We start from the raw sequence: 144,179 nt of genomic DNA, 5'->3' as shown, positions 1-144,179 counted from the left end.
CTTCTTGGGAAAGATGCAGCAAGTTTTTTTACACCTAGATTTGGGGATCCTCTGCAATTATTCCTTGCAGATCCTCTGGATTTCCCATACAGGTTGGATGGTGAACGTGGTGGAAGCTATTTTCAGGTCTCCCCAGAAAAGTTCAATTGGGTTTAGGTCAGGGCTCTCGTATGATTCTCATGTGCTCTGACATGCACTGTGAGCTGTGAGGTCTTATATGGACAGGTGTGTGCCATTCCAGTTTAATTAAACACAGCTGGACTCCACTGAAGGAGTAGAACCATTTCAAGGAGGATCAGAAGAAAATGGACAGCATGTTAGGTTAAATATAAGTGTCACAGCAAAGGGTTTGAATACTTATGACCATGTGGTATTTCTCGTGGGCTTGGTTTTTATGGCATTTCTGTGCACCCCAAATGACATGTTTCCTATATTCTTTGGTTCGGTACGATCTTGGGGATGATTAATTTGTCATTTGTTTGGTGTCATTTTTTGTGAGATGAGATGATGTTTTCAATGCTACCATTCTGAGGGCTATACAGCCTTTTGATCACTTTTTATGTGCAAAATGGCGAAAAAGTGGAATTTTTGACTGTAGTCGCCAGAAACGCCACAAATAACCTTTGTTAAATTTTGATAGATCAGACATTTTGGGATGTGGCAAAACCTAACATGTTTATGACTTTTACTGTTTATTTTTATATCAGTTCTAGAGAAGTGGGGGTGATTTGAATTTTTAGGTTTTTTTAAATTTTTTAATTTTTTTTTTTTACAGTTTTTCAGAGCCCCTGGGATACTTTAACCCTAGGTTGTCTGATTGATCCAATCATATACTGCCATGTGTATGGCATTTTCCTCATAAATGCAAACATGACATTATCATAGATAAGCTAAAACATTACAGCCTATGGTCTTTGTATGACCCGATTCTGTCATGGCAACAGGTCACTGTTCCCCCATGACATCATGGTGATGGGGGCGATCAAAAGATGGCGGCACCCACACGTAGCTGTCTTCTATGCACAGGTAGCGACAATATAAGCCTATATACTTTGCCGGCTGTGATCGCAGGGTCAACACCTGCGATCAGCTCTGCATGCTTTCTGTACCTACTAAATGTCTTACAGTTTCACTCCGGGACATAGAAAACTGGTAGGTAAAAGTGGAGTTGGCTTGCAAGCCAGAGGTATAGGTATGTATAGGTATGCTTTAGGTGTAATTGGTAAAAATTCTGAAGGGGATCAGATTAGAAATTAGTTGGAGTGGGAAATAGAGATTAATTGTGGTGCACCTAGTAAAAGGAGAGTATTATATTGTACACCATGCTTCAGGTTCCCCTATAATGTTTTGACCTTGAGCAATGACATTCAGTCAGTTTGGTTGCCCACATGCTGACCATTGGAAAAGGGCTCAGTCAGGTCAGTCATTTGAAGAGGTTTTTTATCCACTGGTTAAGTCACAGCAGATTTTAGTTTCCACAATTAGCATAAAAGTCAAGATGATTTAGACCATACCTCCCGGCTTCGATAAATAATAATAATAAATGCCCCCTATTTTTATTTATTTTCAAATTCAACACCAAAAACTTAGTATGGAGTCACAATTTGAGAGAATAGTTTATTATAAGTCATGGTAAACTTCATATTGGGGGTAATTAGACTTGGGTGATGCTATACATAAGAAGGCAGAGAAACAAGTGTAGAGGGCCACAGGAAACTGGTTATTATAAGTGGGAATTGATACAGAAAGGGAGGACATTATCAGTAAGGTGCCAAAGGGAATAATAGTTGGTGTGTCACGTTAAGGAGTCCAAAGGGGCATCAAATAATGTTGTCAGGGGCACACGACTGGAGGGATATCTAAGTACAGCAGAAATGTGTGGCTATAGGGTATGCCCCAGCATAGGTTGCATTATACGGAGTTAGGTATCACAGGACGGGAACATTATACGAGGGGATCTCGGAGCATTACAACTAGTGTCCCTCTTTAAGAGTTCTGAAAGTTGGAAGGTATGTGTGAAGGACAAATAAGCCTGTGAAGGATATAATACATTTGTGTACAAGATGGCCATAAACAGCTATTAGTAATATAAGCCACAGCAACAAGATTAAAGAGATGAGTAATGCAGCCTAAAGAGACATTGCCTAAAGCCAGTGGGATGCATCAGGCGCACATGAAAACTTCATAATGGAACATAGAAATTTGTTTTGAATCTTTAAACTCTTTAAGACTATAAATAAGCTTTCCACCAAATACCATTTTTAGAAAAATCTGATTTATGGAGCAGAAATGGATCGACTGGCTGCCAGTGGTGCCATGCTTGGAGTGAAGTATCAGTATTTTAAGACATTAGTAAGCACAGAATATTGGAACTGAAAATATCTCAACTTTAAAAGGTAGAAGTTCACTTTAAAGGGGTACTCTGGGAATATGAACGTCTGATACAAAAACCCCATAATGCTATAAATAAATGATTTTAACAAAACTCAATGTCATTAGTCACAAAATGGAGATTAATTAGTTTGATTTTATGATTCACAAAATGTTATGGCCTTTCTAAAGTAAAAGGAGTTGTCACCAAGATGGCCGCCGCTGGAAACTACAAGTCCCAAGATCCTTTAGTTCTTAGTAACTCCTCCTACCTCTTATGCTCTGTTCCCAGTGGTGATCTAACAGATTTTCTTGCTCTGTTACCATAGTAATGATGTGTAACTGCCATCAACAAAACACTGGCCATACAGGATGCACTGCAACTAACTGGCTACAGCCAAAATAAGTGCTGATCATATGACCTGCAATGTGGACATGTGACCAGCGGCCATCTTTTGTCCTGTGTCTTCTCCGCGTGGAAGAAATTAATGGACTGATTAAGGGCCAGTAACATTTTAATTATCCATTACAGTGTAAGTCAGCAGCATTTTTCTGCTAAGGGAAGCAAAATTTTAAATAACAACTAATATAAGCTTATCTTCTGTTTATCTGTATATGAATTATGCTGATTCCTGGAATACCCCTTTAAGTTGAATGCTGTCGCTTATGGCACTTACCCTTCTTAATCCATAAAGGCCTTATTCAGTGTTTGCTCTCAGCATTTTTTCGTCAAATAGTTAATTGTTTGACTGTAAGATGTCAGGACCTTTTTTGTTCACTTTATGAGACAGGAACTACGAACATGAAAACTTTAATTTATCTTAATATAGTTTGACTAGCCTGCTAAAGTGACAAGCCCTCTCTGTAGAGATGACTATCTGACGTCCAACTTCTTCATCCTTTCTTATTGGACTAAGAGTAATTAGGAAAATTTTAGCTGCATCTATAAACAGTAAATGTGTGGTGTGATGAGAACAGAGATGTCCTAGATGTGCCTTAGGCAAGGCTAATACATAACCTCTCAGCCCTTACTGCTCTCAGCCCTTAGTTCCCAGAGATTCCTGATTAATGCATCAAGCTTAAAAAAGAAAATCATCCTTGTATGAATCACTGATGGAGTCACTTGTTGGCCTGGCACAGAGATCACTGGAGAGATATCCTGGCATGGAATGATTCACAGATACAGAAACCAGATTATATTAGTAACTGGCATTCCAAGCATACTTTGTGATCTAACAAGGCATATTGCTGAGAAACTTGAGGTATCTGATAGATGAAGCTGGAACTACCTAGAAGGTAAAATGGAGCTGCTTTACCACCATGCCAAAGTCCCCAGTAAAGAATGTGTTAACAGTGCCAGCAGGGTGCTTCATAACTGTACCAGATTCACCCAATTTTCCAAAATGCAGTTAATGACTGGGGGACACAAGGTATCACAGTCCCCTCGGTATATAATGTTGTTATATATTGTTGTAAGAGGCACAGCAATTATATGTTTAATTTATTTTATTCTTCTCAGATTTTTTTTTATGCCTTTTTCTCTTCTCTTCTCGTTTCCTTTAGTTTATTTATTGTTGGTATGGCCTGTGAGTAAACTTACGTTCTCTGAAATTTGGGGGAGATTTATCACACAATGATGGCAACCACACCTCCCTTTTCAAGCCACATACATCAAGAGGCCTATCTGATGGGCACATTACTATCTGAGGAAATATCTACACTTTAACTGGCATTTGTACTTGGAGTGACCTTTACAATGCATATATACATTGGCAGACCTCCACCTATTGTCGTGCACTGTTCTTTCAGGCCATGGGCTCTGTGTTCCACACTTGTAGGCTGTGCTGGCCCTTTTAAGAATCAGAAAACAATGCATTTCCCCAGCTGGTCTTTCTTTGGAAAACGGTACAAAGGTTCCTATCATAACCATGCAAGCTTCTACTAAGCTGTATGCTGTTTTTCCTGCTGGTATCCATGTAAAATGTTTATTTTTATACAACCATCCATGCTTCCTGCCCTGACCTATGCCTGGTTACCTGACTTACAATCTGAGTCATACTTAGATAGATGTTTGTGTGGATCAAATATTAGCTGCCCTAACCTTGACTTGCAATGTGATCCTGATTTTTGCATGTCCTCTCAGTGTTAAATACAACTGTCCACTGTCACACTAGGATAATGTCAGGATAGGATAGAAGTACTAACCCTGCTCATTCTTGTCCCTGCCTACTTGCCACCCCTATGCTAAATCAAATATGAAAATTGGCAAGCGTTCTCTATCCTGGTTTGGTACACAGCACTGTAACACAAAGGAACAATAGAGACAGACAAACAAAAAGTAAAGACAGAGAAAACCAGGATGGCAACGAGGTACAAAATCGCAAGGCAGTAGACTACTCAAAGGGAACAAACAAGGGACAGCACAGTATAGTATAGTAATAAGAGCCAGAAGACTTGTCTATTAGGCAGCTGCATAAGGGAGGATTTAAAATACATACACTGACTGGACACAGCTTAGTAGCTTATATCCTCACACAATCCCAACTGAGAGAGGCTACTTACTTGTATTAACCAACCATCTGGACAGTTTAGTAGTTTTATGGGGTAAAATATCCCCTATGATTTGTAAAGCACTGCAGGCGCTATATAAATAAAGATTATTATTATTATATGGTAATCCATTAAAGCAGGGCATATTCAAATAGAATAATACTGGCAAAAAAACATTTTAAAACAGATTTTAATTTACTCAAGTGCATTCTAGCATGTATATGCATTCAAACCTCTTAAAGTGGGCCAATGACTTTAAAATAGACATCAAAACAATATAAAGTAGAGAAGTATGCCTAAAATTACAGTTGCAAATATAGAAGTTCCCCATTAGGGAAAGGGACCGATTTGGCAAGCTCTGTGCAGTGCTGCGTAATCTGTGTGCCTATATAAATAAAGGAATAATTCTTATTATTATTATTAGACGTGAGCAACAAATCTAATGTTTTCATAGTAAGAACATGGCTTTACACATTTATAGCTGTTCAGTACACAGTATAATGTTTGCATAATAAGACATGGTACAAATTTACATTTGCTTAATGCCAATCTGGCACACAGAAATGTTTGTGAAAAGATTGTCTGGCACCTTGTGTTGTGTGAAATAACTGGGGCATAGCAAAAGGTTTAAGATATAAATAGTAACTTAGAGCTGGTCAATATGTATCATGTGGCTGTCGACAGCATGGCACATGCTGATCTGTGCATAAGATGTGGCGCAGGTTAGGTAGTTGCGCTAATAAGAAGCATGTGGCAGGCTACACTAGTACATGCTATGTTGTGTGAAATTTATGTGTGGTGATAGCCAGGTGATTTTAGAGGAGGCTACTGGTGATTCACAAGACATTCAGTAAAGATTCCTAAGATTCCTTGGAATGCAGGGGAGTAAAGGATCTGTATAATCACAGGTGGGGTGTTTTTTTTATATGTATGAGCAGTCTTTACGCAGTGTATACATTACACAGACTTTGTGGATGCAATTTATGAGCTGCCATAAAATGCTAAATGATACAACAATAACAAAAGTACACCACAGAAAGGATGAAAGTTATATTTTCCTCTATCACCCCTAAAGCCATTATGTTGAATACAACTTAAATATTCTTAAAGGGATTCCTGAAAAATGATGGCCCAGGACTGACCTTGGGGGGTTGCCTGTGTATAAGCATAGACTCCCCTTTAAAATAATCAAGAGAACTGAAAAAAATAGCTAAATGTAAGAACTCACTGAAACTCCTGCTATTTAGTTGTCTTAGTGATGTGCTATAACATTTGTGGGAGTTCTCCTTTCAAATATTCCACAGTTTTGTATTGTGCAAGTATGTGGGTTTTTCTACATCCGGCAATAACATTTACTAAGCAGCAGAAGGGATTGTGGTTTATTTAAAGTCCCTACTAATACCAGTAGTCCCAACAGGTTGCTGAGGTTAGCAAGATGTGCCAGCAAATCAATTTTATCCTGCCCAATTAGGAGCAGTTTTTGTACAAACCCTGCTGGAAAATGGGCAATCCTGGGCATGTTGCGGTCAATTCCAGAATTGTAACTCCATTATCCAAATGCAACAAAGAGAAGTTGGTAAATAGGTAGATGTATCAGGATAGGAGAAGACAGGTGTTGGAGTGTGAGTAGGCATGAAATACCGTAAGGATGAATAAGGCACTGGCAGAAGGGATGCTGTCTTATCAGGGTTTTTTATGGCCTAGTGCAGTGGTGGCGAACCTATGGCACGGGTGCCAGAGGTGGCACTCAGAGCCCTTTCTGTGGGCATCCGGCCGTCACCCCAGCACACCAGACAAGACTCAAAGAATCTTCCAGCAGTTCCAAGCAACTTAAAAGATGCTGCTTTCAGCCATATTTTGATACTTACTTCGCTACTTGGGTATGTAGGAAGAGGGAGAATTAGACGGTGACGAATTATTTCTGGAGGACCTCCTGCTGATGCCACGATTCTCTGTGTACAGAGGGAAACTGGAAAGAAGCTAAAATGATGGAAATTTCCATCTTTCTACTGTGTTACTGTCCTCAGGAGGCCAATATGATTGAGAGTTGTTGAACATGGGGAGCAACAAGTTAGTGCTTTAACTTTTGGTTGCCACCTCGCGATAAATAAGGGGGGTTTGGGGTTGCAGTTTGGGCACTCAGCCTCTAAAGGTTCGCCATCAATGGCCTAGTGCAATGATTATTTGTACACTAATAACCAGGTCAAATGCTATGAATATTATAAATGCTATAAAATATTATTACAACAAGGAGGATCATTTATAATATACTGCAGTAGGCAACTACTGAATGTATTTCGATTCATTCACTGTTTGGCTGCTCCACATGAAATCAAATTTGTTGACTCTTGCCACCTGTCAAGGGAAGCCAAAGCCCGGGGCACGTTTTCAGAAACGTGAAATTGGCCTCTCAGAAGTGAGAGCACGAGCAGTAATATACATATACACTGCTCACTTTTGTGGGAAAACTGTGCACTCCCCGAAAATCCACTGAAACCAGCTCACATAGGCAGCGGCTCACTTGGCTTCACTTGCGGTGAGTAACAGCGCATTGCTTTTCCACTGTTCAGCTATATTTGGGGATAGATTAACCAATATTCTTAAGCCAAAGACCCTGTGCCACTGAACCAAATTTATTCAAGCGTTTGCACCAGTTTTCTGTCTGACTTTGCACTAGAAAGAATGTGCAAACATATATTTTTATAGTGTCTGCGCCAGTTTTGTGTCGCAGCAGCACTGTGTCCGACAAGGCAGAAAAAAGTTGTAGTTGAACTGAGCGTCACAATTCTGATCCACATGCGCCACGATTCTGCAGAATGAACAAAGTGGACCAAAAAAATGTGCACCACAATTCATGAATTTGACACCCGCTGCAGACTCCATAGGCAAACTGCACCTAGTATAGTTTTTGATAAATGTGGGCCATGCTGCACACAGCTTCTAAGTGTCTATTACTCAGGGTAAACCCATTACATTTTGTACAGTGCATTTTAGTAAGGAAAACCTTAAAGGACAGCTACCACCACGATTCTACCTATAAAGGTAGAACGGGTGGTAGGTGGATGAATGGGACGTGAGGATAGCCCTTTTTTGGGCTAATCCTCATGTCCCGGCTATCCTTTTATAAACTTTATTGCTTGTATATGCAAATTTTTTTAAGTGGCTACTGGGGCATGGAGTAGCCGGACATGAGGCTACTAGTCGCGGCTACTCCACGCCCCAGTAGCCTCGTTCCTCCGCCCACCAGGTAATCTTTGGCACGCAGCTCCTCGTAGCTGCACGCCCTCGTCCGAATACCCTGTGTTCTGTGCATGCACAGAACGCAGGCCTACGGGTCCGCGGCCGTAGCTCCGGGACCGGCGCTACTGCGCATGCGCAGAACGCCGGGTACTCGGAGGAGGGTGCGCAGCTACGAGGCTACTGCGGCCTGGAGTAGCCGCGACTAGTAGCCTCATGTCCGGCTACTCCATGCTCCAGTAGCCTCTTAAAAAAATTAGCATATACAAGCAATAAAGTTTATAAAAGGATAGCCAGGACATGAGGATTAGCACAAAAAAGGGCTATCCTCACATCCCATTCATCCACCTACCACCCCTTCTACCTTTATAGGTAGAATCGTGGTGGTAGGTGCCCTTTAATGATTGACTGTATAGCCATACATGTAGTTTACCTTAATTTAATTAGGGACTGCATATATTAGTAGAAGGTAGGGGTGGGAGGTGTTGTCGGACTGGGAGGGCATTCTTGGAGCTTTTTGTAAAAAAATAATAGTAAGAATTGAAAATAGTTTTGTTATATTTCAAGAGATCCAAGGTTTTCATTTTAGGGCAAAATTGTCAAGGCCTACAGTACAATAATATGAAGGATTTCCATTTGTCTATGTAATATTTATGATGCATAAATACACATTAACATCCTATGTGCTGTTGCTTGGCAACCATAGTAAGCCTTGTAATGAGAGTCTATACCCAGAAGAGACCTGAATGGGCGCTAGCAAGAAGGTGCAGCCGCTATACATGTACATTGTATACAATATATTAGACTACTATACTGGGCTATTCCTAGATTAAGGTCTGATGGCAAGCCAAGATTAATGGCTTCCGAGAGATAAGCACTGTGACACAATCACAAGTCTCACCATTCATATAACCAAATATTTAACAAAAGGACTTCTTAATGCAACCTGGCCCTGCAGTAGGTATTACTAAGTATTACATATGAGATTATTAATGCATCTTTAGCTTCATTTAATGTATCATTTGTCTGTTTATGTTTGGAAATAGCAGTTGCTGTTGCTGGGACCTTCAATGATCCGCTTCATTTTATGTGGGAACCTGGCAGTAAGGGTTCAACATTAGAGATGAGCGAACATGCTCGTCCGAGCTTGATGCTCGGTCGAGCATTAGGGTACTCGAAACTGCTCGTTGCTCGGACGAATACTTCGCCCGCTCGAGAAAATGGCAGCTCCCGCCGTTTTGCTTTTTGGCGGCCAGAAACAGAGCCAATCACAAGCCAGGAGACTCTGCACTCCACCCAGCATGACGTGGTACCCTTACACGTCGATAGCAGTGGTTGGCTGGCCAGATCAGGTCAGGGAAAGCGTTAGGGTGTTCTATTAGCTTACTGTTAGGCAGGAGTGATTCTCAAAGAACCCAACAGCCCTTCTTAGGGCTTCAATAACGTTCTACTTTTTTTATTTTAATTTGCATCTAGTACCATTTTGTGAGGAATTAGCAGGGGGACTTGCTACCGTTGTGTTTAGCTCTTAGTGGCACACATATCCATAGCAAAGACCGAAGTGGGAAAATTTAGTAGGGGTTGGATTTCAATTAGGCACTAACTCAGTGTCATCTCATCTGGCATAGTAGTGTGCTTTGATACTTGGCTAGAAAATAGCCATAGGAGAATACAAAGAGCTTACTTACGCCTACAGTAGCGTTCTATATATTTGATTTCTGGTTGATCTGCTGGTGGCTGTACTTTCTGCAGTGCATGTACTAGCCGATTCTGAGCAATTTGTAGTGAGACTTGCGACCGCTGTGTTCTGCGCTTAGTGACGCACATATCCATAGCAAAGACCGAAGTGGGAAAATTTAGTAGGGGTTGGATTTCAATTAGGCACTAACTCAGTGTCATCTCATCTGGCATAGTAGTGTGCTTTGATACTTGGCTAGAAAATAGCCATAGGAGAATACAAAGAGCTTACTTACGCCTACAGTAGCGTTCTATATATTTGATTTCTGGTTGATCTGCTGGTGGCTGTACTTTCTGCAGTGCATGTACTAGCCAATTCTGAGCAATTTGTAGTGAGACTTGCGACCGCTGTGTTCTGCGCTTAGTGACGCACATATCCATAGCAAAGACCGAAGTGGGAAAATTTAGTAGGGGTTGGATTTCAATTAGGCACTAACTCAGTGTCATCTCATCTGGCATAGTAGTGTGCTTTGATACTTGGCTAGAAAATAGCCATAGGAGAATACAAAGAGCTTACTTACGCCTACAGTAGCGTTCTATATATTTGATTTCTGGTTGATCTGCTGGTGGCTGTACTTTCTGCAGTGCATGTACTAGCCAATTCTGAGCAATTTGTAGTGAGACTTGCGACCGCTGTGTTCTGCGCTTAGTGACGCACATATCCATAGCAAAGACCGAAGTGGGAAAATTTAGTAGGGGTTGGATTTCAATTAGGCACTAACTCAGTGTCATCTCATCTGGCATAGTAGTGTGCTTTGATACTTGGCTAGAAAATAGCCATAGGAGAATACAAAGAGCTTACTTACGCCTACAGTAGCGTTCTATATATTTGATTTCTGGTTGATCTGCTGGTGGCTGTACTTTCTGCAGTGCATGTACTAGCCAATTCTGAGCAATTTGTAGTGAGACTTGCGACCGCTGTGTTCTGCGCTTAGTGACGCACATATCCATAGCAAAGACCGAAGTGGGAAAATTTAGTAGGGGTTGGATTTCAATTAGGCACTAACTCAGTGTCATCTCATCTGGCATAGTAGTGTGCTTTGATACTTGGCTAGAAAATAGCCATAGGAGAATACAAAGAGCTTACTTACGCCTACAGTAGCGTTCTATATATTTGATTTCTGGTTGATCTGCTGGTGGCTGTACTTTCTGCAGTGCATGTACTAGCCAATTCTGAGCAATTTGTAGTGAGACTTGCGACCGCTGTGTTCTGCGCTTAGTGACGCACATATCCATAGCAAAGACCGAAGTGGGAAAATTTAGTAGGGGTTGGATTTCAATTAGGCACTAACTCAGTGTCATCTCATCTGGCATAGTAGTGTGCTTTGATACTTGGCTAGAAAATAGCCATAGCAATAGGATAGCATTGTTTGGTTTTAAAAACACAAAAAAAAACAAAAAACACAAAAAAAAACAAAAAAAAGTTAAAAAAAAAATAAAGCTATAACTCTCATTTTAAAAATGTTTAACCCGAGGGCTAGGGGTAGAGGACGAGGGCGGGGACGTGGGCGTCCAACTACTGCAGGGGTCAGAGGCCGTGGTCCTGGGCGGGGTGAGATACCACCTGCTGATGAGGGAGCAGGGGAACGCCGCAGAGCTACACTCCCTAGGTTCATGTCTGAAGTTACTGGGACTCGTGGTAGAGCACTGTTGAGGCCAGAACAGTGCGAACAGGTGATGTCGTGGATTGCTGACAATGCTTCGAGCAATTTGTCCACCACCAGTCAGTCTTCCACGCAGTCCACCCATGTCACCGAAATCGCCACTCCTCCAGCTCCTGCACCTCAGCCTCCTCCCCCCCAGTCTGCCCCCTCCCAGGAAAATTTGGCATTTGAACCGGCATACTCTGAGGAACTGTTTTCTGGACCCTTCCCACAGTCACAAACCACTTGTCCGGTTGCTGCTGAGCAATTTTCCGATGCCCAGGTTTTCCACCAGTCACAGTCTGTGGGTGATGATGACCTTCTTGACATAGTGGAAGTGTGTAAAGAGGTGTCCGACGATGAGGAGACACGGTTGTCAGACAGTGGGGAAGTTGTTGTCAGGGCAGGAAGTCCGAGGGGGGAGCAGACTGAGGGATCGGAGGATGATGAGGTGACAGACCCAAGCTGGGTTGAGAGGCCGGGTGAACACAGTGCTTCTGAGACGGAGGAGAGTCCTCGACCAGAACAGGTTGGAAGAGGCAGTGGTGGGGCCAGACGGAGAGGCAGGGCCAGAGCTGGTGCATCAGCGCCAAATGTGTCAACTAGTGAAGCTCCCGTGGCGAGGGCTCTTGCGGCGAGGGCTAGATCTTCAGAAGTCTGGAGGTTCTTTAAGGAAACACCGGATGACCGACGGACTGTGGTGTGCAACATTTGCCAAACCAGGCTCAGCAGGGGTTCCACCACTACTAGCTTAACTACCACCAGTATGCGCAGGCATATGAATGCTAAACACCCCACTCAGTGGCAACAAGCCCGTTCACCTCCGGCCGTGCACACCACTGCTCCTTCCCCTGTGTCAGCTGCTAGTCAGCCCCCTGCCCAGGACCCTGCCACAAAAACCCCATCGTCGCCTCCACGATCCTCCACAGCATCCACCAGCGTTCAGCTCTCCATACCCCAGACGCTGGAGCGGAAACGCAAATATAGTGCAACCCACCCGCACGCCCAAGCCCTTAATGTGCACATCTCCAGATTGCTTAGCCTGGAGATGCTGCCCTATAGGCTAGTAGAGACCGAGGCCTTTCGCAACCTCATGGCGGCGGCCGCCCCTCGGTATTCGGTCCCCAGCCGCCACTACTTTTCCCGATGTGCCGTCCCAGCCCTGCACCAGCACGTGTCAGACAACATCATCCGTGCCCTGACCAACGCCGTTTCTGACAAGGTCCACCTGACCACGGACACGTGGACGAGTGCTGCCGGGCAGGGCCACTATATATCGCTGACGGCACATTGGGTTAACTTGGTGGAGGCTGGGACCGAGTCTGACCCTGGGGCTGCTCATATACTGCCGACGCCGAGGATTGCGGGGCCTACCTCGGTCCAGGTGTTTCAGGCCTACTATGCCTCCTCCTCCTCCCACCCCTCCTCCACCTCCTCCTCCGAACTACCATCCGTGGGCACGGCGCCATCAGTCGGTAGCTCTAGGCACAGCAGCAGTGCCGTCGCTAAGCGACAGCAGGCGGTGCTCAAACTGCTGAGCCTAGGCGACAAAAGGAACACCGCCCAAGAGCTATTACAGGGCATCACGGCGCAGACTGATCTGTGGCTGGCACCGCTGAACCTCAAGCCGGGAATGGTTGTGTGTGACAACGGCCGTAACCTGGTGGCGGCTCTGCAACTCGGCAGACTGACACATGTGCCATGCCTGGCCCATGTGTTAAATCTGATAGTTCAGCGTTTCCTCAAGACATACCCCAATCTGTCTGATTTGCTCACGAAGGTGCGCCGCATCTGTGCGCATTTCAGGAAGTCCAGCCCAGATGCTGCCACTCTCAGGGCAGCGCAGCGCCGCCTCCAACTGCCCGCTCACCGACTGTTGTGCGACGTGCCCACGAGGTGGAATTCAACACTGACCATGTTATCCAGAGTTTACCAGCAGCGCAGAGCGATTGTAGACTGCCAGATGTCAACTTCCACCAGAACTGGTAGTCAGGTCAGTCAGCTTTCTCAAGTCTACAATGAGGAGTGGACGTGGATGTCTGATATCTGTCAGGTGCTGAGTAACTTTGAGGAGTCAACACAGATGGTCAGTGGCGATGCCGCCATCATCAGCCTCACCATCCCGCTGCTTGGCCTGTTGAAAAACTCTCTGGTCAGCATGAAGTCGGAAGCTTTGCGCTCGTCACAAGAGACAGGGGAAGAAGATTCCCTTGTTGATAGCCAAAGCACCCTCAGGTCTGTTTCTCAGCGCATATCGGAGGAGGTGGAGGTGGAGGAGGATGAGGAGGAAGAGGAGGAGAATGTTGGCGAGACACAAGAGGGGACCATTGTTGAGTCCTTCACTGTTCAGCGTGTATGGGCAGAAGAAGAGGAGTTGGAGGAGTTGGAGGAGGAGGAAATGGACAGTCAGGCCAGTGAGGGGAGTGAATTCTTACGCGTTGGTACTCTGGCGCATATGGCAGATTTCATGCTAGGCTGCCTATCCCGTGACCCTCGCGTTCAAAGAATTTATTCCAGCACCGATTACTGGGTGTTCACTCTCCTGGACCCACGGTACAAGCAAAATCTTCCCACTCTCATCCCTGCAGAGGAAAGGAGTGTGAGAATGCATGAATACCAGCAGGCCCTGGTGCACAAGCTGAAACAGTATTTCCCTTCTGACAGCGCTAGCGGCAGAGTGCGTAGTTCTGCGGAACAAGTAGCGAGGGAGAGTAGGCGAGCAGGCAGCTTGTCCAGCACTGGCAAGGGTACGCTTTACAAGGCTTTTGCCAGCTTTATGTCACCCCAGCAAGACACTGTCACCTGTCCCCAGTCTCGGCAGAGTAGGGCTGATCTTTACAGAAAGATGGTGAGGGAGTACGTAGCTGACCATACCATCGTCCTAAATGATCACACAGCTCCCTACAACTACTGGGTTTCAAAGCTGGACATGTGGCACGAACTGGCGCTGTACGCCTTGGAGGTTCTTGCCTGCCCTGCCGCTAGCGTCTTGTCCGAGCGGGTTTTCAGTGCAGCTGGTGGCATCATCACCGATAAGCGTACACGCCTGTCGACTGACAGCGCTGACAGGCTGACGCTTATTAAAATGAATAAAGGCTGGATTTCTCAGAATTTCCAATCTCCACCAGGTGAAGGAAGCTCAACCTGAATAATTGATCCACTCCTCCTCCTCCTCATTTTCCTCCTTCTCCTCCTCTTTGTACAGTAAAGCAGAGGAAAATGGCTATTTTTTGACAGGGCCCACTGGCTCTTGCTATAGTACTTCATGCATTTAATTTTTCTGGAGGGCCACCTACCCGGTCCTCTGTTTGAAACAATTTTTGTGAGTGCCACATACAGGCACTCAATCTATTCCATTTTTCTGGAGGGCCACCTACCTGCTCCTCTGGTTTGAAAAATGTTTGGGACTGCCACATACAGGCACTATCCAAATTAAATTGTCTCCATAGCAGCCTCCACACGTTGTCTCCATTGCTACCTCCAAAAGTCGTCCAAATAGCTGCCTCCATACATCGTCCCTTTATCAAACGAGGTGTGTCAGGCAGAAATTTGGGTTGTTTTCATGGATTCCACATCAAAGTTGTTAACTTTGTCGCCACCCTGCTGTGTTATCCACAAAATATACTGGCAAACTTTTACCATTTAGGGATATTATTTCAGCGCTTCTTGCGCATCTGTTTACATTCCCCTCACCCGGCATATCCTAAACTTATAAGAACGCTACTACACTTGATCTTATACAAAAGGTTCTTAGAAGTGCTGTTTGGGGAGTAGCCTAGAGACAGGGGCTTGGATTGGCGAAAGCTCGCCTGGCAGCGGAGCGCCAGCTCCATGCGCATCATGCGCTTCTTGCGCATCTGTTTACATTCCCCTCACCCGCCATATCCCAAACTTATAAGAACGCTACTACACTTAACTTGGTGCAGGCTGGGACCGAGTCTGACCCTGGGGCTGGTCATATACTGCCGACGCAGAGAATTGCGGGGCCTACCTCGGTCCAGGTCTCAAAGGCCTACTATACCTCCTCCCACCCCTCCTCCACCTCCTCCTCCTCCGAATTACCATCCGTGGGCATGGCGCCATCAGTCGGTAGCTCTAGGCACAGCAGCAGTGCCGTCGCTAAGCGACAGCAGGCGGTGCTGAAACTGCTGAGCCTAGGCGATAAAAGGCACACCGCCCAAGAGCTATTACAGGGCATTCCACATCAAAGTTGTTAACTTTGTCGCCACCCTGCTGTGTAATCCACAAAATATACTTGCAAACTTTTACCATTTAGGGATATTATTTCAGCGCTTCTTGCGCATCTGTTTACATTCCCCTCACCCGCCATATCCTAAACTTATAAGAACGCTACTACACTTGATCTTATACAAAAGGTTCTTAGAAGTGCTGTTTGGGGAGTAGCCTAGAGACAGGGGCTTGGATTGGCGAAAGCTCGCCTGGCTGCAGAGCGCCAGCTCCATCCCAAGATCCAACTAACATAGTTGCAGCACCTTTAATCTACTACTAGTTCACTGCCTCCATAATAATAATAATAATAATCTTTATTTATATAGCGTCATCATATTCTGTAGCGCTTTACAAATCATAGGAAACAAATACAAATGTAATGTAACAGAGCACAACATTTGTATGGAACAACAGGAGTGAGGTCCCTGCTCGCCAGAGCTTACGGTTTATGAAGATGATGGGGTAACACGAGGTAAAAGAATATTTAATGGTCAAGCCATTCTTCTTAGGGAATAGAAAAAAATATAATAAATGGAATTGCTGTCGCTTGAACCACTCAGCCGTCATCTTATATACCAGGTCCAGGGTGAATGGGACTGCAGAGAAGTCTGGTGCCTGTTGGTTGCTGGATAACAGATGGGAGGACGACACAGGACGGGTTAGTAGAAGAGTTAAAACTTCATGCAGTTAATGAGTGTTATAGGCTTGCCTAAAGAAATGGGTTTTAAGAGCACGTTTGAAACTTTGGAGGTTAGGTATTAGTCTGATAGTCCGGGGCAGAGCATTCCATAGAATTGGTGCAGCTCTAGAGAAGTCTTGGAGACGCGAGTGGGAGGTCCGCACTAGGGTAGAGGTTAATCTAAGATCACTGGCGGATCTAAGAGCACGGGTTGGGCGATAGACTGAGATAAGAGAGGAGAGGTAGGGGGGTGCAGCATTATACAGAGCTTTATGGATGAGGGTTATTATTATTTTAAACTGTATTCGAAAGGAGACTGGCAGCCAGTGCAGCGACTGGCATGAACTGTAAGCATACATGGTCCCCTTATCAAACGAGCTGTGTCAGGCAGAATTTTGGGTTGTTTTCATGGCTTCCATGTTAACTTTGTCGCCACCCTGCTGTGTAATCCACAAAATATACTGGCAAACTTTTATCATGTACCGATATTATTTGAGCGCTTCTTGCTCACCTCCTTTGGTTCCTCTCTGACACCCATTGGTTTGAAGCCTGAGTCCAATTAGGGTATGTCGCCATGCCACTCTCTAGCCTGCTGCCGCTGCCTCTGCATGCCGTCCCCTATAGTGTCAGGGTCAATTATTGGATGTTTTAGATGCTATCTAGCTTCATTCTGTCACTCTGTCATGGCCATGCTGTTGCCCATAATTTTGGCATAATGGTGCGATTAGGCAGCCTCAGAGGCATCCATGCATGCTGCCCCTGCTGTTTCCTGTCCATTTCCGTGGTGTTTCCATCCTTTTCTGAGGTTCCCAGGTGTTTGGCCAAGCTTCCCTGTGCAGAGCCTTGGTCCCCTTGAAAAATGCTCGAGTCTCCCATTGACTTCAATGGGGTTCGTTATTCGAGACGAGCACTCGAGCATCGGGAAAAGTTCGTCTCGAATAACGAGTACCCGAGCATTTTAGTGTTCGCTCATCTCTATTCAACATCCCTGCAGAAAATATGCATTGAATAGTCCACATTGAAATGAATGGGCCATCTGGGTTATGTTTGGGCCTCCAGAGGGAGTAGTTCTTTTAGCAAATAGATTCTTCTATTCACCCTTCAAATGTGACCTTTGTAATATTTTGTCATGTTTCTCCAGTAGGAGGCAGTGTCTACAATGGATTAGTGATGATGTTTCATAGATTTCTCTAATCATGTCACCAAACACTCATTGTCCTTATCTGGATGCATTAGCATTGGTTCAGGTTACGGCTTATTTCCAGGATATTATTTTTGAGCATCATTTGTTGAGCCATTTATTTCATTTTATACAACCAGAGACAATCATTAATGTTTATGTGTTTATAGATTTTACCAATATAGGAGAACTACATCAGTACACTTTTCAGAATTCGCAAAGGTGATTTTACTGTGTGGCACATCATTATGAATTGTTGCATAGGGCTGCTTGTAGTTTTAATGCATTTCCCAGAAACAAGATTCCGAAGTGCTCACATCCCCCCGGAATCAGCTCCGTCTCCCCCTACTGATGGACAGAGCGTACTATATGTATATATCTGTTCTGCACAGTAATGTATGGCCCTTCATGCAGCTGAAGGAGGTAGTGCTTCTCTAATGGTGGTGGTTGTAGCATTTCTGCAGGGCGATGGCTCCTTCAGCATCCAGTTGCTTTATAGAACTAAACAGGTCTGATATAAAGATTTTGAAGGACAGGAAAAGGGTCTGGTCTCCTATGAAAATCTTACCAGCTCCCATTTCACTAGGGTACTTAGGTTCACGCATATACATTTCCCTTTTCCCAGTGACCTGTCAGTTAAGAGACAATTCAGTTTTCCAAGTTAATGTAAATAAGCTTCTATTTGCTGTTGGTGGTGGCCATGTCTCTCCTAGATACTTGTTAGTGACCTCGAAGCCCAACAGGTATGAGAATCTAGTGGTACATTTCCAGCACCATATAGGCAGAGATGGGAATAATGATACAAACTTTCCTCTTTATTGAGCATCAATAAAGGCAGTTGCAGTCAGGAACGCACTGGAAAGATTTATGCATTTAAGACTGAAATTTAGTTCAATTCAGTCTTAATCAAAATCATAAAGACTAAGACTAAATAAGGGGAAAAATATCAATGGTTTCACTGCATTCCTTTGAGTCTGCTTTTAGCAATCCTCAATAAAGAAGAAACTTTTTATCATGATTTTCATCATTGCCTAAGGTCTATGTGATGCTGTGTACAAGTTTTGGTATCTGATTTGACCCCTCCCCTCTCCATAGAAATGCACAGAACGGGCCGTGAACACGAGGAAAGCTAGGACATGTCCTACCTTTTCCCCATGTTTGGAATGCTACGGCACTGTATCGCTCTGTGCGGCCATTGCAGTCTTTGGGGGACATATGTAAGCCCGCAAGCTTGTGGCTGTACATACGCCTCCCTACGGTCATGTGAATGCAGCCCAAGTAGAACAGACTGCACAGAAATGACTTAACAAAATCCCACTGAAATAAGATGTGAACCTCTCTACAGTGTCAATTTGCTGAAAACTCCAGGGAACAATATATTATATATTTTCGAAGCAAAGAGAAATTTCCCTTTATTTTTGGGTTATGCAGTAATAAGTCATGGGCTAAATATATAAATAGTGTAATGATATTTTACTGACATCAGAAGTGATTGTTGTCTTAGGTTCATGTAATGAATTTCATTGCCTGCAGTAGTAATTAGATAATTACCGCTTTATTATTCTATTTAAAAATGCAGCTGTGAGGAGGGATCATGCACTCTGTCTTTGAAGATTGTCTGTATTTTAGGTTTGGACCTTAAACACATTGGCTGGCAGCCAGTAGCATTTTCCTTTGTAGCTTTGTAGGTGTGGTCCTCCCCCTGTTTTATTAATTACTATACAATCTGTCATGGACATATCAGGGGTGGGGGATATACACAGTTTAAAAAATGATAGGAATCACTTTATTTATTGCTATGGGCAGTGCCACTAGATTACAGTTAACCCCACTAATTAAAATCTTGCATATCATATTAAACCAAGACAGGGCTATGGTAGTGCCATGCAATCGAATACCCATTTACCTGAAGACCGTCATACACCCCTGTGTATATTACAGTGTACCACTGCATAACTTGCATATCATTGTCAGAATTTTGAAGGTTAGTCAATGACTACAGTACTGGTCAGACACAAATTGAGGTGACAATCTGCTTTTTCTATTCCACAACAAACTTATTTCATCCAAGTCTTATGACTGCTGAATTCCCCCCAGATAGCTTCATCTCCTTGCAGCACATCTCCACACTGTGCCCCTAAAAATATCAAAGTTACTTACTGCACAGTGTCACCTGGATAACAACAATGTGCTATCCATATTTAAAGTATGGTAAATATTATGCCCCCTGAATAAATTATATATAAATTAATGAAGAAATAGACAAATAGATAGTGGTTCATTTCTATGCTGCCCCTGAATTAAATGATATGATAAATTTTTCAGTGGAAAACAGATTCTACCATAAAGAATTATAATCCTTATAGTGCCCCCTTCCAAACATGATTTATTGTATAGACAAATGATTTAAATTAAGGGCACTTTCACACGATGTCTTGCATCGCGTTTTTTCATGTGTTTTCCCAAAAACTTTAACCTTGATCACATTCTGAAGTAACATTGCGTTTTAGCAAATGCAATGGAAATGCAATGTTACCTCAGCAAGTGATCCAGGATGGTGCCTTTGGAACACATTGTGTGAACGTCAGCGTCAGTTAAATAGCGCACCAGGTCGGGATAGGGTCCCACCCCCATGAAGCCAATATTGGAGCATAGAGGAATCTTCGCAACTTAAGCTAATAACCAATCCCCATTATTACACAGGTGTCCTAATGATAAGGCAAACCTACCCAATGACCTGCTTTGTCACGCACAAGTAATGCACGCAGTGGAACGCAAATGGCAGCCGATGGAAGTGCGTAGTGTCATGTGACCGGAGTGGGAGTGTATCATCAATAGACTTAACACTTATTCCTCTTGCTATCAGAACATGAATATGACAGCATTGATTTATATGCTACCATATATATATTTTATCAACAGAGTATGGTGATTGTGTTTAGAGTGACTGTTAAAACATAACTTTTATTACTTAAAGTGAATAATAAAATGACACGGACATGAAACAAAGGATCTGCCTATGATAATGTGGCTTCTGCCCAATTCATATATTGCACTTATGTATCTGCATTATTTTTAGCAGTTTATACTGAGTGCTAGTATAACAACTGATTAGAACAGTCTTGCAGGCTTTAATGCAGGCTTTATGTCTCTATCACGTTAGTTCTGGTAACCAAGTCCTTAGTCTCTCCCACTTTTTAAATCCTCATTCCCCGGCTCCATTCCCTATACTGTCTATATCATAACACTATGCTGCCTACATGTTTCACCAGGTTTTTTAGCTGGCTTATCAGGGGCATAGTGTCCAGTAGCGATCAGATTGGCTGTGTCAGTACGCCTGCTGATAGTAAAGCTATTCAAAGAGCATGCTCCACCTCCATCAGAACAATCTTCCCAAGGCCACCAATCACAAGTCGTGACATCATACTGGAGGGCGGTAAAACTCCTTTACTACATCTATCTATGGGAGAGATGGTGGGCGGAGATTGCATTCAATCATCATTGGGGGCTGTCAACACATCCTCATTTGGCTGTACTCCTCAGGGGACAAGTCCCAGTTATAGTAAGTGTATAGTATAGTGAGTGTAAGAGTGATACATAAGGTTGCTGCACTGAAATTGCTGTTATAGCTATTATTATGGCTGTAGTCTGCAGACTGTATTCTCTATATATGCTGACCCTGAAGACATTGGGTTCCTCTGTATAAAGTTAGTCTTTGCTAAATAACAATGACATGTTGAGCATACACATATTAATCCCTTCTCGGGTGCGGGTGCACGGAGAGGGTTCACGTGCTGAGCCCTCTCCATAGCCAGTAAGTCGTTACTGCATCTTGCAGAAAAGACTTACTGGTAATGTCAATCACCGCCGGCAAAGCTGCGGGCTGCTTCAAAAAGATGGTGGCACCCATGCGTGATGATCGCCGCTCCTCGTGACGTCAATGTTGGTCTCCATGACAGCGTCGGGTCTTCCAAAAACCAGAGGCTGTCTCATTTTAACCCATTCATTACAATATGCGATTTTCACATTAGGTATCGCTGCGTCCAAAATGCCTAATTTATCAAAATATAATAACGTTTTTTTCACTGCGTTTAACCCCGTAAAATAGCGTCCAAAGTTGAAAAGGGCACTAATGACACCACCCACAGCTCCGTACACCTAAGTATGAAAAAGTTACTAGCGCCAGAAGATAGCAAAATCACATCTAGCCAGATAGCCTACCCCTATGGATTTGCAATTAATGAAACCTTTGATACAGAAATTCTCCCTGGTTGTCACACTTGAAAATGTCTTTATTTGCATCATCTGATCACAGGCAACACAGGACACATGTGATCATGCCAGAAGGTTTCCTAGACTAGTTACCTGCCGTTGGAGGTCTCTCATAGTGACTACTGACAATTTGGTCTCTTAGACTGTCCACTTCTGAACGCAATTTCAGGTTTGGGTACCAGACATTATTTAAGATCTGTATCCTGTAACAAAGTACCCAGATTTATCATCAAGACATACATCTTTGTGAGCCTCATCAAATGTACCCATAAATCTAAATGTTTTCTTATTATGTGGCTCTTTCTTTTTTGAAATAAGTAAAGTCATACGTTCTCTTACCACTGAATTCTTGAAGGACTGCCGAAGGATCCGATCAGGATTTCCTCTGTTAATAAATATTGGGGGTCATTTACTAAGGGCCCAAATCGCTATTTTTCGATTTGCGCCGAATTGCCCCGGGTTTTTGGCACATCGGTGCAGAGAAGGATTTCGGGGGGCGTGGCCGTCGAAAAAACGTGACGCTTGACACGCGCTTACCTGCACCCACGATAGGAAGTGAACTCCAGCGAACTCCGGCGGACTTCAGCGCAGCAGTGACACCTAGTGCACATTGGGCGCACTACCTTAGTGAATCGCCGGAAGAGCCGAATCCTCGACGGAGAACGCGCTGCTGGATCGCGAATGGACCGGGTGAGAAAATTTTGCCCCATTGTCCTCAGGTCTGCTGCTTGTTCTTTGAATCTCCCTGCCCCATCAGCACCAACAAGCATTAATGCTGGAGCGGAAAGGTAAGTATACAGATTTCCACCGAATACCTTATAATTCAAATACTGATTAATGCATCAAAAGGTCAAAAATAAAGGTGAAAAATGATTGACTGTTAAAATGCTAAATTTTTACGTTATATCAAGAAGTATCAGATAACGAACTGTGCTGTATAAGAAAGGTTGGACATTGTGATTTAGACATTGTTTTTTGAGGAAGAATGAACACAAATAGTAATACAAAGCATGAGATTAATCGTTAACTATCAAATGCCCTGAAAGGGCTCCGACTTCATATATACATGAGATGAAATGCCAGAGCTAGTTCAAACAAAGCAGCTAAATACAATTGCATCATTCAGGCTATTAGTTGTCACCGTATCTAGGTCAAAGATCCATTTGGCTTCTCTTTTTAATATGGCCTTGTCCCAATCACCCCTTTCACAATACGGGTATAATAATATTATATTATAATAATTTTATATATTAAGGTTGCTAAGGACGCGACAGTACCACATTTCTAGAGTGGGTTTGATTACAGGCAGTCCCTGGGTTACATACAAGATAGGTTCTGTAGGTTTGTTCTTAAGTTGAGTTTGTATGTAAGTCAGAACCGTATACTTTATTATTGTAACCCCAGTCTCTGTGACAATTGGATTTTAAAGGTGTTGGATTATCATAAGAACCTGGATTAACAATAATTCTTAATTACAGGCACCATTGATAACTGTTAATGAAGTTTATTAGCCTAGGACTAAAGTACAGTAAATTGGCAACATCCAGAGGTCCGTTTGTAACTAGGGGTCGTATGTAAGTCAGGTGTTCTTAAGTAGGGGACCGCCTGTATTTTATTTTTTAAAAGCAAAATAGAATTATATTCTAGGGAATGGGTGCTTTTTGTGGTAATGGGCGATTTTTGTGGTTTTTTACATTTTTACATTACATTTTAAAATTTTTATTTATATATTTTTTAAAAAACATTTTCTTTTTTACTGTCCCAGTCCCAGGGGAATTACAGTGGGGATACCTTGATCCCTTACATAACAAATGTATACTGCAATCAATACTGCAATCAGGGGCGGACTGGGAATTTAAAGTGACCCTAGAAAAAAAACTGTAAAAGTGGCCCAATTCTGTGGGCGGAGTCAAAACAAGTAGGCGTGACCATGTGATGTGGGTGGAGTTACTAAACTCCACACAAACTGTTAATAGATGGTCTAAATCAACATGTACACCACAGAGAAAGAGACTCATACTGCCTATGTACGAGAATATAACTACTATATTACTGCCCCCTGTGTACCAGAATATAACTGATATAATACTGCCCTCTATGTACAAAACTATAACTACTATAATACTATCCCTATGTACAAGAATATAAAACTTCTATAATACTGACCCCATGTACAAGAATATAACTTCTATAATACTGACCCTTATGTACAAGAATATAGCTACTATAATACGGTCTCCTATGTACAAGAATATAACTACTTTAATACTGCCCCCATGTATAAGAATATAACTCCTATAATACTGTCCCATGTACAAGACTATAAAAGAGTATAACTACTATAATACTGCCTCCCATGAACAAAAATATATCAACTATAATACTGCCCTCTATGTACAAGAGTATAACTACTATAATACTGCCCCCTATGTATAACAATATAACTACTATAATGCTTCCCCCATGTACAAGAATATAACTACTATAATACTGCCCCCTAAGTACAGGAATATAATTACTATTACTACTATGCCATATAACATCTCCAGTCAGCCCCCGGTATATAGCTAGTAAGTCTCCCTCCCAACGTATACCGCCAGCTCCCCCAAGTATAAAGCCAGCCACCCCACCCCCAGTATACAGCCAGCCAGTCCCTCCAGTATACAGCCAGCCAGTCCTCCCAGTATACAGCCAGCCTGCCCACCATCAGTAAACAGTCCGCTTGCCCCCCTCAGTATACAGCCAGCCCCCCTTCTCAGTAAACAGCCAGCCTTCCCTCCCCTGTATACAAACAGCCTGCCCCACTCAGTATACAGCCAGACCCCCCAGTATACAGCCAGCCTGTCCCTCTCAGTATACAGCCAGCCATCCACCCTTAGTATACAGCCAGCCACCCCCCCTTAGTATATAGCCAGCCATCCCCCCTTAGGATACAGCCAGCCATCCCCCCTTAGTATACAGTAAGCCCCCCTCAGTATATAGCCAGCCTGCCCCCTGTATACAGCCAGCCAGCCACCCACAGTATATAGCCTGCCCACCCCCTCAGTATACAGCCTGCCCCAGTATACAGCCTGCCTTCCCCTCAGTATACAGCCTGCTCTCCCACCCTCAGAATAGAGACTTCCCTCCCCCCTTAGTATACAGCCTGCCCTCTCCCCTTCAGTATACAGCCCCCCCCCTCAGTTTACAGCTTGCCCTCCCCCCTCATTTTACAGCCTCCCCTCCTCAGTATACAGTCTGCCCTCCCCCTCAGTATACAGCTTGCCCTTCCCCACTCAGTATACAGCCTTCCCCCACCTTAGTATAGAACCTGCTTCCCCCCTCAGAATACAGCCTTCCCTCCCCCCTCAGTATACAGCCTGCCATTCCCCCCTCAGTATACAGCCTGCCCTCTCCCCCTCAGTATACAGCCTGCCCTCCACCCCTCAGTATACAGCCTGCCCTCCACCCCTCAGTATACAGCCTGCCCTCCACCCCTCAGTATACAGCTTGCCCTCCACCCCTCAGTATACAGCCTGCCCTCCACCCCTCAGTATACAGCCTGCCCTCCACCCCTCAATATACAGCCTGCCCTCCCCCCCTCAATATACAGCCTGCCCTCCCCCCCTCAGAATACAGCCTTCCCTCCCCCCTCAGTATACAGCCTGCCCTCTCCCCCTCAGTATACAGCCTGCCCTCCACCCCTCAGTATACAGCCTGCCCTCCACCCCCTCAGTATACAGTCTGCCCCCCCCTTCTCAGAATACAGCCTGTCCCCCCTCAGTATACAGCTTGCCCTCCCCCCTCAGTATGCAGCCAGTCCCCTGCCCGGCACATAAAAATAATAAACCATGTACATACCTTTCCAACGCTCCCCCAAAGCTCTGCTACTTTCTCCAGTCTGTCCAGCAGTGACAGCCCAGTGCGCTCCGGCAGGCACACAGACTGTGACGTTGGCTGCTTGCTGACATCATATTCTGTAGGCAGCCAGCGCACAGAGCTTTCACTGCTGGCCGGACCGAATAAAGTAGTGGAGCTTTGGGGGAGCGTCACAAAGGTGAGTATATAATTTATTATATTCAGACCGACCCCACCACTGCCAGACCGGCCCCACAGTAGCCCCAGAACAATCCGCCCCTGACTGCAATGTATTGTATCTGTCAGTATTTTACTAAAGGTTTGCTTATGAGACCCAGTCTTGGACTCGGCCTTATAGGCCACCATACATGGCAGACACGGAGGTCTTTCTCAGACCTCCAACTCCCATAGCACCCTGCAATGTCGATGCGGGTGGTCGGGGGAATGACAGAGGGAACCCTGTTCTCTATGACTTTCTCCTTAACTGCAGCAATTGTGCTTGATAAGGGGTTAAACTGCCCGGCAAGGTGAGATCTCAAGTGGAGCCAGGAGCCTGGAGAGGTGAGTACAGGCAAGGGGGGCAGGGCAGCACAACGGAGCACAGGTGCACCCGCGATCCGCAACATGGATCACGGGGACACCACTGACAAAGGCTCGGACCAGGCAGTGCAGCACATCGGGATACCGGTGCCCCCGCAATCGATGTCACCCGTGACAGGGCCCCTCTTCTCTTCTTCTTCAGTCCGCTGTTCGTCCTCCTATGCCTCCTCCAATTCTTCTTGGTGATGAAACACCTTAGATGGAGAGCAGGCACCGAGAAGACTTAGGAAGCCGCCGGCGGGTCGACTCTTGGCACAACAGAGAGGCCTCCAGGGAGGCCTGTGGAGTCTCTGGATCGGCCTCCGGGGAGGCCGGTGGAGACTCTGGATCGGCCTCCGGGGAGGCCGGTGGAGACTCTGGAGCGGAAGGCCGGTGGAGACTCTGGAGCGGGAGGCCGGATCAGCCGTGGGAATCTGCGGAGTCACCGGAGCAGCCGTGGGAAGACTCTGGAGCGGGAGGCCGGATCAGCCGTGGGAATCTGCGGAGTCACCAGAGCAGCCGTGGGAAGCTGCGGAGTCACCGGAGCGGCCGTGGGAAGCTGCGGAGTCACCGGATTTTCAAGATGGATACCCTATGCCTGAATGGGTTAAATTAAACTGTAGAAAAAACACAAACCTCGTATGTCCCCTATTTTCATGTAGTCACGTATTTACGTGCAGACTGGGTAACCCCTAAACACAGTGCTCTCTTCTCCAAGGTAAATAAACAAACAGATATAGATACTTTTTTTATATCTCCCTATCACATGTCCATTCCACAATGTACCTCCAATTACTTATCCCCTATAATGGAATAATATAACCTATACACTAGCGCACCTATAAAAACCCGTCCTTTTCTGTATTTTATACCACGTATCTATCCGGAACTACTGTACCAGTTTTTGGGAGACTGCTGCAATCCACCGGACACTGAGACCCCAATGTGCCCCATGATTTCACAGCACTGATACAAGGTTGCATCAGGTGAGCAATTCTTATTGGAATTCTAGTAACACCCTCTACTGAAAATACTACACTAGGGGCACCGTTCCTGTATCTCTATATATATATATATATATATATATATATATATATGTGTGTGTGTGTGTCTAGGTGAGTCCTGCATTCTATCTAACCCCACCATATAGTGTGTCCTCTAAATATAATACCCACCTTAGCTAGGCTCCCACATTAACAGATGAATTTTATAATCCAAACAACCCCCTTAAAGAGTCATTATAACTGGATTATATTCCCATGGAACCACTAGCACCATTAGGTAGGGTATGAAATGTCCATTCTAGAATTCCCTCTTTTATATGAAATCTCAACAATTTACCTATAAAAAAAATTCTAATTTAGAAGCCTTAGGTTATCTTTAAGTAGCTACAACTAATCTAATACCCTTACAAATGTCACAGACAGAAAAAGTAAAATAATTATATATGTCTATATTTTGTTCAGGAGGCTTAGAAGATCAGCTTGGATCTTCTAGGAAGTTTAATGGCATTGATCCATAAAACCAAGCCTCTGTGTCAGGGAAATGAGTGTGAGTGCACAGGATGAAAAAGCCATTAAAAGTTGATATAAAAAGATGTGATATTTGAACTTCCCCATAACGTATGACCCCACCCTCTAATTACTTCCACGATTCTCCTCCTGAGGGATATGCCATCGCCTGCCTCTGATCTATGTCAGACTTTAATCTCCAACTGGCATCATTGGTACCGTTTGGCAGTAGTACATTTCCCTGCATGCATTGCACTGCTTCTGGGAATATTTGGATCAGTCTGAGGTCAGGTTATTTTAACTTGTACACATACTGACTCACAAGCAGCATCAATGTCTCTTATAGTAAAAGCCTCTGATCTTATCCTTACAATCTGCTCATATAATTCCATACTTACAGACAGACAGCTCTGCTTATCACTGTAGAGCTTGAAGTCACCAACACTGTATCATTTTTATTACTTCCTTGATTTCAGGGTACACTACTCAATGGAAGTGGAACTCTCCACTCAATTAGTGGGGAAGCCCAACACACCGAATATACTATGTTTGTTTCTTTTTTTCATTTAACTTTTTATTAGTATTTACAGTGACAAACAATACACACCCAAAAACTGTAAGATAAACTGCAAAAGGAGAGCAGGTATAATAAAGGAAATAATAACCATAACATTATTGTTCTCACAACTCCTACAAACCACCCCCACCCAAAACTGATCATGACTAAGACGCACAAGCATCGAAATGCGTCAATCTTTTAAGCTGTAACTGCATGTTGTTCCGGAGATGTGAATAAAGAGGAAGAAATTTATTTAAACCAAACCTGGTGGCTTCACATGAGTGCCGAGATTCCTTGTACCTTTTGCTGTTTTGGGACCCGGCGGTGGTCTTTCCTTTTTCGTGCACCAAGGCTGATACCAGAGGACTGTGGACCATCACACTGTGGGGTGAGCTGAGAACGCACCTGTTTGGGTGCTATCTGCACATGTTTTTCGTTTACCCCCACCCAATGGTTTTATATCTGACTGATTTAAACATAAAATTAATTTGATCCCCTCAAACTCCTTCATAGAAGCAGCGCTGCCATGGAAGCAGTAGGCAACCTCCGTACCTTGCACCATGACCGCGGTGTCTACCTGTTACTGCGGGAGCCCAGCTCTCACACACAGCCGCATTTCCTGACGTACATATACATCCTAATGCACAATGGGGTTAAGAGTAGTGCACTTTTGTGATATCACACGACCATGAACAAATCTTTATCCACTGGAAGTAAACAATGAATCTTCCTCCAACAAGCAGAGATCTAGAAAACAGTGAGAAATTGATGATAGAAAGTATACAGTCATGGCCATAAGTTTTGAGAATGAGACAAAAATTATATTTTCACATGATCTGTTGCCCTCTGGTTTTTATGTGTGTTTGTCAGATGTTTTTATCACATACAGAAATACAAGTGCAATCATATTATGAGTAACAAAAGCTTTTATTGACAATTAGGAGGAGTTAATGCAGCAAGTCAATATTTGCAGTGTTGACCCTTCTTCTTCAGGACCTCTGCAATTCTCCCTGGCAGCTCTCAATCTACTTCTGGACCAAATCCTGACTGATAGCAGTCCATTCTTGCACAATCAATGCTTGCACTTTGTCTCAATTTGTTGGTTTTTGTTTGTCCTCCCGTCTCTTGATGATTGACCACAAGTTCTCAATGGGATTAAGATCTGGGGAGTTTCCAGGCCATGGACCCAAAATCTCCATGTTTTGTTCCCTAAGCTATTTAGTTATCACCTTTGCTTTATGGCAAGGTGCTCCATCATGCTTGAAAAGGCATTGTTGATCACCAAACTGCTCTTGGACGGTTGGGAGAAGCTGCTCTTGGAGGACATTCTGGTACCATTCTTCATTCATGGATGTGTTTTTAGGCAAGACTGTGAGAGAGCCGATTCCCTTGGCTGAGAAGCAACCCCACACATGAATGGTTGCAGGATGCTTTACAGTTGGCATGAGACAGATTGGTGGTATCGCTCATCTTGTCTTCTCCGAACAAGCTGTTTTCCAGATGTTCCAAACAACAGGAAAGGGGATTCATCAGAGAAAATGGCTTTACCCCAGTCCTCAGCAGTCCACTTCCTGTACCTTTTGCAGAATTTCAGCCTGTCCCTGATGTTTTTCTGGAGAGAAGTGGCTTCTTTGCTGCCCTTCTTGACACCAGGCCTTGCTCCAAGAGTCTCTGCCTCACAGTGCGTGCAGATGCACTCACACCTGCCTGCTGCCATTCCTGAGCAAGCTCTGCACTGCTGGTAGTACGATCCCAAAGCTGAAACACTTTTAAGAGACAGTCCTTGCACTTGCTAGTCCTTCTTGGGCGCCCTGAAGCCTTTGTGGCAACAATGGAACCTCTTTCCTTGAATTCCTTGATGATGCGATAGATTGTTGACTGAGGTGCAATCTTTCTAGCTGCGATACTCTTCCGTGTTAGGCCAGTTTTGTGCAGTGCAATGATGACTGCACGTGTTTCTTTAGAGATAACCATGGTTAACAGAAGAGAAACAATGATGCCAAACACCAGCATCCAGTGGTGTGATTCTTACGTAATCATGACAGATTGATCTCCAGCCCTGTCCTCATCAACACCCACACCTGTGTTAATGGAGCAATCACTGAGACAACGTTAGCTGCTCCTTTCAAAACAGGCCTGCAATGAAGTTGAAATGTATTTTGGGGGAAAAAGTTCATTTTCTAGGCAAATATTGACTTAGCAATTAATTGCTGTTAAGCTGATCACTCATTATAACATTCTGGAGGATATGAAAATTGCCATTATAAAACCTGATGCAGTAGACTTTGTAAAATGTAACATTTGTATTGTCAAAACTTTTGGCCATGACTGTATAATGGAAAATGTGATAACCTTTTACACAAACAGTATCAATTATTTGTTGAAAGTGGGCAACCCCTTTAGTCATTATATAATGAAAAATTGGGCAGCTTCTTATTTTATTAGTAGTTCCTAATTCCTTACTATGCATTTTAGTCCCTCACTGTTTTCAAGATATGTTTGTTGTTTGTGAATATAAATGTCACTGCTCAAATTTGCTCTTATGGATTGCTCCTTGTGGTTTTCAAGATTTCTGCTTACTGTTATCTTATTGTCAAGTTCCAGTGGAATACTACATACAGTTATTATATATATATATGTACAGTTTATATTGCAAATAAAAAATTTTTATATATATAATATATATATATATATATATATATATATATATACACACACACACACACACATACACACCTTTTGCCACATTTTAGGCTTCAAACAAAAAGATATAAAATTGTAATTTTTGGTGAAGTATCCATAACAAGTGGGACACAATTGGGAAGTGGAACGAAATGTATTCAATATTCTAAACATTTTGTAAGAAATAATAAACTGAAAAGTGAGGTGTACAATATTATTTGGCACCATTGAGTTAATACTTTGTAGCACCACCTTTTGCTATGATTACAGCTGAAAGTTGCTTGGGATATGTCTCAAATAGTTCTGCACATCAAGAGACTGAAATTCTTGCCCTTTCTTCCATGGAAAACAGCTTGAGCTCAGCGAGGTTGGATGAAGAGCGTTTGTGAACAGCAGTTTTCAACTCTTTCCATAGATTCTCGATTGGATTCAGGTCTGGACTTTGACTTGGCCATTCTAACACCTGGATACGTTTATTTGGGAACTATGTTTTGGATCAATGACTTGTTAGAAAATAAATCTCTGTCCTAGTCTCAGGTCTTTTGCAGTTTTGCAGCCAGATCCTGTTGCAGTGAGCTCTGCAGATTTTTGTGGCAGATAACCTTTAAAAGAAGCATCACAAAAGCGAGTGTGTGAGCTTGGCGGCGAGTGTGCATTGATCCCAAGTGTGTGCACTGTCTTAAGTGTGACTTAGGTTTAAGGGACTTAAGTTTGAGGGGCTTTAACAGGTAACTGCTGTGTTTTGTGTTACTCTGACTGTAGATTCTTCTTTCTGTGCATATTTCTATTGTAATCCCCATTAGAATAATGGACTCCATAAGTGGCATTGCTACACAGTGTACATCCTGTGCCATGTATGCTTTCCTTGAACAGCCGTTCGAGGGGGAATACTGCTGTGTGGGATGTGTGAAAATTGCTCATCTGGAAGCCCAAATTCTGGATCTAAATGAGCAAGTTTCAAGGCTGCGGGCAATTGATAATATGGAACGAAGTTTGCTGCTCCTGGAGCAGAAACTCTCTGGGGAAGATGGGTGTGGGGAGGGAAGTATGGAGGTGCAGCTAGTTGGGTAACATGTAGAAGGCGGGGTAGAGGGAAGAGTTGTAGGGAGTCTAGTCCTGATCTGGTGCACCCCAATAAGTTTGCCAGGCTGGCGGATGAGGGGGATATCAGCTCTGGGGTAGCAATGCTGCAGAAAGACGTGGCCGCTAGCAACCAGGGGAATGTCTGCTCCGGTAAGAAGGGTAATGGAAGCACAGACAAGGTCAGACAGGTGCTGGTAGTGGGAGATTCGATTATTAGGGGAACACACAGGGCAATCTGTCACAAAGACCGTGCATACCGAACAGTGTGTTGTTTGCCGGGTGCTCGCGTTCGGCATGTTGCGGATCGGGTTGACGGATTACTGGGAGGGGCTGGTGAGGAACCAGCGGTCATGGTCCACATTGGCACTAATGACAAAGTAACAGGTAGGTGGATGGTCCTTAAAAATGATTTCAGAGATTTAGGCCATAAGCTCAGGGCAAGGACCTCAAAGGTAATTTTCTCCGAAATACTGCCTGTACCACGTGCCACACCAGAAAGGCAGCGGGAGATCAAGGAGGTAAATAAGTGGCTCAAAAGTTGGTGTAGGAAGGAGGGTTTTGGGTTCATGGAGAACTGGACTGACTTTTCTGTCGGCTACAGGCTCTACAGTAGGGATGGGCTGCACCTCAATGGGGAGGGGGCCGCTGTTTTAGGGGAAAAAATGGCTAGAAGGTTGGAGGAGTGTTTAAACTAGAGACCTGGGGGGAGGGCAACTACACTTGTGCAGGGCAAATAGACAGTGTACATAGAGAGCTGGGAAGAGTCATAGTCCATGGGGGAGGAAGGGGGGCTGGAATGAGATTGGGGAATAAGGACAAAAGGAATACGGACAGGGATAACCATATAAAGTGCATGTACACAAATGCCAGAAGCCTCACAAACAAAATGGAGGAACTGGAACTCTTGATGTTGGAGCGGAAATATGATATAGTGGGTATCAGCGAGACATGGCTGGACAGTAGCTATGACTGGGCTGTTGCTATAGATGGTTATAGTCTTTTTAGAAAGGATCGTATAAATAAAAAAGGGGGAGGGGTTTGTTTATATGTGAATTCTCGCCTCAAGCCCGTCCTGCGAGATGACATCAGTAACACAAATGCAAATGTGGAGTCCCTATGGGTGGAGATAAGGGGAGGGAAAAAAAATAATAAAATATTACTAGGGGTCTGTTATAAGGCTCCAAATATAATGGAGGCAGCAGAGGAAATGCTGATAAGTGAAATGGATGCGGCTTCAAAGCATGGTGAAGTACTTATCATGGGGGACTTCAATTACCCAGATATTGACTGGGGGGCAGAAACATGCAGGTCCTTCAAAGGCAGCAGGTTCTTGTCAACAACAAAAGACAATTACCTGTCGCAACTAGTCCTGGAGCCAACAAGAGGGGGGGCACTGCTGGACCTTATCCTTACCAACAGACCTGATAGGGTATCAAAACTACAGGTTGGGGGGAACCTGGGGAATAGTGATCATAATATTATTGATTTTGTATTATGCTTTACTAAGAGTGTTAGTGAAGGGGCAACCAACACTCTAAACTTCAGGAGGGCAAATTTTCAGCAACTAAGGGAAGACCTTAAAGGCATAGACTGGGATAATGTTCTCAAAGACAAAAGTACACCCCAAAAATGGGACTTTTTCTTATATATTCTGAAAAAGTCCTGTGAGAAACACATACCTTATGGGAAAAAGCATAAAGGAACAAGAAAAACCCTATGTGGCTAACTAGTCTTGTAAGGAAAGCAATAAGCGAGAAAGATAAAGCGTTTAAGGTGCTAAAACGTGAAGGTAGCGATGAGGCATTAGAGGATTATAGAGAGAAAAATAAATCCTGTAAAAAGCAGATAAAGGCCGCAAAAATAGAGACTGAGAGAAATATTGCCAGGGAGAGCAAAAATAATCCCAAATTATTTTTCAAGTATATAAATGATAAGAAACTAAAAACAGAGAGTGTGGGTCCCCTTAGAAATAACATGGGGGTCATGGTGGAAGGAGATGAGGAAAGGGCCAATCTACTGAATGTCGCCTTCTCAACTGTCTTTACCCAGGAAAATCCCCTGGTGGAAGACACAATGAGGAATAATGTTAATTCTTTTTATAATGTCAACAGTTTAACCCAGGAAGAGGTACGGCGCTGCCTCGCAACCACTAAGATAGATAAATCACCTGGGCCAGATGGCATACACCCCCGGGTTCTGCATGAATTATGTATGGTGATAGACAAACCGTTATTTTTAATATTTGAAGATTCACTGAGGACTGGTTATGTTCCACAGGACTGGCGCATAGCAAATGTGGTACCAATATACAAAAAAGGATCAAATAGCGATCCTGGAAACTACAGACCCGTGAGTCTAACTGCTGTGGTGGGGAAAATATTTGAGGGGTTTGTTAGAGATGCTATCCTGGAGTATCTCACTGTGCACAACCTTATAACCCAACGTCAGCATGGGTTTATGAGAGATCGCTCCTGTCAGACTAATCTGATTGGTTTCTACGAGGAGGTAAGTTCAAGACTGGATCTGGGGGACGCTGTGGATGTTGTATATCTGGACTTTTCAAAGGCATTTGACACCGTGCCACATAAAAGGTTGGTATATAAAATGAGACTGCTGGGAATAGGAGAAAATCTGTGTATTTGGGTAAGTAATTGGCTTAGTGATAGAAAACAGAGGGTGGTCATTAATGGCACATTCTCAGATTGGGTTGATGTTACCAGTGGAGTGCCACAGGGGTCAGTATTGGGGCCACTTCTTTTTAATATTTTTATTAATGACCTTGTAGTGGGTTTACACAGTCAAGTTTCAATATTTGCAGATGATACTAAGCTGTGTAAAGTAATAAATACTGAGGTCGATAGTTTAGCATTACAGAGGGATTTGTGGAAGCTTGAGGGATGGGCAGAGAAATGGTTGATGAGGTTTAATGTAGATAAATGTAAAGTTATGCACTTGGGCCATGGAAACAAAAAGTATAATTATGTTCTAAACGGTCAATTACTTAGTAAAACTGAAGCTGAAAAGGACTTGGGGGTATTGGTGGATGGTAAACTTAATTTTAGTGACCAGAGCCAGGCGGCTGCTGCTAAAGCAAATAAAATAATGGGATGTATCAAGAGAGGAATAGATTCTCATGATAAAGACATAGTTTTGCCCTTATACAAATCCCTGGTCAGACCACACATGGAATATTGTGTACAGTTTTGGGCACCAGTGTATAAAAAGGATATAGTAGAGCTGGAACGGGTGCAGAGGAGAGCAACCAGGATTATTAGGGGAATGGGGGAACTAGAATACACTGACAGATTAAAAAATTTGGGATTATTCAGTTTAGAAAAAAGACGACTGAGGGGAGACCTCATTACAATGTACAAATACCTGAACGGACAGTACAAGGATCTCTCCAAAGATCTTTTTATACCTCGGCCTGTGACCAGGACAAGGGGGCATCCTCTACGCTTAGAGGAGAGGCGATTTTACCATCAACATAGACAAAGGTTCTTTACTGTAAGAGCAGTGAGACTATGGAACTCTCTGCCGCAGGAGGTTGTTATGGCGGACTCTATGTACATGTTCAAGAGAGGCCTGGATACCTTTCTGGAGAGAAAAAATATCACGGGTTACGGGGATAAAACATTTATTTAATTCTTAAAGGTTGGACTTGATGGACTTGCGTCTCCTTCCAGCCTTATATACTATGATACTATGATACTATGACTCCAACAGGTTTTCTTCCAGAATGGTCCTGTATTTGGCTCCATCCATCTTCCCATAAATTTTAACCACCTGTCCTGTGCTGAAGAAAAGCAGGCCCAAACCATGATGCTGCCACCACCATGTGTGACAGTGTGGATGGTGTGTTCAGGGTGATGAGCTGTGTTGCTTTTACACCAAACATATAATTTGGCATTGTTTGGTGTGTCTTCCAGGTAGCTTGTGGGAAACTTTAACCCCTACGGGACGCAGCCTCTTTTGGCCTTAAGGACGCGGCCCCATTCTTCAAATCTGACCTGTGTCACTATAAGTGGTTATAGTTTTGGAACGCTATGAGATATCCAGGGGATTTTGAGATTGTTTTCTCGTGACACATTGTACTTCAAATTAGTTTAAAAATTTGGATGAAATCTTTTGTGTTTAGTTATGAAAAAAAACAAAATTTGGCAAAAATTTGGAAAAATTCTTTATTTTCAACATTCTAAATTCTCTACTTTTGATGCAGATAGTCATAGCTCCCAAATAAATTCATAACTTACATTTCCCAAGTGTCTGCTTTATGCTGGCATGGTTTTTTAAGATTCCACATATTTTACTAGAATGTTCTGAGGCTCAGAATTTAGGTATCATTTTTCACATTTTTTGTAAAATCACCAAAACCCGTATTTAGATGGACCTGCTCAACTTCTAATTGACACTGAGAGGCCTAAATAATAGCAAGACTCATAAATTACCCCATTGTGGAAACTACACCACTCAATGTATGAAAAACCACTTTTAAGAAGTTTGTTAACCCTTTAGGTGTTTTATAGGGGTTAAAACAAAATGGAGGTGCAGTCTGCAAATTGTAATATTTTTTCACAATACACTCATTTTGGGTGGAAAATTAAACATTTACAATGGATTAAATGAATAAAGGCTCCACAAAGTTTGTTACCCAATCTCTCCCGAGTACACGGATACCCCATATGTGGTGGTAACCTGCTGTATGGGCGCACGGCCGGGCATAGAAGGGAAGGAGGCGCCATCCAGATCAGATTTGCTATGTCACATTGTACAGGCTATAATTTTTTTCTTTTTTTTATTGTGGACCTATAGGGGCTTATTTCTTTTGCCACATGAGATGCACTTTTCTGGTACGTAATTTGGGGGAATCTATAGGCTAATTGGTGAGATTTTATTAACTCTTTGTTGGTGGAGGAAATGAAAATCATCACTTTTCAGGAAGATTTTTATGGGTTTTTTTTTGGCTGTTTACCATACCATAAAAATAGTATATTATTTTTATTCTATGGGTCGCCACGATTACAAAAAGACCTCATTTATATAGATTTTTTATTTTTTTCCCATTTTTACTGCATAAAAAGTAATTTGGCAAAAATGTTGTTAATTTTAGCATCACCGTCTTTCATATGCATAACTTTTTTATTTTTCGCCTCACAAATCTGTTTAAGGGCTTATTTTTTGCGAGAAGGATTGTTCTTTTTAGTGGTCTTATTTTAGAGTGCATAACATTTTTTAAATCCCTTTTTAGAGCATTTTTATAGGGTATTAATTGAAAATGGATCTTTTTTCTGGAGCTTTTTTTTGTTTTGTTTTTTACGGGGTTCACTTTGCGGATCTAATAACAGTTCTGTTTTATTATACAGATTGTTACGGACGCAGGGATACCAAATATGTGGGGGTTTTGTGTATTTTATTCAATTGTACTGAATAAAAACCAATTTGGAGAAAATCTTGTTCATTTTAGCATCACCATCTTTTCATATGCATAACTTTTTTATTTTTCGGCTGACAAATCTGGTTAGGGGCTTATTTTTTGCGAGAAGAGTTGTTCTTTTTAGTGGGCTTATTTAGGAGTGCATAACATTTTTTAAATTACTTTTTAGAGCATTTTTTTATAGGGTATTAATTAAAAATTATCTTTTTTCGGGAACGTTTTTGCGTTTTTTTTCTACGGCGTGTACCGTGCGGGTCCAGTAACGATTCTGTTTTATTATACAGATTGTTACGGACGCGGCAATACCAAATATGCGGGGTTTTTTGTGTTTTTGTGTTTTTTATACTTTATTAAGTGTTTTTATGGGAAAGTGACATTTTAGGGGCTTATATTTTTATGTATTTATTTTTTATTTATTATAATGTGTAGTGTTAAGTGTTTTTGCATATTTTTACTTATACATACTTGAACTTGAACCAGTGATGCTCTGATCACTGGTTTAAGTTCAATACACTGCTCTACAATACTATTTTATTGTAGAGCAGTGTAAACTGTCTGAGCAAGCTTGCGCATGCTCAGACAGTTTACAGTCAGACCCGGAAGGGGTCTGGCTGCCATGGAGACTGGGCAGCTCCGGGGCACATGCCAGTCCTCGGAGCTGCCCAGAAGTGGATCGGATCCCCCGGTAAGCGGCCCTGGGGATCCGATCCACAGCGCAAACACCCTTACACGCCGCGGTCATGTTTGACCGCGGCGTGTAAGGGGTTAACACCCGCGATCGGAGCCGGCTCCGATCGCGGGTGTTAGCGCAGGCTGTCAGCTGTACTAGACAGCTGACAGCCGCTGCTTCTGGTACCGGCTCCGTTCGTGAGCCGGTGCCAGAAGCAGGACGTTATAGAACGTCCCCGTGCGCTAAGCATCTAGCCCCGGGGACGTACTATAACGTCCTGGTGCGCCTAGGGGTTAACTGAGAAATAGGAAGCAATGAATATAGCGTCCAAGTCCAGAGAAAATTAAAACTTCATCTTTATTATGGCAGCATATTACATTCCAAAAAGTAAAAAACCGCTTGTGTCTTGTCAATAGCTTCCTAAGGTGGTAGTTGTAGCCTAACTTGGCCAACGCGTTTCTAGTGTCGTCCGACAATTTGCGGCAAACTTTAACCCCTTCCCACCAAGGCCCTTTTTCGTTTTTGCGTTTTCATTTTTCATTCCCCACCTAAAAAAAAAATCTGTAACTTTTTTTATTTTTCCATGTAAAGAACTGTGTAATGGCTTGTTTTCTGCATAACAAATTGCACTTCATAGTGATGGTATTTAATATTCTATGCCATGTACTAGGAAACAGGAAAAAAAATTCCAAATGCAGTGAAATTGGTGAAAAACCGCATTTGCACCGTGTTCTTGTGGGCTTGGATTTTACGGATTTCACTGTGCAACCCAAATGACGTGTCTACTTTATTCTCTGGGTTGATATGATTACTGGGATACCAAATTTGTATAGGTTTCATAATTTTTTCATACATTTACAAGAAATAAAAGCTTCTAACAAAACATTTTTTTTTTAATTTTGCCATCTTCTGTGGGTGGTTTTTGTGACTTTTGATGATGTTTTCAATGATACCTGTCTTAGGACTATACAACCTTTTGATCACTTTTTGTCAAATTTTTTATATTTTTCAAAATGGCAAAAAAGCGCTATTTTCTGATAGGGGGTTAAATGCAGTTAAAATTTTTTAAAATATTTTGATAAATTGGGGATTTTTGGACGTGGCAATACCTAATGTGTTTATGATTTTTACTGTTTATTTATATTAATGTCAGTTGTAAGGAAAGGGGGGTGATTTGTATTTTTAGGTTTTTTTAAATATAATTTTAACTTTTTTTTATTTTTACAATTTTTCAGAACCCCTAGGCTACTTTAAACCTAGGTCGTCTGATTGATCCCACCATATACTTCCATACTACAGTATGGGGATTTTCCTCCTCATTCATTACAATGTGCAAATTGTAATGAATGGGTTAAAACAAGAACTGATCACTGCCCTCCGATGATGGCACTGGCACCGATGATCTCCACGATATTTTTGAAGCCGCTGGCCGGCAGCGATCGAAGGGTTAACATTGGTGCTAGCACTGTTGGAGAGGGCTCAGCCCGTGAGCCCATTCCATTTACCCGCAGCCGACCTGTGACATTCTATTACATCACACGTCCGTAAGGGGTTAAACAGGACTTTTTATGGATATCTTTGAGAAATGGCTTTCTTGTTGTCACCCTCCTCAGCTGTAGATCTCTGCAGATCATCCAGAGTGATCATGGGCCTCTTGGCTGCATCTGTTATCAGTAGAGATGAGCGAACACACTCGTCCGAGCTTGATGCTCGTTGCTCGGACAAGTATTTCGCCAGCTCGTGAAAATGGCATCTCCCGCCATTGTGATTTTTGCCGGCCAGAAAAAGAGCCAATCACAAGCCAGGAGACTCTGCACTCCACCCAGCATGACGTGGTACCCTTACAAGTCGATAGAAGTGGTTGGCTTGCCTGATCAGCTGACCCTGTAATAGACTAGCCCCTGCCCGCACTGCTCGGATCATTCTCTGTCTGGATGCCGTTAGGGAGAGAGCTGCTGCTGGTCAGGGAAAGCATTAGGGTGTTCTATTAGAATAGTGTTAGGCAGGAGTGATTCAACAAGAACCCAACAGCCCTTCTTAGGGCTACAATAACGTTATATATTTTTTTTTTATTTGCTTGTGGCTGGGCTTGCTGGCACTAGTAGTGCAGCTAGTACCATATTGTGAGGAATTTGCAGGGAGACTTGCGACCGTTGTGTTTAGCTCTTAGTGACACACATATCCATCTCAAACACCTAAGTGGGACAATTTATTAGGGGTTTGATTTCAATTAGGCACAGTCTGCTGATTTTTTTTTTTTTTCCGTTTATTTACTTTTATAACTCAAAGTTATCTGGCAAAGCAGTGTGCTTTCAGTGTAGGCTAGAAAATAGCCATAGGAGAACCCCAACGGCTTACTTAGGCCTACAATAGCGTTATATTTTACTTTTGTGTGCTGTCAGTGTAGGTAAGAAACTAGCCATAGCAATAGCATAGCATCGTTTTGTTTTGTCAGAGGCCGTGGTCCTGGGCGGGGTGAGACACCACCTGCTGATGAGGGAGCAAGGGAACGCCGCAGAGCTACACTCCCTAGGTTCATCATGTCTCAAGTTACTGGGACTCGTGGTAGAGCACTGTTGAGGCCAGAACAGCGCGAAGAGGTGATGTCGTGGATTGCGGACAATGCTTCTAGCCATTTGTCCACCAGTCAGTCTTCCACGCAGTCCACCCATGTCACCGAAATCAGCACTCCTCCACCTCAGCCTCCTTCCCCCCAGTCTGCCCCCTCCCAGCAAAATTTGGCATTTGAACCGGCATACTCTGAGGAACTGTTTTCTGGACCCTTCCCAGAGTCACAAACCACTTGTCCGGTTGCTGCTGAGCTATTTTCCGATGCCCAGGTTTTCCACCTGTCGCAGTCTGTGGGTGATGATGACATTATTGACGTAGTGGAAGAAGTGTGTAAAGAGGTGTCAGATGATGAGGAGACACGGTTGTCAGACAGTGGTGAAGTTGTTGTCAGGGCAGGAAGTCCGAGGGGGGAGCAGACTAAGGGATCGGAGGATGATGAGGTGACAGACCCAAGCTGGGTTGATAGGCCGGGTGAACACAGTGCTTCTGAGACGGAGGCGAGTCCTCGACGAGAAGAGGCAGTGATGGGGCCAGACGGAGAGGCAGGGCCAGAGCTGGTGCATCAGCGCCAAATGTTTCACGTAGTCAAGCTCCCGTGGCGAGGGCTAGATTTTCAGAAGTCTGGAGGTTCTTTAAAGAAACACCGGATGACCGACGGACTGTGGTGTGCAACCTATGCCAAACTAGGATCAGCAGGGGTTCCACCACTACTAGCTTAACTACCACCAGTATGCGCAGGCATATGAATGCTAAACACCCCACTCAATGGCACCAAGCCCGTTCACCTCTGGCCGGGCACACCACTGCTCCTTCCCCTGTGTCATCTGCTAGTAAGCCCCCTGTCCAGGACCCCGGCCCAAACACCTCCCGTGCGAAAACCCCATCTTCGCCTCCACAGCATCCACCAGCGTTCAGCTCTCCATACCCCAGACGCTGGAGCACAATAGGAAGTATAGTGCAACCCACCCACACGCCCAAACCCTCAACGTCCACATCTCCAAACTGCTTAGCCTGGAGATGCTGCTCTACAGGCTGGTAGAGACCGAGGCCTTTCGAAACCTCATGGCAGCGGCCGCCCCTCGGTATTCGGTCCCCAGCCGCCACTACTTTTCCCGATGTGCCTTCCCAGCCCTGCACAAGCACGTGGCAGACAACATCATCCGTGCCCTGACCAACGCAGTTTCTGACAAGGTCCACCTGACCATGGACACGTGAACGAGTGCTGCCGGGCAGGGCCACTATATGTCGCTGACGGCACATTGGGTTAACTTGAGGGGCCTACCTCGGTCCAGGTCTCAAAGGCCTACTATGCCTCCTCCTCCTACCACCCCTCCTCCACCTCCTCCTCTGAATTACCATCCGTGGGCATGGCGCCATCAGTCGGTAGCTCTAGGCACAGCAGCAGTGCCATCGCTAAGCGACAGCAGGCGGTGCTCAAACTGCTGAGCCTAGGCGATAAAAGGCACGCCGCCCAAGAGCTATTACAGGGCATCATGGCGCAGACTGAACTGTGGCTGGCACCGCTGAACCTGAAGCCAGGCATGGTTGTGTGTAACAACGGCAGTAACCTGGTGGCGGCTCTGCAACTCGGCAGACTAACACATGGGCCAGGCATGGCACATGTGTCAAATCTCATAGTTCAGCGGTTCCTCAAGACATACCCCAATCTGTCTGATTTGCTCACGAAGGTGCGCCGCATCTGTGTGCATTTCAGGAAGTCCAGCACAGATGCTGCCACTCTCAGGGCAGCGCAGCGCCGCCTCCAACGGCCCGCTCACCGACTGTTGTGCGACGTGCCCACGAGGTGGAATTCAACATTAACCATGTTATCCAGAGTTTACCAGCAGCGCAGAGCGATTGTAGACTGCCAGATGTCAACTTCCACCAGAACTGGTAGTCAGGTCAGTCAGCTTCCTCACGTCTACAATGAAGAGCGGACGTGGATGTCTGCTATCTGTCAGGTGCTGAGTAACTTCGAGGAGTCAACACAGATGGTCAGCCGCTGCTTGGCCTGTTGAAAAACTCTCTGGTCAGCATGAAGTCGGAAGCTTTGCGCTCGTCACAAGAGACGGGGGAAGAAGATTCCCTTGTTCATAGCCAAAGCACCCTCAGGTCTGTTTCTCAGCGCATATTGGAGGAGGTGGAGGAAGATGAGGAGGAAGAGGAGGAGAATGTTGGCGAGACAGAAGAGGGGACCATTGTTCAGTCCTTCACTGTTCAGCGTGTATGGGCAGAAGAAGAGGAGTTGGAGGAGGAGGAAATGGAGAGTCAGGCCAGTGAGGGGAGTGAATTCTTGCGCGTTGGTACTCTGGCGCATATGGCAGATTTCATGCTAGGCTGCCTATTCCGTGACCCTCGCGTTTAAAGAATTTATTCCAGCACCGATTACTGGGTATTCACTCTCCTGGACCCACGGTACAAGCAAAATATTTCCACTCTCATCCCTGGAGAGGAAAGGAGTGTGAGAATACATGAATACCAGCAGGCCCTGGTGCACAAGCTGAAACAGTATTTCCCTTCTGACAGCGCTAGCGGCAGAGGGCGTACTTGTGCGGGACAAGTAGCGAGGGAGAGTAGGCGAGCAGGCAGCTTGTCTAGCACTGGAAGGGGTACGCCTTTGCCAGTTTTATGTCACCCCAGCAAGACACTGTCACCTGTCCCCAGTCTCGGCAGAGTAGGGCTGATCTTTACAGAAAGATGGCGAGGGAGTACGTAGCTGACCATACCATCGTCCTAAATGATCACACAGCTCCCTACAACTACTGGGTTTCAAAGCTGGACATGTGGCACGAACTGGCACTGTACGCCTTGGAGGTTCTTGCCTGCCCTGCCGCTAGCGTGTTGTTCGAGCGGGTTTTCAGTGCAGCTGGTGGCATCATCACCGATAAGCATACACGCCTGTTGACTGACAGCGCTGACAGCGCTGACAGGCTGACGCTTATCAAGATGAACAAAGCCTGGATTTCTCAGGATTTCCATTCTCCACCAGGTGAAGGAAGCTCAACCTGAATAATTTATGCACTCCTCCTCCTCATTTTCCTCCTTCTCCTCCTCTTTGTACACCAAAGCAGAGGAAACTGGCTATTTTTTGCCAGGGCCAACTGGCTCTAGCTATAGTACTCTATGTATTTAATTTTTCTGGAGGGCCACCTACCCGGTCCTATGTTTTAAGCAATTTTTGGGAGTGCCACATACAGGCACTATCCAAATAAAATTTTCTCCATAGCAGCCTCCACACGTCGTCATTTTAGCTGCCTCCACACGTTGTCTCCATTGCTACCTCCACACGTCATCGCCATAGCTGCCTCCAAAAGTCGTCCATATAGCTGCCTCCATACATCGTCCCCTTAGCAAACGAGCTGTGTCAGGCAGAATTTTGGGTTGTTTTCATGGCTTCCACATCAAACTTGTTAACTTTGTCGCCACTCTGCTGTGTAATCCACAAAATATACTGGCAAACTTTTATCATTTACCGATATTTTTTTAGCGCTTCTTGCGCATCTGTTTACATTCCCCTCACCCGCCATAACCCAAACTTACAAGAACACTACTACACTTGATCTTATATAAAAGGTTCTTAGAAGTGCTGTTTGGGGAGTAGCCGAGAGACAGGGGCTTGGATAGGCGAAAGCTCGCCTGGCAGCGGACCGCCAGCTCCATCCCAAGATCCAACTAACATAGTTTTAACTGCAGCACCTTTAATCTACTACTAGTTCACTGCCTCCATACATCGTCCCCTTATCAAACGAGCTGTGTCAGGCAGAATTTTCAGGTGTTTCACCAGATACATAGTGGAACGCGGCCCATCTGTCACCGCCATGCTGGAGACCTGAAGTTGCAATCATAGCAGCGCAATATGGATGCCCCATACTGTCGCTCTTAATCATGGAACCATTTCCAAAAAAACAATTAAAAATAGAACCACTATGCTATTCCATTATTCCTAGGTGATATATTCAAACGACCTGCTTTGAAAATTATAATTTTTTCAAAGTAAACGCTTCTGGCCCCCAGGCCCATTTTGGGTGGGGAGGAGCCGAGAGACAGGGGCTTGGACAGGCGAAAGCTCGCCTGGCAGCGGACCGCCAGCTCCATCCCAAGATTAGGCAGCCTCAGAGGCATCCATGCATGCTGCCCCTGCTGTTTCCTGTCCATTTTGCCTCCACGATCCTCCACCCCAGACGCTGGAGCACGAGAGGATATGCAGCACATCATCCCCTTATCAAACGAGCTGTGTCAGGCAGAATTTTCAGATGTTTCACCAAATACATAGTGGAACTCGGCCCATCTGTCGCCGCCATGCTGGAGACCTTAAGTTGCAATCATAGCAGCGCAATATGGATGCCCCATACTGTCGCTCTTAATCATGGAAGTCATCTCCATGGCTGCCTCCACATGTCGTCCCCTTATCAAAAGAGCTGTGTCAGGCTCATTTTTCGGGTGTTTCACCAGATACGTTATGGAACTTGGTCACTATGTCGCCACCATGCTGTGTTATCGACTAAATATACCGTCAACCTTTTGTTCACATAGGAAATCATTTCAGCGCTTTTTGCTCACCTCCTTTGGTGAAGCCTGAGTCCATTTAGGGTATGTCGCCATGACACTCTCTAGCCTGCCACTGCTGCCGCTGCCTCTGCATGCCGTCCCCTATAGTGTCAGGGTCAATTATTGCATGTTTTAGATGCTATCTAGCCTCATTCGGTCACTCTGTCATCGCCATGCTGTTGCCCATAATTTTGGCATAATGGTGCGATTAAGCAGCCTCAGAGGCATCCATGCATGCTGCCCCTGCTGTTTCCTGTCCATTTCCGTGGTGTTTCCATCGTTATTCGAGACGAGCATCGGGAAAAGTTCGTCTTGAATAACGAGCACCTGAGCATTTTAGTGCTCGCTCATCTCTAGTTATCAGTCTTCTATGTGTTTGAGATGAAAGTTTAGAGCTACGGCTGGGTCTTGGTAGATTTGCAGTGGTCTGATACTCCTTACATTTCAGTATGATCGCTTGCGCAGTGCTCCTTGGGATGAAGTTTGTGAAATCTTTTTGTATCCAAATCTGACTTTAAAGGGAACTTGTCATCAGAAATTGGCCTTAAAAACAATTACCAGTATGATGTTCAGCAGCTTTACACCTTCCAGATCATGTTTCTCTCATGGCCCAGCATGGTTCCATCATCCACAAAATCAACTTCAAAGTTAGATGTAAACTGGCTGAATAAAGTCAAGGATGAGGAGAGTTTAACACAGAAGTCAAGCTCTCCCTGCCTCAGAATTTCATGATTGACATCATGCACAGGACTTCCATAGAACTGGTTAGTGATGTCTCTGGGTGCAGTACCATCAATTACAATGAAGGCGGTGTTCTGAGAAAGAGAGGGCTTAAATTCAGTGTTCCACCCCTTGACTTTATACAACCAATTTACACTCACTTCAAAGTTGATTTCTGGATAATGGCACCATACTGGACCATATGACATACTATACTAAAATTGTACTTAAATAGAATTTATGGCTTCTCTCAAAATCACATAACCACTGCATTGTCAAGATAACATCAATGAATGAAACTATTAAAAACAATTAATGTGAATTAATATTGCCTTGCAATCTCTGTTACAACTTGCAATTCTTAGCTATTTCAACTAAACCTTAGACTGAATCTGCTGGGTGGACACTGAATAGCTCTGATGATAGCCAAGTGCCATTAATAACCTCCTACACTGACAATGTGTAGCTGTTCCTGTGCTCACACCATGATCTGTTACTTTGTTATCATTCATAGCATTAGTCCAGAAGTGGGCACTACAACCTACCAGCAGAATCTCCAATGCTAGGAATATCCAGCAATAGATCCAGCAACTAGAGATGGTCAATTATAAAAGGAGAGTAGAGTCAGTAATACAATGTAACAGAAAAGTATGAAAAACAAATGATGATAAAATGGGCCAACTATCTTTAAAATGGCTTTGTATTGTTTTCTTTCTTCCAAAAATGTTTGTTCAATCTGTTCTTCCTTTGCTAGCTGTTTTTCCTCTGCATGCCATCTAAAGAATTAGGAAAGAAATGATAAATCATGCTGCGTATTGAAAACTTGCAGGACACAAAGCACTACAAAGTGCAGTCCACTATGCTAACACTGCTCAGAACAATTGTAACCCCCCAGGATCCAATCCGAAGGAGACTTTCCTTCGATAAAAATAACTTATCCTTACAGTAGGGATCAGAAAGCTCCATCCGCTATAAAGTGGATGTAACGGGTACTGCAGCTCCCGTTGATTTGAGTGGAAGTTGAATCACAGAAATTAGGAATAGCTGCTAGACAGTGGACAGAACTGTCTTATTCCTCCTCTGTAGTTTCAGTTCACAAGCTGATATCAGATGATTGGTATATTGGTATATCTCATATCTAAAGCCGTTATTCAAAATTTTATACATTACATTACATTACATGACAGCACAATCTGTCTGAAGCTGACTGCTAAAATGAAAATCAGGCATAAATAATTTAATTGTTAGATTTAGCTTCTAGTTGCTCATGGAAACCAATCAGAGCTCAGCTTTAATTTTATAAACTGCTATGGGAAAATAAAAGATGAGCTCTGATTGGTTGCCATGAGCAATTAGAACAGTTTTGCTCTCAAACACTTATGATAAAACTCCCCATGAGTTATAGGGTTTATTTACATTATGGGGTTAGTACTGAATAACATTCAAGAGGTATTAGTTCTTAGGTGATACAAACTTTAAACCTTCATTTGTAGCCTCATATACGTACTGTCAGTACCTGTCCAGCAACTGTGCATCCACAACCAGGCTTGGCGCTGTCAGCTGTCAGACTAGGTAGGTGGTGGCAAACTCACCCTGCGACGGCCCTGCCTAAAGCAGATAAACCGCCCTAACAAGGGCGAACCGACTATAAAGAACCTAACTGACAGTCCCTGAGTGACCCTTCAAGACGACAGGAAAATCTACTTCGTCTGGCAGCTGCTGGATGGTGGAGCTGGAAGGTGGATACAGATATAGGTCAGTGTTCACACTGGTAACAGAAACCGATACAAGACAGACAAGAAGGTGGGGTCACACAAGGAGATAAACGATACTGACGGACAAACAACAAATACAGACAGACAAGCAGAGTCAAACAAACTGGGTCAAAACCAAGATGGCGGCAAAGGTACAGATTCGTATAGCAAATAGAATGGTCAGTAGGCAAAGCAGAAGTCAGTACACAGAATAGCCAGAAACACAATAGCAAGAGCACTAGATACACAGAAAGACTGCAATAACCAGCAGCAAATGAAGGGGCTGAGCAGAATATAAGACAGTAATGGACACTGCCTCCAGCACTGACTGGCTAAGCCGTCCATCACTCAAACCGCAGCTGCAGGCAAAACGAGTTCAGAGGCACACCCAGCTTTCCCAGGATCAGAAATGCAGCTGTCAATCACAGGCAGCTCTGGGTGTGGTTTCCCAGCAAGAAGCCTGAAACCTGATCCCATCAGTACAATTTACGAGTTCTGACATGTACCCTTATTATTTTTTATATATTTTTTTCTTTGTATTCCTCTGAGGCTTCAGGTGGGTAAAATATGTGGCAAATAGGACAAAGTTGACGTAGAGATTTAATATTTTTCATTGTAGTAAGTTCTTGTAGATTTTATTTCCATTTTTATTACATTAGTTAGGGTGTACATTTTATAAATATAATAGATATTAACCCCTTAAGGACGCAGGGTTTTTCCGCTCATTTCTCGCTCTCCAACTTCAAAAATCTATAACTTTTTTATTTTTACGTGTACAGACCTGTGTGAGGCTTATTTTTTGCGTAACAAATTTTACTTTCCCGTAATGTTATTTATTTTGACATGCCGTGTACTGCGAAGCTGAAAAAAATTCCAAATGTGAAAAAATTGAAAAGAAAAACGTCACGTTCTTATGGGCTCAGTTTTTTCGACTTTGGCTGTGCACGCAAAATAACACTTCAGATTTATTTTTTTGGTTCGGTGCGATCGCGGTGATAACAAATTTATATAGGTTTTATTGTGTTTTAATACATTTTCAAAAATTAAACGAATGAGTACAAAAAAGAAAAAAAAATTTTTGCCATCTTCTGACGCTAATAACTTTTTCATACTTTGGTGCACGGAGATGTGTGAGGTGTCATTTTTTGCGAAATGAGGCGACGTTTTCATTGCTACCATTTTGAGGACTGTGCGACATTTTGATAATTTTTTATTTCATTTTTTATATGATGTAAAAAGGTGTAAAAGTCGCATTTCGGACATTTGGGCGCCATTTCCCGCCTCAGAGGTCACCGCCGGCCGTAACCGTTTTTATATTTTGATAGATCGGGCATTTTGGGACGCGGCGATACCTAATATGTTTGTGATTTTTACTGTTTATTATGTTTTATATCAGTTCTAGGGAAAGGGGGGTGATTAGAATTTTTAATATTTTAAAAAAAATTTTTTATTTTTTAAACTTTTTTTTTTCTTTTTTTTTTCCCACTATTTCTTAGACCATCTAGAGTACATTAACCCTAGATGGTCAAATCGCTCCTACCATATACTGCAATACTTCTGTATTGCAATATATGACATTTTTGCAGATCATTCATGCCCGTGAGCCCTCTTCATACACTCCTTATACCTCTGCGCCGTAGAGCTACGGCGCAGAGCGTTAAGGGGTTAATGATATGAAGACCTGAAATAATCGAAAGCCTGATGACCCAGCAACACTTGCAATTATTTTCCCCTTTAAACCAACCTGAGTGAAGTTGGCCCCCCCACCTTGTTCAAATCAAACAAAATTGGAGTCAAACGTTTGTGCTACGTTTGTGCTGGTTTGTGCAGCAGAAATTTTCGTTTGTGCCGCTATCGTTTTTAAGATTTTAATGAAAGTTTCCAGAGGTCATCAGAGGTCAACCAGCCCCCCCACATTGCCCAAATCAAACAAAACTGGTGCCGAACAATTCTGCTACGTTTGTGCTTGTTTGTGCTGCGCAAATTTTTGTTTGTGCTGCTTTTGTTTTGAATATATGAACAAAAAATTAAAGTTCAAAAGTTCAAGCAGCCCCCCCCCACATTAACCGAATCAAACAAAACGGGTGTCAAACGTTAGTGCTACGTTTGTGCTGGTTTGTGCAGCAAAAATTTTCGTTTGTGCCGCTATCATTTTTAATATATTCATACTTTTTTGCAGAGGTCATCAGAGTTCATTTCTTCCAAAGTACAATGTGGTTGCTAGCTCCCCCTGGTGGTCAAACCAGGGAAGTGTCACTAGGTTTGTTTTTAACCAGTTCATCCTAAACACCTCAAACACCTGAACATACCTTAAAAATTATAGCGGCACAAACAAAAATTTTTGCTGCACAAACCAGCACAAACGTAGCACTAACGTTTGACACCAGTTTTGTTTGATTCGGTTAATGTGGGGGGGCTGCTTGAACTTTTGAACTTTAATTTTTTGTTCATATATTCAAAACAAAAGCAGCACAAACAAAAATTTGCGCAGCACAAACCAGCACAAACGTAGCAGAATTGTTCGGCACCAGTTTTGTTTGATTTGGGCAATGTGGGGGGGGCTGGTTGACCTCTGATGACCCCTGGAAACTTTCATTAAAATCTCGAAAACGATGGCGGCACAAACAAAAATTTCTGCTGCACAAACCAGCACAAACGTAGCACAAACGTTTGACACAAATTTTGTTTGATTTGAACAAGGTGGGGGGGGGCCAACTTCACTCAGGTTTTAAACCAGCTCAGCTGGCCATCGGAGCCTCTAGATGTATAGGCTGTGCAGGAGGGGCTGGCATATGATAAATAACCCACTGTTCGTAGGGTGGCAAAGGGGTGCAGAATGACAGACAGGACAGCGAGCCCTAAGCTGAGCCCCTCAAAGCTGTCTACTACCTACTTGCCTCACGTGCCCTAAAGGTGGCACTTGACAACCACAAGGATGGTCCCTTCCCTAAGCCATTGTGCAGACACAAAACAATACAAACAAATTAATAGAAGAATCACAAGCAGTCTGGGTCCAGAAAGGGATAGTCAATAGCCGAGACTGATAGAAAGAATACACGATAAATAAGCAATAAAACACATGAAGGGAAACAGAGAAGCTGAGATATAACCTAATGGGAGTGGACACTGAACTCCCGGACACAGCTCCCGCAGCAGTAACCCTTTGCTAGACAGGACTAAGCTAGAGGGAGTTGAGTGTGGCTAGATAAACAAAAGTCTAGACCACACTTCACAAACTGGAAACACGAACAGACATTAACAACTTCTTAGACGCATTTTGCGGATAGAGGGTGATGCCGGCACGGCTATTACACCCAGTATCTTCATATTATATTATTATTATGTATGGCTTACATACTGTTTTTAACATATGTTACTATTAATAAAGTATTATATTTAGAAATATCTCATTTAATGTGCTATTTTAGGTTCTCCAGATAATTTTTTCCTCATATGAGACACTGAGAGAGGCATATGGAAAGTTATAAGGTTGTTTAAAGCTATTGGTTCATTGGAAGGTAATTTAAATATTTAGTGGCACAGCAGCACATTTACTAAAAACAATTCAAACTGCACGGTCAGACTGTGCACTGGAACACCCATTTCAATTACAAATTTTTTGTTGCTTGAAGAATAGTGCAGCTGCGCCACAAATGTGGAGGTGACACTTCTTAAATACCTGTGCAAGCAGTTTGCACTAGAAAGAACGTGCAACATCCGACAGAAAACTGGCGCACAGCCCCTAGTAAATGTGCCCCTATGTATAATACAGTGGGTTGAAATTGTTTATTATTTTTACATAATTGCTGATTTGGAATGGTTTTAAGTGGACATCTCTTTTAATGGACGTGTCCACACAATATTGATTCCATGCACCTTGGGAAATTCTATCTTGTAGAGGTTGTTAAAGAGGCGATTATGGATCAGATATCTCAAGTGAAGCACAAAAAGTGATTACATTTGTGTCCCCTGTGGTTATTTTAATCTTCTTATGAATATTTAAATAGGTCAGAGGTTTCCCCAACATACATCATTTTATGGTAATTAGGGTTACAGTGTTCGCAAGATTGTCCAGCTTATCTCTGGTGCCATACAACATGTGGAAGCCTATAGGTTTTCATTGCAACTGAGTCAAAACAATGATATATTACATCAAGAGCAGACCTGTTTGCAGTTTATACTGCACTATGCAAGAGCAGCATAGTATGAAGACATGTGTCCTGTCTAATTAAGCATAACAAACACGAAAAGAAAAAGTTGATGTGAAATTTGGACACAACAATATTTTATTGGTCTAAATTCATGACAATTAAAAACACTTAAAAACCAGCCAAGCTGGTGTTAAATACATAATCCAAACTCAGAATATAATTCATAGGTATCAACTACAGAAAATGTAACCATATAGCTCCAAAAAAAGACACAGAAGATAATAACAAAAGATAATAAATGATAAAGATAATAAATGATAAAGGAGCAAAAAGTAAATAAATAGCGGTTTGTCTGAGATGGAGAAGGGAGATCCCATGCGTATCACCTGTTTACAAATATGATAATTAACCTCAGGCGATCTGTGACGTACACAGTGCACCGGAGGCTTATTTTTAGGCACGCCTCCTGCGTGACGTTACCGGACTCCAGCAGTGGAAAGGAGATGAGCATCACTGCTGGAGGAGTGCACAAGGCTAATTAGCATATTTTATTTAATTTTTTTTTAATATATAGAAACACCAGTGTGTCAAGACTCATGAATATATGCGCCGGCATCGGCCTTCTACACTTGGACTTTATTTTCCTATGGCTGAAAAATATGGCTCTACTGACTTGTTTTTGCAAACTGTGTGTCAGAAGAATTTTCCGCGAGTTTCCACCATGAGGCCGCAAAGTAGGCCCTTGTATATTCCTAATCTCATCCATTTTTGGGGATCCACGAAAAATAACTGGAGGCTGTTACCTAGTAACTCATCGCAAACGTGGATGACACACAGATGATACAACATGTTCCAGATAGATTTTTCACAGCCCCGTAGACTTTTATGCGAAAGCAGGGACGCAAACATGGCCAAGAATAGGACCTGCTCTAAGATTTTTCTCAGGGCCTCTAGGCTGTGACATGGGGATGAGGAATGAATCCTCAGCTGTGTTTATGAGCGCATAGAAAAACATGGAGCAATGAGACAGTCGCAAAAACCTCAGCGGTATCACTTGAGGAAACAACGTTTGTGTACATGAGACTTAACATCAAGATTCAGAACGACATTACTAGTGAAGACGGAAACTCCATTCACGGATCTCAATAAAGGTTAAAATTGCCGTTGGGTTACTATTACCTAGTTGTGATTTAATGCTATGATCTCACAAGTAGAATAAATGTAATATTCATAACATTTTCCTATTCCTGTGGCAACAGGTAAAATGCTATGAATCATTCCTTCTTTGTATGAAACAATCTATGAACTAGAAAACTTCTACCTTAGCTTTCCCTTATCATACACCTGAGAGTGAGAAAGGAAAGCTATCAAACACTACATCCTGTGGGTAGTTTCTGACCACTGTGGTCGTGTTCTGTTTCACGGACTGACCACAATGCTGGGGCTGTGCATCATAGTGATTTACAGTGTGATTCAAAGAGTCCCTGCTTCCTTAAAGGGGTATTCCAGGAATCAGCATAATTCATATACAAATGGGTCCTTAAAATATAAGCTTATATGTAATTAGTTGTTATTTAAAATTTTGCTCCCCTTAGCAGAAAATGCTGATGACATACCCTGTAATGAAGAATTAAAATGCTACTGGCCCTTTAATCAGTCCGTTAATTTCCTCCACACGGTCCGTTGCACAGCATACACAGGGCAGAAGATGGCCGCTGGTCACATGTCCACATCACATGTCCTGCACCTGCCTGGGCAGGTCATGTGATCACCACTATGTTTGGCTGTAGTCGGTTGGTTGCAGTGCATCCAGTATGGCCAGTGTTTTGGTGATTACAGTTACACTTCATTACTATGGTAATAGATCCAGAAAACCTGGTACGTCATCACTGGGAGCAGAGCATAAGAGGTAGGAGGAGTTACTGAGAACTAAAGGATCTTGGGACTTGTAGTTTCCAGTGGCAGCCATCTTGGTGATAACTTTAGAGAGGCCATAAAATTTTGTGAATCATAAAATCAAACTATTTGAGCTCCATTTTGTGACTACTGACATTAAGTTTTGTCACATTCATTTATTTACAGCATTATGGGTTTTTGTATCAGAAGTTCATATTCCCGGAATACCCCTTTAAAGAAATTCCAGCCCCAAACTGCGTTCATGATCAGAGTGTCTGCAATGCTGTTTAACAGGAAAGAACTGACTCCTTCCATCATCCATCATCCATCCATGGCACTGTGCTCAGTTTGTGAAACAGGACCAAAGTAGTCTGAAACTCTCCTTACAATAATGTGGGTTTTCACTAACATTATCTAATTATGTTAGTCTTTTTACTGTTTTTAAACTGTTTATGAAGCAAATATTTTGGTTATTGTTTGGATGTTGCTGGAATTGTTATATGACTTTTTGAGGCACAACACAATTTAGAGCACCACACAGGAAAGTGAAAAAGGTCATTGACTAGTATCTACTGCCCATATATAGTGTTACAACACTATTATCCCTCCCATATTGAAACCATTATTGGAATTAGCTACTACATAACGTAACCTACAACAAATTAAGTCAACTTTACCACAAATGTTAAAAATGAAAAATACTCTTCCTTCAATACAATTCATTCAAAGTTGCAAAAAGTGTCAATTAATGTGACATGAAAACATCACAAAGGTTCATACTATACATCAAGGGAGACACCATATTCACAATATGGCATAAAGTGTCCACAAGGGATGCCATTATGTAGAATTTGACACATGAAGCACTGGAAGAAATGATAACAATACAATTCAATGATAACTTATGCGTAAGGAGCGAGTTTAGTGCTCTTCATTAAAAAAAATAGCTATATCTAGTAAAAACACATCTTCAAGCTCACCCATATTATGGAGCTGGTGTACAACCAAGATGACCGCACCCAGACAAACATTTCAGAAAGGGACCTTTGTCTTGAGCAATGGGTTTCAAAGTTGTATAGTATACTATAGTGTAGCCCTAGCCTAAAATATTACAATTGTCTAACAATTTTTTTTCTTTCACTGACATCTTTCAGGTAGTTCAAACCTTTAGGATGAAAATACTACAGCATTCCAACTTTTATGATGCTAACCTAAGGCGGTGTCTAGACTATCTGGATTGGTTTTACCTAAGGCTAATTGATCTGAGATTATTGATCCATTTACAACCACACATTCCAGATAACATAGTTCAGTGGTAGCTTTTATTTATACCCGGTCAACAAGTGAAGAGGTGAGGATTCATATCCATTATGTGTGTATGGACAGCCCAAAAAGGTCTGTTTCATGAAGATATTTACATTTTGGTACTTTATGCCAAAAAAAAAAAATTTAGTTTATATTTAACAATTTTTTTTAGCATTAAAAAGGTGACATCATTGGTCTAGAAACAAAACCACTATTAATTCTTGGAACTGAAGGTAAACAATGGATGGTCAAATTTCTAAATCTTTTGGTCTTATTGATTATTGATCGATTAATCTTGATTAGAGATGAGCGAACATGCTCGTCCGAGCTTGATGCTCGGTCGAGCATTAGGGTACTCGAAACTGCTCGTTACTCGGACGAATACTTCGCCCGCTCGAGAAAATGGCAGCTCCCGCCGTTTTGCTTTTTGGCGGCCAGAAACAGAGCCAATCACAAGCCAGGAGACTCTGCACTCCACCCAGCATGACGTGGTACCCTTACACGTCGATAGCAGTGGTTGGCTGGCCAGATCAGGTGACCCTGGGATAGACTAGCCGCTGGCCGCGCTGCTCGGATCATTCTGTCTCTGGATGCCGCTAGGGAGAGAGCTGCTGCTGGTCAGGGAAAGCGTTAGGGTGTTCTATTAGCTTACTGTTAGGCAGGAGTGATTCTCAAAGAACCCAACAGCCCTTCTTAGGGCTACAATAACGTTCTACTTTTTTTATTTTAATTTGCATCTTTTACCATTTTGTGAGGAATTAGCAGGGGGACTTGCTACCGTTGTGTTTAGCTCTTAGTGGCACACATATCCATAGCAAAGACCGAAGTGGGAAAATTCAGTAGGGGTTGGATTTCTATTAGGCAATAACTCAATGTCATCTCATCTGGCATAGTAGTGTGCTTCCTTTGATACTTGGCTAGAAAATAGCCATAGGAGAATACAAACAGCTTCTTGAAGCCTACAGTAGCGTTCTATATATTTGATTTCTGGTTGATCTGCTGGTGGCTGTAGTTTCTGCAGTGCATGTACTTGCCAATTCTGAGCAATTTGTAGTGAGACTTGCGACCGCTGTGTTCTGCGCTTAGTGGCGCACATATCCATAGCAAAGGCCGAAGTGGCAAAATTCAGTAGGGGTTGGATTTCTATTAGGCAATAACTCAGTGTCATCTCATCTGGCATAGTAGTGTGCTTCCTTTGATACTTGGCTAGAAAATAGCCATAGGAGAATACAAACAGCTTCTTGAAGCCTACAGTAGCGTTCTATATATTTGATTTCTGGTTGATCTGCTGGTGGCTGTAGTTTCTGCAGTGCATGTACTTGCCAATTCTGAGCAATTTGTAGTGAGACTTGCGACCGCTGTGTTCTGCGCTTAGTGGCGCACATATCCATAGCAAAGGCCGAAGTGGCAAAATTCAGTAGGGGTTGGATTTCTATTAGGCAATAACTCAGTGTCATCTCATCTGGCATAGTAGTGTGCTTCCTTTGATACTTGGCTAGAAAATAGCCATAGGAGAATACAAACAGCTTCTTGAAGCCTACAGTAGCGTTCTATATATTTGATTTCTGGTTGATCTGCTGGTGGCTGTAGTTTCTGCAGTGCATGTACTTGCCAATTCTGAGCAATTTGTAGTGAGACTTGCGACCGCTGTGTTCTGCGCTTAGTGGCGCACATATCCATAGCAAAGGCCGAAGTGGCAAAATTCTGTAGGGGTTGGATTTCTATTAGGCAATAACTCAGTGTCATCTCATCTGGCATAGTAGTGTGCTTCCTTTGATACTTGGCTAGAAAATAGCCATAGGAGAATACAAACAGCTTCTTGAAGCCTACAGTAGCGTTCTATATATTTGATTTCTGGTTGATCTGCTGGTGGCTGTAGTTTCTGCAGTGCATGTACTTGCCAATTCTGAGCAATTTGTAGTGAGACTTGCGACCGCTGTGTTCTGCGCTTAGTGGCGCACATATCCATAGCAAAGGCCGAAGTGGCAAAATTCAGTAGGGGTTGGATTTCTATTAGGCAATAACTCAGTGTCATCTCATCTGGCATAGTAGTGTGCTTCCTTTGATACTTGGCTAGAAAATAGCCATAGGAGAATACAAACAGCTTCTTGAAGCCTACAGTAGCGTTCTATATATTTGATTTCTGGTTGATCTGCTGGTGGCTGTAGTTTCTGCAGTGCATGTACTTGCCAATTCTGAGCAATTTGTAGTGAGACTTGCGACCGCTGTGTTCTGCGCTTAGTGGCGCACATATCCATAGCAAAGGCCGAAGTGGGAAAATTCAGTAGGGGTTGGATTTCTATTAGGCAATAACTCAGTGTCATCTCATCTGGCATAGTAGTGTGCTTCCTTTGATACTTGGCTAGAAAATAGCCATAGGAGAATACAAACAGCTTCTTGAAGCCTACAGTAGCGTTCTATATATTTGATTTCTGGTTGATCTGCTGGTGGCTGTAGTTTCTGCAGTGCATGTACTTGCCAATTCTGAGCAATTTGTAGTGAGACTTGCGACCGCTGTGTTCTGCGCTTAGTGGCGCACATATCCATAGCAAAGGCCGAAGTGGCAAAATTCAGTAGGGGTTGGATTTCTATTAGGCACTAACTCAGTGTCATCTCATCTGGCATAGTAGTGTGCTTCCTTTGATACTTGGCTAGAAAATAGCCATAGCAATAGGATAGGATTGTTTGGTTTTAAAAACTCAAAAAAAAACAAAAAACACAAAAAAAAAAAAAAAACACAAAAAAACACAAAAAAAAACAAAAAGAAGTAAAAAAATAAAAAAAAGTTATAACTCTCATTTTAAAAATGTTTAACCCGAGGGCTAGGGGTAGAGGACGAGGGCGGGGACGTGGGCGTCCAACTACTGCAGGGGTCAGAGGCCGTGGTCCTGGGCGGGGTGAGACACCACCTGCTGATGAGGGAGCAGGGGAACGCCGCAGAGCTACACTCCCTAGGTTCATGTCTGAAGTTACTGGGACTCGTGGTAGAGCACTGTTGAGGCCAGAACAGTGCGAACAGGTGATGTCGTGGATTGCTGACAATGCTTCGAGCAATTTGTCCACCACCAGTCAGTCTTCCACGCAGTCCACCCATGTCACCGAAATCGCCACTCCTCCAGCTCCTGCACCTCAGCCTCCTCCCCCCCAGTCTGCCCCCTCCCAGGAAAATTTGGCATTTGAACCGGCATACTCTGAGGAACTGTTTTCTGGACCCTTCCCACAGTCACAAACCACTTGTCCGGTTGCTGCTGAGCAATTTTCCGATGCCCAGGTTTTCCACCAGTCACAGTCTGTGGGTGATGATGACCTTCTTGACGTAGTGGAAGTGTGTAAAGAGGTGTCCGACGATGAGGAGACACGGTTGTCAGACAGTGGGGAAGTTGTTGTCAGGGCAGGAAGTCCGAGGGGGGAGCAGACTGAGGGATCGGAGGATGATGAGGTGACAGACCCAAGCTGGGTTGAGAGGCCGGGTGAACACAGTGCTTCTGAGACGGAGGAGAGTCCTCGACCTGAACAGGTTGGAAGAGGCAGTGGTGGGGCCAGACGGAGAGGCAGGGCCAGAGCTGGTGCATCAGCGCCACTGTCAACTAGTGAAGCTCCCGTGGTGAGGGCTCTTGCGGCGAGGGCTAGATCTTCAGAAGTGTGGAGGTTCTTTAAGGAAACACCGGATGACCGACGGACTGTGGTGTGCAACATTTGCCAAACCAGGCTCAGCAGGGGTTCCACCACTACTAGCTTAACTACCACCAGTATGCGCAGGCATATGAATGCTAAGCACCCCACTCAGTGGCAACAAGCCCGTTCACCTCCGGCCGTGCACACCACTGCTCCTTCCCCTGTGTCAGCTGCTAGTCAGCCCCCTGCCCAGGACCCTGGCACAAAAACCCCATCGTCGCCTCCACGATCCTCCACAGCATCCACCAGCGTTCAGCTCTCCATACCCCAGACGCTGGAGCGGAAACGCAAATATAGTGCAACCCACCCGCACGCCCAAGCCCTTAATGTGCACATCTCCAGATTGCTTAGCCTGGAGATGCTGCCCTATAGGCTAGTAGAGACCGAGGCCTTTCGCAACCTCATGGCGGCGGCCGCCCCTCGGTATTCGGTCCCCAGCCGCCACTACTTTTCCCGATGTGCCGTCCCAGCCCTGCACCAGCACGTGTCAGACAACATCATCCGTGCCCTGACCAACGCCGTTTCTGACAAGGTCCACCTGACCACGGACACGTGGACGAGTGCTGCCGGGCAGGGCCACTATATATCGCTGACGGCACATTGGGTTAACTTGGTGGAGGCTGGGACCGAGTCTGACCCTGGGGCTGCTCGTATACTGCCGACGCCGAGGATTGCGGGGCCTACCTCGGTCCAGGTGTTTCAGGCCTACTATGCCTCCTCCTCCTCCCACCCCTCCTCCACCTCCTCCTCCGAACTACCATCCGTGGGCACGGCGCCATCAGTCGGTAGCTCTAGGCACAGCAGCAGTGCCGTCGCTAAGCGACAGCAGGCGGTGCTCAAACTGCTGAGCCTAGGCGACAAAAGGCACACCGCCCAAGAGCTATTACAGGGCATCACGGCGCAGACTGATCTGTGGCTGGCACCGCTGAACCTCAAGCCGGGAATGGTTGTGTGTGACAACGGCCGTAACCTGGTGGCGGCTCTGCAACTCGGCAGACTGACACATGTGCCATGCCTGGCCCATGTGTTAAATCTGATAGTGCAGCGTTTCCTCAAGACATACCCCAATCTGTCTGATTTGCTCACGAAGGTGCGCCGCATCTGTGCGCATTTCAGGAAGTCCAGCCCAGATGCTGCCACTCTCAGGGCAGCGCAGCGCCGCCTCCAACTGCCCGCTCACCGACTGTTGTGCGACGTGCCCACGAGGTGGAATTCAACACTGACCATGTTATCCAGAGTTTACCAGCAGCGCAGAGCGATTGTAGACTGCCAGATGTCAACTTCCACCAGAACTGGTAGTCAGGTCAGTCAGCTTCCTCAAGTCTACAATGAGGAGTGGACGTGGATGTCTGATATCTGTCAGGTGCTGAGTAACTTTGAGGAGTCAACACAGATGGTCAGTGGCGATGCCGCCATCATCAGCCTCACCATCCCGCTGCTTGGCCTGTTGAAAAACTCTCTGGTCAGCATGAAGTCGGAAGCTTTGCGCTCGTCACAAGAGACGGGGGAAGAATATTCCCTTGTTGATAGCCAAAGCACCCTGAGGTCTGTTTCTCAGCGCATATCGGAGGAGGTGGAGGTGGAGGAGGATGAGGAGGAAGAGGAGGAGAATGTTGGCGAGACACAAGAGGGGACCATTGTTGAGTCCTTCACTGTTCAGCGTGTATGGGCAGAAGAAGAGGAGTTGGAGGAGTTGGAGGAGGAGGAAATGGACAGTCAGGCCAGTGAGGGGAGTGAATTCTTACGCGTTGGTACTCTGGCGCATATGGCAGATTTCATGCTAGGCTGCCTATCCCGTGACCCTCGCGTTCAAAGAATTTATTCCAGCACCGATTACTGGGTGTTCACTCTCCTGGACCCACGGTACAAGCAAAATCTTCCCACTCTCATCCCTGGAGAGGAAAGGAGTGTGAGAATGCATGAATACCAGCAGGCCCTGGTGCACAAGCTGAAACAGTATTTCCCTTCTGACAGCGCTAGCGGCAGAGTGCGTAGTTCTGCGGGACAAGTAGCGAGGGAGAGTAGGCGAGCAGGCAGCTTGTCCAGCACTGGCAAGGGTACGCTTTACAAGGCTTTTGCCAGCTTTATGTCACCCCAGCAAGACACTGTCACCTGTCCCCAGTCTCGGCAGAGTAGGGCTGATCTTTACAGAAAGATGGTGAGGGAGTACGTAGCTGACCATACCATCGTCCTAAATGATCACACAGCTCCCTACAACTACTGGGTTTCAAAGCTGGACATGTGGCACGAACTGGCGCTGTACGCCTTGGAGGTTCTTGCCTGCCCTGCCGCTAGCGTGTTGTTCGAGCGGGTTTTCAGTGCAGCTGGTGGCATCATCACCGATAAGCGTACACGCCTGTCGACTGACAGCGCTGACAGGCTGACGCTTATTAAAATGAATAAAGGCTGGATTTCTCAGAATTTCCAATCTCCACCAGGTGAAGGAAGCTCAACCTGAATAATTGATCCACTCCTCCTCCTCCTCCTCATTTTCCTCCTTCTCCTCCTCTTTGTACAGTAAAGCAGAGGAAAATGGCTATTTTTTGACAGGGCCCACTGGCTCTTGCTATAGTACTTCATGCATTTAATTTTTCTGGAGGGCCACCTACCCGGTCCTCTGTTTGAAACAATTTTTGTGAGTGCCACATACAGGCACTCAATCTATTCCATTTTTCTGGAGGGCCACCTACCCGGTCCTCTGTTTTAAAAAATTTTTGGGACTGCCACATACAGGCACTCAATCTATTCCATTTTACTGGAGGGCCACCTACCTGCTCCTCTGGTTTGAAACATTTTTGGGACTGCCACATACAGGCACTCAATCTATTCCATTTTACTGCAGGGCCACCTACCTGCTCCTCTGGTTTGAACAATTTTTGGGACTGCCACATACAGGCACTCAATCTATTCCATTTTACTGGAGGGCCACCTACCTGCTCCTCTGGTTTGAAACATTTTTGGGACTGCCACATACAGGCACTCAATCTATTCCATTTTACTGCAGGGCCACCTACCTGCTCCTCTGGTTTGAACAATTTTTGGGACTGCCACATACAGGCACTCAATCTATTCCATTTTACTGGAGGGCCACCTACCTGCTCCTCTGGTTTGAAACATTTTTGGGACTGCCACATACAGGCACTCAATCTATTCCATTTTACTGCAGGGCCACCTACCTGCTCCTCTGGTTTGAACAATTTTTGGGACTGCCACATACAGGCACTCAATCTATTCCATTTTACTGGAGGGCCACCTACCTGCTCCTCTGGTTTGAAACATTTTTGGGACTGCCACATACAGGCACTCAATCTATTCCATTTTACTGCAGGGCCACCTACCTGCTCCTCTGGTTTGAACAATTTTTGGGACTGCCACATACAGGCACTCAATCTATTCCATTTTACTGCAGGGCCACCTACCTGCTCCTCTGGTTTGAACAATTTTTGGGACTGCCACATACAGGCACTCAATCTATTCCATTTTACTGGAGGGCCACCTACCTGCTCCTCTGGTTTGAAGAATTTTTGGGACTGCCACATACAGGCACTCAATCTATTCCATTTTACTGGAGGGCCACCTACCTGCTCCTCTGGTTTGAAACATTTTTGGGACTGCCACATACAGGCACTCAATCTATCCCATTTTACTGGAGGGCCACCTACCTGCTCCTCTGGTTTGAAAAATGTTTGGGACTGCCACATACAGGCACTATCCAAATTAAATTGTCTCCATAGCAGCCTCCACACGTTGTCTCCATTGCTACCTCCAAAAGTCGTCCATATAGCTGCCTCCATACATCGTCCCTTTATCAAACGAGGTGTGTCAGGCAGAAATTTGGGTTGTTTTCATGGATTCCACATCAAAGTTGTTAACTTTGTCGCCACCCTGCTGTGTTATCCACAAAATATACTGGCAAACTTTTACCATTTAGGGATATTATTTCAGCGCTTCTTGCGCATCTGTTTACATTCCCCTCACCCGGCATATCCTAAACTTATAAGAACGCTACTACACTTGATCTTATACAAAAGGTTCTTAGAAGTGCTGTTTGGGGAGTAGCCTAGAGACAGGGGCTTGGATTGGCGAAAGCTCGCCTGGCAGCGGAACGCCAGCTCCATGCGCATCATGCGCTTCTTGCGCATCTGTTTACATTCCCCTCACCCGCCATATCCCAAACTTATAAGAACGCTACTACACTTAACTTGGTGCAGGCTGGGACCGAGTCTGACCCTGGGGCTGGTCATATACTGCCGACGCAGAGAATTGCGGGGCCTACCTCGGTCCAGGTCTCAAAGGCCTACTATACCTCCTCCCACCCCTCCTCCACCTCCTCCTCCTCCGAATTACCATCCGTGGGCATGGCGCCATCAGTCGGTAGCTCTAGGCACAGCAGCAGTGCCGTCGCTAAGCGACAGCAGGCGGTGCTGAAACTGCTGAGCCTAGGCGATAAAAGGCACACCGCCCAAGAGCTATTACAGGGCATTCCACATCAAAGTTGTTAACTTTGTCGCCACCCTGCTGTGTAATCCACAAAATATACTTGCAAACTTTTACCATTTAGGGATATTATTTCAGCGCTTCTTGCGCATCTGTTTACATTCCCCTCACCCGCCATATCCTAAACTTATAAGAACGCTACTACACTTGATCTTATACAAAAGGTTCTTAGAAGTGCTGTTTGGGGAGTAGCCTATAGACAGGGGCTTGGATTGGCGAAAGCTCGCCTGGCAGCGGAGCGCCAGCTCCATGCCAAGATCCAACTAACATAGTTTTAACTGCAGCACCTTTAATCTACTACTAGTTCACTGCCTCCATACATGGTCCCCTTATCAAACGAGCTGTGTCAGGCAGAATTTTGGGTTGTTTTCATGGCTTCCATGTTAACTTTGTCGCCACCCTGCTGTGTAATCCACAAAATATACTGGCAAACTTTTATCATGTACCGATATTATTTGAGCGCTTCTTGCTCACCTCCTTTGGTTCCTCTCTGCCACCCATTGGTTTGAAGCCTGAGTCCATTTAGGGTATGTCGCCATGACACTCTCTAGCCTGCTGCCGCTGCCTCTGCATGCCGTCGGGAAAAGTTCGTCTCGAATAACGAGTACCCGAGCATTTTAGTGTTCGCTCATCTCTAATCTTGATCTTTTTGATCAATTCTGAAAAGTAGTTGAGTACTTTATGTTGTCCTTATCCATTATGTCCACCCTGGAAACAATGACAATATCTGACAACACATACATCTGTAGTTCAGATATACTGGGTAAATAAAAAGCCACAGGACACCCTTAAGTTGCTAAATTGCCTCAAGGGTAGGTTGTTCCAATGCGGCGTAGGTCATGTTATAGACCAGAAATGCCTCAGCAACTGATTGCTGCATTCAGATTTACAATATCACTCGTGGTTCAAATGTTACTAACACAGAGATTCTTTATAAATTATCATGCAAGTTCATATAGCTGTGCATCACTGGCAACTTTTCCTGTTGATCTTGCATTTTTTCTTTGTTGAAAACCTTTGAACCAAGAGCCATACTTACTGTGGTATTCAGAAATGTAATTTTCCCTTTTGTTTCTGAAATAAAAGTGAGTCCTGGAACTTTTGACTCACCTTTTATGTGGTCTTTACCTACAATTATGTCAAATTATTATCAAATCTATAAAAAATCCAATCAAATATCTTACCCTCAAGAGTGGACAAAGAGGGACCGGGCTTGAAAAATATCCCTGTCACTTCAGAGATGTAGCTTGAATACCCCAGGCGCAACATGCAAAATGACCTGCCATTTGCAATCCTGAATTTTTTTTAATGACATAGAATAGTCTCTACAGAAGAATCCCTTTAGGCACTAGAGCTAGGTAATACTGTACTTTGCCATACCAACTACTGTTCATATAACACCATCACCAATTCCAACCCCCTGCAGTTTTTACTCAGATTCTTTTGTAGTTGGATTTTTTTCCTATAGCCCATACCTTTCCCAAATAATCAGTGTGCATTCGTCTCAGGTGGGCAGTGCGGGGCTGTTTGTTCCAGGTACCCACCCAACAGAAGAGAGCCGAGTTAGCATATTGGGTGCCAAAGGCAATGGTGCTGATTGTTTAGGAGTGGTGGGGATAGCGAAAAAACTCAAGATGTGCCATAGTCAATGATGCCAAGAGTTGTGGAAAATATGAAGTCTTTAACTGAAAGATTTTGGGCAGCATTTATCTAATAAATTCTTTATCTTGTTGACATATGTGTGGGCCGTCCTGGCCCTGTGCCTATGGGAACTGCCTTAATACCTGAATGGTGAATCTTCCCCTGGTAACCACAATATCGTAATTAATTATTGATAATCCAACCTGCAAAAACAGTTTTGAAGCTGAAAGCCCACAGAATGTTGAATTTTTACATGCCCTAACCTGATGCCATACCCCTAAGGTCCCACATGACAGAATTGTATTGCATTGTAGTTGATAATCTCATACTGTGCACAGAGGTCCCTCTTGTAGAGAACATAAGATGTGTACATAAGTACAGGTTTTGTGTAATTGTAATTCCTTGGGCTGAAGAATCTAAGTATGTTCCTGGTTTCTTCTACTTGGCCTCCACTTTAGGAAGCTCAGATAAAACATCAAAGAAATTCCTCTCTGTTCACTAACAGCTTCCAAGCACTCCTTCCCTGAATTACTCAGCGGACTTAACCTGTTGTATTCTTTCATTTTGAAAATGAATAAATTTTGCTCTCCTACTGGTGGTAGAGCTTTAGTATGTCAGATTATACATAGTAATTGTAGATACGAGACAGTAGCAAGCATTTGAGTTTGTAACACATTTAGGTTATTAGAATAATTTGTATTTTGCACCCTATTTTTGCGGTGATTAGTAAGTGTCATATCTTAAATTTCTCATGGTTAAATTACCATTCGTCATTGCTGTCCTCCTTTAGATAAGTAATTCTGTGGACTACACCAGTCAGATGTTTGCCCAAGGGACAGTCAAATTAATGTAGGAAAACAACCCTAGCAGCTTGGCTTTTTAAGGCAGAGAATAGAAGCCCTCTGGCTAGTGTGTCCACTGAGAGACATTATGGAAAGGCTAAAAAGGCAATGACCAAAGGCATAATACATGATAGGGGATGCAGACGTAGCCTGAGACACTCACAGAAACATGTTACTATTGAACAGTTATTATTCTGTAGCTTGTTTCTGAAAAGTGTGCTTTTATTTCTATAATTTATAAGTTTTTCCCATATATAGTACATAATACTTTAGTGTCAGTATGAATACACAGTATTAGATCAAATACAGCACTAAAACAGGGCTTGCATCTGGTTCATAATAAACCTGATGATCACAATCAAGTAGATTGAGGTAGACCTTTATTTAAGTGATGGAGGCAGTGTAGTCCAGTTTAGTGAAGTTATTTTATGTCTCCTTATGATCACACTTCTTTTGCTAACAGATGCCTTCTATGACAGCCAACATCTGCATTGGCAGCTCTGCTCAAACACTATGGGGGATACATGTGTCATAGTTCTTTTTCTTTGGTGAACTTTTGAGACATTTGGCAGCTCCATTTTGCGCCTTATGTATGATTTTTTTACTTGTGATACATGTTCAGTTTTTTCCTATCATGGCAGGCGCAAATTTTGGCTTCTTTTTGAGACTTTTTGTTGCAAAAGTCTCAAATCCACATGGAGACAAGCCACGTGAGGGGGTTATATATATAGGAGTGGACACTACTGTTAATTTGGGATTTGAGTCTGTGTCCTGCATTTTTGTGTCCTGCACTCTTGTCACACCCAAGGGAGATGACGACATATGAGGCTGCGGTCAAATGTGTTAAGGGTGCGGTCACATGGTGCATTTTGATTGCATTTTGAAACCTATTACAACAGCTGAGGAGAGGTGATTTGCCTAATTACATTACTGTTAACATTTGCATTTCCAAACGCATAGTAAACATGATGTTAACACACGTGTTAACATCACGTTTATATTGCGCTTTGCTGTAATAGGTTTCAAAATGCAATTAAAGCACAATTAAAATGCTACGTGTGATCTCACGCTTAGAAGTAACCAATAAATCAATAAGAAAATGTAAATGCAAAAATTTCTGAATTTTCAAAGAAAACAGGCTACTGTGCAAAATTTAAAACATTTAAAGCATGTGAAATAATTCCAATTTACATGTTAAAATAGGGTCCATGAAAAAAAATCCTTCCTTTGCACCTGCCTGGACCAGGTGCAGATTTGTGCCTAAAAAGTAGCAAAATTAAGCAAAAAACATAAGTGAAAAGTCGCACGGAACATCTGGGAAACTAAGATACATAAGGCACACTGCACAAGGTGCAAACCAAGGCGTACTTGAAAAATGACAATGAAGAACCATTGTATAATGACTGCCATGTTGTCTTTGAGAAAAATGGTGTCACTGATTATGAAAGCCTAAATGAGTAACGAGACAGAGTGTCACAAAGAAGGAATGTAACTGGTGTGTTGGATTTAAAATATAAGCCTATAATAAAATGGTCCAAATGCATTTTTTTCACCAATTTGACTACATATGGAATTTTTTTCCCGCTTCCCAGAACACGGCATGGAATATTAAATAAGATCACTAGGAAGTGAAACGTAGAAATGAAAAGGGCCAGGTTGTAAAGGGGTTAATAAAGAAGCAGAATGATGTCCAGTCTATAATTACCATCAACCTCATTTCACTTGTCCACATTGCTGTACACGTTTATGGTACTAGAGTTAGTGTAAGCTCTGAGCTACAGGAGAGCTATGGAAGAATGTATTCCCATCCATAAACTCCAATAAAGTCTGCACAGGGGGGAGGGGATTTGCTAGGCAATAATACAATCGCAGAAACATGAAATACGGATCGGATAATGGTGATTTCTGGACAGTCTTAACCCTTTAAGGACGCAGGGTTTTTTCGCTCAATTCTCGCTCTCCACCTTCAAAAATCCATAACTTTTTCATTTTTCGTGTACAGACCTGTGTTAGGGCTTATTTTGTACGTAACAAATTTTACTTTCCTGTAATGTTATTTATTATTCCATGCCATGTACTGGGAAGCTGGAAAAAATTCCAAATGTGGAAAAATTTTTAAAAACCCATCACGTTCTTGTGGGCTCAGTTTTTACGACTTTGACTGTGCGCTCCAAATAACACCTCTACTTTATTCTTTGATGACGTTCAGGGGAGCGATGATCGGAATAAAGATGGTGGCGCCCATGCGCCGCCGTCTTCTAAATGTCGCCGGCGACTTTGCCGGAGGCAAACGGAAGTGTTAATAGCCGCGATCGGTGCAATATGCAATATGCAACAACCCCCACCCTTGTATGAAGAGGACTCAGCCCGTGAGCCCTCTTCATACATTCCCTGCACCTCTGTGCTGTAGCTCTACATTAAGGGGTTAAAGGACATCTACCACCAGATTACTAGTGTCCTAAATATGCTGCTTGTTATGTCTAGGGCAGTGGTGGCGAAACTATGCCACAGATGCCAGTGGTGGCGCGCAGAGCCCTTTCTGTGGGCACCTAGGCCTTAACCCCATCACAGAATTTGCAAGACAGGACTCAAGGCTTCCTCCTGTGATCCAAGACAGCCATAGATGTGCCCTGCTCAGTGCTGTTTTAAAGAAACATCTCCTTGGCTGCCGGGACTACACAAGAAGTGAGAAGGTGTGGACATAGATTGATTAATATTGGAGCTCCTGCTCTGGGTCTCCTAATTCTTCCTCTACACGGGACCCTGGAAGGAAGCTACAATCCAAATTTCTCCACCCTCTTTCTATTGTATTGTGTTCGCAGGATGCTAATATGATTGAAACTTGTGATACAGCAGGGATCAATAGGTTACTGCTCAAATTGTCAAGTTGGCATAAAAGTGGGTTTTGGCACTCTGTATCTAAAATATTCGCCATCACTCGTCTGGGGGAGTTTGGGGGATGTTTTACATGTATTTTGTTGCTTTTATGCCCAAAATAATAACTTTATCAAATTTATGCAAGCCTCCTCCTGCTGCCGCCCGGGAACTAGGTTCCAATCCGCCCATTAGCGTCAGGCTGTAGAGAGAGCGGAGTTGCGCTCTCACCTAGTTCCCCGGCCGGTGGCAGGAGAAGGAATGCAGCAGGGGCATACATTCCCTAGACATAACGAGCAGCCCATTTATAACACTCTACCAGTAACCTGGTTGTAGATGTCCTTCAAATTACCATATTTTGCAGCGTATAAGACTGGGTGTATAAGACGATCCACAACTTTTCCAGTTAAAATATAGAGTTTGGGACATAGTCATTGAGAAGACTATCCTTCTTCCAATGCACACATGCTTAAAAAAAACCTCAGATATGATTTCAATATGGTAATTTTAATTAAAATCTTCCTCATTTGGCCATCTTCTGATGTTAATAACTTACAGTCGAGAGGAGACAATGTTTTCATTGCTACTTCTTCCAAAGACCCGAGGCTGCCTCGGTTTAACTTGGGTTAAATGTGCGATCAGCATATTGTAATGAATGAGGACAGAAAACACCATTTACTGCCATACTGTAGTATGGCAGTACAGGCGGTCCCCTACTTAAGGACACCCGACTTACAGACAACCCATAGTTACAGACAGACCCCTCTGACCTCTGGTGAAGCTTCTGAATGCTTTACTATAGTCCCAGATTGCAATAATCAGCTGTAAAGTGTCTGTAATGAAGCTTTATTGATAATCCTTGGTCCCATTACAGCAAAAAAGGTTTAAACTCCAATTGTCACTGGGGCCAATTTTTTTTTTATCTTGATCTACAATTATAAAATATACAGTTTCGACTTGCATACAAATTCAACTTAAGAACAAACCTCCAGACCCTATCTTGTACGTAACCCGGGGACTGCCTGTATATGATAGGATCGATCAGACAACCTAAAAATTCTAATTACCCCCCTTTCCCTAGAACTGATATTAAAATATATAAACAGTAAAAATCATATACACATTAGGTATCGCCACGTCCGAAAATGCCCAATCTATCAAAATATAATGACGGTTTTTCACTGCATTTAACCCCATAATGGAAACTAGCACCCAAAGTCTTTAAAATGATAGCAATGAAAACAACATAAAAAGTTGCAAAATATAACACCACCCACAGCTCCGTACACCAAAGTATAAAAAAGTTATTAGCACCAGAATATGGCAAAATATATATATTTTTTTTTACTGGAGGTTTTAATTTTTCTAAATGTATGAAAGCATTATAAAACCTATACAAATTTGGTATCCCTTCCACCATAATATAAAAATGTTTTTACTAATTTATATTCTGTGTCTCCACATAACATAAAAGCTTCATTGAAATCCAGACACAGGTTGGCACCTCTCCTTGTGAGGTATTTAGAGCCATGTCATACCACAGTTATCCCTAGTAAGGGGAACGCCAAAAGAAAGTGTTCTGTTTAGGACATCCTTTGGCCTAGTGTGTATGGCCGTCATGCCAGAGCTTCCCCTAGCATTTTTCAGCAGGATAATACCCATGTACACATAACAAGGTTTATCCAGGAATGTATTTGCAGATTACAACACTCCCATTGCATGTCCAGTCCCTAGATTTATAGCTGGATGGCACTTTCAGTAAATTATTCTTTTGTATTTTTGAATGATTTTATACCTCCATGCCCCACCATATCATATCTTGGTGCTGCAACAACAAACCCCCAAAAACTCAGCTTGCAACTACTTTTGATGAGATTGAAAAGGCACATCTACAAGCCCAGCAATGTCTTCCTACATATTGTATCACCGCAAACAACACTCCACTTTGTCATTAAAAAGGCATTAAAAAGTAAGCAAACACAAAGCCTGCACCAGGAAATGACAGTGTGAACACTACACGGAACAAAACCACCTGAAATTCTGTAGAAAAAAAAACTGGCAGGCAGGAAATCAGGCTCTGCAGCAAACCTGAATAAAACTGATTTTCTATTCTTCTGTTCCTGAACACCCCTCAGATAACTCTTCATAGCCTGGACTTTTTAGTCCTTGTTCGCATCCTGAATCCCACATAACCATAATGAAAGGGTTAACAGCTAATTACCTTTGTTGCAGGCCCAACCAACCCATGGAAGTAACAAAACTTCTCCACCATTCCTGACCACTCCCAAGCCATCCCATTCCTCCCGATTGGGCTGAAAAAAATGCCAGGTGGCTTTAGCCTCTGACTGCTGCACAAACTTTGCTACTGAGCTAACATCAGATTCTGCTGTTTGTATACAGAGGCCTAACCATAACCACCGGCTTGCTACAGCTAGAAACTAACACTGTAGCAATGTAGCTGGTTTTGCGGCAGTGGTTGGGATGGAACCACCTGCCTCTGTATATAAACAGCAGCGACCAGCAGCACCATAGCGAGTATGAGCTCTTGATGCTGTCATCCCATGCACAATACATTGTCTGACTAAAGTAATATGCTGCAATACATTAATATTGCAGAATATTACATTAAACAAGTGTTCAAATGATGTTCATGTCTTACACTGGGACAAAGTAAAAAAGTCAAAAAAAGTTTTTAAAAAAAACTGCAAATAAAAAAAAAATACAGATCCCCTGATGCACATGTAAAAATTAAATTTTAAAAATTTCATTATATTACATCAAATTATCAAAATGGACAAGGGAAAGTCAGCTCACCTGGACACCGTGATTGGAGTTTAGATGGCTGCAGCAGCACGGATTCAACCTTCGCTCAAAGGCACCATACGGGAATTTAGAAAAACACGATCCAGCTTCTATATGCAGTATCATAAAATATCCCACATAGGAAACATGTATGGAAGAGAAAAAGAAAAACGATCTGCAGGCAAAACCAAATTACATTATAAAAATGAAAATCACCACAAAACACTACATATTAGGTATTGACGCATCCATGACAAAATTGTTACTGAAACAGTATGGTGAATCCCATAAAAATGTATTTTAAAAAAAACCCAAATTATGATATTTTCACATCCAACTTCATAAAAAAAGATTAAAAATTTATCAAAAAGTAACATTTACCCCAAAACAATACGTAAAAGATATCATCCAAATTTTTCCACTAATTGAAGTACAATGTGTGACAGGAAATGAATCTCAAAATTACCTGCATATGTGAAAGCATTTGAAGGTTATAACCACTGTGAGACACTGAAGGGGTTAACTGTGGATGGGCGGTATGTTTCCCCTAGGTTTTGCTATTATGCAAGGCCTTAGTGCTGAGGTTGGGTTGTCCAGCACCTTGGACACAGGTGGTGGGAACAGCCCAATCAGCCTGCATAAAGCCGCTCAGCAGAGCTGAGAGTGTGTTCTCTCTGAGTGGAGGCTGGAGAGCACACAGCCCTGACCTCTGTGTCTGGAGCAGCAAAAGTGTTTTTGTTAGTGGTGAGTCAGAGAACCATTGTTTAGTTAGCACCCTGACGGGTAGGATATTATTTTGTTTTTGATGCCTGAATGTGAAGGCTGTTTTATTTTGGTCCTGCTGAAATATACACAGGCTAGACCTGTTTTGGACTAAAACTTGGTGTCACTGTCTTGAACTGCATCACAGCACCCCACTACCACGGTCTCTACTGGGCCAAATCCCCACATATGGTGCTTCGGATTGTGGGCAGTTCAAAAAGACACACACCTGAAAGGCTCGCTACATCCTGCAACATTGCATGGCCTGGGTGAAATTGCAGGATACAGCCAAGATGGAGAACTTTATTAAATACCTGCAAGAGGAGGCCAGAGCTAATCGGCAGCAGCAGCAAGCCATGCTCCGGCAACAGCAGGAAGAGTCCCAGGCTAATTGGCAGCTGCAGCAAGCCATGCTCCAGCAACAGGAGGAGAGGTCCCGCCAGCAGCAAGCCATGCTCCAGCAACAGGAGGAGAGGTCCTGTCAGCAGCAAGCCATGTTCCAGCTGATGATGGAAAAGTTTTCTGGCATTATGGCGGCATCGCAGGCGACAGCTACAGAGGGGTCCCATACTGGTTTGCAAGGGTACCCGGTAGTCCAGCATTCCGCACGGGCTGCAGTGCAGAAGGCCTTACAAAAGATGACGGCGACTGACGACGTGGAGGCGTATCTCACTGTGTTCGAGCAAGTAGCTGAGCGAGAGGAGTTACCAGCTGAGCAGTGGGCAGATGTCCTGGCACCGTTCCTGACAGGCGAATCGCAGAAGGCTTACTACGATCTGAGTGAAACGGAGGCCCATGAGTACCCCCAGCTAAAGGCGGAGATTCTGGCTCATCTTGGGGTCACCGTTCAAGTTCGTTCCAGCCGGGTCCACCAGTGGGCTTACTCAGAAAAACTACCCCCACGCTCCCAAATGCATGACCTGATCCATCTTGTCCGGAAGTGGCTACAACCAGAGGACTGCACCCCAGCACAGATGGTAGAGAGAGTGGTCCTCGACAAGTTCACCCGTTCTCTGCCCTCTCGGCTCCAGCGGTGGGTTGGACAGGCCGGTCCCACAAAAGCTGAGGAACTCGTGTCCCTAGTAGAGAGATATCGGGCTACGGAGGACCTTCTACTTACCTCTGCCACACGAAGCAGTGCCAGTGACAGGGTCACCAAACCATCTGGTAAGACTGCTACTGCGGAAAAGGGGAGACATGTCAGGTTGGGAGGGGGTTCATTGGGGGGCGTGGATACCCAGAAACCCAGTGAGGCTCGTGACAGAGGTCATAGCCGTATCCAGTGCTGGCGATGCCATGAAATGGGCCATATTGCTGCCAACTGTCCCCTGTCAGTGGAGCCAATGGACTGCAACCAGACCCGGCGAGTGTCACTGTTTGCACTGTTTGCCCGGCAGAACCCCAAGTGTGCATGATCACAATCGGTGGTCACACAGTGGAAGCCTTGCTAGACTCAGGGAGTCTGGTCACCCTGGTGCGGGGAACTTTGGTTGAACCTGGACTATACAGTGGGCGGAAAGTGGGAGTGTTGTGTATACATGGGGACACTCGCGAATATCCCACTGCTGTCATCAACCTACATACCCCTTGTGGTACTATTACCCATGAAGTGGGGGTGGTGGGGACTCTGTTTCATGAGGCTATTATCGGCAGAGACTTACCGGTGTTTTGGGACCTGTGGAGACGAAAACCCACCTCAGGTGCTGTAGCAGATAATGGACAACAGGTATGTCCGGCCTTGGCCCCTGAACCCTTTGAGGCCGATGTACCCACACCAGCAGTAGGGGTGAACCCATGTGATGAATTCTCTCCCCTAGAGGTCCTAGCTGGTGAGGTCGAGGGCCACGGGGAGGTAGCCGACATGCCGGACCTTGAGATCTCCCGTGAAAATTTTGGGGCTGCACAGCTACAGGACCCTACCTTATTTAAAGCACGGGAGAATGTTAAGGTGATAAATGGGGTACTCCAAATACCAGGGGCTGACAAAATATACCCCCGAATGGTGATTTTTGGGGAACTGTTGTACAGGGTTGACCAGATACGGGGTGAGGAGATTGAGCAACTTGTAGTACCCCAATCTCGACGAAGGCTGGTGCTAGATTTGGCACATAAACATGTGCTGGGAGGGCACTTAGGTGCTGAGAAGACCAGAGAGAGCATCCTGCAGAGATTTTTCTGGCCCGGGGCGTGGGAGGAGGTAAACCGGTATTGTAGCTCCTGCCCTGAGTGCCAAATTACTGCCCCGGTGTCCCACTTCAGGAGTCCTCTGGTACCGTTACCAATCATAGAGGTGCCGTTTGAACGGATTGCAATGGATTTGGTTGGCCCCATAGTCAAGTCCACAAGGGGGCACCAGTACATTCTGGTTATCCTGGACTAAGCTACACGGTATCCAGAGGCAATCCCGTTAAGGAACATCTCCTCCAAAAACATTGCTAGGGAGCGGTTCCAGGTGTTCTCCTGTACAGGCCTCCCCAAGGAAATCTCCCTTATGCAGGACCGCATAGCGGCGGTAATGCCCCTTGTAAAGGAGCACATGACAAGGGCACAAGAGGCCCAGTCTAGGGTCTACAATAGGTCAACCAGACTCAGGACCTTTAACCCAGGCGACAGACTGTTAGTTCTGGTGCCCACCGTTGAGAGTAAGTTCTTGGCGAAATGGCAAGGTCCATATGAGGTCATGGAGAAAGTAGGGGAGGTTAACTACAAGGTAAATCAGCCGGGGAGGAGGAAACCTGAACAGATATACCACGTGAACCTCCTAAAGCCATGGAGGGAAAGAGAGTCCCTGATAGCTGTGGGAGTAGGAAAAGCGTCTGTCCCCGAGAAGGTGACACCGGAGGTGGGTGTACCCGATGCCAAGGTGCCTGAAGTACGGATCTCGGAGTCCCTTTCCAGGGCCCAGATTCAGGAAGCGAAGGAGTTTGTGCTCCGAAACGTTGATGTGTTCTCTAAGTTACCGGGACGTACTTCAGTCATCAAGCATGACATCATAACCGAGCCCCACATCCGGGTACACCAAAAACCCTACTGGGTCCCTGAAGCGCGCCGGCTTGCCATATCCGAAGAAGTCAGGCAGATGTTAGACCTGGGGGTTATCGAGGAGTCTAAAAGTGACTGGTCGAGTCCTATTGTGTTGATTCCCAAACCTGATGGTTCCCTAAGGTTCTGCAATGACTTTAGGAAGTTGAACGAGGTGTCCAAATTTGATTCTTACCCTATGCCCAGAGTTGACGAGTTGATAGAACAACTTGGACAGGCTAGGTTCTTCTCCACCCTTGACTTGACGAAAGGGTATTGGCAGGTACCCCTTACTGACAGGGCTAAAGAGAAGACCGCTTTTGTTACTCCTGATGGGCTTTTTCAGTATACTTCCCTTTGGGCTACATGGGGCTCCTGCCACTAGTGGGCTACTATCGCCGATTTATTCCCGATTTTGCTACCATAGCGGCACCCCTGACTGACCTGACCAAGGGTAGCAGGTCGGTGATGGTAATGTGGAGTGAAGAGGCTGAGGGGGCGTTTCAGCGACTTAAGACGGTTTTGTGCGAGGGACCGGTACTGATCACCCCTAACTTCACCAAGACCTTTATTGTGCAGACTGACGCTTCTGACGTGGGCTTAGGGGCTGTCCTGTCCCAAGTAGTGGAGGGTGAGGAACATCCCGTGACATTCCTGAGCCGCAAGCTCACACCTCCTGAGAAGAACTATAGTATAGTTGAGAGGGAGTGCTTGGCGATAAAATGGGCTCTGGAATCCCTGAGGTATTACTTGATAGGGCGACAGTTTACACTAGTGACCGATCACTCTCCCCTCACCTGGATGAGTCAGGCCAAAGAGAGGAACGCCAGGGTCACAAGGTGATTCCTAATGTTGCAGAATTTTAAATTCACGGTAGAACATCGAGCAGGAAAGCTGCATGGGAATGCCGATGCCCTGTCTCGTACCCACTGTCTGATGGCCAAAAGTGTTCGCCCCCACAGGGTCAAACAGAGGGGGAGGGTATGTGAGACACTGAAGGGGTTAACTGTGGATGTGCGGTATGTTTCCCCTAGGTTTTGCTATTATGCAAGGCCTTAGTGCTGAGGTTGGGTTGTCCAGCACCTTGGACACAGGTGGTGGGAACAGCCCAATCAGCCTGCATAAAGCCGCTCTTCAGAGCTGAGAGTGTGTTCTCTCTGAGTGGAGGCTGGAGAGCACACAGCCCTGACCCCTGTGCCTGGAACAGCAAAAGTGTTTTTGTTAGTGGTGAGTCAGAGAACCATTGTTTAGTTAGCACCCTGATGGGTAGGATATTATTTTGTTTTTGATGCCTGAATGTAAAGGCTGTTTTATTTTGTTCCTGCTGAAATAAACACAGGCGAGACCTGTTTTGGACTAAAACTTGGTGTCACTGTCTTGAACTGCATCACAGCACCCCGCTACCACGGTCTCTACTGGGCCAAATCCCCACACCACTTATAGTGACACAGGGCAAATTTTAAAAACAGACCTGGTTCAAAAGCCCCTAAAGTGGCTTGGTCCTTAAGGGGTTAACAACACACAGTTCTGATTACTGTAACAAGACAAGACATACACTTGTGTGATCTAGAAAACTCTCAGGAATTGATATAGTATGTATATTAGTTTCATTTAATGGGTAATGGACTACCCGACTGAACGCCCAAAGTTTGTATGTATGGGGAGCTGTGTCTCAGAAATGGTTGTCAGTAATGTTGGAGCCCCACAAGGAACAGTATTATCCCCTATATTCAGGGTAAAAAGGGTAGGTCAAAATTATATATTTTTTAAGGAAATTACGGTCATTTATGATTTGTGATAGGATACTTTGTATGTTTCATGAAACTGTGATAGCAGGATCTATTTTTTTTTTTTATTGTGCGGTTTGTTTTGGATCTGGTTTGGCACTAAAGATGTTACTAGATTGAATAAGGTGATCTAAAGAGCAAGTAGTGTGGTGGAAGCTAGAGTTCTGGCCAAATTTAAGGCAATTATAAACAATCAGACTAACCCGCTGTTCCAATTGCTGATGGCTCGTAAAAGCCGTTTTAGTGGCAATTGGAATACTGTAAAGTGGAGAACTCCTTTAAACTATATTTTTTTTAAAAATCCCCTCACACTTTCCTGAGTGCAGAGTGCATAAAACAACTGAAGACAGACTGGTAATGTATAAATGTTATTATCGTTGGGGAAAAATTTGCCCTTATTAAGGGGTGTGGACATTTGTTTTCATGAAAAAACATTTTCTTTGAAGTTCAAAAGACTGGGCACTGCCAGTAATTTATACATCACTGAATACCAGTGTGAATTGTATAAGAGCACAATGGGTTTGCTGCAAAGTAAATGAATTATCTACAGATTTCCCTAAAGAGGTTGGTCACTCTTTTACATAAGTAGCACATGTGTCTTTACTGCCTTGTAGATAATGAATGTTCATCAAGTGATTCATTAGTCCTGCTAGATACTTTTGAGCTGTGTGCAGACTGTCATTGATTCTTTCTTTACTTGTCTGAGCTCTGATGAATAGGAGGAACTGTAGCAGGAGAGTTATACACCCTCCTGCTCCAACCTTCCCCCCCTCCACCACCAGTTTTTGTCAGTGAGGACGGACAGTGAAAATAGACACAGTGGCTGATGCCATGAGGACAGCCTAGAGGAATGAGAGAAAGGGAATTGTGTATATGTGCAGAGGGTAGCATGGTGAAAAAGGCTGAAGCTGTCAAAGGAGGCAAAGACACAGGTACATACAAATACATGCAGAGGCATGTCTTAGGCAACAGATTTATTCAAAAGCGGCCAACCTCTTTAAGGAATCTCAAAGACAGAGGAGCTAATAATAGGATTTTATTATGATTTTATTTTATTATTTCAATAAAAAGTTTTTTTGTAGTTTGGGTAATAAATGGAGGTCGAACAGAGAATAAGGTATAGCATTGTGGGTGATTTGGGGCATTTATTTTATTATAGAATTCCACCTTCCAAAAGTTTTTAGAAAATTATTAACCCTACAATTTCAGGGAGGGTTCTTTGGGTATGATGGAATGTAATCAACAAGTACAATTGCTCCTACTCACAGACTATTCACCCACAGTGTCTCCCATTATCCCCTGTAAACATTTGCCACTGGCCCATATGTTTCCATATTCTCTGTAATGTCACATGACAGCGGCAGAGAAGAGGCAAACAGAAGGCTGCACTGACCCAGGACACATGTTGCATTGTTCCAGCGAACAGATGCTTGAAGACTGCCCAGCCTGTAACAGGCTGTGTGACAGATGCCTGCGCTGGGAGGGAGAGGGCTCAGCCACTTGTGCCAGGGAAGAAAGGGCACTCAGTCTATGAACATGCAGGGATCGCCAGTTCAAACACTTACTCAAGTTTAAAAATAAGCAGGAGGAACACAAGGCACAGAGTAAACATTTTCATAGCAAGCTGAGGGGATGAAACATCGTGTAAATCGATAATAGATGCAGCCCATTAATACATTAAAGGAAACCTTCCATTTGCTTTTATGCATTATGAAGCAAACATACCTTGAGAATGTTGTAGCTACACTGATGCAGAAACATATCTTGATTAATCCCTAAACTGTGCTGAAAAAACAATTATAAAATTATAATAATGAGGTTCTGGCGCTCCTGTGGCCATCACACAGGGTCCTGGGTGCTTTTACCTTAATTTTGCACTACTTCACTTATTATGCACTTCCTATTCACTGTGTTGTCCCTGACAGGCAGAAGTAATTAATCGCTGCACCATCCCCCAGCTGCTGTGTATGAGTCATCCAGCTCAGGTTGATTATTCCTGCCTGGACATTGCAGGCAGGTTTGAATATGTGGAAGTAAATGTATGGCAGCCAGCCTGCACCCAGTCAGGGCACCCAGTTTTCCCAAGTTTCTGAATGACATTGCAGCCTAATCTGAAAAAGGCTTATAGGGGGTGGGATGAAGCAGTCTTATGCATGCCAGAAGGGTGCATATTTAGGGTAAGAGCCTCATTATCATAATTTTATGAATGTTTAATGAGCAAAACTACTCGGTTCATGCATAGTTACAACATACTCAAGGTATATTTGTTTCACAATGCATAAAAACAAATGGTAGAATTCCTTGAAGGCCTCCTTCACAGAGAGGTGTCCACAAAAAACTAATTCATTTCAGTCCAATTTGTGTCAGGATTGCATCTGTTTTATCACTTCCAAAAAAATGCTCGCACCAGCCAAAAAAAACCTGCCAAAAATATTATGTTTAGTGTCAGCATTGTATCCGCATCTTTTTTTTCCTGTATGAATGGCATTGGTTCATCAGTTTTTCTTCATGTTTACAGAAAAATCTGATGGTTTTCTTCTGGTAAAAAAACTGACTGACCACAAACGTCATCAGTTTTTTTTTGGGGGGGGGACCTAGAATTTTTTTTATGGATTAGTTGATAAAAACTGAAATGTGAAAAAACAAATAGAAAATAATGCTCTCCTTCCAAATCACAGATAGTATAGAAACAGATGTGTATAAAAGGGCTTAAAGGGAACCTGTCACCAGAAATGTCACTTTTAGAAGGTGACAGGTTCCAATAGCCTATGCTGTGCTGAAAATATCATTGTCAGCATTCTGAATCATTTCAGTAGTTTATAATAGTTTACTTTATATTACCTGGCTCCCTGCCAGCAACATGTGGTGAGTCTCAGGGTAAACAGTCGCAGCTTGTGTGCCTGTATATCCTCATGCATTCTTCCTCTCCTCCATGCCATCTCCCTCCCTCCCCTGCCTGCTCAATACACATGACAGGAAGTGAGGAAGGTTAGGGAACTGAATGAGTGTTGAGGAGAATGACACAGGCTGCAGCTTCCCCTCCCCTGGGACTCACCACACGCTGCAAGCAGAGAGCCAGGTAATGTAAAATAAACTATTATAATATACTGAAATGATTCAGAATTCTGACTTTTTCATAAGCAGCATAGCAAAGGCTATTGGAACCTGTAAGTAGCTAAAAATCACATTCCTGGAGACAGGTTCGCTTTAGTGAGGCCCTTATTTTTAGGGGCAGTTTTCACTTGTGTCAACGCAGAGAATTTGGGCTCTGTATAAGCCCCAACTCCCATGAGCGGGTCTGATGCGACTAACTTGCATCAAACTTGCATCATGCGCTCACCAGAACATACGGCCGGAACGCCATACCGGAATGCTGAGTTCAGTTCCGGTCTCTGAGCGTTCAGCCACATATTAGTCGCATCAGACTTGCTTGTGGGTTTTAGGCAAAGAAACAGAGAGACATGAGACAGGTTTGCTATGGAATGTCTACAGCGAACATTACACCATTACTCCAACAGATAGACAAACCAGCCAAAAAGACTGCCGGGTGTAGAGTTGCGCCATAACCTGTGAACATTCAGGTGAACTCCTGAGCATTTAGTCCTGATAAATCTCCACAAGGTGTATAAATACCATACACTATGCTACTAGTGGAGGTGATTTCAGGTATCACAGACAATTAGACTTTGGCTAACCTGTTGTCAACTTGACCTGTCAGTCCTTTACTATTACGATATAATAAGAAATTAACAGCATATAATGTTTTACACAAGAAGCTTAAAAAGTGGACATCTAAAGTATTTTAAGATAAAAAGTTGGTTTCTCTACAGACCTATAGAAAACCACAGGTGAAAGACACAGTCCTACAACATCTGTGCTTGCACATGGAATAATTTATGCCTCTGCTATTTAAAGGACTGTATCATTCAGCTACCTTCATCTTATGAAATCTTATCATTTCTTAAAGGAACATGATGGATCATGTATACAACATTCAGTTATGTGACAAGTGATTAGTATATTTATGGAGACTGAAGAGGTTTTCATACATATAAGGTAAGATATAAGGTGGGTGCGTAAGCCTGGCATGCTTGGCCACCCTTCCATGCACAGCCCGGGCTCACCCTCCCTCATTCCTACTATATTCTCCCTCTGTGCTCCATTCTCCTTTCTCCTTAGGAATTCCAGGAATGTGATAAGAGATGCAGAAAATTAAGGCAACACAATCCTCCTCACTACAGGAGGGGGAAGGAGTTAGAGAGTCAGTGAATTATAAGCAAGGACTCTGCACCTGACCTGTTCTTCAGAGGGATCGGGGGAGGTGTTCATAATCGGCTAAGCCAGAATATCTTATTGTGCTGCCTAATATCATACCTTGGCATCTTTTAAATGTGTTTTGGTATAGAACATAGACAATTGGATAAGAATTTTTTTCTGAATATACAATTCTACCATATGGCCAGTATACACCATGCATACATGGTAGGTGTCTCTTACCTTTGGGTCAATCATCTATGAAATAAATGAAGGTCCTTTAAGAACTGCTTGGAAAAATGGTTGTTCCATTCTGGCAGAGAAAGGATTCTTTACAATAGGTGTGTGCACCAGAAGTGGAGTCTGTTCAGCTTATAGAATATGACCTATCACTTGTAGACCTTTAGGACACAGCAATGCTTTTTGTTTTTTTAAGTCTTTTTTTTGCAATAGACACACATTTTTAATTTTACATGTATATAGCCATATTAGGGCTTGTTTGTCTTATAAGTTATTTTCCAAGTTATAATTTTTTTTTCATTGGGGAAATATGGTTTCAGTTTATGTTGCTTTTCTGTTACAGATTTTGCAGTTTTTTGATCCATATACATATGCATTTGTTCATCACTATTTATTTTGAAGACTGGATTAATAAAAAGAAGGAATCTGGCTTTTGGATTGAACCTTTTATCATAAATATTCCATCTAGGTCCTATGAGTTATTTACAGCTATCTTATACACTGAGGTTTCTGTCCCATCATCAGCCACTTCTGTATGTTGTAACAGTGATTTGGTGGCACCCAGTGTTTTAGTGAGCATGCATTTATATATACAGTTCTATAGACCAGGGGTGCCAAACTCATACTCAAGGGAGGTCACTTTAGTCTTGAGAATATCTTCAAAGAGCTGTTTATAATTTAAAGGACATCTGCGACCAGTATGAAGGATTGTAACCAAGCATAGTAACATACTGGTGTGTGCGCCGTCTAGCAGGATCTGCTCTTCTTTTAGCTTCTTATGTCCTGTTTTTTTTTTCATTTTTTAAAAAGGCATTTAAAATTATGCTAAGGAGTCTAAGCTGCTCTGGGTTCCATAGGTTTTAATAGAGCCTGGAGCCCATCTGGCTCATTTGCATAATGTTTTAAACCCTTTTTCTTAAAAAAAAAGTGTGCTTAGTTTACATTCCTTCATCCAGGTGGTAGATTTCCTTTAAAGCCTGGCTGGGGTTGTGTCCCTTGTTTTGGCTAGGTACAGAAAGGGAGGGGGATGGCATTGTTCACTTCTCCCCTCTACACAAGATGCTGAGCTGATGCATTGCAAATCTGGGCAGGAATAGGATCTGACCCATAATTTGCAGCACAGTCATATGGCACATTCAGGGTGCGGTAGTGCCAGATTAAGGTTCGTGGGGGCCCCTGGGCGCAAAATCAGGTGAAGTCCCCCAACATAGACAATTTTTTCAATTCCCATCTCTCTCATTAGGGAATAGAGCAGTGATTTTCAACCTGTGTGCCGCGGCACATTAGTGTGTCGCGACACATGGTTGAGTGTGCCGCGGGGAGCCCCTGTGTAGCGCTGCCGCCGCGCCCCCGTGTTTCTGCCCAAATACTTACCTCCAAGCCCCACGTCGGCGATCCGCCCATCTTCTGTAGCTCCTGCACCGCGCGGCCCATGTCACGTGGCTGACGCGACCTGAGCTACAGAAGATGGGCGGATCGCTATTAGGAGAGAAGTTACGCGGAAGAAGACATCAAGGGTAAGTATATAAGGTTATTATTTGTATAAGGAAGGAAGCTAGGGTCTTTTTTTTATTAGTAAAGGGAGGCTGGGGCTTTTTATTAGTAAAGGGAGGCCTCTAGGGCCTTTTAATTAGTAAAGGGAGGCCGCTTGGGCCTTTTAATTAGTAAAGGGAGGCCGCTAGGGGCTCTTAATTAGTAAAGGGAGGCCGCTTGGGCCTTTTAATTAGTAAAGGGAGGCCGCTTGGGCCTTTTAATTAGTAAAGGGAGGCCGCTAGGGGCTCTTAATTAGTAAAGGGAGGCCGCTAGGGTCTTTTAATTAGTAAAGGGAGGCCGCTAGGGTCTTTTAATTAGTAAAGGGAGGCCGCTAGGGGCTCTTAATTAGTAAAGGGGGGCCTCTAGGGCCTTTTAATTAGTAAAGGGAGGCCGCTAAGGTCTTTTAATTAGTAAAGGGAGGCAGCTAGGGGCTCTTAATTAGTAAAGGGAGGCCGCTAGGGTCTTTTAATTAGTAAAGGGAGGCCGCTAGGGTCTTTTAATTAGTAAAGGGAGGCCGCTAGGGGCTTTTGATTAGTAAAGGGAGGCCGCTAGAGGTTTTTATTAGTAAAGGGAGGGCGCTAGGGTTTTTTTTATTAGTAAAGGGAGGCCGCTAGGGGTTTTTTATTAGTAAAGGGAGGGCTTTTATGACCGTTTTAGTGTCATTTTGTGCTATTTTGGTTGGTGGTGTGCCCCAGGATTGGGGTGTGCGACTCAAAAAAGGTTGAAAATCACTGGAATAGAGTACAAACTGTAGCCAGAAACTGTAGCAGATGAACTATTACCACTCTCTTTTTTTGCTAATTTGTTTTGGCTAGTTTCCAACAAGGAAAAAAATACTTTCAAACCAGCCAGACGCATGAGAACATTTAAAAAATGTGTTTCTGGGATGTTTTTAAAAACGCATCCAAAAATGCTGTGTGTGAACGCACCCTAACTGTCTGTGGACCCCTATACTAAACTCGAAAACACAAATTGCAAATGTTCCACTATGAGGCAGAGTGCCTATATTACATTAATATCAGGCAGAGCCCATATATTACATCACTATCATGCAGACCATATAAACTAATAATAATTCTTTATTTATATAGCACCTACAGATTACATAGCACTGCACAATGTATGTCCCCATGGGGCTCACAATCTAAACAACCTACCAGTATGTTTTGGAGTGTGGGAGGAAACCGCAGGAAAGCGCTCTTGTCATTTCCTGTCCAGGGGTTTTGTTATACTCTGGTCAGGTGGTCTCATTCTCTAATCACACTCCAGTTACAAAGGTGGAAGATCATTGGATAACAGTATTCATTAAGATTAACCCTTGACTGTCCAAGCAGAAGCTACATCTAGTAATTACCTCTAGATGTACCGAATGATACAGGGGGCTTATTAACAAAAACTCCTCTGCAGTGGCGTAACTAGGAATGAGTGGGCCCCATAGCAAAACTTTTGCCTGCCGCCCTCCCCCCCGTCCCCCCTGCCGACCACAGCACTTCCTCCCACCCCCTGCCCATTTTGAACATATACAACATATATAGGGTTTTTTAATTGTAATTATACAGTTTTAAAAGTAATTACAATAAGGGGTTAGAAATTATGCAACAAACACCTAAAAGGACCTACTTCACAAATAAAATGCCCCAGCAGCCTCCATTTTTCAAATAAATTGCCCCAGCAGCCTCCATTTTCAAATAAAATGCCCCAGCAGCCTCCATTTTCAAATAAAATGCCCCAGCAGCCTCCATTTTCAAATAAAATGCCCCAACAGCTTCCATTTTTTAAATAAAATGCCCCAGCAGCCTCTTTTTTTTAAATAAAATGCCCCAGCAGCCTCCATTTTCAAATAAAATGCCCCAGCAGCCTCTTTTTTTTAATAAAATGCCCCAGCAGCCGTGCCTAACAAGTAAAATTCCCAAGCAGCCTCCCTTTACAAATAATAAACTTATATACTCGCCCTCCGATGATCGAGTCTTCTTACCTTTCTCTTCACGACCAAAATAGCGACTTGGCTCCTCAAGCTCCTCCATGCTAAACCGCGCGCCTCTGGTCATGTGAGTGACATCAGGTGGCTTCAATCACATGACAAGGGGCGCGCAGTGCATCCTGGAGGAGCTGGAGGAGCCGAGCCGCCATTTTGCCTGGAGGAGCTACGGACAGTGGGCGGACCAGACAGCCGACGCGGCGCTGGGTAAGAAAATTAGAGGGGGCGGGAACAGAGGGGCAGGTCAGGAACGGAGGAGCAGGAGGGGAGCAGGAACAGAGAGGGGGGCGGGAAGATTGTGTAAACAGCGTTGCTTTGAATAGCAGGGCCCGGGCGGAGGCCGGACTGGGTTGGGAATTGCAGTGCAGCCATTGTGATTGAGCCGCCACAGGCCCCTGTGGCTCATGGGCCCCGTAGCAAACGCTATGGCTGCTACGGCGGTAGTTATGCCACTGCTCCTCTGTCCTGCGCATTGGCAGGGGTGTTGCATATGGAACTTCCAAGGATTCTACACCTCGCTTCCCACAGCGGTGCCTGTTGAAGTGATTGCCCACCAGCGTTCCCAGACGCTCCTGTCTTCCAGCTTTTCAGATGCCTCTGTGTTCCCTATGTTCCTCCTGCGTTTCCAGATGCCTCTGTGTTCCTCCAGCATTTCAAGACGCCTCCGTGTCTCCTGCATTCCCAGACGCTCCTGGTGGCTCCAGTGTTCCAGCATTCCCAGACGCCTCCAAGCCACCTCCAAGGACCTCTCCATTTCTGCCCACCTGGGTCCTGTGCCAGTTACTGCTTGCCTGCCGTGAGTTCCAGCTCATCCTTTACAAATAATAAACTTATATACTCACCCTCTGGTGATCGAGTCTTCTTACCTTTGTCTTCACGACCAAAATAGCGACTCGGCTCCTCAAGCTCCTCCATGCTAAACCGCGTGCCTCTGGTCACGTGAGTGACGTCAGGTGGCTTCAATCACATAACAAGGGTGCGCATTGCATCCTGGAGGAGCTGGAGCAGCCGAGCCGCCATTTTGCTTGGAGGAGCTACGGACAGTGGGCGGACCGGACAGCCGACACGGCGCTGGGTAAGAAAATTAGAGGGGGCGGGAACAGAGAGGCAGGTCAGGAACAGAGGAGCAGGAGGGGAGCAGGAACAGAGAGGGGGGCGGGAAGATTGTGTAAACAGCGTTGCGCTGAATAGCAGGGCCCGGGCGGAGGCCGGACTGGGTTGGGAATTGCAGTGCAGCCATTGTGTTCCAGCAGTGTTCCAACATTCCCAGACGCCTCCAAGCCACCTCCAAGGACCTCTCCATTTCTGCCCACCTTGGTCCTGTGCCAGCTACTGCTTGCCTGCCGTGAGTTCCAGCTCATCCTTCCAAGCCGCACTCCTGCTGCCATCCCAGGCTCGGACTTTGTCCTACATCCCTGGCTGCCACCACGGGTTTAGTCACACCCATAGAACGACCTGGACTCCGGTCCCGGGTTGCGGCTAGTTATCTCCTGAGGTGGTCCAGAGGGTCCACTTATCCACAGACTCCTCCCTCCAGACTCTTCCCATAGAGACTTTCCTCCCGGGTACTCCTAAGTACCTCCTGTCGTCTGTGTGACCGTTACACATATACAATATCAGGCAGAGCATATATATTACATCGCTGTCAGGCACAGCACATATATAACATTATAACAAAATGTATTACAGACCATAGAATAGTGAATAAATCATCCATTTGTAGTGCTAAATCTGGTTCAGCAAAATATCCACTTCCTATTAAATGTATTTAGTCATGTATAAAGTGTCTTGCAAAAGTGTTCGGCCCCCTGAACTTCTCTACCTTTTGCCACATTTTAGGCTTCAAACATAAAATTGTTGTTTTTTTTGGTGAAGAATCAACAACAATCAATAAGTGGGACACAATCATGAAGTGGAACTAAATTTATTGGATGTTTTATTGGATATTACAATACATGCAGAGAGCATCATGAAGACCAAGGAACACATTAGGGAGAACCGTGATACTGTTGTGGAGAAATTTAAAGCCAGATTTGGATACAAAAGATTTCACAAACTGTGACCCTTACAGCGCTTAGCCATTTTTGAGTTTCAGTTTTTCACTCCCCTCATTTCACATGTGATAACTTTTTTATTTTTTATCACTGACGCTTGATTTCAGCTCAATGCCCAGACTTGATTTTTCGAATCTGAAATGAAGGAAATTATTGCTGGTATTCCAAGCTTGTTGGTTATAGCGCCCAAAAAAGGATATCTCAGAGTTCCAATCTTAAAATTAATCTCGTGAAATGAATAAAACATGAATAAAAATCGTGGCGCGTTTTGGTTCTGTACTAGAGCCTTCTTCAGGCAAAAAACATAAATCTTACATTGTGTTGTTCAGTATAAATAAATTTTTCGAATCTGACATGTCTCACGATAATTGGTTGTAACTTCGGAATGCTTTAACATATGCAGGTGATTTTGAGATTGTTTTCTCGAGACACGTTGGGGCAGATAGTTCTAGTTGTCCATGGCAACCAATCACAGCTCACTTTTAAAATATTCATGAGCACTGGTAAAATGAAAGCTGAGCCGTGATTGGTTGCTATGGGCAACTAGAAATATTCTGACTATCAGACAGCTTGATAAATATGCCCCATTGTACTTCATGATAATGGTAAAATTTAAGTGATACGTTTTGCGTTTCATTCTGGAAAAAAATGAAAATTTGGTAAAATTTCGGAAAAAATCTTCATTTTCAGAGTTTGAAATGTTCTGCATTGCAGACAGGATGTAAAACTAACCCAAAAGCTAGATAACTAACATTTCCTGAATGTCTGCTTTATGTTAGAATGATATTTTATCCGTCCTCTCCTTTTCCTAGGATTTTATGAGCCTTAGAACTTTAGGTTCGATTTTTAAAATGTTCATGAAAATCGCCAAAACTCACATTTCAAGTGAGTCTATTAGCCCTTTAAGTTTTTCACAGGGGTTAAAACAAAATGGAAGTGCGATTTCAAAATTTGACTTTTTTGGAAAATACATTCATTTGGGCCAAAAATTACACTTTCATAATGACTAAAATGATGAAATGCTCTGCAAAGTTTGATGCCCAATTTTTCCCAAGTACACCGACACCCCATTTGTGGTGGTATCCTGCTGTATGGGTGCACGGTCGGGCATAGGATCAAAGCAGCACCATTCAGGGCAGATTTGTATTGTCACAATGTACAAGCTATAAAATGTAAATTTTTTTTGGCAATGTGAAGATATGAGGCTTATTATATGCAAGGTGAGATACAATATTTAGAAAATTATAGCTTATGCAAGAGATTTTATTAACTATTTCAAGGGGGATACAAACAAAATTAGCTATTTTTATTTTTGATCTTTAGCACTTTTTTTTCCCCCCGCTCGCCATAACATAACTGTGTTCAATTTTACTGAGCAAAACCAATATTGGAGAAAATCACATTGTTTTCACTATCAACAACTTTTTAGGGGCATAACTTTTGTATTTTTGTGTTGACAGGTCTAGTTAAGGGCTTAGTTTTGCAAAAAAGAATTGTTATTTTCAGTCGTATCATATAAGGGCACATAACTTTTGATCACTTTTTAGAACATTTTTGTGAGGGTATTTTTGTGAGTTTTTCATGTTTTTTTTAATCATTCACTTAGGTTTTTGTGTTTTTTATACTTCATTTGGCAAGTAATTGGGCTGATTAGGGGACTTTTATTTTAATTTAATTATTATAAAATTATTTTAACTTTTTTTTTAACTTTATTTTACATTTTTCACATTGGCTTGAACAAGCGTTCATCTGATCGTTGTGTCAGAAGAAGTACCCTTAATGACCGCAATAGAATCCCAATAGGGCGGTCATTAACGGGTTAAGTTTACAGAGATGTATGAGGGCTTGTTATCTCCGGGACAAATTGTACTTTTTAGTGGCACCATTTAATATTCCATGCAATATACTGGAAAGCTGGAAAAAAACTTGCAGTGAAATTGACAAAAAAAAACATTTGTGGTGATTTCACGTGGGCTCTGTTTTTGATGAAACTTCTTCTTGATTCTTTGATACAAATACAGGGATACCAAACTCATAAAGGTTTTACTAGGTTTTAGTAGATTTAAAAAATGTTTAATCTTTTGTACAAAAAAATATTTGACATTCTATAACTTTTCCATACTTTGAAGCACCGATCCAACGTAAGGTGTCATTTTTTTGCGATATGTACTGGAATTTTAATTTATATCAATTTACAGTTTGATAATTTTTTTATCCAAATATTCATGGGTGGATAAATGGCAAAAAAGCGGCTGGAACGGGTGCTCCCGCGACCCATACCCATGATCCTGATTCCCTGCAGGCGCAGCGCTGTCCCCGCTCCTGATTCCTGTCCTCGCTCCGTGTGAGCATCGCCGTCTCCTAGGGCACACGCAGGCTTCAGGAAATTTAAAGGGCCTGCGCATCATTAATTGGCGCTGGCCATTTTCCCGGAAGGCTTCTACCAGTACCTGTCGTGGTCTCCTCCGTGTCTCCCAAGCCCTTGGAAGGCCTACCAGCATGTTACTGGGACTTCACTGACGTGTTCTCCAAGAAGCAGGCAGAGACTTTGCCACTTCACACTCCCTACAACTGCCCTATTGATTTGTTGCCAGGTACCTCTCCACCCCAAGGTCGGATGTACCCGCTCTCTGTTCCCGAGACCACCATGTCGTAGTATATCAAGAAGAACCTGCAAAAATGTTTCATATGGAATTCCTCCTCTCCTGCGAGCGCAGGATTCTTCTTTGTTACCAATAGCGGACTTAACAGGATCACGGTTAAGAACCGCTACCCTCTGGCGTTGATCATAGAGCTCTACAACCGTGCATGGGTGATGCATGGAAGACAACATTTAACACCCGAGATGGACATTTCAAAAATCTTGTGATGCCATTTGGACTTTGTAATGCTCCAGCTGTCTTCCAGGAATTCTTCAATTACATCATTCGAGATTTGCTGTATAAGTGTGTTGTGGTCTAGTTGGACAACATTTTGGTCTTCTCGCCGGACCTTGAGTCCCACCAGTCTCATGTGCGGCAAGTTCGAGAATTGTCTGTTCCACCAACGAGGCCTACCTTTTCCCGGTTACATAATCTCTGACAAAGGTCTCCAGATGATCCAGCCAAACTGTTGGCAGTTCTGCAGTGGCCGTGTCCAGAAGGTCTAAGAGCCATCCAGAGGTTCTTGGGCTTCGCAAACTACTACTGGCAGTTTATCCCACATTTTTCTATTCTCTCCCATCGTGGCGCTCACCAGGAAGGGCGCTAATCCACGCCTCTGACCTTCGGCAACTGAAGAAGCCTTCTCAAAGTTAAAGTCAGCCTTTGCCATGGCTCCTGTTCTCTCTAGACCCAACACGGAGAAGCCTTTTATTCTGGAGGTAGATGCATCTTCTGTAGGTGCAGGGGCGGTGCTCACCCAGAAAGGGCCTAAGGGCCAAACGCTAACATGCAGCTTCTATTCTAAAACCTTTTCTCACACAGAGAGGAATTACTCTATAGGGGATAGAGAACTTTATGCCATCAAACTTGCCCTGGAAGAATGGCGATACCTTTTGGAGGGAGCTCGCCATCTAGTCTGCGTTTACACAGATCATAAGAACCTCTCTTATCTTCAGACAGCCCAACGTCTTAATCCCAGGCAAGCCCGATGGCCACTCTTCTTCTCCCGCTTTAACCTGATAATCCACTTTAGATCTGCAGAGAAGAACATCAAAGCGGATGCCCTTTCCCATGCCTCCATTGTCGTTGGAGAAGAGCCAGTTCCTCAGCATATTATCTCTCCGGAACAATTGGTTGTTGCCACTCTGGTGGATCTTTGGCAGCTTCCCCCTTGCAAGACATATGTCCGACCTGCACTGTGGAAGAGGATTTTGTTTTGGGGACATTCTTAGCGCCTGGCTGGGCACCCTGGGGTGCAATGCTCCGTGGCCCTCATCTCCCGCTACTTTTGGTGGCCTGACTTGGTCAAGGATGTTCCGGTCTGTTGATCCCGTTGCTGATACCTTGTTGTCTGTGGTCATACAGTGAGGAACACTACCTCCATACAGTGAAGACTACAGCCATACAGTGAGGAACACTGACGCCATACAGTGAGGAACACTACCACCATACAGTGAAGAACACTACCGCCAAACAGTGAGGAAAACTACCGCCATACAGTGAGGAACACTACCACCATACAGTGAGGAACACTATCGCCACACAGTAAGGAATACAGCCATACAGTGAGGAACACTATCCCCATACAGTGAGGAACACTACTGCCATACAGTGAGGGACACTACCATCATACAGTGAGGAACACTAATGCCATACAGTGTGGGACACCGCTGCCACACAATGAGGGACAATACCGCCACACAGTGAGGAACACTACCCCCATAATGTAAGGAACACTACCGCCATTCGGTGAGGGACACTACCCCCATTCAGTAAGGAACACTACCCCCATACAGTGAGGAATACTACCCCCATACAGTGAGGAACACTACTGCCAATCATTGAGGGACACTACTGCCATACAGTGAGGAACACTACCACCATACTGTGAGGAACATTACCCCCATACAGTGAGGAACACTACTGCCATAGTGAGGAACACTACCTCCATACAGTGAAAAATACAGCCATAGGGTACATTCACACGCGGTATGCCCCCCGTGCAGGCATACCGCCATGTGCTGGAGAGGAGGAGGAGGTGACCCCTCCTCCCTCCGTAGAAAACAGCGGCTCACGGCCGCACACACGCCGAAAGATAGAGCATGCTCTATCTTTTTGCGGTGTGCGGCCCGGATCCCATATCCCCACCGTGCCACTATTGCCGTCTGTGGGGATGTACATGCGGCCGCAGACGGCCATGTGAATAAGCCCATACAGTGAGGAACACTACCCCCATACAGTGAGGAGCACTACCGCCATACAGTGAGGGACACTACCCCCATTCAGTGAGGAACAGACCATATGCTCCCACCCACCAGGGGGTTTACTCCCTCGGTGAAGTTGTAGCACTCCTCCAATCAGCTTCCAGCTTGCTTTACAAGAACATCATTGGACAATAGCATTAAGTATGCAATTACTATGTTCTCCAGTACTTAGAGACCTCCTAGAGAGGTGATAAGGCTCCTTACATAGGGAGGGCGCTATACTACCACCTTGCCTATATGTTGGCAGGGGTGTTGCATTTATTTTTGATGTTCTATTGATATATATTTCTGGATATATATTTCCATATGTCTAACTTACACTAACACTCCTAACCTCCCCCCCCTCAGGAATAAGGGGGTTGAGCAAGACATTGGGGCTTATTTACTGAGGGGCTGCAGACGGATTTTTTGTTGGATTTTCCGATGTTTTCGGGATTTGTATCGCTGTGACAGGCATTTAACTGGGGATTGTGTCACACGCGATCTGATTGTGGCGTTGTGCTGGCTTTCATTCAACAGAAATCGTCAGACGATCCGACTGATTCGGACTGAGCGTGGGATTTAACTTTCAAATTGTGTCGCAAGACATGCACTTACATACAGCGGGAAGAAGAAGGTGAGCTCCGGCAGACCTGAGAGGGGAAACGACTCATGCAGGATATTGGGCTCACGATCGTGGTGAATCGCAGCACAGCGCATTCCGAATGGACAATGCACTTTCAGGGAATGCATCAGGACAGGTGAGTAAATTTTCTGTGTGTGTCTGGAACAAAGCCTTCACAAGTGGATTGCAATTACAGATGTCTCTTTTCCTACAACTCAGGCAGAATTATAGCTGAAGTCACTTTGATTCTCTGAGCACACAAATTCCCATTAGCAGCATTTCTATTTCTGTTACTAAACCGTTGCATGTTTTCCCACAAATCTCTCTATTTAACAAATGTTTTTTTCACAACTTGTCACCAGCAGCTTCCAACAAACTATGCTAGAAAATATTCATCAGCCACTGACTTAATTTACATAATTAAGATTTACTGATCAGTAGTAACGTCTCCCACACAATAAAATATTAATGTAACAAGTAATTGGGAATGTTTATGCATCTCTGGCAGCTGAAGAAGTTTCTGATAATTTTAATGACTGTGTGCTCCATGTATGTTATACATCCTGCCAGCAATGACATTGGTACTGCAATATACAGTATATCTAATGTCACCATTTGGTGACATTAGATATACTGTTGCATATCTAACGTTGGATGACGTTGCATCCAAATTTTTCCAATATTTTAACAAATTGCACAATATCTTGTCCAGGCTTTCTGTAATGTGGACCAATACGATAAAATGATATAACACAATACCATGACCTGTTTCCAGGTGCTTCATACAAGTATGAACATCGTACATCATTACAAGTCCGTCAGGATATCCATTCATTGTGTTACAGAACTGGAAAGTTTCCAGGGCCTTTGCCCGCTGTTTAAACAATAGCAAGTACAGTAACAGCCTAGTAACCAGTTGTTATTTACATGCGTTTACCTCCACAGGGAGGAACATAATGTCTTAATGGGGAACCTACAATACTGCTTGCACATGTATTTATAAAGTGTCTGCGCCAGTTTTGTCTTGCAGCTGCACTATGTCTGACAAGACAGAAAAAATGTGCACCTAAGGGGGTGTATGGTTGGCAACCTATAATTTTTAGAGACCTTTTCTACAGCCAATTACCACATATTGGCCCACATTGCGCCAAATTGATCAGAACTGGTGCACAATCTTCATGCCTGTGACCAGGACAAGGGGGCATCCTCTACGCCTAGAGGAGAGGCGATTTTACCATCAACATAGACAAAAGTTCTTTACTGTAAGAGCAGTGAGACTATGGAATTCTCTGCCGCAGGAGGTTGTTATGGCGGACTCTATGTACATGTTCAAGAGAGGCCTGGATGCCTTTCTGGAGAGAAAAAATATCACAGGTTATGGGGATAAAACATTTATTTAATTCTTAAAGGTTGGACTTGATGGACTTGCTTCTTTTTCCAGCCTTATATACTATGATACTATGATACTATGATGCTATGAACCTCGAACCCCCTGCACTGCTTGGGAAGTGTGCACCATTATTTCTTGCGGCAGAATTGTGGCACAGACAGAATAGTGGTGCACAGTCAGTAATAAATGTGGCGCAAACTCCGACTAAGCACTAACATACCCCTTTTGGTGCACATTTTTTCTGTCTTATCGGACACAGTGCAGCCGCAAGACAAAACTGGTGCAGACACTTTATAAATACATGTGCAAGCAGTTTGCACGTTGTTTTCAGTGCAAAGTCAATGCAAAAATGGTGCAAACGCTTTAATAAATGTGGGCCATTATGTTTAATATTCTTGTTTTCTGAAAACTGTTAAGAGCAGGGAAACGTGAACTGGTGTGCGTCTACCATAGTGGAGCCATCTGTTCTGATATCTAGGATGAGGTGCATGCATGTTCATAGAGAGTGGGCAGTCTGACTCCCTCTCACTTTTTGAGGGGGGTCTAAAGTTTTGGTGTGTCATATTCTCTGCAAAATGTCTCCATCTGATCCTTAAGGGAAAATCATCAGCCCAAATGTCAAATGTGTCTACATGTTACACATTCATCACGGAGAGATGTCCCTTTGATTGATTCACATCAATAACAATCAATGTAATCAATACAAAGAAAATTGTTCAAATTCTTTTCATCGGCCCATGAATATTGATGTGTTTCCATGTGTTAAGGGGTCTATCACTCATTTCTTATCCCATAATTTAGTATCTGTCCAGAAATTACTAAAGAACTGTATTTAGGTAATCATGTTCCTGTCCAAATCAATATTTAGTTTCCATTCATTACTGTAGAATACAACTCTTCACAACCCTCTTTTGGGACATACATAGCATATAAGATAACAGAGAAAGAGGCAGATATTTGTAAGCAGTCCACTGGGCCTGGGAAATGTGCCTACTTTTTTTGGGACTGTTTGGCCTTCTCTCAGCAGTCACTTGTTATTGGCAAATGTGACCTCTTTCTCAATAGTAGCTGTCTAACAAAGGAGAGCCACAGGCAATTGTCTTAGGGCATGTCTACATACGAGGAAAAACATTTTAAAACCTTGAAGCTCAGAGTATTTGTTTTTTTTGTTTTGGTTTTTTATTCCCCTCATTCCACAAGCCATATCCTTTTGATATGTCCATGTACACAGCCCTATAAGGTCTTGTTTTCTGAAGCACACATTGTTCTAGTGGCATTGTTCTGATTAAGCTAGCAGACACTGGTGCAAAGTACAATAGAAACACGGATCCGCGCTCAAAGCGAGTGGGAGGGGAAGTCAGGGGAAGAAGCTGCGTATCGGACCTCCCCCCCTCATGAATATGCTGGACCGCTTTAAGCGCAGTTCGGCTTTCCTATTGTGCTTCGCGGCAGTGTCTTCTAGCTTTATAGGAGGGGTCCGATAAAGCTAGCAGTGTTACACAACTATATCTGAGTTAGGGGTAGGATCTTCTTACTTTGGTAAGCAGCTCCTATTGCCTTTTTATAGGTGACAGGTCCTCTTTAAGGACAGCGACTTACAGGCAACCCATACTCTCTGCCCACAGTGACCACTGTGAATCTCTCTGGATGCTTTACTTTATTCCTCGGGTGCCATGATCAGCTATAAGGTTTCTACAATTAAGTTTTATTGATAATCCTTGTTCCCATGACAGCAAAAATTTTAGAAAATCCTGGAGTTATAATTATAAAATATACCAGTTCCGACATACATACAGATTCAACTTAAGAACAAACCTAAAGAACCTATCTTGTACATATTATGAATACCAATAGCCGTACCCACCTCTCTTGTAACAGATCCCTATGCTGTTTTAAACAACCCTTAGGGGTGCTGTGGTGGTAGTCTGGGGCTTATTGACTTGCGGCACAGGTACTTTTCCTTGACACTTGTGGTAGTACCTGGGTAGACTCTGCAATTTTGTGCTCAGCACAGCCACTATCTTTCTATATATATTGATTCATTTGGTATGTTTACATGACTTGTTATTTTGTACTATGGATAATGGACTGACCACCACCATGTTGTTTGTTAGTGTGATTTTTAACGTGTGTGTTTTTAATGTCCAATTTTTGATTCTCTAGATGTATTAATAAAGATTTATACTTTGAATTACTTTTTGGTACTTGGAGTACGATTTTTGGTCTTGTATGCTTTTTGTTGGTATTTACTATCTTGTACATAATCCAGGGATTGCTGGTACACTGCTTACATATTACAGTATGTAATATAGGAGACCAAATGACAGTTATCAGCAAGCTGTCACGGTAACTGATGGACACCCTCCAATGACATCATAGGAGGGTGCTGATTATCATTTAAAGATGGCAGCGCCAAGCACTATTAATTGCCATTGTCGGGTAAGACCACAGCATCTTACAGTTTAACCATCTTAACCATCGTTATCGGTGCCAGCATTGACATTGGCAGTTACAGGAAGGTGTGCACTGTATAATACTTCATACTCCAATTGCAATAGTAAGCTCAATAATTTACAGAGGCTAGGCATCAAGGGGTTAATGAATGCTAAAAAATAAATTATTACACTTGGGGGCAGCTATAAAAATGTCTAAAAGTAAAAATGTCTTTGTAGCCCACACCAACCTAACACACCTCCTCACCTTTTATTTTATATCCTGCTATTGATAATAAGTAAAAAACAGTGCAGTGATTGGTTGCTACCCCCTGTGTTGTATCAAGTGCAGGGTTTTATAGGACAGACCATAACACAAGGATTAAAGAGTTTTCTGGGAACTGGGGAAAACACATTTAAGGGACTTTCCTCAGTACAAATAGCTTGGACATTTCCCTGCTTCAATTAACTGAACTTTACAAACACCGACAATGCCCTCAATTCACTTTTACCCTTGCGGGTGTCTGTTAGGTAGCCTTTCCTGGCTACATTCTAGGAAAGGATTCTCAAACGAGAGCGTGATGGTGGCCGTTTTATTTTCTATAACCCAATTAACAGAAAAAAAAAAGAGAGGTCCTTTTGCCTTCTTAGAGAGCCCCTTTCCAAATTGCCCGGGCTACTAGGTTCTAGCATCTGCAAGGGAAGAGAGAAGTATACTAGAAAGTTCTGTGTTACTTTTAATAAATACATTCTGTTTGCCCAAAAATGAAATTGTATGTAAATCCTGCATGGCAGGAGAAGCCACAGGGGATTTAAATTCTTGCAGGGATTGTGTTCTGGCTCTTCGTAATACTTAAAAACTTTATTTTCTTTTTAATTTTGTATGGGATTTTATTCTTTTTTCAACCACTTCCCATGCACTTTTTCTTGTTACATGCCATCTTCATCTTGGACTCCTTTCATAAATTTCTAATTATATGCATACTCATAGAATCTTAGTGATGTTTGTTTTCTTTGCCTTGTGATCCAACACTGAGGTTAAGGAAGAAATTTTTAATTTAGTGCAGGGGAATTTAAATAACCAGCTGCTGGATGATGGAAAATAATTGCAAAGCTTAAAGACGGATAAAAAGTACCGTAGTTCACAGATATAACTCGGCCTGCTCAATGTAATGTAAACCAGATTGTACCTGTCACCAGGAATGTAATTTTAGCCACTGACAATAGCCTATGATATACTGATTTTTAAAATGCCTTTGTCAACATTCAGAATCATTTCAGTAGTTTATATAAGTTTAATTCACATTACCTGGCTCCCTGCCAGCAGTTTGTGGTAAATCCCAGGGGAGCAGCTGCAGCCTGTGTTTGCCTGTGTCTGTCTCCTCACCTCCACATTCATGCAGCTCCCTCCCCCTCCCCAATTCCTGTCATGTGTATATATATATAAGCAAGCGGGGGCTTGGTGAGGAGGACTGGAAGAATGCATGAGGTTATATAGGCACGAAGACTGCTGCAGCTAAATCAGACATTATTAAGCACTCCTCAATTATTGGTGAAAAAATTCCTTTTATTCACCCAGCAATAACTTTATTAAGCTGTAATGCACCTAAGAGTGGTCCTAGGCCAAGTCACATCATATTTATGTGTCAATCCGAAGACATCCTCCTCATGTATTCCCTAAAAAATTGTCAGTTTCTTGAAAGAATGAGGAAACTGGCTCTCGGATTAAACATAATAGCTCATTACTGCCTTTCCAACAGAAAACTGATGTATTTTTTTGGTGTCTGCACCACAATATTGGCACCTTTCAGACACTCCCAAATTTTTTATTTTTGGTGCAATTTTGGCGGACACTTAGAGCTGCAAAAAACTAGTCTGTGGAGTTCTATTTCACCTTTATGAATGTCGAGACAGTTCTAACCCTTTTTAGGCTTGCATCAATTCATTAACCCCTTGCGCCACAACCTAACATCCCAGTGATAATTTTAGCATGATTCCTGCGCCAAAAAAAATGGATCCTGCGCCAAAATCTATAAATGTCACACAATGAGGCAGATTTATCAAGCTGTCTGAAAGTCAGAATATTTCTAGTTGCCCATGGCAACCAATCACAGCTCAGCTTTCATTTTACCAGTGCTCATGAATATTTTAAAGGGGAGCTGTGATTGGTTGCCATGGGCAACTAGAAATATTCTGACTTTCAGACAGCTTGATAAATCTGCTCCAATATATTTTGAATATATTTATCACTTGACTGAGGAGGTTTATAGATAAACAAAGCCTGCAGTTTGTGTATAACACCACCCATTGCCATATCACATGGAGACACAAATATATACTCAGGAATGCCTCTTTACCCTGGCCATGAGTGTAATATATATATATATATATATATATATATATATATATATATATATATACACACATATACTAATACTATTGGAATGTGAATATATATATATATATATATATATGTGAATGTGAATATTATATAATAAATTCACATTCCAAAAGCATTGGTATGTCCGAAACTTAATTTCTATATGATCCAGGGATTCTCCCTCTCACGTACACTACGAGTGTTACAGTCCAGAGCTGCATTGGTAATCTTGCTGGTCTTTTCTGGAAGCGATAGAAAAGCTTGTGGTCAGACACACTGAGGTGAATGGGGCTGAGTTCCAATACCTGGCATAGAGTGAAGAATACCCTTAGAACCTGCTTCGTCATGTAGAGGGACTGTATGTTTTTTCCCTACCTCAGATTACTGTACATCCACTTTGATACTAGCTCAACAAGAAATAATGAGATCTTACAAGTATATAGGGGTCTGACCAGTGTAATGACCATAGAGAAATACATTATATACATACAGGCCGGACAGAAGCAGGCCAAGACCAGTGTAACAGTTTAAAGCCCACTGAGATCTGTTGCCCCAAGGCATGCTTGAAAAACAGCAGGACAGTAGGATAGTGGAAATCATTTACACAATATTGAAGTTAAAAAAATGGTAAAAAAATTAGCAAAATCATATGCATATAAACAATAATCTGCAACAAATAAGAGTAACTGACTGAGGTCTGTGGTGGACAATGCAGCAATGGCCAATTGCCATTTAAGGCAACAGGGTAGTATACCCAGTAGCAGACCTTTATAAGTGAACTTTTAAAAGTTCTTCAAATGAAAAAAGGAATAAGACCCCGAACAGAATAAAGCATTCCCAAAAATCTGACTGGGAATTTGTGGGACCTTGATGCGTAATCTCTTATAGATTGAGTCCTTGCATTTTCTTTAATTTCTGTTGCAACTCTGTTTCAAGTGCAAGAAGTCCTGAAAACATGAATCCACAGGCTGGAGATGTCAGCTGACTTCCTGGTCGCAATAAGATGGCGCTATCCATAGAACAGGAGAGCCTCCAGTCTTGTTAACACTGAGGAAATAAAAAAACATAACATCAGGAGAGCAAAGTTTTTCAGGCTACATCGAAAAATATATTATAGATCAAGGGCTGACCTCTGCAGCTGGACCTCCTCCTCCCCGAGAGCCCAATAACACGCGTTGTTCATTTCGTTTTTCTGATTTTAACTCAACAGCAAGTTCAGCTGAAGCTGGATCCTGAGATCTAAAATAGAAATGTCAGAGGACCAACTTATTAGAATAATACAATCAAAACAAAATGTAAATGAAAAGACAGAGGTGATGACAAGAGGCAGACGCATGTCCAGAGCAACTGGTATGTGCGCATTTCTACTTATGACTGATCCCCCTCTTTGATCATCTTTGAAATTTCAAACAGGGGTAGGGTGCAACCTCTGCCCCCTTATTCCTCCCTATATACACTAATAATAATATACACTGAGGGAATTACTCTAATTTTCGTCACCTCACGGAATAAAAATGATTTAAAAAAATGTACCTCTATGTGGTACTAATAAGAACTGTGTTTTGTCCAACAAGAAAACAAGCTGCCACTCAACTCGATTGAAGAAAATTGTAAAAAAAATACTTATTTTTTTAAGTTAAAAAAGTATTAATTTGGTGCTGAAATTTCATAAACAATGTCTGGCTCTGAACCTACAGAACCTCTAGATAGACCTCTACTAAACCTCTACTTTGCACAGTCTGACCTGAAGTCTTATGCAGATGGACAAATATTAAATCGTGAGTTCTATGAGTTTCCTGACAGGATGTTTGAAAAAGCCAAACAAACAATATTTGACACAAGTGAACTCTATGAGGAAGCAGAGAACGGGGCGAGATTGTGCTTTTCTTTTTATACTCAGCGGAGGCAATGTGCTAATCTCTGATTAGTCTTCAGCTGGAAGCCATCATAGAGGGGACTACTACATGGAAAAGGGTAAATATATTCTTCCATGTTCCATGAGGATTTGTTTATGTCAGTCCTCACAGTAGCAGATATCTTTGGCTTTGAGAAACAATTGTATTCCCATAGTTTCACATGATGGCGGCAAAACAATCAAAGCTGACTGAGAGGCTGAAGCTACCCATTGTCATGAATGCTAGGCTCTCCATCCAACACATGACTAATCGTACATGACCAATAGCATTGTGGAGGAGGAACAGACCATATTACACATCTGATTGGCTCAGATTGCTATGCTCAACAATAGAAACAATAGAGACAATAAAAACAGCCCACTTACTCAGAAGGTATTCATTGGGCTGGGAAAATACTCATGATGTACACAGTTTCTGAATACATAGTCACAGGATAGGCAAACAGGAAGACATATTCTCTAAGGCAGTGGTCCCCAACCTTTTGTTGCCCAGGGACCAGCTATGGTCCATAACTTTTTTCCAAGGGCCAGTTTTCTGGTCTTATTGTCTCATAACCAAAAATGTATGTTTTAATGCGCCACCATAACTCCCTGTGTGGCCAGCTTATACAGTCCTCCAGTGTTCCCTCTCCTGTAGCATGCCCCCCTTCCAATGTCCCCTCTCCTGTAGCATGCCCCCCCTCCAGTGTCCCCTCTCCTGTAGCATGCCCCCCCTCCAGTGTCCCCTCTCCTGTAGCATGCCCCCCCTCCAGTGTCCCCTCTCCTGTAGCATGCCCCCCCTCCAATGTCCCCTCTCCTGTAGCGTGCCCCCCTTCCAATGTCCCCTCTCCTGTAGCATGCCCCCCTTCCAATGTCCCCTCTCCTGTAGCGTGCCCCCCTTCCAATGTCCCCTCTCCTGTAGCATGCCCCACCTCCAGTGTCCCCTCTCCTGTAGCATGCCCCCCCTCCAGTGTCCCCTCTCCTGTAGCATGCCCCCCTTCCAATGTCCCCTCTCCTGTAGCATGCCCCCCTTCCAACGTCCCATCTCCTGTAGCATGCCCCCCTTCCAATGTCCCCTCTCCTGTAGCATGCCCCTCTTTCAATGTCCCCTCTCCTGTAGCATGCATTTCCCTTTACCCTAGATGCTAAAGGAAAGGGGACATTGGAGGGGACATACCTTCTCCATTCCCCTCAGCAGTCTTCACTTCCTTCACTTCTCCTCTGCATTAATGTATGGCTCTATTGTCGGCAGACACAATGGGGCAGATTTCCCTACCTGGTCCATTCGCGATCCAGCGGCACGTTATCTGCGGTGGATTCGGGTCTTCACTAAGGCAGTTCCTCCGACGTCCACCAGGTGTTGCTGCTGCGCTGAAGTCCGCCGGAGTTCACAATCCTATTCCTGGTGCAGGTAAGTGACACTTTTTTTTTTTAAATCCAGCGGTTTCTCCGAATCCGTCAGGTTTTCATTCGGCCACGCCCCCGATTTCCGTCGCGTGCAGCCGGCGCCGATGCGCCACAATCCGGTCGCGTGCGCCAAAACCCCGGGGCAATTCAGGGAAAATCGGCGCAAACCGGAAATATTCGGGTAACATGTCGGGAAAACGTGACCCCCAATGTCATGACATAATGCACTGCTCTATTGCCCGTGCGCGTTAACACAGAAATTAAGTTTAGGAAGAGAGGACTGCTGTGGGGCAACAGGTAAGATTACTATTGGATTTGTTTTTTTTACAGAGTTTGGCTGCGGCCCAGGACCAGGTAGCCTGATCACTTCTACCATATACTACAATACTACTTTATACTTTATAAAAGCTATTCAGGACTGGAGCATTTATAGGTGGAAAAAAGTCACTAAAGGAAATCTACCATCAAAATCAAGCACTTACTCATAGATCCAGGCACATTGACTCTGGTAATCATCTTATAATGGTTATTCATGGCCTTCTAAAAATTATGTTAGTGAGACTAAGGGGCTACCCTACTCCCTCTGTGATCTAGCTTTACAGTCTGTTACACTGTATCATCTTCATCTGCTCCCTCAGCACTTGTAAGTTTATCATGTTTGATTGTGATGGTAGATTTCCTTTAAATATTTCATCCGTCCCAATCAACGTTATTGTATGAAAAGCCATTGATGTCATGGCATTTGTGAGACTTCAAAAAAGAAAATAAAAACAGCTGACCAGTCCTAAAGTGGTCCATACAAAACATATGCTCTGGGTATAGAGCAGGTGAAACAAGTGCCTAATTATGTTATCCTCCAATGTGGCCCTTTTCATCAACATTTATTGAACACAGACAAGGTGCTTTCAAAATCATTCTCTATAATCCTGCAGGGCCAGTGTAACATAACTATGTGTAGCTGTTCTCAAGCCTTGGTCTTATCAAAGCTCCTTGCATTCCGTTGTGTGTGGAAATCTGCCCTCTTTCAACGGTTGTACTTCACTCTCCATATTCTTTGAAGTCTGGAGATTGCTTCCTGAAGCAAAGAGGAATGCTTTCTGATTAATCTAACTGGATACATAAGGCCAAGGTTATTTTCAGATTTCTTTTCTAGCCTCAGACACAAATGTACTTTACAACACCCAAGGGATGAGTACAGTACAATAGTTTAAGTCTCCATAATGCAGCAAAACTAAATGTTAAAGCTATATTTTTTTTATTACAGAAATCAATATTTCATATGTTAAAAGTAAAATTTGTTAACACATACACCTTAATGGTCACTTTGTGGCTGAAAATGTTACTAGGTTTAGAAATCCCAAAATACAGTAATTTCCACTCTCATGAAAATGGGCATCACAGGCTTAATGGTGCACTCTACTCAAAAGCTTTCACTAATTATTCCAGTTATTTTTATTGGTGGAGCAAAGAGCTAGCAATATTTTCCAACATAACTTTGTGCTTTGTTAGTAGTGAGCAGAAGTAGGGTAGGAGATCATAGCTGGCAATTGGCTCCCTAGATGCTGCCGTCATAGCGACCATGGAATTAATTTGAGTTTATTGGCATCTTAAAGGAGATCTAACACCAGGATGAAGGATTGTAAACCGAGCACACTGACATACTAGTGTGTGCCCCTCTAACAAGATCTGTTCTTCTTTATGTTTTCTATGCCCTTGTTTTTAAGAGAAAAAGGCTTTAAACAATATGCAAATGAGCCTGAGGGGCTTCAGTCTCCATTAACACCTATGAAGCTTGGAGCCCCTCAGGATCTTTTGCATAATTTTAAAATCCTTTTTTTTGTAAAAAACAGGGCATAAGAAGCTTAAAAGAAGAGCAGATCCTGGCAGAGGCAGCACACACTAGTATGTCAGTGTACTTGGCTTACAAACCATGATACTGGTGGTAGATGTCCTTTAAAGGGGTATTCCCACAAAGATAAGTTTCTTAAGTGTACTCAGGATAACAAAATAACACATTGTCTAATTCACTGTTATTAACAAAAATACAGCATTTCACAGAAATAATTCCAACCTGTCTCTATCAGTGCTGGTGTACACAATTTCAATTGCTGGTTTAAGACCCTGGATCTTCTGACTTTAGGGTCATAAGTTGTTCATCCAGGGGAGAGGGAGGGAGGCACATCATATCTGACAGTGTGTGTAGCTGTTTTTAATAAAAATACAGTATTTCACAGATATAAGTACAACCTGTCTCTATTAGTCCTGGTGTACACAATTTCACCTGCCCCAGACACGACCCTGTAACTTTTGACTTTAGGGTCGGGTGACAGCCATTTTGCATGAGGCGTCATTGAGCTTGTCTCTCACTTTTTCTCTGCTCACTGCACTCTAGCCCCGCCCCCCTGCAGTCCAGGACAGAGCTCACTCATTAACACATAAACTGACATCCTGCCAGCAGCAGCATGGGGAGAACTACAATCTACAGACAGATAAATTCTTTATCTGGGGAGGCACAGCAGATCTAGTGTTTTGTGGAATAGCAGAGATGTAGGAGAGCCGACTGTCATTGTGTGCCATAGGCATCTAATGGATCTCATCATATCATCTCTGATCTGTCTCATCTCTCTTTCTATGTATTAGATCCTAGTGAATGTTCAGAAGCTAAATGAAAGTGTATATAATCCTGTACCCTGATAATCTAACCACATTGTCAACTTACATCACTAGATGGATCATAATGTTTCTGCTTAGAGAGATCTCGCCCACACTAAAATTGCACTAAAATTGTGAAGTAAAGGGTTAAAATGATCTTTATTATGTTAACATAACTAGGGGATTCAAATGTGAGAATTTTCTTTCATGGGAAAACCCCTTTGACACCTATGGAGCCCAGAGCCTTCAGACTTATTTGCATCATTTGAAAGCCTTTTTTTGGTAAAAACCAAGGCATAAGAAGCTAAGAGAAGAGCAGATCCTGCCAGGGGGAGCACACACCTGTATGCCAATGTGCTTGGTTTAGAAGAGACTGCCTATGTGTAGCATACTGTACAAATAATCACATGCTCAATTTCTCAAGTAGGACTAATAAGAACTGTTAAAAAAGAATCTGACAGAGTTTGCTGAGTATGGTGCTCAGCTATCTCCATAAGCTCCATAGAGATGCACGGGGCAGCCTGCACATGCGCACCTACCTGCTCCGGTCATCTCAGGGTGCGATGGGGGTATCCTGTGGTATCATAGGCCCAACTTGCCATGATGGGAAATCTACCATCAGGATAAAGGATTGTAAGCCAAGCACGCTTACATTCTTATGTGTACCCTCTCTGGCAGGATTCACTCTTCTTTTAGCTTCTTGTGCCCTTGTTTTTAGAAAAACAAGGGCATACAAAGATAAACAAAGTGCAGATCCTGCCAGAGGGGGTACACACCAGCATGTAAGTGTGCTTGGCTGACAATCCTTCATTCTGGTGGTAGATTTCCTTTAAAATGTACGGCATTTGTTCTAAATTTTCATAGCAATGATTTTTCCGCCAATGTGACTATATATTCATAGACTAACATGATAGAGACTTGTAAGCAAAAATCTTCACTATTACTAGTGTCTATTATGTGAACTTCCTTCTATAACAGACAATTATTCTCCTTTGACCACAAAGATAGCTTGTAACCATTGTAATTGTGGTCTCTTTAAACAGATGGGCCAGGGAATTTTTAGCTTTAGGCGGGGTGATGCCACATCTTAAGTGTATTTTTGGTTCATCAGAATAAATTAAAGTCCATAGAAATAGAACATCATTCCTCTGGGAAAAGTGCATTCACTGCTGTAATAATTGTAGAAGCATTTCAGAATTAAAAATGCTGTCCAAAGATATAGAAATAAATGCTGCTCCAAAATAGAAATTGGGATTGATACCTCATCAATGGCAGGTGTAGTATCTAGTGGTTAAATATAGAGGGGGGTCATTAGCACTTCTTAAAAACAACAAAGTGAAAATGGCATTTTTGTGGTATCCTTTAACATATTCCTTTGAGGAATATATATAGGATTGCCCCCCCTGTAAAATAGCTATGTAAAAATGGAAGAAATAAGTATATTACTGTTGGCCACTGGGGGCATGATTGCTCGCTACTGGGGATAATATACTGGCTACAAGGGGAATGACTTCTAGCTACTGGGAATATTACTGATGGCTACTGAGGGCATGACTGCTGGCTACTGGGGATAATATACTGGCTACTAGGGGTAAGACTGCTGACTACTGGGGATATTACTACTGGCTACTTGGGTGTGACTGCTGCCTTCTCAAGATATTACTGCTGGCTACTAGGAATATACTGGCTACTAGGGGTATGACTGCAGGCTACTGGGGATATTACTGCTGGCTACTGGGGATATTACTGCTGGCTACTAGGGATATTACTACTGGCTACTGGAGGAATGCCTGCTGGCTACTGGGAATATTACTGCTGAATACTAGGGGCATGACTGCTTGCTACTGGGGATAATATACTGGCTACAAAGAGCATGACTGCTGGCTACTGGGGATAATATACTGGCTACTAGGAGCATGACTGCTGGCTACTGGGGATATTATTACTGGTACTAGTTCACAAAAGAAAAAATGATGTCCGTGCCTCAGGGGATATGCAGATAAAACAAAGTTCCTTTATTTTGTATTCATATAAAATCCAAAATTGGCAGAGGTGTGATGGCCCAAGTATGGTGACCATCTGGGGGTCAATCGTGCCAGAAGGTGAGCAGGAACTACAAATCTCTTTTCTTTACTGGTACTAGTTGCAAGACTGCTGGCTACTGGGGATATTATTACTGGTACTAGTTGCATGACTGCTGGCTACTGGAGATAAAATAATGGCTACTAGTGGGCATCACTGTGACTTACAGCTAGTGGGTGCTTCACTTTGACTAATGGCTACTGGGGACATCACTGACTAATAGCTACTGGGTACTTCACTTAGTAATGGCTACTAGGGACGTGACTGTGATTAATAGCTACTGGGTGATTTACTGAGCAATGGCTACTGGGGACGTCACTGTGGCTACTTCTGAGATAACTTAAAAGAATTCAGAGACTCATTGTACAAGTGTTGGTCTTACATAAAATTCATATTGTATGGCTCATGGAATTACATTTTAAAATATGTGGTGTTCATGGCTCTCTCAACCAAAAAGGTTCCCGGCCCTGCCTCTCTCTCTCAGAGAGAGAGAGAGAGAGAGGAAAATCTCCTGATAGGGACAATTTATAAGAACGAGCATAAGCCTCCTCACAATGAAAACTCCAACTATCGTGGGGCTGATTTATTGTTCAGTACTTTATTCCCCGTACTGATTATGACTGGTTGGCCTGATGACATCAGGTGATCACTGGGGGTTTCTGACTCTTGTGATGGACACATGATTTAAAAAGGAGTCCTATTGGTAACACCATCCCTTTAAGTTTTGATGACTGCAAAGGCAAAAAACCTTTGAACAGAGCAGTCAAGTTTAAGGCCAGGAATTGACCAAGAGTCAAGTAAGCAATGAACATGACATCTTCCCCATGGGCCCACCTCAGTTGAGCCAGGCACGCACACCAGAGGGGAAAGTATTACATTTCCATCAATTTACCCCCAACAGCAACCATTTTAAACTATTTGGACCAAGATTACAAGTTATTACAATTGAACAGTCATGCATCTTCGCAACCTGTGGCTTTATTCAAAAGGGGGCCTTCATCCCTGGAACCCCTTTAAGAGGGTCAACAAATAGGTAAGACAACTAAAACAGTTCTCCTATGTAAAAGGAAGCTCACAACACTTTACAATCTGCATGCCCATTATGTCTTATGGGAAAATATGATACGCAGAGTGTATGCTTTAGTAGAATGGACAGGAAAAGGATGTCATAGGCATGATTATATCATTTACAGTACATGATAGAAGAAAACAGATGCACACAATATAATTCTGGCACATATATTGGCAGGGAGTCACCAAGAACAGCTGTTGAAAAATAAAATGGTGAAAGCTGCCAAATAGAAAGAGCGGCATTTAAGTTATGTAAGGCTTTGTAAGTTATCTGCCTTTAGTATAGCAAAAATGTTTTATCTATGGGTGCACATTTAAAAAATTGCCAGAATCAATAAGTCTAATAAATGATCCCTTATTGACTGAAAGAGGAGAAGATGCCTATGATTTTAAGTTCTGTGAGAAGGCTGCTACTTTTTACTCACTTCTTAAAGGGGTTGGCCACTTTTCAATTAATCTCTTCCTTTAGACACATCTCTGCATTCATATGTATCAATGTCTTTGCCTCACCATGCACACACACACTCTGCATACACACACAGCTGCCGTCTCTCGCACTGCTCTAGGTTGTCCTTAAGGCATCACGCTCTATGTGTCTCTCCTCACAGTGCCATACTGGCAAAGACTAGGGGGGGTAGGAGCAGGATGAGTCATAACTCTCCTGCTGCAGCTCTTCCTATTCAGAAAAGGTCAGAGATGTGAAGAAAGAAGTATGGAGGGTCTGCTCACAGTACAAAAGTAAGTATGAGGCATGATTAATCAATTGCTTAACTTTCAGGGATTATCCAAAAGGCAGTAAAGGCACATGGGCAACTTATGTAAAAGAGTGGCCAACCCCTTTAATAAGACAACCATTTCCCACTAGTGTATACATTATTACTTATCAATCATTTTTAAAGTAGAGAACATTCATGTTAGACAAACATCAAAGGAAATCATAAAAAAGGTTTAAGAACTGAAATGCTGTATAACACCAATTTTCAAATGCACCCTGCCCAAACGACTTACAGGGGCTGTTTTTCTGAGCGACCACAGGCCAACTTTCCTTTCTTCTGTAAGAAGTAGAAGAGAGCGACCACCAGTAGAAGGAGCAGTACACAGACAACCACAGCAATAATGGCTGTGCTGCTGCCGCCGCTTTGTTCTGCATGAGACAGAATTAAAAGCATGAGCCATAGATCTACAGTACAATGTAACATAAAGCATATAAGGAGCGGAAGTTGATATAGAGGCAGCAAAATAAATTACAGGTTTACCATCGAGGAACTGAGGATACATTTACACTTTATATAATGATATTTATACCAGGGACAGTTGTATATTAATATATTATATGCATAGCCTATATAAAACTAATAATCCCTCCTATATATACAGTATATAAACTTACCTTGAGCAGGTGCTGTGCTTGGGGCCACCATGCTTGCTATAGAAAAACAAGAAACATAATCAATTGTGATGAGTATTATATATATATATATATATATATATATATATATATATATATATATATATGAGCATATGTAATTTTGGACAACTTACTAATCACTTATCCAATATACATATTGTACTATATCATATTAAACCTTTTAAACAACATTTATTTTTATGTAACCAATTGAGCTAATGCATGTAACTATGTCATAACCTAGAAATGAACAGAACAGTGATAATGTATGTGAACCACCCAATAGTTCCCCCTTGTTCTTGTACCACATGTGATCATACATAGTGTGCCAGTAGAATAACCAGTATAATGATGCATCGTGATATAAATCAGCACAGAATATTGGGTCTTAAAGGGAGCCTGTCACCAGGATTTACTCCACTAAACTATTAGTCCCCTCTGGTACAGTATGAATAGTGCTTTGTAAATTCCCTCTTTTATGTGAATATCACATATTTCTCTATAAAAGAAATCTCAGAAGATAGGGGCTTTGGAAGTGACACTACCCCTGCAACCACTAAATTTGACTCATTTCATGTGAAAATGAGGTGAGAAGGATCATATTCACCTGACTCTGGGGGAGACTTTTTATATGTAAATGGGTGAGATTTCACATAAAAGGGGGAATTCTAGAAAGGACTTGTCATACCCTGTCTGAGGGTTCTAGTAGTTTAATGGGGAAAAACCTGGTGTCAGGTTCTCTTTAATGATATGGTACAAAGGAACAATAATATATGAAATTGGTATGAATTTTGTACTTTCCCTGAAATCAACCCCCAGGATTCCCTTAGCCTGACTTACAGATGCTTAGCTTGAATTTTTTCTCTTTGGATCCAATTGTATTTTTTGCAGTGCATGAAATATCATTAACAAGCTTGGAGGTGACCTTCACCGCAACCTCGCTTTTTACACTCATGCCAGAAACTGTCTGGGAAGGCTGCAATAGAAATATAACAATCACTGTAAACAGTCCTTGGAACAAATTAGAAATATGACAAGAATAACCATTGTTTGGGTGGAATTAGTTAAGTGTAGATCACAAAACCCACAGGATATGTTGAAAAGGAGTCATCATTGGTCACATGTGTCCTGTTCATTGAGTCACAGTGACATAACAATGGGCAATAACAATAGACACTGGGCTCTCAAAACATGGAGTCTTCATTGGTGATGACTTTAGTGGGTTTTCCAAAAAATGTATATGGCAACATTTGACTATCCAAGGAGTTGACACTGTACCCATTGTGATGGCTTGGAATGATAAAACATATAGTCATAGTGGACATGTTATATCTTATAATAGGTCCGTAAGGTTATCAAATAGCCTATACCATACATATGACATATGAACTACACAATAATGGCATCTGAAATACATATGGCAGTAACACATTTATCATTAGGGAATACTAGAGGCTCTAAAAGTGGTTATTCCCATTCAATTATATTCTAATTTTACATGATGAATGTAGATGCTAACCTTTAGATCTGCGGGGTGCCAGATTATCTCAGGCTCTGGGTACCCGGTTGCTGAACAAGATAATGTTAACATTTCCCCCTCAGAAGGTACATCCACTGTTTCACTCTCCGGTCCAAGATCTGGTGGTCCTAGGATGAAGATAAAAGCCGTAACTATAAGTTAAGAATATGCTATCTAATATATACTATAGAATATGCACAATTTATTTACTAGCCTAATGATGACTATATGGGCCATGTGGGAAGAACCCCAGACTCTTCCCTAATGCGTGAGGATAGAAACATAATGACTCATACCGAGTAACAAGCAAAGGGGGCCCATGACTGTGGGACGGGGGAACCTATAAATCCTGGGGCCAGCGGGAAGGATGCCTTAAATGGTAAAATCATCCAAGGGCACAGGAGTGAGTATTTTTGCTAGGGTCATTGGAACCATTAAAGTATATTGGCTCTGCTAAAATGTTGTTCTCTGGCTGAATACTGTACATCAGGCAGCTGTGGATTAGGGTGTTGGTGAATCCCACCCTTCACCATTCTCCCCTGATTGTTTTAGTTAAGTGATTTAAAGAAAGCTGTGGACATTTTGACCCATAAATTAAAGTGGTCTTTGTATCTATTCCAGACAAGCGAGGGAGGGGGGGGGGGGGGGGGTTCAACTCCTTAAGGGTGCAGTCCTTCATTTTTCGATCCCCACCTTCTAATATCTATAACTTTTTCATTTCCATGTACAGAGCTGTATGAGGGCTTATTTCTGCATAACAAATTGCACTTGCACCATTTGAGTTTCGCCATCTTCCGGCGCTAATAACGTTTTCATACTTCTGTGTATGGAGCTGTGTAAGGTGTCATTTCTTGCAAGATGAGCTGATGTTTTCATTACTACCATTTTGAGAACTGTTCAACATTTTGATCACTTCTGCCACATTTTTTATATGCAGCAAACCCGATGTCTGTATGATGAGGGCTCCCCCCTTGAGCTCTCTTAATACATCCTTATCAGCAGCATGACGTACAGGTATATCAAGGAGCTTTAAGGAATGTGTCTCAGTTTCTGCCAGTCTCTAGCTGGAAAAAACTAGTCTTATGCTGCGTCAGATTTATTTGTGATGATATTTCTGGTGCAGCACAAGACTGCCAGTTCCCACTTTAGACCTACTTTTAGTTGGTCTAAACTGTGCCACAGATTTTTGGGCGCACAAACAATTTCCCGCAAGCCACGTCATCTGAAAAGTGCCAAAAAAGGTTTAAAATCCTTGATAAATGTGGTGTAGAGATGAGCGAGCACTAAAATGCTCGAGTGCTCGTTATTCGAGACAAACTTTTGCCGATTGAAGTCAATGGGAGACTCAAGCATTTTTCAATGTATTTCATTTTATTGAAAAATAATGTCTTCTGATAAGTTAGCAGATGTATGGAAACATCTGCAATGTGTTCTTCACTGAAGAACACATTGCAGATGTTTCCGTACATCTGCTAACTTATTCGAAGACACGAGTGCAGAACGGGGTTCTTCGCAATAATATGTGAAGAACAATAAGTGTGAAGAACACATTGTAGATGTTTCCATACATCTGCTAACTTATCAGAAGACAATTTGCATTGCCTTGAGCAGTTCTCGAGCGGGCGAAATACTCGTCCGAGCAATGAGTACGCTAATACTCGAACGAGCATCAAGCTAGGACGAGTATGCTCGCTCATCTCTAATGTGGTGCAAGGCATTTTAAACAGGTATTTTTTTTTAAAAAGTGGGTTAATAAATTTCCCCCTGTGTTTTCTCTCATTTCAGTTGTTTTAAGATGAATTGAAGTTCAACATCTTTTACATCAGATGAACTGTCAGCACCGCAAGGTAGACTGTAAGCTGTCCGTTTTAGCATTCCCTCTTTTGTCCCATTTTGCTTTTAAAAAAAATCTCTTCCAAAGAAAATGAATCCATTTGCGATCCAGCGGCGCGTTCTCTGTGGAGGATTTGGGTGTTCCGGTGATTCACTAAGGTAGTTCCCCCGATGTCCACTAGGTGTGGCTGCTGCGCTGAATTCCGTCGGAGTTCACTGAAGTTCACCAAGCCAGATTGGGTGCAGGTAAGCGCGTATCAAGAGACACATTTTTTAAAAAAATACGGCGGTTTCTCCGCCGATGGGTTTTCCGACAGCCGCTGCGTGCATGCCGGCACCGATGCACCACAATCCGATCGTGTGCGCCAAAATCCCGGGGCAATTCAGGGAAAATCTGCGCAAAACTGTAAAATTCGGGTAACCCGAAGTAAAAACGTGATTTGGGCCCTTAGTAAATGACCCCCTATATCTTTAACTGACACAGCGTCTGGTTCTGCAGCTCACAGAATCACAAGCCCGATGAGAAAAAAAGCAAGATACTAGGTACCATAGAGTCCCAGTCCCTAAAAGTAACATTTCTGAACATAATAATAATTCCTTTATTTATACAGCACCAACATATTTCGCAGCGCTAAACAGTGCTTGACAACAGGCAAGTTTTAACAAAAAAAGGAAATGCTATAAGGAATATTTCATATCCTCATATACACATGGCTGCCTTTAAATTCGTGTTGTAAAATCTGGTGAGTCTTAATTTATTAAGAGAAGGACAACCTTAGGTATTTTTGTTTTTTCTGCAATTGGGCCAATCTGTGAGACCTGTAACAGGTACTAAAGTTTTTCACACCTAGCATCCTCCCTTCCAACCAAGCTTACCCTCCAATAGCCTTTCTTCAGCTGCCTTGACCTTTTTGGATGAAAAAAGAGATTTACCTCTAACCTCATAGAAGTCTTTAAAGGAAACCTACCAACAGGATGAAGGTTTGTAAACTAAGCACACTGACATACTGGTGTGTTCCTCCTGTGCCAGTATATGCTCTTCTTTAAAGCGCCGAAGCGGCTTCTGCTATAAAGTTTAAAAAGTGTTAAAACCGCAATACCGCGGTTTTAACACTAACGAAACTAAGCACCGGCACCAGCTCACCCTGAGCTGGTGCTCGGTGTTTGCAGCTTAAACCTACCATTTGAAATGGTAGGTTTCCTTTAAGCTTTCTGTGACCTTGTTTTTATAAAAATAGAGGCTTTTGGAATTATGCAAATGAATTTAAGTGACTCTAGGCTCCATAGGTGTTAATGTAGCAGGAGCCCCACAGGCTAATTTGCATAATTTTAATGCCTTTAAAAAAAAAAAAAAAAAAATATAAGATCATAGGAAAGCTTATCAAAGCGCAGATCCTGGCAGAGTGGACACACACCAGTATCTCAGTGTGCTTAGTTGACAAAACTTCATCCTGGTGGCAAATGTCCTTTAAGCCTTGTTGTTACAGAGTAAATTTGATTTGTTTTGCCCTTACCTTCCACAACAACTGTGACACTCTCCTCTTTGCGCAGTCCTGGAACTGTCGACACGGTAGCTTCACAAGTATAAACCCCAGAATCGGCATATGATAAATTACGCAAACGATGTCTGTTACTGCTAGAAAGAACAACATTCCCCTGTAACAAAACATTGTGAGATATGAATACAACCTCATCAGTTGATAGTGGAATAGATTAGAACGTACATGACAGTAGCAGAGGAAGCTATACCTTCTTCCAGACCAAGTCGGGTCTTTCTGAGCCATCGCCTATGCAGCTAAGAGGCACATCTTCCCCAACAGAGTGACGGACTTGTCCAGATGGGATGAGGGTTAGAGGATTTAGGTCTGCAGGAGAAAAATTGTTGGTCATGAAGTTAGAAAAACAGGCTGTAGAATACTATAGGTACTGTAGCTCAGCAAATTTAAAATATTTTGCTACTCTTACAACCTATATACGGTACTTCATCAATCTGAATGGTACCTGTAGGGTAAATAGGCATGTGTTCTTTTTTTCCCCATTCAATTTTTGTTCATGACTAAAATTATTATTGAGTCCAGGGAAACCTCTTTAAAGCGGTTGTACATGTTTATTTTTTTTTTTTAATATATGGCTGAAGCGGCTTGAAAAATAATAAAATGCATACACTTACCTCTCTCACCACTCCCATTCAGCTGCGGACCTAAAAGTGCCGACCCCACCAAAGCTACGCGCCTGCTACACATTGAAACTAATGCAGTAGCAGGCGTGCAGATATGGTTGGGGCGGCAATTCGGGTCTCTATAAACAAACAGAGATCCGGTAGTGACGGCTGGCAACACAGCTGAATGGGATCGGGGAGAGAGTTAAGTATATGCATTTTATTATTTTTGAAGACCCTCCAGCCATATATTTAAAATAATTTAAACCTGCTTCCGCCCATTTAAAATCTCTTAGAAGAGACAAAGAGATGAGGCCCAAAGTTAAACAAGTAAGTACAGAACTACAGGGTAGACAGTGCAGGAAAGTGATCAATTACTTAGTACAAAGATCCCACTTACAATGAACATTGATTTCTATTTGTTTTTTGAGCACAATGTCCTCAGGGCTGTCAAAATCCAGGGCTTCGCAGATGTAACTGCCACTATCCTCTCGAGAGATATTTTTAAAAATATAATTTCCATCAGAATCAGAATTCAAGTCATCCACATCACCATTAGCCTGTAAATGTAAGATATTAAGGGGTGAAGGTTGCATGTAATTTAAAAACAAGCAAAAATAAAACAACTTTCTTTATGCACAAAGTCATTATTTTTATGGGCTGTGTGTGGCATTGCAACTTAGTCCCTTTGCAGATTATGGGGTAAACTGAAAAACATACAAGTGAATGCAAAAAATAGATTAAAATACTATCTTCCAGTATTAATATTTGGCAAGAATCTATGGATAGAAATAAACTACATATTGGATGAAAAACTGACAAATTCCCAAATCTACCCAATGGCTGATAAAGAGGGAAATAAACAAGTTGTTGTTTAGCCCAGTCCGATTGTTCTCGAGAGCCGCTATCATTGGTGCCTGGTAGCAACATACATAAGCCAACCTAATCATACATGTGAGCTAGGAAAGACAGTCACATGTATGGTTGACAACTCATTTAATTTGTATGGAAGCCTTAAAGGAGTTGTCCAACGAGTTGTTCCCTTGGATCATGAGCACGGGGGTCTGTTGTATCCCAAATGGAGGAGTGAGTCCGACATATAAGCTGCCACTCCATTCAGTCTTTAGCACAGTATTTGGCTATCTTACTCAAAACCATGGAGATGAATAGTGAAGCAGGCACATGTGTGACCAGCTGCTACTTTTCCGTTATTGATAATAGCAAAAATAACACAGGCTGCAGCGCTATTTTTGCCTTTATAAATGATGGACAAACGCAAGTTAGACTTGCTTACATGAAAGTCAAGGGTTTACCATCAGTAAAAGGTGGCTGATAATTGTATTCCATGATGGAAAAGACTAATGGACACCGCTAGAGATGTTTTGAACTTATCCTATAGCAACAGATTAAAATGTACAAAAAAATGACCTTTTGCTTCTGGAACAAGTAAGTAGGGGCAGGGTTCCCATCTCCTTCACATCGTAGAGTCACTTTATCTCCTTCCTTAAGGGGTTGATCGGGTAACACCATTAACTTCACATTTTCAGTGTAATCTGAAAGGGAAAATGAAATGGGTATTGAAATGTAATATAAACCAATAACAAGATGAGTCCAGAGCCAGATGATGGCTTCTATTAGTCCTACTTACAGTGGAGTGACAGCTTGAATTCCTTGGATTCCATGTGACTTGTTAAGCCTCCTGGTAGGGGGAATACAGCCTTACAAGAAAAGACTGCATCAGCATCTGCTTTGGTGGGCTTCAGGTAAAGCGTGCTGGAAACCGTGTACAAACCAGATGCCTCAGTGGTTGTCCGAGATGAAGCATACAAATCTGTAATTGAAAGTGAGAGATTATATAAGAAGGTGTCAGAGCTCCCAACACAAGAGAAAACCTACAGGACTTACGTAATTTTAAAACTCCTGAAAGACAAATTAAATTACACTAGGTAAGTGGATATAGGAGCCAGTGTGAAAACTGGGTCACTTAGGCTGCTGTGAAACTACAGAGTCTAGTATGCCCACTTCAAGACTTTGGTCTTTGGTCCAACACTGAGTAGGAACCCCACAATGGGTTACTGCATACACATAAAAGACACAGAATCACTGCATACATTAAAAACCTTTCAACTAACAAGACCAGAACAAATAGACTCCTTGGTATTACATATTCACATAAATAATTTTGCACATGAGCCAAGGACCTTACATGGGATAAAGGGAGAATAACTTGGACAATAATGGACACCAGTATCTACAGTATACCAATAGAGGTAGCAACAGTCAAATCACATCACACATGAAAAAAGCAAATATAGAGCAAGGGGAGCTGTACCAACTATGGTTAGACAAAAACACTATGGTCTATTTAAACAAAAATTCTCCCAAAAAATTACCTGAGGGATTGGGTGGCAATAAAAGTCACCCCATCTGCTGCAGTGAAGAAACCTTAGTAGAAAGTTTTCTAAGCACTGTAGTTTGCTGGAAGTGTTTTTTCAGTATCTCTATTTGGCATGGTTTGTTTCCGGAAGCCAAGTAGATTTGGCATTGAGACCTGCAGCATTATGACTGCCTGCAGTACACAGCTTATACAAGAATCACATTATCAAAACATAAAAGGGCTGCACTTCCACTCTACTTTACCTGCTGTTTTCTCAACTCCAGCATTGAGAGCAACTTTATTTCTGTACCACTCGATTGTTGGTGCTGGGTATGAATTTCTACTGGTGCATGTTCCAACCTTAGAAACAATAGAGAACGTAATACTGATTTATGCAGTACCCAAAGGAACAGTATATGAAGTGAGGCTGAAGCAGAATCCATTATATTACCTCAGCTGCTACAGATTCTGTGATGGATAATACTTGGGAATTTACAGATAGCTCTGGAGAAGAAGGTGACACTAAAGGTAGGAAGAAAAGAAAATTACACATATATTTTATATACATATACTAGTGTAGATCCTGGTGTTGCCAGGGATAGTAAATAACTGCTCTTAGCTTTAACAAAATAGAATTGGTTAACAAAAAATAATATATATCTATCTATGCATCTATCTCTCCCTGTCTGTCTCTGTCACTCACTCTCCCTGCCGGTCTCTCTGTCTCACTCACACTCCCTTCCTGTCTCTCTGGCACTCACTCTCCCTGTCCCTCTGTCACTCACTCTCCCTATCTGTCTCTCTTTTTAACTCACTCACTCTCTCACTCACTCTTCTTGTCTGTTTCTCTGTCTTTCACTCACTTATTCTTCCTGTCTGTCTCTCACTCTCCCTGTCTTTCTTTCTGTCACTCACACTCCCTGTCTGTCTCTCTGTCACTCACACTCCCCGTCTGTCTCTCTGTCACTCACACTCCCCGTCTGTCTCTCTGTCACTCACACTCCCTATCTGTCTCTCTGTCACTCACACTCCCTATCTGTCTCTCTGTCACTCACACTCCCTATCTGTCTCTCTGTCACTCACACTCCCTATCTGTCTCTCTGTCACTCACACTCCCTATCTGTCTCTCTGTCACTCACACTCCCTGTCTGTCTCTCTGTCACTCACACTCCCTGTCTGTCTCTCTGTCACTCACACTCCCTGTCTGTCTCTCTGTCACTCCCACTCCCTGTCTGTCTCTCTGTCACTCACACTCCCTGTCTGTCTCTCTGTCTCTATCCATCTTACCTCACACATAAGTGTCTTATACTCATTGCCTATAGTAACCAATCAAAGCTCAGAGCTCATATTAATGACCTGTGGCAGAATAGCAACCAATCATTGCTCAGCCTCTAACTGCCACAGCAGCAGCAGAGAGACAGTGGCTCCTATATATGGTGGCTAATAAGTGTTTTTTCGAAAGTGTGGGGTGAAAATTTTGGCTCAAAACCTTTGCAAAATTTGTGATTGTAAACGCAACTATGCAGATTCAAAGGACATACATACATATACATACATACACACACACACACATACACTCAGATTTATATATTAGATAGATATATAGATATAAACCTTATTCTTTTTCTCAATGGCATATAGAGGGGAGCTCTTCCCATGCGACAGATATTAGAAGAACCTCTCTAAAAATAATTGTTTGAGTATTTGCCTTGCTTCCAACTACAAATTTATGGCCATTTATAGTATAAGTGGGCTAATGTCGGCTAGTTCTGACCAAGTTGTAAATCTGAATTATTTACAAGTACCAGATGCTAGTACTCACCATAAACTTTCAGCTGAGTGCTGCCCTCACCAGTTCCTTCACTCCCTGCATTCACTCTACAAGTAAATTCATTTTCATCCTTTACACGGACATCATTTATGACCAGACTGTTGTCACTCCTGATAGCTGCTCTGCTGCTGAAATCTGTGTCGGGGTCTACCAATGTCTTCCCATCATTGAAGGTTGCGATCCTATTCCTTTGTCCCTCTTGATCTATCTGTGGATCAAATTTGTGGAAAAACATCAATTACCTTAAGAAACTGAATCATTGCGGAGTCACAGCAGAATGTCCAGATATACCGAATAAAAGAGCTATGGCAAAGAAAGGGCAAAAATGTCCAAAAATAACATAGTTTTATCAAAACAAAAAAACAACCAAAAGAATCCACAGCAAAAGACTGAACAATTAAAAAGTACACACAGTACCTAACACAATCAAGGGGAACTTACAAAATAATGAGGCACATCTTATATGGTCTTCTGCCATGAAATGATATGTTACCAACACTATCTGACCCAACATGTGAGGGTTAGGATGATAAATAATGATATTAATATTGTAATACATTAAATTAAGCAAAATCAGAAAGGATGAGCCTTGAATATACCCAAAGTGTTTGGAAAAAAGCGAGGAAATTGAACAAGCACTTAAATAGGTCAATCACGGGTGGAAGTCTTCAAAAGCAGATGATCCAGAAGCATCAAAAGTTCACCAGAAAAATATGGTTGCGAAGAATAAAGAAATACTTTTTTAAGGAGTGCTGCTTCGCTACTATCCTAAATGTGTGATGTAACAGAGGTAAAATACAGGCAAAACCATATCAAAAGAGAAGTGAGGAAGACAAACAGCGGCAGAGGAGAGAAAGAGCATAGAGACCAGAGAATGATTTTGGATATTTTGTAAAGGCTTTGATCTCAGACACCACTTATCTCCAAAATAAAAGGGCTCTATAAAAAACTCAAGCCCAACATTACTTCTTTGAGTACTGTTAATTTGGAAGTTAAGGAAAAATGAAATCTAAGATCAGTCATATACTTTATATAGTCATTCAGCTAACAGCTTTTCTGACTGACTTTCCTATATACTGTGCATGTATGCTCAGCCCAGCTAAGTAGTGGTTCTTATGCCAGATAACATAACAATTAACAATGGCTGGCCAGTACTCATCTAGTGGCCATCTTAATCTATATATTTAATGCAAACTTCTCTGCTAACAGGGATGGGTTCAAATTGATTAAAGTGTTTTGTAACATAGTCATAATTGAGATAAGATTTATGAAACTGTTTAAAGGTAAAAGCTAAGATTTCATTTTAAATGATTCTTCTGAAAAAATTAAAGCTGGACTGAGATTGGTTGTTCTTGCCAACAAAGGTGGTTCCTTGAGACAGCTAAATAAATTGACCAAAAAGTTTTGTCCAAAGAAACCTGTGAACATCTGCAGTCAAATTTAAGTTCTTAGTTTTCAGCTGCACTATCCATCATACAAGAATGGTCTGATGATAGGGGTCCCAGGATGCTATTTTGGTACTTGCAGATCCAGGAAAGAAAAGATAAAGCATTTTCTAAAAAATTCACAACATCAAATAAGGAAGGTGCCCTGTGGCCTGTCCATTCTTATTATATGTAACTCACAATGCTCACACAATGCTACTAAGAAATATCTTAATGGGGAATTCCAGACTCTTAAATATCTAGTATAATCCTCTTCCATTGTATGGGGTCTCACAGCTAGTACTGTGACAGGGAATGCAATGAAATCCACAGCACAGCAAGAGGAACTTGGTGCAGCAGTACTTGCTACATCATGTGGACTGAGCCATGTCAAAGAAAGCAAGTGCTATAACCAGCTTTTCACATTAAATGGGTCATCTGGTTTCCACCTCAAATTTACTTGCTACACAGAGGATTAACAAGTGAAACATTTTATGTGACTCATTGGTCATTTTATACCAATAGAATCCTTGGGATGAATGAAATAAAAGTGCCAGAACACTCAAAAGAAGAAACAACCTTTTCAACAATGTTTTATTATGGCTTATAGGAAACCTACCATCAAAAATCTACCTATTAATGTAGATCTGATGTTAGATGGCCAGTAACGTGCTAAACCCTAATCTATTTTTACCTTATCCTAATACTTTCTAAACTAAACTACACTTTATTTAGCTAATATGCTAATTATCGCCAGAGGCTACTGGGGCATGGAGTAGCCTCTCCAGGCTGAGCTAGCAAAGGATACTTCATGCCTCTGTGTGTTGCCTCTGCGATCCCACCTACCACCTCCCACTTCTGTAGCATTCCAGCTCCTTTGGAGCTCTGCAAGCACCCATCAGCTCTGAAGCTGGTGCTACTGCACATGCACAAAGCTCCAAACTAGCTGGACAGATACAAATGTGAGGGAGGGATCGCAGAGGCTCAGGGAGACTAATCGACATCCTAGTAGCTTCTGCCAATTATTAGCATGTTAGCTACATAAAGTTTAATTTAGAAAGTATTTTAGGATTAGGTAAAAACAGATTAGGGTTTTTGACAACTTTGCAAATATTGATAGAACAAATGGAATTAAAAATGGTATTAAACTTTTTGTGAAGCCTATATAGCAAGCTTTATACTGCATCTGCCAAGGAGGTTTTCCGGGGTAGGTTTCATATTGTCTTGCATGGCACGCTTTCTAACATTCAAGACTCTGCAAACATAGGGGTAGAGCCCCTGAAAGTAATGAAAAATGAAATTTATTGCATTGGAACTGAATTCCATATGATTCAACCTGAGGTTGCAGTAAAAAAAGTCTTCATGGATGAAATACATATTAGGACTTACATAGGACCACTCCACACTGTACTTGGTGGATCCAGTAACCTTCACATTACACATGAAGATAGCCTCATGACCAGATTCAACTTCAACCTTTGGTGGGACATTAACAGTCACTGCACAGAGAAAGCCTGCAAAACAGAAGAAGCAAGATAATAATTGCTGCACAAGACAGTAATATTGCCACTGCATATAATACCTAATATTCAGATGCCATATACAATAACATCTCATCAAACCAGAAGAGACTGCTCCAATCATTCATTCAACTATTGGCAAAGGAGACACGGCAGTTTTCGATATGAGATGATGTAGGGTAAAAAAACCTGATGTGTGATTCTCCCCAGAAAATGTTTTGAATCCTTGAATCTTTTGTGCAATTCCTGCCTCTCCTGATCCCTCTCCTGTCCTCATTTCTTAATTTGAGATATCCCTTTCTCCAATAGGATTAAAAAAAAAAAGTTATATATGGCTGGGGGTGTTATAGATGCAAGAAATATCGTATACAAACCTCTTTTCTGTTCACATCCAGTGCTGCCCAGTAATGCCAGATCTCTGCTTTTTTTACAATGGCTGACCACAGCTGGGACTCACAGAAATATCAGCAAGGTGGTAATTCTACTCATAACCTCTATAGACCAATAAAGACTCTAAACTTGAGAATGAAGTTCATATGATCAGGACAGACATTTCCTTGCAAAGAAGCTCCTGTTACCACCACCCTGTGGTTTTGGAATGATGAGTATTAACACTGTAAAGGTCACGTTATCCAACTGGAACCTGCTGCCAGACTGAGCAATGTGAGCCCTTGTGAGAAGGGGAGATATTACATGCTTCATATGAACATTAAGTAAAGGAGGAAATAATGTTTCCTTAAAGGTAACCTTTATATCATACCTAGGTACAGTTTATTATTGTCACTTATCAGCTGGTACAATTATTTTTTTTAACATAAAATGCAATTATTTACCCCTTCATACCATACCCTATACAGATAGCATGTGTGTAAACGTAATGACAGAGGTCCATTTCAAACTGCTATATTTACTGCACTGTGTACCTAAAGTTGTGCATAGTTTCAAATCAGGATTGTGTTTCTAAGTGACACCAAAACAGAGATATCCACTGTTACAGCTCTTCAACTGAAGGAAGAATGGAGAAGGAGCTGCAGGGAATCAGAGCTGCCAGTCTCAGACAGACATACATCGCCCTCTGTAGCTGGACCTGGGGAAGCATGATGCTTTATGATACGGTACATAAATTTAACATATTTTGCTAAAAGGTTATTCAATTTAAAAAAGTAAAAATAGTTATGATATGTAAAGCTGTTACAAAGATATCATCAGTTAAAAAAGAGCAGAACTGAACTGCAAAAATTGGACACTCAGGTACCGATGACCTCTTCATCATAAAAGGGTTAATATGAAGTATTTATGTCTAGTGTCTCTTATAAGTTCACAGTTTTACATACAGTACCTACAAATCTGACAGATTTTCCATGCATTATCTTTGGAAGTATTGTGAAATCCTAACACAGTCGCCCCCTTCTGCAGAATGGAAATAAGCTACAGACGTTCCCGGCAGTATGTTCAGAAGTACAGAACACATGAACTCAGTCCCACGGTCTCATCCAATGCAGCTATTTCTAACTGTAAATATTTGACTATTTCTAGTTCTGTGGGAAATGGAAAAATGAGCCAGATCCACAGGCCTTTCCTATGTAATTATATACATGTTATTCTTCATTACTTTTATCTATTGTTCTATTCTTGGAGACATAAAAAACTGATTTATTTAAGGAAAACTATGGAATAAAGTATTTTTGTTTTATTATTAACATACTGTACACAGCAGTGACTAAAAAAATGTAATTTTCAGGAGCTGTTTGACAACATAATACTCCTAACCACCATTGCCATCAGTCCCTGCTTCATCTTTGATGGATAATACCAACCTGGAAAAAAGCACCCACACTCTTCTATGATATCTATAATGCACAGCTTTACAGTATAAGGGGTAATAGGCTGCTATCCAACACTACATGCCCAGGGTTTAACTTGTGGAGCGTTAAACCCAACAACCCCCTTCACGGAAACTTCTCACATGGACATCCTATAAAAAGGTACAGAGGCAGAGGATGGGAAATATTGCATATATAACAAATATGAAAAATATTGTGCACTTTACTGCAAATGTGTCTCCTTAAAAGCAGGAAAAACCCTGTGGTTTACGTACTCTGATCTGCAGACTTAAGTTGCCAGAACTGTAACCAATTATGAGTCGTTGCATCTAGTTCTGCCTAATGAACCTGTAAATCACAATCAAGACTTAACTATACAATATCCCCTCCCAATGTTAGCCAGGGTCACTCAGCCATGTAGTATTTTATACAAATATCTCCTGTTGCTGTCAATGGCCGATTAATTAGAAGACAAATTGCAGGGTTGGGGAAAAGATGTTCTACAGGATGAGAATTCACTCAAAAAGATCTTGGTTTAATTAGTAAAGGTCGTTGGACAGGGGTGCGGGAGAGGGCTTAATTAGAAGACCGCATCTAGTGGCGCCCAAATCATTCTCATTCCATAATAGCATCAGTTAATCCAAAATCACTATGATACCATGGATCGGTGTCCCAGATCATTCTCACCCCGTAGTCATATAGACTAGTCCCAAATCATTCATACTAGTACTGAATGGGATAATCCCAAATCATTCTCATTACAGTTACATTTGGTAACACATCAATATCATATCATTGCTGGGGGATGCATACACCCTGCAAGCAATAAAAGTGAAGACAAACATGTCCATAAACATGGTTAAGTTTATAGAATTCTCTTGGCTGGTCAAAAAGAAACATAAAACCATATAAAAACTGACCATTTGATCCACAGGTCATAAGATCTATCAATGGTACCAAAGAAATGCACAAGTTGATTTCTCCCCTAACTTCATGAGATTGACACAGTCTTTTCTGCATAAACCATCAGGAGGACATGTACATGTACTGCCTGGCAACAAAGAAAACCCTAGATGCCTTGATGTCAATGCAGCATTATATGTAAGTAATATATTACATCTGATGTTATAAGTCACTGTTTGCTCAGATCAATGGCTCTTACTGCATTTTTCTGTCCTTTCCATTGATTACAGTGCAGCACACACTGCTATTTATAGCTCCATCATATAAGATACAGATGATACAGCTCCATCACTGATCACTGTCTGACTCTTTCAGGGGCATTTTATTTGACTTATTAAGACGTCTCAAACCGGCAACCACATCACTCATAGTTTAATCTGTAGTTGCAGTAGAGACCTAAGTAGTCTCATAAGCTCGCAAGTCAGCATCCTAGTTATTCAGCCTTTCGCGTTGGTTCACTTGTGGTATTTTCATTGCATTTTCAAATACTCTTATATGGTCAGTGCTTGAGCGTGTAAGTGTCATTAGTAAAGGGGTCCCAGATAAGGTCACATCAGCATTATAGCATATGCAATGTCCTATATTTACATATGTTATGTATATTATAGTGGGCTATCAAGAATATGTTAAGAAAAGAAGAGTTTCTATGTCTTCTGCCACACTACGCAATATCCGGTATAATGTCATCTTGATACAATATACAATGTAGTGCTACACTGCAGTACGATCACTACATGACACAGAGAACCCAGGGTTTGGTCTCCATTCAAAAAAAGGCATTAGCCACTTGATAAAGCCGGAGGATTTTTGGATTATGTATAAGTACTGAGATGTGGAATGTTTTCTGGTCTGCAAGGTTTATTAACCACTTGGTGGTTCTTTAATTGGGTACTATTGTAGGTGGTTCTGCTCTCCTATTCCACCAACACCGTAGCTGAGACTAAAGGCATGAAGATAAGACAGAGGAAGTTTAGTCTGAGAGCATACACATACAACCATATTTAAAGGGGTTGTCCACTTTCAGCAAATAATTGATATTGTTTGTGTACGGAAAAGTTACACAATTTTCCAATATATTTTATGTTTTAATTCCTCACGGTTTTCCAGATCTCTGCTTGTTGTCCTGCTATAGAAAACTTCTATGTTTACTTCCAGTGGATAGAAATCTGTCCATGTGATGGACAGGCAGGTGCACGAGCCATCAGTATTACATGGCTCTGATTACTCTCTGTGATTATAACGGTTCGAGCACCTGCCTGTCCATCACAGACCATGGACAGATATCTATCCACTGAAAGTAAACAGACAGACAGACAGACAGACAGACAGACATTACAAAGCTCTGCAAGGCACCATAGACTGGCATACACTTTATGGTATATTAGATATCTTTGATGGACAGGAGATAACAAATGAAGGATTCATAACCATTGTGCCACCTTAGCGAACAGAGTCTCCAGGATAAACAAGCTACTCCTACTATAGGTACCATAGCATAGATACCTGCTGAATATCCCATCTGCTCACCCTGAGGCATCATCTTATTTACTATAGGAAGCTGTGTCTTACAGGCGCAGATAACAAATGGCTGCAATACACCTGGATACAAGTGAGCAGCTGTGTCCATATGACATGGTGTGTAATGAGAAAGCCTCATTATTAAAGTTATTATTCTTTGTATCTGACAAGTAGCCTGGATGTACGAAACCATTTACAGATTATATTAAAAATAATAAATCATGTTTATCATACGGTCTCACATATGAGCGCCGACGTCACGGACACGTGACTCCCTTTCGGACATGTGCAGTACTCGTCCAAATGTACAGGTGCCATTTTGTTTAAGGACCATTGGAGCATGTGTATATAAAAAGGTAAGTCTACCAGGCCTGTACTTGTTGGCGCTTTTGCCTTCACTCTGCGGTCTACTCACCCCAAACTATGCTTGTTTATTATACCTTCAATTTTGTATAAATCCCCAACAGTGTCACCAGCAAAGCACCCCCACACCATCACACCTCCTCCTCCATGCTTCATGATGAGAACCAGGCATGTAGAGTCCACCTGTTCACCTTGTCTGCAGACTTCCAATGGTCTAATGTCCATTCCTTGTGTTCTTTAGCCCAAACAAGTCTCTTCTGCTTGTTGCCTCTTTTTAGCAGTGGTTTCCTAGCAGATATATTACCATGTGGGCTCCTCTTAACAGTTAAGTAGATGTGTGTGCTGCTAGAACTGTGTGGCAGTGACCTGGTCTCTAATCTGAGCTGCTGTTACCCTGCGATTTCTGAGCATGGTGACTTGGATGAACTTATCATCTGCGGCAGAGGTGACTCTTGGTCTTCCTTTCCAGGAGGAGGTCCTCATGGGAGCCAGTTTCTTTGTAGCGCTTTATGGTTTTGCAACTGTACTTGAGGACACTTGTAAAAGTTTTTCCAATTTTTCGGACTGACCTTCATTTCTTAAAGTAATGATGCCTACTCGTTTTTCTTTACTTAGTTGCTTAACTTCTAGCCATAATACAAATTCCACTATTCAGTAGGACTATCAGCTGTATGTGCTTGTATGACCTCCCTACAATGCCTCGGCATGCTCTCATCGTTTGAGGGATCCCAGACCTGGACTAAAGCATCCAACCAACTCCTGGACAGTCTGTGTGTCTGACAGCAATGTGATGATGCTGGATGGAGCAAGACATGGGGGGTCATTTACTAAGGGCCCGATTCGCATTTTCTCGACGTGTTACCCGAATATTTCTGATTTGCGCTGATTTTCCCTGTATTGCAATGGGAGTTCGGCGCACGCGATCGGATTCTGGCGCATCGGTGCCGGGATGCACTCGACGGAAATCAGGGGGCGTGGCCGTACGAAAATCCGACGGTTTCGGAGAAGCCGCCGCATTAAAAAAAAAAAAAGTGTTGCGGGACACGCACTTACCTTCACCAAGTATAGGATCGTGCACTCCGGCGGACCTCGCGGACTTCAGCGCAGCAACGACACCTGGTGGATGTCAGAGGAACTGCCTTAGTGAATCGCCGGAAGACCCGAATCCACCACAGGGAACACGCCGATGGATCGCTAATGGTCCGGGTAAGTAAATCTGCCCCATGATGTCTAAGATGTGCTCAATCGTATTCAGGTCTGGGGAACGAGCAGGCCAGTCCATAGCTTCAATACCTTCATAATGCATTGTCCTGCATTATGAGGAACCCAGGGCAAACTGCACCAGCATGTGGTCTCACAAGGGGTCTGAGGATCTCAGCTCAGTACCTAATGGCAGTCAGGCTACCTCTGGGGAGCACGTGGAGCGCTGTGCAGTGCTCCAAGGAAATGCCACCCCACACCATTACTGACCCACTGCCAAACCGTTTATGCTGAAGGCAGCAGATTGATTTCCACGGCATCTTTAGACTATGTCATGTCTATCACATGTGCTCAGTGTTGACATGTTTTCATCTGCAAAGAGCACAGGGCACCTGAGGCAAATTTACCAATCCTGGTGTTCTCTGGAAAATTCCAAGCTTCCTGGATGAGCCGCACTACTAGAGCCACTTGTGTGGTTTGCCTAAGCATTGTAGGGAGGTCATACAGGCACATGTAGGCCACACACAATACTGAGCCTCATTTTGTCTTGTTTTATGGACAATACATCAAATTTTGATCAGCCTGCAGTGTGTTTTGTGATTTTGTTGTCAGCACATTCAACTTTGTATAGAACAAAGTATTCAATGAGACTATTTCATTCATTTAGATCTAGGATCTGTAACTTGAGTGTTCCCTTTATTTTTTTGAACCGTTGTACTTTACCTCTAAATTACACAGCGGCATACATATCTCTGCACAGGTAGAAAGCACACTCGCTAGCTCATTCAAACTCAGTAGCCTGGGAGTAACTGCTACATTTCCATTCCCTATAGCTACACCCCCGAAATGGGTCAGGGGATCATAAACTGAGAACTTTGCTGGGATTGTGTAGCAGGACATACACAGAGAAAGACACACTTTATATATCTTATTCCCAATTCTGTTAAATGGGGAGTTCCCTTTGTTAATTGGGTTATCTGATAAATTTGATGTAAATAATCACCAATAGCAGCTGTTATTTTTATATTATTAATGATGGGTTAAAAAATGTAAAGACAAAATATGACAGCAATGATTCGCTACTACCTTGAAGAGTTAAAGGATAAATTTAGTACAGCTACATATACATAGAAACATGTGGAAGAATGAGAGTAAGCAGAGCACACTGTCAGCACAAGAAGGTGTGAAGGGTCTATCTATGAATAGTCTGCTGACTCCCACCAGCAATTATAGGTCTTTGTTATCGTGGACTGTGGGAATCTCTGAAAACTGGGGGAGGGGAATGTGTGGTGTCTCTCTCTCATGAACCAAAATATTGGTGTCCATTGAAGGGGAAAAAGGCAGGAATACAGTAATTCTACCTGGGGGTCACCAGAACTCTAGTTCACGAGATTCATGTAACTTTTGCAAACCTCTTACTGGATGGAGGAAGGGAAGAGAAAGGAGAAGGATTAAAGATTAACAGGTGCAGAGAGATCAGGCTGCAAAAACCAACAGAGAGATGTAGAGAGTGGGAAGGAGGGGCTGCCAATCTAATGGGGGGCACAGTCAGATAGAGAAAATTGACAGGGAAGTTCACTGGAGCAGAGGGAGTAAAGATAATGAGGCTGGTGCTAGAGGGGGCACCTATAGAGAGAACAGGGCAATGAGATGGAAGGGGGAGGGGAAGCTGAGGCATCGCAGTATGTGGTGAGAGCAATTTGCACACCAAGTTGTGCCGAAAACAATGCACTGGCAGAAATTTCAGATTCATAATGCAAGGAAAAAGGCTGAGATTGTATCAGCGAGTCCCTGTTACATGGAGGAAGCATTGACATAGATGGAGTAAAAAAAAAGTAGCAGAGCAAAGCATGTCACAAATTATGGTGCGATTTTATTGTGCTATAAGAGATTTTCTATAAGAGGGCTGGTAAATGTACTCCAACGGTTATCACGATACAATATGCAATCCTAAATGACAAATTCAGCTCTATGTGAATGAACTAAGGAGAGGCGCCAATGTATAAAGACAACAGTATCGGAGGAGGGCACACAGAGGGTTACACTGGGAGGGCATGGAAAGAAAAAGCGCAGGGAAGAAGGGTGGGGGGAGCAGGATCCTCGGAGTCACCACACAATAAGAGTGTCTCATAGGCAGTCACATGGGCTATTGTTAAAGTCTAAACACTTCACCAAAGGCTGAGAGAGAGGGGGTGAGGGGAATGAGAAAGGAAGAGAAGATAGATTCCTTGTTAATGTGGTGAGAGAGGAAGAAATAGAAGGAAACTCCATTCCAAATAAAAAGTCCAGAAAATGAGTGCTTATAAAAATATATGCTAATTCATTTTGTATAAATTGCAAGCAAGTCATTGAAAGTGAAGGTGAAACATAATTTTACCTTTTTTCCTCTTTCTTTTTATGAAAATATGATACATAAACATGGCTCAAAAGTGATCTTGCATCCGATCTGCACTTTGTAAGATAAGAATAAAATCTTATACACATGGCCATACTACACATTATATATTCGGTGTACTGCTCCTTTACTGTGTCCCTTCACTGCAAAATTGCCAGTAGATGTTATCAGGGGCCCACATAAGGCTGGACACAAGGAATCCATAGGGAGTGAGGGGGGCTTTATATAAAATAACCATGAGAGTCTGTTTGGAATGATAAACCAGGGAATATTTTAGGTAACAGGAGACTGTTTTGGTTTCTGAATTTGCAATGCATCCATGTGAGTTCACTACAAAGGGGTCCACTGAGGCTCTGTCGCCCAGGGGCCTACTGAAACCTGGAGTCGACCCTGTGTAACTTCACCACTTTCAAACAGCTTTAATAGCGGGGTTGCAGACAGTTTTACAAAACTAAACCAAAGTCCCCCATAGGATCCTTATTCCAGTTCAAAATCACTAATGGTGTTCCAATCTATGGGCACTGTTCTGATCAATAATATGGGTGAATATTGTGTTTTTCTATATTTATAGGTTATATTCACATGATCAAGCTGATTATTGTCCATGACAACTGTTATCTTGTTGTTATTGATTATCTCTCCTTAATTGTTTGTTATAATGCGTACACTGGAACTTATGAATGGGCAACATACTTCAAGTTTTCCTTAAGCCTATATATGTGCATAAAAAAAATCTATAAAAAGATTGTTTAAAAAAAAATTCATGGCCAAGTTGAATCCATGTGACTCCTTATTTCACTGACCGTTATATGATCACTGAAAAACATATCGTACATATTCTCTCACTCATGTGAACACACCCTAAAACCATACTTTATCAAGATTGCAAAGGAAAAGTGAATCAGTGGCCTGTAACAGCACCTAGAGGCGAGAAGCTTTAAAAAAAGCTGTATTATAGTGTGTAATAAATAAAACAATCAAGTTCTTATTCACATAAGAGCTCTTCCTATATTTAAAATGCTATTCAAAAATTAAAAAAAAAAGGTAAAAAACTTTTGTATATACATCCATCATACAACAACAGATGTAAAATGCTGCATGATGTTGCTATCATTCCTATCACATCATTCCAATCAACTGGGCCTAAACAATTCGCTTTTCAATCATTTGTGAAATTTTAATGTTCAGAAATTCATGTTAATGCACAATTTTGCAAAGTAAGGGTATAAAATTGGGTCATTTCGAAAAAGTAGGGCAGACAAAAAAACCCTGTTTTCTTCCAATCTTCTTCCTCTTTTTTATTTGGGAAATTAAAGTGGCAGTAAATATGAGTGATCCATTCTCTGCTGGATGACTAGAGGCAGGCGATGGGGATAAAGGAATATTTTCAGAAATTACTGTAAAGGTACAATCAATGTGAGCGGTTTCCAAGATGAAGACTGTCATTTAATTGGTTGCTATGACAACATCTGTGTTTCTCCTCCATTTACAATCATTTTCAGAAATCCCCCTTCATGTGCACAGGTCACCAAGTACTTATTTCTGAACTGCTTCCTCTTTGCAGAGACATTTTAACGCACCACCTTTTTGGTCAGTCAATTATTACCAGTCGGATGCCATAGAGAATAATAACTGCTACTCAGGCTCCTACTCATTGTCACCAGCGAGGTAAATTTATGTCTTGCATTTATCAGAAAGAAAGAAAAAAAGATTTTTTTTTTAAATAAAAGATCTGCTTACTTAACATTTCTCTGCAGTAAGTGTCAATGACAATCTAGTATGTTGCAACATTTAATGGAATTATATCACACGGACACTTTACTATCTTATTAGTAAGTTGCTGAATACAATGCCACAACTTCAGTAAAGAATGACACCAGGGCAAACAACTGGGTAGGAGTACCCTGCCAGAATGGGTCAGGTTGTAGGCGAAGCTTTAGGCATCACTCCTATTGTTACATATGACTGTTTGTACTCTGTAATGTACTATTTTATTTGTATATATCCCCTATGATTTGCAAAGCGCTGCGAAATTTGATGGTGCTATATAAATAAGGATTATTAGTATTATAAGCAGGTTATCAGTGATACCTCTATATAATCCATTCTGATGAAAATGTTTGTCCTAGATGTTCTATCTGTGATGCCACAGTGACCTTTGATATGCCATAGATTCATCACTGTGAAGGGAAGACTCCTTAATGTTTGCCACCTTTTGAAGACAATAGGAAACCCCCTTAAGAAATAAAAGGAAAGCTCAAATTACTGCAGACAAGCTGTGCGACAACCCCATAAAAGCTGAAATGTTGTGCAAACTGGTTGATGCTGGTACTAAAGACACACTCATCACACTGCACTAAAAATTCACAGAGGATATTGGCCCAGATTTATCAGTTTGCCTCACGAATATGCGAAGTGCGACAGATTATTGAATATGTTCTTCATTAATCTGTTCAGAAAGTGCGCACCATTTTTTTTTTTTGGTGCATCTTTAACATAGAGTGTGACATAATTTTGTCAAGAACAGAACCGGAACCCCTCTTTAGGAGCAGAATTTGTGGCACATCCGTCACACAAAACTGTTGCAAACACTTCACCATTACATGTGCAAGCAGTTTGCATGTTGTTTTCAGTGCAAAGTCAGACAGAAAACTGGCAAAGCCAGTATAATAAATGTGGCCCATTAGGTATAAATGCACTTTTAATGTAGTGATCGTTAGTTCATTGTGTAAAACAGAAAAATATCAAAATACTGGAAATATAGAATGGCACACAAATGTCTAACATAAGATATTTTACAGTAATTTATTGATATTCACAACAATGTCCATTGAATTGAGTCGCCACCCTATAGGTCTCAGGGTCACTATTCCATTTCAGTCTATGCTGCAGGTTTTAGGCACAAACAATTGCTGATTCATTGACAGGCAAATACAATGTCATAATGTCTGCAATGCCACTAAGTCCTGGTTAAACAGACCCTAAAAGGACCACTCCTCTTAGAGCAGAGGTCAATATAAAAGAGTGACAGGGCGAATGAGAAGTGCCTGGGCCACTGGGGGGATGGAGAGGAGATAAAAAGAGATGATAATAAGGGCAATATTGAGGAGGGGTCTGAAAAGAAGGCAAGCATTGATTTGTAGAGTATTGCGAAATCTAAGTGTTTGAGTTTCAACACTTCAAAGATTCAGTTTGCCCAAGCCTTTTACAGTAAGAAGTCTGCAGACAAAACTAGCATCCCTCCTCACCATATTTGTATGCCCAGCAGCCAACTTTCTTAGTTTTTTGGGGATATATTTTACTACATTTCCTAAATTACATTGGATGGTGGTTGGAGGACTGTAACTTTGTCTGAGAGGCACGAGCATAAATGGCTCTGACATGATGGGGGCGGCTACACAATTAGACAGTCTTTTGCGGCACCAAATTTATCAAATTCTGTAAGGTTAAATGATATATCTGGCTCAGTTGAAGACCCCATAGTCAAACTGTGCACCCCTAATTATTGTCTTAGTTTACACCATCATTTTTGGCACACACTCCTTTTCATTAGAAACCCCTTTTAGTACACCATGCACCTTTTGTTCTGTAGTCATAAAAGCGTCTAAAACCTTTGATAAATGTTACACAAGGCATTAAGATTTTGGTGAAAATTAAGAGAAAATTCTGTCCTGAACTGAATATTATTCCTCTATTCTACAGAAATATTGTTAATGGTCATCAGTACTGGGTGTCCTTGACTATGACAACCCACAGTCTTTCAGCCGTGTTATGTTGTCAAAGACTAGAATTTCAAAAACCCTGGACTATTCCAGGGGAATTTCAATTGCTGTAGTTAAATATCTATTTTAACTCTTTCAGGCTACATCTGTTTTCTCTTGCCTCTTCCCTCGATAAAAGTTAAAGTAAATCTCTGTTTTTATGAACTATTTACAAGGTCATGAACTACAAAAAGAGGTTGCCCATCCCTGTTTTAATCAGATAGTGCCACCACTTTTCCGACTGCCCCATACTGAAAAGATCCAAAACAAACAGTTAACCTGAATTCCCTGTGTCACGTGTTACAGGTATGAAAAGGTCACTTGTATAACTAGTCTCATCATTCCTTGAGCTTCATAGTATTCTGACCATAGATAAGGTGGTCCCTTATTTCCCCATTTGTGGCCTACCAGCATACCTTGTGACAGCAAAGTGGGTGTAGGCTTACCTAAGATAGCATTGGGCCAGCTTACATATGCTCTTACGGTAATTCTGAGAATTCAAGTATATTACAGAATTGTATAGAACCATAGGATTCTCTGTGGATTATTACTCCTACTGTATATGTAAGTCATGTGCTGACTCCAGGGACAGCATGATACAAATATATCACTTTGTCTTATCTTGGCTATTTAGATATAGATTTAAGATAACTGGCTGACTATTTAACCAGGTTAGAAAAAACATGTACCCACCCCTTTAAGGAAAGGGGCAGAAAGTTGGCAGAATGACGGGAAGCGCTGGTGCCATACGGCTCTCTATGAATCATCTAAAATTCCAAACCTGTGTTAGAGAGTGGTTCACACCTGTCTGCGTGTGTGCCTGTAGGCGGGGGGCCATGTGCATCCCTTTGTTGTTGAAGGGGGTTCTGTGTGCTTTTGTGGTGGGGAAGGGTGATGTTTTGCCATGTCTGGAATGTGGGAATTTGCTGTGAAATAACAGAGTACACAGATCCTGTCCCAACCTGCTCACTGAGCACCCACCAGGTAGCAACAGTCTGCAACAACTAAGCTTTGTATTCTAAATTCTTGGTGGGATGTACTGCAGGTACAGTCATCTACAATAACAACTGTATAGACCACATTGGCTCAAAACCAGAATACTACTCGACCTCGGGTATTGGGGTAGAATCACAATGATGCAGCTATTAATTTTATGCCAACTGGTATGCGGCATGTTATACAGTTGGCATTGAGAAATTTCTATTGTTTTATTTGGAATTCATGTTTGGTCTATTTGAGCATTTCTTTTTTGTGCAATTTTGATGCAAAATAAACATTTTTCAGCATCCAACCCAACTCGTTAATACGTAGGTCAGAAAACACGTGCATGACTGTATATGATAACATGGGAAATACATATTCCAAGGTGGGAAATGTACTGTGGAGACCCAACTAGGTGGACACAGTGCTGTCTACAGTTGGGAGTCTGTTCCTTCTGGAATAGATATGCTGGTTTGGCCTAATCCCACATCATGTTTTTAGACTTCTTACAGGTCATACTTTATGTTAAAGGGGCTGCCTTTCAAGGTAGATTCATAATCCAACCCTCCCATATAGTGAAATATATAGCTAATAAAGTCAATTTTCCCTTATGCAACCAGTGTTCTGGATAATTTTCACTATAAGCATTACAGAGAAAAGACAATACATGTCATGTCTGTTAAAGGAAATCTGCCATCAAACTCAAGCATGGATAAACCAGGGACACTTACTCATAGATCCAGGCACTGTGACTGTGGTAATCTTCTTATATTTGTTATCCATGGCCTACTTCCTTCTCAAATCAACATTTAAAATTAAGCTGATGAGCCACAAGGGCTCTGTGGGGTGTTAACAGAGCCCATCTGTGCTGTAGCTACACAGGCTGTTACACTGTGCAGGAGCATGTCTCACTTTCTCAATTTCCCCTTCCAACTGTGTGAGATTACAGCAGGAAGAGAGTGAGGAGAAATGCAGAGGAAAAAGGGAGGAGAGGAAGACCTTCACGCGTTCCGGCTCTTAAATACGAAACTCCACTTGTACGTTAAAACACAAATTCTTTATTGAAGGAATCTTCAGTACATACAAATTGACATGGAGTAGTCACATAAGGTTAGCAGCCTACGCGTTTCAGAAAAATTCTATATCCTTACTCTTGAGCCATGAATAATGATAAAGACTTAATCTGAAATGCGTAGGCTGCTAGCCTTAACTTATGTGACTACTCTGTGTCAATTTGTATGTACTGAAGATTCCTTCAATAAAGAGCTTGTGTTTTTACTGTACAAGTGGAGTTTCCTATCTAAGAGCCGGAACGTGTGAGTTTTTGCTATACTCCAAAGAAGCTGGAGAAACTGAGCTCGATCGATCCACAATGGAGAGAGATTGCATCCCAGGTGAGCTGAATAATGTTTACTTTGGAGAGGAAGACATGTTCCAACTGCCTGTAAAGCTGGAGCATGGAGGGGCTCTAAATTTCACCCCGCCCCTTCCCATAGAGTCCTTCTGATTAATTAGCATAGTTATAAAAGATGATTTTAGAATGAAGGAGGCCATGGATGAAAAATATAAGAAGGTTACCACAATCACAGTGCCTGGATCTATGAGTAAGTGCCGCTGGTTTATTATGTTTGATTCTTATGGTAGATTTCCTTTAACTATTATGATGATGGTGATAACTGAATATAATATACAATACAACACCATACAATCTTTATATTCAACACATACACTACCACATTTACCAATCTTCAATGGCATTAATGAAAAAAAATCACTACTTTACATCACAAATCTCCAGTGTTAATACATACCCACATAGATGTGATGATATCAGCAAAGTCTGACAAAATTGTGTTGCACAACCTATGGTAATGGTGTACCAAAAAAAAGTGGTGCATTTTGTTGGGGCAGTGCAGAGGGAGTCATATTCATGAAGAACGTGAGCCAGAAATCCTAAATCTGGTGACCTCTGCACACTACACAGGCAAACTGCACATAGTACAGACTGTTCTTAGTAAATGTGCCCCAGTGTGATGTTCACAAGGATGATAAAGCTCAAGTAAATCGCTGATCTCCCCATTACACATATGTCACCCAGCTTTACCAGACTTATACCCCTGCTTTCATGCCACCGCGCTGGTCAAAAACCTGGGATTACTCCGCCAAAAGACTATAGGACGCATAATGACTTTTAGTGATCCTTTAAATTATGCTGTGCGTATAAGGCTCTGGCTTCTTTAAGAATGTCTGGTGATGTAGATGCCACCAAAGGACAGGTCTTGTACTCCACATAGTGAACAAATCGCAGTTACCCGGAGTAAACAAGTTATGGAAGAGGAGACGATAAAGCTGATTTTTTTTCAATATATGTTTAAGGCTCTATTGACACGTCCATGTGACCAAACGTGAGCCGTGAGCTGCAAGCTGGGTGGATGGAGGGGGTGAGTAGAGCTATCCATGGGGAGATGTTTGTCCACACAGAAAATCAGGGAAGGAATAGGATTTACCCTATCCTTTGGTGTGCCCATGCATAATGCACCTTTATGGCGCCCGTGAGCTAGTGTGATTAGAGCCTTACACAGTTAGTGCTATGTAAAGCTCTGGTCTGTCAGAAATGAGTTTCTCAGTTGTAAGAAGGCTACCATAAGTTTTTTAGATGCAGCAGAGTTTATTCACTACAAGAACACGGAGATTCTCAAATTTAACATGTAACTGAACTTCTTGGATGTAGAGTAGCAAAGCTGAGGTGCTGGGATGTAAGGTTGGTACTCATAGCTTTTTAGGTATAAGCAGAATATTCCCAGATGTTGCGTTTCCCAGGTATAAGAGATCTGGGATTCTTAAATCCAGCATAGTTGCATAATTGTACAGAATAGCAGAGATTCTCATATGTAGCTACATTTCTCAAGTCTTCCAAATAGAAATTCTTTGATTTAGGATGGTTGAGTTTGTCCTGTGACACAAGTTATGCCAATATCCTTATATATTGTCATCTTTAGAAAACATTTAAGCAGACTGATAAGATTGGGAAGCTGAGGTTTCAATCGGATGTTGATGTCTGGTATCATACAAGGAGGTGTTGGGTTATTAAAACACTAGCCCAGCAGAACTGGTAAATGCTAATGTGCTAGAAGAAGCCTGAAGACAATCAATAATGAATGGAATAACAATGTAAGGATAATAAAACAGGGTCTCCAGGGCCTGGCATGATGCAGCTCAATATACAGATATTATAGGGATTATCACTAACCATAATAGTGCAATATACTGCAGAGATGTATAGACCAGTCATACACACCACATATACCCACTCAACAGCAATGGCAAATATCAGCTGAAATCAACACAGTTCTACCCCACCCCATACTGCAAACCCAAATGATGCATATTAACTAATATATCATAAGTCTATGACAATCTAGTAAAAATCCCTACATATACTAGAGGGGATTGATGAATATAACATAGAGATGGAGAGATAGGGAAATATATGTATGGAATGACTTCTTCAATGACGTCCAAAGTGGAATAAAGCCACGGATTTTTATGTTATTTTTCTCCCTAGGGTTTTTTTTTATAATTAGCTTACATAGGACATGGCTGAGTCTCTGTGACTTGCAATTGTCTAAGTGGAGGTAGATACCGCAAGGTAAGTAGATAGATAGAAATCTCCAGACGATCCATGCCGGGTCATACACAATGTATACATGAGAAATGCTTTCTCTCACCTGGCAGCAGGGCTACGAGCAGTAGCAGGGTATCCATGCGGGCAGAGGGAGGGGGTCCTATGCCAGCTCTGTGTGTCAGCAGCAGGTGCCTGTCCCGGGTGGTGTCCCTGCTGTGCCTCCAGCACCCTGTCCCGGCTGTCTCTGGTGCAGGGAGCTTTCTGGATAGGAGAGGATAAAAGGGACAGCGGCAGAGACGCCTCCTTCAGGAGCAGAGACCTCCCTCCTGTAAATAACCAGTCTCTATAATAATGAGACCGCTCCCACCAGCACAGGGCATTCACACCCCTCACATGTGTGACACCCTAAATAATTCTAATACACAGGTAATTATTCTTCTGTAGACACTTTACTACATGAGGTGTTACACATGTGTCTCGCCTGGAGAACTCCTACCAACAAATTGCAATATCACTACTGCACATACACAGAGGGAGTGAGACACCTACAGGCGAGAACGGTGTATAACACATAGCTCCATCATTTCTCTTCTTAATGGCACAATGAAATAAATGATCAACATAAACAATTAGAATAAATATTAATTTCGGGCATTCATCAATTGTGGCACAGATTTTGTGTTTTTGGTGCACAAAACTGTGGTGCGGTAACTTACTGTGCGGTAACTTACACTGGGATGTTAGATTGTGGCGCAAAGGGTTAAAAAATTTGGCAGACAGATAAAAAGGTTCTGAACTGTCTCCACATTCATGAAGCTGAAATAGAACTTGGAAGACCAGCTTTTAGCACATGTGCTTCTGCACCAGAAATTGCGCCAAAAAAGTGTTGGGGAACCTAACAGCGCAGAAAAAGTGTCAGGATTATCAAGCTGCGCTTAAATTGAGCAACCAAAAATAAAAAGGCTTGAGTCTTGGAAAAGGACCAATATTGAGGGACTGACACTTCATAAATATGTTGCACATGGTGCAGTTAGGGGGAAAACCACCACTGTATTAGGAATGTCATACCTATCAACATGGGCCTTGTGTTTTTTTTTAACTCCTTAGCATTCCATGACTTACAGGTATGTCATGGTGTGCTGTAACTTAATGCTCCATGTAATACATGAAGAACTGCATGGAGCTGAACCGCCATCGGGAGACACAGGTTGTCAGCTGTAACCAAGAGCTGACATCCCTGTGTAACACACACAGTCAGTGTAAACGATCCCCCACCTGAATCTCCCTCATGCATCGTTATCAGGGGTTGCGAATATAGGACCCAAGGACTGCCCACAGTGAGTGCATGCAATATCACAGACAGGAACTTACAGGAGGTGGCTTAACAGGACTTCAGCTTGGCCCCCATGAAAACTATAGATTGGGCCCCTAAACTCTAATACCTAAACTCTCACTGCCACACCCATCCTGCACATTACACTTGGGAATACACATTTATGCTACACAGACATGTATACACAGCACCATACTCATACACGCATATATTGTATGTTATTCGAGCAGCCTACCCTTATTTATTAAATGTCCAGCAGTCTCCCCCCAACAACATCCTATTATTAATGAAATATCCAGTTGCCTCCCCTTAATACTTGAATGTCCAACAGTCTCTCCTCAGTAATGAAATGCCCAGCAGCCTTCACTTAATAAAATGTTCAACAGCCTCCCATTATTAATGAAATGTCCAGTAGACTCTCCTTAAAACTTGAATATCCAGCAGTTTCTCCTCAGTAATGAAATGCTCCGCAGCCTCCACTCAATAATGAAATATTCATCAGCCTCCACTCAGTAATTTCATGTTCAGCAGCCTCCACTCAGTAATGAAATGTTCAGTGGCCTACACTCAGTAAATGAAGTGTTCAGCAACCTCCACTCAGCAATAAAATGTTCAGTAGCCTCCAATCAGTAATGAAATGTCCAACACCTTACTACATGAATATGCAGCAGTCGAAGTTCAGCAATAAAATGCCAAGCTGCTTCCCTTTAGTAACATATTGTCTAGCAGCCTTCCTTCATTAATGAAATGTCCAGCATCCTACCCTAATTATTGAAATGTCCATCAGTCTCCCCTTACTAATAAAATATGAAACAGCCTCTCCTCAGTAATGAAATGCCTAGCAGCCTCCCTTCGGTAATGAAATGCCCAGCAGCCTACTCTCAGTGATGAAATATCCAGCAGACCCCCATCAGTAATGAAAAATACAGCAGCCTTCCTTCAGTAATGTAATACGTGTGGGTCACCATGTGGGAAAAGATATTGTAATATAAAGATTCTGAGGCATACAGAAGTCATAAACATCCTTCGTTATAAAATGCAATTAGCATAATCCTAGCCTTCATCATGGCATTACCGGTAGGAGGGGCTTTGGGACCGAGAATCATACTTATGTACTTGGCAGATTGGAATTGGTAATTTATTGGAGATCCCTAGCAGATAGATTGATCATGTAATTCTGCTTCCCCATGCACCAGACTTAGAACTTCATGGGAATATAGTAAATTCTGTTTTTAATCCCTTTTATTTTACCAAAGTGTTATTTCTGTATTGTATGTATATGGTCTGTTATTTTATGTCCTCATGTTTGTATGATAACCCCTCTTTGTTTGTGGGCACTGTCCTTTTTGATATTTAAACTTTAATTAAATAAATTAAATTTTTGTGTTCTAACAATTTCATAACTCAAAAGAGATATAGCTAAAAACGGCCAGTTTAGCGTGTGGCCCCGGGCAAAACTAAAAGTAGGGCCCCAAAATAAAAGTATTTTATGAACTGTCACAGTCAGTAAGAGGCTCCTTTAGTCTTGCACACTAATAATACTTTGTAGTTACACACAGTAGTATGGTAAGTATCTGTAAAATGGGGCTGTAAGATAATGTTATAGCATATAGACAGATGATATAGATTTCTAGAACTATAAAGTAGATATACAGTATACAGTAAATAGATAGAACATGGATAGATATGAGAGGTAAATAGAGTAGAAGAGAGATAGAAGATTGATAGATAAATAGATAGATGGTCCCCTACTTAAGGACACCCAACTTACAGACGACCCCTAGTTAAAGACAGAGCTCTCTGCCCACTGACCTCTGGTGAAGCTCTCTGGATGCTTTACAATAGACCTGGGCTGAAATGATAAGCTGTAAGGTGTCTGTAATGAAGCTTTGTTGGTAATCCTTGGTCCAAATACAGCAGAAAATTTTGAAACCCAATTGTCACTATGGCAAAAAACTATTTTGTTTGGATCTACAATTATAAAATACACAGTTTTGACTTACATACAAATTCAACTTAAGAACAAACCTATGGAACCTATGTATGTAACCCGGGGACTGTCTGTATATACATATATAGTTAAATAGAGAAAAAGCGAGATATATAAATGGTTATATAGACACATTATAGGAGATAGATAACTAGATAGATAGATGATACATATACAGTATATAGACAAGAGATAGATGATAAGCATCTTCACCCCAACATTCAACCAAGGGTTATTAACTCTTTCACTGCCAGGCATTTCAGGACATTTTGTCGCATTATTCCCCAAAGCAATTTTTAGAATTTTGATGTTTACAAATATAACCAAAATTACCGCAAAAAGAATTATAGTAAACCCCAACAAACCATATATTTTCTGAAAGCAGACACTTGCCCCCTTTTCAAAATTGCATTAAAGAGTTTATAGACATTGGCGCCTTCATGCAATTTTGAATAAAACTGTTGTATATCATAAAAAATAAAGAAAACTTTACTTTGACTTGTGCTCCAAACAGAAAATAATTTTTTACATTTATTTTTATCATTACATTTATACACACATACACACACCAATATGTTATAACACATAAGAATTACATCGAATTGCATTTCCATGTCATAAGTATACAGTCATGGCCATAAATTTTGAGAATGAGACAAATATTATATTTTCACATGATCTGTTGCCCTTTGGTTTTTATGTGTGTTTGTCAGATGTTTTTTATCACATACAGAAATACAAGTGCAATCATATTATGAGTAACAGAAGCTTTAATTGACAGTTAGAATGAGTTAATGCAGCAAGTCAATATTTGCAGTGTTGACCCTTCTTCTTCAGGACCTCTGCAATTCTCCCTGGCAAGCTCTCAATCAACTTCTGGACCAAATCCTGACTGATAGCCGTCCATTCTTGTACAACCAATGCTTGCATTTTGTCACAATTTGTTGGTTTTTGTTTGTCCACCCGTCTCTTGATGATTGACCACAAGTTCTCAATGGGATTAAGATCTGTGGAGTTTCCAGGCCATGGACCCCAAATCTCTATTTTTCTGTTCTCTGAGCCATTTAGTTATCACCTTTGCTTCAGGCAAGGTGCTCCATCATGCTGGAAAAGGCATTGTTGATCACCAAACTGCTCTTGCACAGTTTTGAGAAGTTGCTCTTGGAGGACATTCTGGTACCATTCTTTATTCATGGATGTGTTTTTCGTCAAGACTGTGAGAGAGCCGATTCCCTTGGCTGAGAAGCAACCCCACACATGAATGGTTGCAGGATGCTTTACAGTTTGCATGAGACAAGACTGGTGGTATCGCTTACCTTGTCTTCTCCGAAAAAGGGGATTCATCAGAGAAAATTACTTTACCCCAGTCCTTAGCAGTCCACTACCTGTACCTTTTGCAGAATATCAGTCTGTCCCTGATGTTTTTTCTGGACAGAAGTGTTTTCTTTGCTTCCCTCCTTGGCACCAGGCCTTGCTCCAAGAGTCTCCACCTCACAGTGGGTGCAGATGCACTCACACCTGCCTGCTGCCATTCCGGAGCAAGCTCAGCACTGCTGGTAGCCTGATCCCGAAGCTGAAACACTTTTAAGAGACGGTCTTGGCGCTTGCTGGTCCTTCTTTTTGGCAACAATTGAACCTCTCTCCTTGAATTCCTTGATGATGCGATAGATTGTTGACTGGGGTGCAATCTTTCTAGCTGCAATACTCTTCCCTGTTAGGCCAGTTTTGTGCAGTGCAATGATGACTGCAAGTGTTTCTTTAGAGAAGAGAAACAATGATGCCAAGCACCTGCCTCCTTTTAAAGTGTCCATTGGTGTGATTCTTACTTAATCATGACAGATTGATCTCCAGCCCTGTCCTCATCAACACCCACACCTGTGTGTGGCGCAATCACTGAAACAATGTTAGCTGCTCCTTTTAAGGCAGGCCTGCAATGAAGTTTAAAGGAAACCTACCACTTGTAGTGGCAGGTTTCCGATGAAAATACCAGGCACCAGCTCAGGGTGAGCTGGTGCCGGAGCTTATTTTAGTTAGTGTTTTAAACCGCGGTATCGCGGTTTAAAACACTTTTTTAACGTTATAGCCGGCGCAGGCAGGTACGCGCTCGGTGCTTACCGTGCACGCGGCTACATAGGAAGTGAATGAGAGCCGCGTGCATGGTAAGCGCCGAGCGCGTACCTG

The 144,179-nt window shown here is 42.6% G+C and overlaps 1 protein-coding gene and 1 long non-coding RNA gene across 2 annotated transcripts; one reads left to right on the top strand and one right to left on the bottom strand.

Moving 5' to 3' along the window:
- The first annotated feature begins 55,053 nt into the window (after positions 1-55,053).
- On the top strand, positions 55,054-81,376 carry LOC140065811 (uncharacterized). Its single transcript, XR_011848062.1, has 3 exons — positions 55,054-55,244; positions 81,067-81,155; positions 81,279-81,376. It is a non-coding gene; the product is annotated as an uncharacterized lncRNA (long non-coding RNA).
- A 17,934-nt stretch (positions 81,377-99,310) lies between these two features.
- BCAM (basal cell adhesion molecule (Lutheran blood group)) lies at positions 99,311-138,981 on the bottom strand. Its single transcript, XM_072110398.1, has 16 exons — positions 138,779-138,981; positions 121,916-122,040; positions 119,094-119,310; positions 117,723-117,793; positions 117,535-117,631; positions 116,543-116,725; positions 116,323-116,447; positions 115,295-115,454; positions 114,486-114,601; positions 114,251-114,392; positions 110,904-111,031; positions 110,225-110,360; positions 109,367-109,402; positions 108,985-109,120; positions 100,001-100,109; positions 99,311-99,917 (listed from the first exon to the last, which is right to left on the bottom strand). Exons 1-16 carry the CDS (start codon positions 138,813-138,815, stop codon positions 99,912-99,914), a joined length of 1,824 nt encoding a protein of 607 aa, XP_071966499.1. The 5' UTR covers positions 138,816-138,981; the 3' UTR covers positions 99,311-99,911.
- Between the last annotated feature and the right edge of the window lie 5,198 nt (positions 138,982-144,179).

Source organism: Engystomops pustulosus, chromosome 6 (genome assembly GCF_040894005.1).
Source record: "Engystomops pustulosus chromosome 6, aEngPut4.maternal, whole genome shotgun sequence".
Classification (NCBI taxonomy): Eukaryota; Metazoa; Chordata; class Amphibia; order Anura; family Leptodactylidae; genus Engystomops; species Engystomops pustulosus.
The sequence above is the reverse complement of the archived record's forward strand: the minus strand, read 5'-3'. Positions and strand labels throughout refer to the sequence as shown.

Bases quoted from the DNA above. Each gene is read 5' to 3' on its own strand.
- BCAM (XM_072110398.1), bottom strand. From the start codon at position 138,815: ATGGATACCCTGCTACTGCTCGTAGCCCTGCTGCCAG. The intron at 110,361-110,903 runs GTTAGCATCTAC...TTTCTATTGCAG, and splicing joins GGCACCCCGCAGATCTAAAG to CCTTCCCAGACAGTTTCTGG. The intron at 100,110-108,984 runs GTAAGTCGTTTG...TTTCTATTTTAG, and splicing joins CGCTCAGAAAAACAGCCCCT to ATCTCAGGATCCAGCTTCAG.